Here is a 144179-nt window from a genome sequence, read left to right as displayed (position 1 = left end):
AGCCCTCTGAGCCCTGGAAGGCTGCAGGTACTGGGCCTGGGGTGAGAACAGGATGTTACAGGAGGTCTGCAAAAGAGTTACAGGAACTCTGGAAATGAGTTTCCAGAAGACACTCCACTTGTCCCAACTCTAGGCAGCATTTGTCTCCCTCTGCCCATGCTGCAGTCTAGGAACAGAGACTGCATGGATACTGTAAGAGGTCATCCATAGGAACATAGGGGCAGGGGCAGTCTGAATAGTTTTCCCACTGCCGTCACTTCTCTGTTGTGTGGGCTTCCTCCTCCCCAGGTGTCTAGCCACCAGTCAGTTCAACAGGGCTCATGTGGATAACACACTGTCTCTCACCCTCCAGTCTACTACTCGGAGGACTCCGTGATGAAGCTGCAGTATTACACTGGGGACAGCGAGGAGGGAAATGACCTTGGATCAGCACAAGGTACAGGGGGAAGGCAGAGCCCAGAGATAGAGGCCCAGATCCAAGAGAGAAATTCAGTTTCCTGGGCATTTCCTGTGTACGTTCCTCCTGTTTTAGCATTGATGTGAGACAGTGGAATAGGTCAGATTTAACAAGATGTTCAGAGAGCATCCTGATGGGAATATGGGGTTAGATCCAGATACTTTCTGCATGCGAGTTTTGGGCAGGGAATGGAGAAAGTAATAAGATGCTGAACAATAAAAAAATCTATCATGCAAACCTAGATCAGTGGCCAAGCTCTTACTTCCCTGCCTCCCTGCCATGAGCACAGAGCCCAAGTTCCATTCTAATCTGCACAAGGACTTGAACCCAGAACCGGTAGAGTGTGGTTTCACTCTGACAAGGCTGGATCAGGTGCTGACGCTACAGTCTTTCAAGATTTCCAATGCTAGTCAGCACCAGCACAGATCCTAACCCTAGTAACATACATTATCCCAGGAGTAGGGGATTCACTTGGGCACGGTTGTATGCTTAGGTATTCATGAAGAACTGAAGTAGGACCAAATCCTGTTTTACCAACACTCATTACTCTTCCCTTTCCACCTGAATCACTCTGAGAGATTGCTTGTACTTCCAGAGAAAACAGCCTTACGTCCAAGACGGCAGGCATTTGCTGGGGACCTGGACGCCTGGAGAAATGGATACTGGGGAAGGAAAGCTGAGTGTGGTATTTCTTTTGTGCAGAGGAAGCTTCCCCTGGGGATTTCCAGCTGGATTACGATAGTGTGGAGGAGCCTGCATTGATTAATGCCCATGTACCTTCAGACAGTGAAGGTGAGAAGCAAATCCACCTACAGAGGGGAGGAGCACCTATACACATGCCCAGCACCTGTTCCAATGACTGCTAATTAGCACCACTTAATCTAGTCTGCTGCAGCATGCTAATTAGTTGTGTTATGTTTAGGATTGAGTCTGTAATACTATGCACCCAAGTGTACCAGTATCTAAGACAGCAACTTGGTATTGTCCCACCAATGTGCCCTGGCCCCAAAGGGCCTGATCATACCCCAGTCTCACCCTGCTGGACCCCATCCACAAATCCTCTCCTGTCTGGGAATGGGTCAATGAGAGAGCTTTAAGCTCATCCCTCCACAGCTGCTGCCCAACCCGTGGTTTCAGCAGGCCTTGGGGAAGGTTCTGGAGCAGCCTCCATGCTGAGATTTCAGGTCTCCTGAGAACTCGGTCGGGTCAGCAGAGATTAGTGATGTGCTGAGGCCCTCGCAGGGCCCTGACACCCTCCTTCCACATTATAGACAAGCCCTCAATGATGGGAAATGACTACCAGTGGTGGTCTAGCTGTGGAAGTTTCCTTAGCTGCATGGGGCAGACCAAGAAGCAGAGAAGCATGGGTTGCTGTAGGCCAGGACAGGGACGCAACCACCAAGTGCTGGGACCGTTCAGAAAATGTCCTGTGGAGGGATTTCTGGTGCAAAAGTGAAGTGGCTGCAGGGTGGACATTTTTTCACAGGAAAACAGTTTTCCCAAAGGGGAATAAAAACACTGCAGGGCAGGCGGTGTGTGAGTGTACACTGGCACAAGGAGTTGACTGGGTCAATGCCACTAGGAGTAAGGCAACCAGCAGGTCCCACTACCCTGGGAATTGAGCTGCATGAGGAGCCAGGGGTCCCAGGAGCATCTGGGGTGCCTTACAGATGAGACCATTCCTGGGGAATGGAATGCAACGAGCTCCTTAGATGTGATGGAAAAATGAGGAAGCGGATGATAAATGGAGCAATCTAATGAGTCTCATGTATATAGCCCACTCTCCAGGGCTCACATAAATGGCAGTTTTGCAGCTATGAAACCAGCCTTTTTGGTATTTTTGACCTAGGATGTTATTACCCACTATAACTTGTGCAGTTTGGATGCATAAGCATAGGAGAAGGTATTGGGAATGTTCAGTGGGCTAAACAGTAATCGGGTGCATGGCTCCAGACATGCACCCAGTGTATACGTATGGTCACAAAATGGTAGCCATACTGAAGCCCAGAAGTAGTAGAGTTGAAATTCAGGGAGAAGGAGAGCTCTTCAGTATCTTAAGCCCAGCGACTAAATACTTTAGATCCTCAATCTGAAGAGGGAGGACCTGAGTTCAGGCCTTTGAATTTGCATCATTTTGATTTTAAGAAGCAAGGCTCTAACCCCTGGCCCGCAGCTTGGGAATTGTCCAAAAATCTCTGTGGCCCTCCTTTTGAAGCTTGCCCCCTGGACAGTTGAGAGAGGGCTTGTGGGGCCAGGAGGGATGGTTGAAGATAGTAGAAGAAGGGTTAGGTGAAATGCATGCCACTTTGAAAGAGCCGGACCTCAGGTCTAGCTTGTATCTTAGCTCCCACTGGGGCAGAAATTACTCCACTGCATTTTGTCCGATTACTGTTATATGCAAGTTGAAGGGATTCAGTTTCAAAAGGTGTTCTGGGGAAAGGCCTGGGTAGTGCTTAGCCTCCGGGGTGGTGGTCAGCAACTGTCCTTGGAAATTGACCGGGGGGGGGGGGCAGGAAATCAGTTCTAACCATCTTCTGTGGGCCAAGTACTAGGAAGCTAGGTCTTCTGGGAGCTCAACTTCACAGCTCATCTGTAGGGACTGGAAGGTCTGAGGGCCACATTTATTCTCCTGCTCTTTTCCAGGACTTGGGCCAAAATACAAGAATACGATGCTAGGTATGGTATGGACAGTGTGTAGTCTGCAGACTACATGCAGCATACATCCGTCTGCTCATGTCTCCTCTCTGAAGGGCTAATAGTGTGATAAAGGGTGACATTCTGTTCATTCTTGGTGATCTAAGTGTCTCCTTCCTCGGTCACCTACAGGGCATTTTTGGCACTTACGGACCCAAGGGAATTGTACTCTGAAAAAGGAGGGTGACAGTGGCTGCTTCCAGACAAAAAACCCAAAACAAAACACGGCGCTGTACTTGAAATTCCACGCGCCCCCACTCTGAGCCCAGTGCATGCCCAGCAGAGGTATTGACTTAAGCTGGCCCTGGTTCACCCAGTGTCAATATAGATCAGGTGCTTCAGTTGGGCTTTTTTGATAGTTTTATCTAATAGCTGATTGAATCAATTTTAGATAAAACCACAAAAAGATCTGCGGAAGCACCTGATCTATACAGATGCTGCACATCTGGGTTACACTAATGTGCTGCTTTTCCAGTAAAGCACGTTTTATTTTATTTTATTCTATTTTTTTTCTTTGACACCATGTCTGTCAGTGCCCATAGTAACTATGTAGTTGAAGAGACTGGAAAATTTGTTTCAAAAAGACCTCTTTTCTTTCTGGCCAATTTATCTGAGTTGCCAGAAGACCTGGATTCTTCCCTGTCCCCCTTCTCCCACAGATGATTCCTTCTGGGGAGACTTCTCCCTGTGATGCCCTTCACGCCTTTTCTCCAACTAATGTTAGTAACTCAGTGCATCTTTATACATGCTTCAGGGGCTGGGAGGGAATTTATTTAGAGAGGCTATTGGAGATGCTCTAATTAAAGTGGCTACAGTGCTTTGTCTTGTGTATTTAGCATCCTTGACTTCAGAATGATGGTGGTGCTGCTTAACTAAAGCTCGTTTGATGAGATTTAATTAAAGCACCCCTGCCACCATTTTGAAGCAAGGGGCACTGAGTCCGTGAGACACAGGGGCTGCTGGAACACACACAGCAGACTCCGTTATTTACAGCATGTTGGAGGAGCATCCCTGCACATCTACAGGCACGCTCCAGCTCCAGCCAAGGGAAAAGTAGGGGTTTTTTTTAGGAGTCTAAGTGCTTTAAGATTTATAGATCCATATTGCAGGTACTGGCACCCGGAACACAAGGGGGTGATGGGGTAATAAGAGGCTGTGGCAACCCCATAGCCAGTTGCTGCACTAGTCCTATAAAGCAGGCATTGTCAGCCAGGGGTACACATACCCCCAGGGGGTACTTGGAAAGGTCCTAGGCAGTACGCAAGTGTGGGCTGGGCAAGGGAGGAGTGGGTGGTGGCGCTTTGTCCCTGCCTGCCTGCATCTCCCCACCCTCACCCACCCACCCCATAGCACAACCCCTAAGGCAGCAAGCTCCTTGTCTGGCCGCAGACCACACCCCCTGCTCTGCATCTGGCCATGCACCACCCCCCACTGCTCCACGTCCAGCTACATGCCACCCCCGACCCCCACTCTGTGTCCAGCCAACAGGGCAACATGCATTAAAACAGGTTGAAAACCCCTGCTATAAAGGAATCCTAGCCAAGGTGCCAGTTAGGAGCTGCATGAAAGTCCTGCGTGGGAGTTGTGCAGATGTCCCCTTAAAGAGGCACTTGCGGGGAAATCTCCTGATAGGCCCTTCTGTTCTCTCCCCTCCCCTCCCCTCCCCTCCTCTTCTGACCCCTGTCCTTATGGGGACAGGGTAAGTCACAACATATCTATTTCTTGCCTTCTGTGCCGACCACTCCCCGCTTTTCTGCTCACAGGGTTGGGGAGGGATCTTAGATACAAGTTGGCCTCAAGCAGACAGGGTGGAGAGGATCATGGGGAGTTAAACGCAGCCCCTGAAACCAGAAGAGAGAGAGAAATTACAGGGAAAGTGGCCTCCTCTGGGACTCTCAGATAGGAAATGTACTTTTGGGGTGTGGGATTGAAATAAAGTGGGGATTTCTGGGACTGATGATAACAGAAAGGAGAAGGGAAAATTCTGGGTGCATGTGTCAGGGAGAGGGGAACTGTAGGGGTTAAAAGACAGCTGCAGCTCAGGGAATGATGGTATCAGGACACTGTGAATGGCTGTAGCACAAAGGACTTGGGAAAGTGTGACAGTGAAGGGAGGACTCCAGGGGTGAGCGTTCCCAGCTAGGAGAATGGGAGAGGGAAATTCAAGAGACTGGGTGTTCAGTAACAATGGGCACACAAAAGACCTTTGTGGGGTCCCAGCTAAGACTTCTGTTTGCAGTGATTCAACTGCCTACTTGTAAATATAGCCCCTTTTTCTCCCTATTTAGGGGCATGGCGCTAGTTCCCAAAACCTAGTACGTTCAGGTAAGTTTTTCCCATCATACTCAGCTAGCAAACCTGCTACCCTATCAAAGAAGGTATGATTTGTTCTTAATAAAATGGTGTTAGCCACTAGGGACACTAGTGGCTAAAAATGTTGTTATTTATTGCTATAAAGTTTTTAGAGGAGGCATTTGTATGCATGTGTTTAAGAGGGATCTAGAGAAAGATATCTTAAGCAAAATATAAATGACTCATTTCCTCCTTTGCATTTCTTAGTTCATCTCATATTCATCATTTGACAGCAGATCCACATTTTCCCTGATCTTTATTTCCCACCAGGAGTATTGATAGAGCCATTGCCTATTGTCATTTTTTTCCCCCTTGCTTACCTGATTTTACCCCTAACTCTTGGTTCTCTGTCTTTATTCACTTCTTCACACAGCCTTCTTTCATTCTTCTGCATGTTGACCTTGGTTTTCAGCTCCAGCAATTCCTGACCTGAGCAGCTGCACCTCAACTCACCCAAAGCCCCTCAGTCTTGAGCTGCAGCCCCATTTGATGGTTCATTTCCACCAATCGGAGTACAGTATACAAATACCTTTGTGGAAATAACCAGTGACTGGCTTAGTCATGTCTCCTATCACAATGCCTCTATGCCCACAGTATTTTTCAAAAGTGCAGGAACTGGAGGGTGTGGGTGAAAAAGTAGCGTCAAGCTATTTTGATGGTCTCTTTTCCTGATTGGCATCTGAATCACTATGGATCACCTCATTGATGCCCGGATGGCTCCCCAGTATATTGGAGTAGACTGGACATGGTCTTCAAGGTTTAGCATGGCACAGAGAGGCAGAGAAATGCCATCCAGCTAAGCATTCAGTGTTTCTCCACTTGGCCAGCAAGGACCTGCTTCTACTCGCTAGCTATGTCTGCTCCTCCCTTCCAGCGTGACCCTACACAGTAGGGATGTGTTGAATTTCACCAGGTGTTTTGTTTTGAAGCTGTTTCAATGTGTTTTGAGCTTCAAAAAACAAAATCAAAATGAAAAAAAAATAGGCTTCAAAATGAAAGGAGGGCCCTCAAAACATTTCAAAAGTTTTGAAACATTTCAAGTTTCAAAGCCAGGTTTGCTTGGCTTCAGAACTAGTGCCAGCCAGCAGGGGCAGCCTTCTGTCATCCCACGCACAGATCTGGGAACCCACTCCCCCAGGAGGAGTCCAGCAGAGCCCCGCAGCCTCCAGGGGGTGCGAGCCCCCACATCTACACACTGGATGACAGGAGGCTGCAACTGCGATCAAGTGATACAAGATTTCCTTTGAACTGTTTGAGGTGCAGCTTCCCAGAAACCTCTGCACCTATCTCCTTGAAGTTGGGAAGGCTTCATGCTTTCAGAAGGGGCTACCATCCCTGCAATTTTCATCCAAATCAGGCAAGAAATGACAAAAAGTTTTAGGCATTTTCATGATTCCCAATTACAGCCTTTGGGCAAAACTTTGAAATGCGTTAAAATAGCAAAACCATTTTGACGAAACGAAATGGGACAGTGATCCCAAATGAAAAAAAAAAATGATGAAACTAAACACTGTCCCTTCGAAACAGTGAAACTAATGTGGAAATGAATCAATGGTGTTTCACACAGTCCTAGTAAGTGGATATATGTGCTGGGAACAAAAAGTGAGCATGCTCAGTAGGCTTCACACTAGCAGGGTATTTATGCCCGCCAGCATACATAATCCAGCAATTCAAGTGGCCCATGCAGATGACTGTCTGGTGTTACACTCTGGAGGGAAAAGGTCCTTCCATGTTTTAAGACAACTGTGTAAAAAAACTGAACACATACAAGGGGGTGATCTCATTCAGAGGCTTGGTGGGACAGAGCTTCCATGTCCTTCACCCACTCTGTTGCACCCCCACTGTTGTTGGACATGCCTCTCTGCTGCATCTGCACTTACCCTTGCATCAGAAGAGTTCTGGATCAGCCACAAGCATAAGTGAAGGCAGCTAACCATGGTGAGGGGATAGAGATTTGTGGCTCAATTCTCGCTATGGGGTTGCAAAAGATTCTGTGTTCTTGCATGCAGAATAGCTCCTGGTTAGATAGGAAATACTCTGCTGCACTGCCCTCCTTCCATTTTCTCAATGACTAGTAAATACAAAGAGCACTGCTCACCCAAAAGTGTACAAGTTGTAACCTAGTAGTTAGGTTGCTGTGCTGGGAAGTCATGGAGGCTCACGGAGCTCACACCTGAATGAGCCCAGGTAGCCCCAGAACCTCTATTTTTAGCCTTTTGGGTAAGTGCCAGAACCACTCAGTTACTGGGGCTCAACAAAGGAGGTTTCATCTTCCCGTAGCTTCTTCTGGGACTTGCTCTGAAGTATACATGTACATAGTGGTAGTAAACAGGGTTACATGCCTGGGAAACTGAATTCTTCCCTGCCCATAAGTATAAAACCCTGCCTCCTGTATGCACAATGGACATGTATAGAATTCCTTGGCTTCTTACTGTGTTGGCTAAGTCCTTCAGCCCCTTCTCCCTCATATGATAGTTATTTCTGTCTTCATTTGGAGTCCTCTCCTCTTTTTCATTAATTTCTGTCTGTCTCAGAGCCTCCTGGCCTGGATGGAGGTGTCACAGGAGATGGTTATGAAGATGCTCGGGAATTCCTGACCTTGAAGACGTTCTTGTGTCTAGGCAACTAGATCAGGCAGTCACTGGAGTCCTAGAGGAAGGTGACAGGGAACAGGGATTCACAGAGAGAGGAAGAGGGAAATGCAATGATGCCCATGCTCACAATTTTGTTGCTAATCTCATGATGTATGGTCTTTCTAAAAACTCTTGTTCTTGGGTGCAAAAGAAAATGCATGAGAAATACTGCTTCACTTCAATGAACTGCAAGCTCTCTAGTGATCAAGGGTTAAGGAAGAAGTTTCACAAACATGAACCTTAAGGATGATCCTTAAAACTCAAAACCAGAAGCCAAAGTAGAAGAAAGAGGGGAAAACAAGACAAAAAGTAGTAACCTAAAGTACTTATGCCCCTTGTATCAGCTTGTCCCCTGAGCTCCTCTGAGTTCTCTACCAAGTGCTAAGGTTTTACTTCCTGTCGGTGATTGGCCCCTTAGCTTCATTGCATGATAAAAAAAAAAAAAAAAATAGGTACCTGGACACATGAGGATGATTGAAGAGTAATTGGTGCCTAGGATCCCTACACAGTGTCTGGGGAAAGCAAGGAGCCTGTCGTGCGTGAACCCCAAGACCCAGCACAATGAGTAGGGAGCTGCCTAGCACAGGCCAACAGCAAGTGCTGAGCAACTGGGTAGGGACCAACCTCCATCTCTCTCTCTAGCTTAGGTGACAGGACAGGCCCCAAGGGTGGTGGCAGCTCCCTGTAATGGCCAAACTAATCCTGCCTTTCACCCCAGTCCTTCAGCATACTTCCTTTTTCAGTCTCAACTTCTACACCTAATATCACATAGGGAAACTGCCACAGAGCCTTGGAGCGTTACTGGTGGCAGTTTCTGTAGGTTCACTTCTCTTGCTTTTCTATACTGTGGGTCCCCTCTCTTCTCCACCACAATGTCACCCAACCATCCATCCACTTTCATAGGGACCCCACTGGCTGCTTCACACTACTTATGCCCTGCCAGCACTAAACTTGCCTCCTTGGTGCTGATCCTGGCCCTACAGGTCTTGAGGCCCCATTCACAGTTGACCTGGTCCTAGATGTACCATAAGGAAGGGCTCTCATTATACAGGTTCCCCTTATTACTGAGGCCATGATTAAGGGCAAAATGCAAAGAAATCGGGCGAGAAATGCAGAGCACCTGCAACTGGATGTTAACGGCATGAAGCACAACACGAGACTGAATGTGCGTGAGGAAATGGGAGCATCACAGATGGCTAGCAAGAGCATAGGTGATTTGAAATGACAGGTGGCATGCTGATGCATGGAAAACTGGTTTCCCCCTGGGCTCACTAAGGGACCTCAGAGAAGCACCAGCTAAACAGTAAAAGAGCCTGACCAACAACTAGAACCAACCTTCCTGCATTGGTCAGGACACAGAGCCACAAAAGCAACATGTGATAGGCCCAAAATGCGCCAGACCCAGGTATACAGGAACCAGACATATAGCGGGACTCAGCAATACAACTATGCTGAGACACAACTGTTGTGTAGCAGCCTTTAAAAAAATGGACGCACCTGAACAGAATGGGAAGGGCTGCCTGGCAGAGAGACAGAGTTTTCCCAAAAGAGGACACTGTAGGCTCTGAGGGCAAGTGAAGCTGTTTTGGAAGGAGCCCTGTTGGAAATGGGAGGGGTGATGTAACCCCAGCAAAGTTTTTGTAATAGAGCCATTAGCAAAAGCCTGGGAAGGGCCCTGAGCTGGGATTGGCTGAGAGGTTTGGATAAAAGGGGGAGCAGTTTTCCCACGGGGGGAACAAGAGAGAGGGAGGGGCTGAGGGACAGGCTGGAGACCGGATCCAAAGTCTCAACACAGTGGTCCCTCGGAGAGCGCCTGAGAGAGCCCTGTGGAAGCAGCAGCAGAAGCTGCAATAACAGTGACACAGTATCCATTGTGATACAGTATCCAGTGCTTTTCTCTGGACCGAGGCTGCAGGATCAGGCAGGGACTGCTTGTGTGGAGACTCCAAGCCTGGAGAGACCTGACTGCAGCTGGTGTGGCTGGGTGAGCACAGCAGAGCTAGGGGGAGGGGACTGCCAGAGTCTGCCCTAGTTTCCCTGATGGCTGAGGGGCCCGAGGGGCAGGTAAAGCCCAGGGAGGGGTTGCATTTGCCAGGGCTATGAGGCTGTGCAGGACAGGAGGGTTGTTACAGCCTGCAGCCCAGACACTGCTCCCGGCAGAGTTGGGGAAGGGGGTCAAAGGCAGGGGAAGGCTGTTTTGCAGGAACTGCAGAGGAGGCCGCTTCCTGCTCGGAGACCCAAGGAGCACGGAGAGGGACACCAGCTCCAGGGAGCGTCCATAGACCAGGTGCAGGGACACAGACAGTCCCGCTCCCTGAGATACCCCGCCAGGGGCAGTGCACATGGAATCCCTAGTACATCGTGTGCAAGTGAGAGACTGTATAAATAAGTTCTTGAGGGTTTATTAGTCGGTATATCCATGTGCTTATTTCATGATTATTTATTATGTTGTAAATAATTAAATCTTGTTAATAGTTTGAGAATTGTCTGTGAGGATGCTTGATTGTAAGGGGAGGCTCTCCGCACGGGGGCACTGCAGCAGCTTCCCAGGGGGGCAGGGCTACTGGCTACCGGGTACCCCAGGATCCCACTATTCAGGTGAGGGTGCGTGTAGTGTTGTGCCCAGGGTTACAGTTGTAAAGCAATCAAAAGGGAACTCATGCCTGTCCTGCACCGAGGCCTCAAATCCCGAAAATTTGGCTCGTATTTACAAAACCCACCCAGACGCAGCACAGGGATGGGGCTGGCCATAGCCCCCGCTTCCTCCTCCTTTGCCCCAGGCAGCATCTCCTGCCCACTCAGCCCCCGCAAGCTCAGGCACCGGCCCCTGTGCTGCCCTCAGAGGCAACCCCTGCCCCTACTGCCCTGTAACAGCCCCTGCCTGCACCCCATGGGAGCTGGGTGAGGGCGGAAGGGAGAGATGAGCACGATCCAAAAATAAATAAAGAAGTAAATAATAGTAGGAAATAACAGTGGCACCTAGTGGCAAAAGACAGTTATTACAAGTCTGAGTCATTACTGTTTGAACAACACAAATCCATAGACAGGGCGACGTAAGCAGGGATTGTCACAAAGTAAAATATATCCAAGCAGAGTTAGTTCAAAACAGTAAAATGACCTTTAAATCAGTGGGAAATCCCATTCATTCAAACACAAATGCACTTGTGGTGGTGTAAACTGGAAACCGTGTGTCGTTTTACAAATGCCCTTAGGTACCATGTTTTACATTCAGTTTTAGTTCTAGCTTAGAACAATAAATTACTAGCCAAATAACCAGTGTGGTAGTCTCTCTGCTAATCTAACCTCCCTGACAATGTGAAACTATGAGTTATAATACGTTTAATCAAAGCTGGGGAGATATTCAACATCACGGTGAGAGAGGTGGGGGAGTGTACAAACACTTCCTGAGCCACATTTAACCACTAGCACTTTTGTTTTTAAAATGAAGAACAGGCAGTGGTGCAGAGAAGCAAGGTTGCAAGTTTAACATGTGTCACGGTGGGGTCCTTTAGGAGGGCCGTGATCTCCTCAAGGTCCCTCGCTCCGTGTCAAGGCCGGCCCAAGGCACCCTCTTATTCTCACCCGCCACGTCTTTGATGTTTGTATATAGTTGGGAGGCTGCCTATGACTCCCTGGGCACGGCTACTCGGGACCTCTGTCCCCGCGGTTCTTCCGGACTCCTGTGGTCTCCTGGTATGATGGGTGCTCCCCAAGCACCCTAGCCTTATGGGCTACGCGTGGCTCCTACCACCCCTAATACCACACCCCAAGCCTCGCTGGTGGGATAGACGTTGTCCAGTCACAATACACACCAATACACGGTGAGGGCAGCATGGATCACCATTTATGTCGCTGCCTCGGACCTCCTCGCTGTCTTGCACCACTACTACTTTCTCTCCCTTTCGGGCTGACCACTGCAGGACCCTGCCCCCTCGAGGCCTATTGTTGTGCTGGCCTTCTACCGGGCTCGATGTACGGCCCCTCTCGGGCTCCTCGTTGCTGGCCCCCTTCACACTGGGGCCTCTCACACTACTGCCCCCTCACACCGGGGCTACGCAACCCACTGGTTGCAAGTGTCAGGCACACACAGTGCACTGCCACACACCTCCCCCCTTAATGGGGCTCGGGGTCTATGCACCCCACACGCAACCCTCTGGTTGCACCTATCACCGCCCCCTTCCTGGGGCCGAGGTCTATACCCCACGTACGCAACCCACTGGTTGCAAGTGGCAGGTACACACAGTGCACTGCCACAACATGTTTGTTTCCCAAACTGAGGCAGAAGCATCACTTGCAGATATCCATGGCTGTGGATGCTCATATTGACCCTGGAATTTGATGGGATGACTCAGCTGTGTGAAATCAAAAGCAAAGCTTCTGTGAATCTCTGTGGGCTCTTTTTTAACATTTGCATGTGTATTTAGGTCTGTCCCAGTGCTCTGTTGTCACTTTCAGGCAAGCAGAAACCATTGAAGAGTGGTCACGGGTGGGCAGTAGGCTGTATGGAAGGGATAGGTATACATAAAATATTAGAGGTGCATAAAATATTACAGGCCCCCTCCTCCAGAGAAGGGTCCAAACTGTAGCTCTAAAATGCTTTGAAATAACACTTACCATGGACAATCAGTAAGAAATAGGAAAAAGATTGATTACACAAGCAGGAAAAAAATCACATGCATATAGGGTGACCATATGGGACCATGGGAAATCTGGAATGTTTCTCATGTTCCCTGCCCACTCTCCCAAGTCAGTGGCACTGCTGCAAGAAGAGTCAGAGTGGCGTGGTGTGCCAGGCAGCTGGGCAGCAGCAATTAAAAAAAAAGTAACTAATTGATTTTTTTTTTCATAGTACCACTGTAAACAAGATAATAATGTTGATGTCCACCAAAAATGGAATTTAGGATTGAACAGAAATTATGACAACGTGAATTTTTAATGAAAATAATAGCCTATGGCTCTACGAACTCACACAGGGCCTTCAGCCATGGCAGCCCAATCTCAGTGAAGCAGTAAAACAGTCCCAGGGCAGAACCCAGAGCCTAGAGCTGCTCCCTGAAACAAAGGTCCCCGGCTTGTGGGTGGATCGGAAGTAGGGAGGGACCTCTGCTCCCCTCAGGGCACAGGTCCAAGCCACCCCCACCCCATCTTCAATTGGGCTATCTTCATTTGGCCTCTGGGTTGTGGTGATGGCTGCTCCCTCTTCCTGAATCTGCTGGGCTGTGAGCCAGGAGTCACTTGCCCAGTAAGCACTTAGGAGCCCAGCATGTGCAGGCAGGTTCATGCTAATCCAGGACCTTTGCTTCAATTTCCTCCATTGGCCGGGCTGCTGAGACACGCTAGGAAATCTGAGATTGTCCTGGCCAATCTAAGACATATGCTCACCCTACACAAAGAGCTCTACCTGTTTCTACATAGTATGAGAATATATCCATAGGAATACGATTGTGACCTTACACTGCATTGCCCACTAAACTGCATCGTCTACCTCTGACCAGTACCTAAACTTATCTTCTCATGTATGTTCTTGTATTCAGCACTCTGGGAATAAATGCATATTAGGTAGATAACTTCTTTTCCCCAGATATGCACCTGTCTGGTGGCCAGATTTTATTCCAGATCCAACTATTTCTAAAAATATATATTGACATGTTTTCAGACCTTTCAAGTGCTAATCCAATACCCTAAGCTATCAGTTATTCAAGAGAGCTATAGAGGCACTCTCATTCTATAAAAAGGTGAAAAATATCAGCCTTGCTTCAACTCTTTCCAGGCGTTTGCTTCCCCCTTTGAAATGTACACCACATTGTGGAGGAATAGTTCTTCTATACTTGACCCGCCCAGTACCCTGCTTGATACGCAGAGATTGACTTCCCTTTGAGCAGCAGATCCTCTGAAATATAGTTTCATAGTTTCATAGTAGCTAGGGTCAGGAGGGACCTGAATAGATCATCTAGCCTGACCCCCCGCCACAGGCTGGAATGAATGCTGGGTTCACAAGACCTCAGACAGGTGATCGTCCAACCTCCTCTTGAATATGCCCAAGGTAGGGGTGAGGACCACTTCCCTGGGAAGTTGGTTCCAGATTTTGGCCACCCTAGCTGTAAAATATTGCCTTCTGATCTCCAACCTAAACCTATTCTCCATCAGCTTATGACCATTGTTCCTCATCACCCCAGGTGGTACTGGGGAGAAAAGGGCTCTTCCTATTTGCTGTTGATCCCCCTGATGAGCTTGTAGGCAGCCACCAGGTCCCCCCCTCAGCCTCCTCCTGCCAAGGCTGAACAGGTTCAGTTCCCTCAGTCTCGCCTCGTAGGGCCTGCCCTGCTGCCCTCTCACCAAGTGGGTGGCCCTCCTCTGAACCCTCTCCAGGCTGGCCACATCCCTTTTGAAGTGTGGCGCACAGTACTGGACGCAGTACGCCACCTGCAACCTGACCTATATGGCTAACTGTGTCATGTCCTCTGCATTGTGGACAGATAACTAACAACTAATTCAGTTGTATGAGAAAAGTACAAAAGTATATTCACATCAAATACCAAGGTCTGTAGAAATTCAAAGACACTAAAACAAAACATAGGTTAATTTAGCTACAACTAGGGATCATCTGGCAAATTACTAATTGAATGGCATGCCATAAACCTGGAAACCAGCCTCGTTTCAAAGTGGGTTTCTGACATACCTATATCCCATGGAGCTATGGGGACTTGCTTTACTGATCTGATGTACAAAGGCCTGACCAGCGAATACACAGTGGTCTCCTGAGAAGGCATAAATTACTCCCACCTTTCAGAGGGGATGAGGTGTGTACAGCAGAAGCTGGAATTGTGGCTCCTGAATACCACCCTTTCCTGTGTAGAGTTGTCTTATCTCCTAATTAAAGCAGGAGTCAGAGCTCTTGGCTTCTCCTTCTGGCTCTCCCACTCCCTCTGGCAGGGCACTTCCCTGCATTGTAACTCAGTTTTACCCTCTGTCCAGCAGGGAGAAGGCCTCTTCCCTAACTGATGGCACTAAGGAAAGTTACTTCAGAAGTGAAATTTAAGCCCTTTGAGCTCAGGAGGACAATAGCTGAGTGCTTTGGAGTTTGAAATCCTGACTATTTCTTCTCATTAGCCATCCATGGCTGACATCTTATTTCTACACTGACGTTTGGAGTAACTGCCCTGGAGTCACCCCTGACTGTTGTGAGACCTGAAGATGTGGAGAGAGTGAGCATGTCTTCCTAGCCACAGAATGGGTTATTCTGCTTCCACATCCCAGGCACCATGCTGCCTTTAAGTGTGCTCAGCATAAGTGCCCAGGGTGTGGGTGGTTGGGGTAGGCAACCTGTGTTGCAATGGCACAAGCCAAGAGAAAAAGATTTAGACATGGCAAGCCAAAAGTACAAGTCAAGAGTCCAGAGAAGAGAGTCACAAGCCAAGATCAAACACTGGAATCAGATTCAGGAGTTCCAGCAGGCCAGAGGCACAGCAAGGTGGGCTGTTGCCCAGACAGTCTCTTGCTCTCTGTTCAGGCCATACAGGGAACCTATACATGAGCATCGAGACTGCTCTGACACTGCAATTCCAGCAGATTGCAGTAGACTTAGTTAATAAAGTCTGCTCGAGCAGACTCTTGTGTCTTGTATATCAGTGTCTCTGCACTTAAAAATGGTGCGTAGGTGCTTGAACTAAAGCTTGTCAAATAAGCTTGAGTTCAAGTGCCCCCACTGCCATTTTTAAGTGCAGGGACGCGTTTACACAAGACATGGAGGCACTTTAATTAGAGTGCTTCTGGAGCCACTCTATTTAAAGCACCATCCTCCACCCCTGGAGCACGTGTATAAGTGCCCATAAAGACCTAAGTGGGTAGGGCTCACATCCTGTAGTTCTGGGCATGTCTCATCCCAGTTCCTGGTTACTTCCAGTTGGGGTCTGGGGTGGCATTCCCTTCACTATACTCAGGTGCTTTTGATTTCTCATCCGAGCTGAGGACACTGGAGACTAAAAAGGGCACAAAACCTGGAGTGCTAGAGACCAGAAGGGGGAGTCGGTGCATGTGTAGGGAACACGTGGGGGCTGGGGGTGAGGTGTTTAAATGCCTGTTCTGGGAGTCTTACTGAGAATAGGCCAGACATGTTCATTTCCCTGAAATGACAGAACAGATGCTGAAAATAGGATATGTTCATCCTTGCCCTGGACCAAGGGTGCTGGGGACTGCTTTTGGCCCAGGCAGTGAGCACCTCATGATAGCTAAAGGAGAACTGGCAGTAACACTGGACACATCTTGTAGACAATTATATCTTGGAGGAAGCAAGTGCCCCAAGAGGCCTAAGCGCCTGCCCTACGTGGACTTCCTCTAGGGCTGTAATTAGACAGTGGCCCTGCAGAGAAGCTAATTGTGGAAACGGTGGACCAAGGAGTCCTATGGTTTAATCCAAGTAGATGCAGATGTAGGAGGGAAAACAGGGAGAAACCCCTATGCTCTGGCAGAGGCAGTGGAGCAGTTTCATCAATGCATGGGACCTCAACAGAAGTGAGGTTGTATGGCGATGTTTGGACTGTTGGTGTAAAATGAGAGGACCTACTCACCCAGTGACCAGGTGACCTGGGTCAGATGGGCTAGCTAAGCTGGAGATGAGCACAGGAAAAACTCAGCTTGTGAAGCAAGGCCAAGTCACTTACCTACGCTCCATAGATGGAGACATAGGCTTTGGATAAGGCTCTACTGCATTGTTACTGAGATATTCAGAAGGCCCTGGGAAGCTCTCTTTTGTCCAAGTGGGTGAGAAGGATCACACAGCACAGTCCTATGTGTGATGTTAGGTGATAGATGTGACCCACATGAAATCTTGTTCCATACCCTGTCCTGGTAACACCGTGGAAACATTAAAAATAGCTCTGTGGTTCTTCCCACTAGTGCATGCCGGGTGGTTGGGAGGGGAGAGTCTGCCTGTGGGAAGGCCTTTCCCAGAAGAGGATTTGTTGCAAGTCATGGTAATGCCATATGGCCTGTGGAAGACACCAGCCTTGTTGGATCAGAAAATGGAAGAGTCTGTAGGAAGCCACCACCTCTTGGGTGTCAAATGTACTTGGACACCACTGAGGCACAGCAGAAACCTGCAGAGCTGACGCTGGGAAGGCAGCTGTGATGAGGAAACTGCCATGGGAACCTGCAAAGCTGAGGTGGTCCCAGTGTGAACCTGGGCTCCTGGGGCAGGCTGATGAACTGGAGGACATCTCTGGGCATTAGGAAGTAGGGATGAAGTGGCAGAGTGGCTTTACCCCAGGATGTTCCCATCTTCTCAAAAGCAATTTATTTGTGATTTGTGGCTCATTCAGGGACATAAGAAATCCCCAGGTGCTGGTTACGTGTAGGGTGACCAGACACACACCTTGAATATGCTTCAGTTTCTGGACCCTGCACCTGCCAGCATGGGTGTGCTCAACATCCACTCAACCCCTTGGCCAAAGGGAAAGGGCTTTTCGCTGGGGCTGGCACTAAAAGAGAAAAATAAAAGTATCCTTGGTTCATGAACTTAAACATATAGATCATGACAGCCCCTGCTGTTGCTGTAGTACTTCTGGTTTAAAAGTATTCCTGTTTATAATCATTTTATAATGATTGCCTACCTGCTTCTCTGATTTGTTTGTAGACAGAGGAAAATAGGGGTTAATTGCGTCTGGAGTCAGCGCTGGGACCTTTCTCTGCCAGGAGAAGAGCTCTGAAAAAAGGACAGGACAATGCAGTGATGGTTTAAAAAGGAGACCTAGAGACAAGGAAGGGAAGAAATATGCACAAGAGAGCAGTTGTGCTGGTTTTGGGGCACAGGGACTGTTTGAGTTTTGGGGCTCTGCCTCCTGCACTCTTGTTGACCAACACATGTTGTCCATTGAAGATGAATTGGCTGTTTTACTGCTTGGGATGGAGAGTGAATACCTTAATACAGGAGGAGCCAATCTGCAGCATGTGTGTCACAATTGGCACGGGCAGCCTCCATTTGTGGCATGTGGCAGATCGAGGAGGGAGCAGGAAACACAGCAGAAGGGGAAGGGGATCTGATGACACTGAGGGAGGAGATGGGTTTACCTAGTAGCACAGCTGCCTGAAAGTTTGGCCCCCACTGGGTTACAGGTTTCCAAGCCCAGGGCAGTCCACGCTGTCACATTGGGTCCCTCTGCACTGCCTCCCTGCCCAGACTCTGCTCTTCCTTCAAAAGTCTCACACAAACCTGCTTTTAGATGTGTGTTCAACACTCCCATTTGACAACACTACTATTCCCTGCCTTGGCTGCTGCCTGCTCTACACACTTCTCCCTGGGAATTTCTCTCCCCGTGTAACCAGCTCTGGAGATTGTCCTGGCTTGTAGGCCTGTGCAAAGCGGCAAGTATTTGCTTCAGATTCAGATTCAGCTGATTGGGAGGACAGTGATTCAATTCAGAGATGCAAATCACTGTCCGGATTTGATTCGGATGCATCAGATCTGAAAGATTCGACACCGCTTCAGCAATTCGGCCATAGACTAAACAGGCAGCTGACACAGCTGCCTCCAGATGGGAAATCTGTTGGGGTTGCGGGATGGGGGAGAGAAGGGGCGTGGGGGAGGGACAGATTGGGGCTGGTGCTGGGACAAGCCAAATCTTTTCCGAATTGATTCAAAATCGATTCAGAGGCTTCCAGTTCGATTCAGAGCTTTTTATTGGTTTCCTGACTCAATTTGGATTTGGAGATTTGGTCTCTGAATCGGGCCGAAAGCTTCACACAGCCCTAATGGTTTGCTGTGAGCTGCTTTTGCTGCTTCAGTGTGAGGGCGGTTCCTGGGTCAGGGTCTGTCCACAGCGGTTCTCCTGCCTCCTCCTGCCTGGCCGCAGGGAAGGGGACGTGCAGAGCAGAGAAGGTGAACGGGACGTGTAGTCTACAGCCTCGGCGGTTCATCACAGATGTTTTACTAGAAGAGATGGCACAGGAGGAAACAACTGATGGGAGGAAAACCACTTTCTTCCTGGATCCGACCCTGTGGGAAGGAGCTTGTCTTACGTTGAGCCAGTGCCAAACGCTGCGGGTTTGCAGCTGCAGTCTGCGTATTCAAGGGTAATCTCCACATCACAAAACTGAAAGGAAATAGGAGCGTCTGTAATGCCAGACCCAGTATCTCTGGATCTCTGTGTTTGATCCAGCCTGTGTCATTTCATAGCTTCCTGCATCTGTGTGTGTCGATGCCACTCACTGCAGATATCCCAACTGACAGACATGAGTGAAAAACAAAGCTAAAGCAGGCTTGCTGCAGCATACAGCCCTTTACAGACTACACTAGCAACAGGTTAATCAATCACAGGCATATGCCCTGTCTCTGCCTTTGGGACAATGCTGAGGGAACTGGGAAAAGGATCACAGAGCCTCTGATCACTATGATGTGCCATTTTCAGAGACAAATCTTTGCAGTCTTTTATCCACCTCCTTTGTGGGATCAATTGATCAGCCTGACTTGAAAGTAGGCCATGGAGATGATGCTGATGGGGCAAAGAAACATGAGAACACAAAACAGGATGTTACATCTTGACCGGTGCTACTGGAAGAGGGGCTCTGCTTTTGCTGTTAGCTGCTGTCTTAAGAGGGGGTGTGATCTGTCACCCTGTCCCTTTTGTGTCCAACCATGCACAGCCCGTGTACTCTTCGCCATGTCCCAGGAAAGAGGAACCAGCAGTATGACAGACTTCCCCTGGGTGTCAATTCAATAGCAAACCATTTTTTTGTAGCAGCAGACACACTGTCAGGAAAACTAATGTGGGGGGAATCCCAGTCAAGGCAGTGATGGGATCCAGCTGCAATCAGTGGGGGTTGCACAGTTGCCCCTGCAGGAGGGGAGATTAGTGGGGTGAGGGTCATTGCCAGGATGCCGGTCTCTAATACTCCAGGTTCTTCTCGTGCAATGTTGTCCCAAAGAGTTGGACACAATCGGGCTGTTTGTCCAGGGGGATCTGGAGTTCTCGGGGTTGTGTGCACCACAGCTCCCAGGATTCATTTTCCCATACACATTGTGTCCCCGTGTCCCTGATGCAGGGTACTCTTAGGCACACTGTTTATTCTGGGGGATAAGGACACTTTCCTAACCTACCCCAGGGAAGGCAACACCCCTGTAGCCAACTTGGTGTTGCAGAGAGGTCCTGGCTGACAGGTTGTCTGTCCCCAGTACCCCTCCTGATGGGTGCAGGATGGGTCCCCTTGCCCTATTTACTACATGCCAGGCCCATTCCCTGCTTTCCTGCTGAGTGTGACAGGACTGTGCCTCAGGGGTGCCATGATGCCCTTTGGTGGACTCATGACTCCTGCTCCCTCTGACCCCATAGGGTGCCCTTCCCTCTTATTTTGCCTGCTACACCTTGATGTTGCTTTGAAGGGCTTGCGAGCTTGTCCCAAGGGCCCAGAGAAGGTCCAGTCAACTGCAGGCTTGCTACTCAGGCGATCAGTTGCAGCGCTTCTGGCCCTATTGGTGCCCTAGGACACCAGGTGCCTTTATGGGCCATGTCCCTGGTCCCTGGTCTTTGTCCACCTTGCATTTGAGAGAGGCAAGTGTAAGTCCTGTAAGTCCTGCTTTCTACTTGTGCTAGAACCTGCCTCCTTTTTTGCCCCCAGCTGTATTTGGGAACTGAGTCATTGATTCTGGGCAGTCCAAGGTGATCCAGCATAATGCCACATGGCTCCCTGTGTGCTTTGAAGAAAGAAGCTTGTGTGCCCTAACTTTGCCGCCCCTCTGTGCTAGTAGGGAAACTTGTGTCTCCTGCATGACCACACAAGTGTATCACTTGTGACCTCCCTGCAACAGTATCCACAGTTGAACTCTGTGTGACCACGAGGCCCAGAACTCCTCTGACATACACTTCTCTATCTGTTGGAAAACTGAGGAAAAGCAGTAACAAAACCCTTCATTTCTCAGAGTTAAGGTGTGCAAACCCTGCAGCCTCAGAACCTGGCACAGGAAACTAGGAGGAGTTCTGCCTTTTATATAGAAAATCAGTGGTCTCCAACATTTTTATGGTGAAGATTACTTTCTGTAAGTAAAGGGCACCCTGTCCCCTGCCTCACCCCTGCTCCTCCCCCCCCCCCGCCCCCGGGCCCCTGTCCCCCCTCCCTGACAAGCTGCCTGGGCTCTGACCCCACTCACTCAGCCTGACCTGGGCAGCGGGGGCCGTGGCTCAGCCCAGCCATGTGCGTCCTGCCGCTCCCGATCATGGGTTAGGGTAACAAGCCAATGGGCCTAAGGGAGGAAACAGGTAAAGAAATATCAATAATATGTTAACACACACTCAGCACCTTAATTTCTCCCTCATGCCTCCAGAGGTTTTCCCAGGCAAGCCGTTAGTCCCCTGAGACTTCAAACAGCTGCCTGCAGCTGCCCCCAAGGCTGAGTCCAGCTCCTTCAGTCCATGATCCTGGCTGACTGCGCTAGTGATCTCTCCAGCTCCACAGTGCACCCCTCTGCATTCACATGCACACTTCTCTCTCTTCCTCTTACTCCATCATCAAGCTTCCTCTTTTTCTCCCATTGTCCTGAAGCCCCTGGGGGTTTCTGGGAGTTGGAGTCTAAATCAACAAGCATCAAAGCTGTGCAGACCTGTCCCTGGTTCCAGCTGCTATTACACACATTATATTCATACTGCCTTGGCTTTCCTGTGCTGTCTTGTGTCCACCCAGACCAGTGTCTTGTGTCCAGTTTAAAGACACTCCAACCTCTCAGAGCAGGGAATGAAGAATAGGGTTTGTTCAGAAAGAAACTTATGAAAACCAGAACATAGAAAAGTAAGGAACTTGTTGGCATAACCTTAGCACCACCCTTATTGATCAATGATGGATACACCTGCAATGAACACATCTGCCCCCTGCCTTTTCTGCCAGGGCTCATCACTCATGGAGAAGGGCACAGGGAGTGGTAGCAACCAGCTCCACAGCTTTTCTTTGATGAGGAAAACCTTCTTTTTCAGAGAGTTCAGCTGTCAATCCTTACTACCAGATAACCATGAAATAAGCAGCACTGGCTCTACAGAAGAAGCAGGAATCATTCTCTTGCCCTTCTGTGCATTCCAGTTTTTAGAATGCTTCCTCCATCCCCCATAATTAATCAGTTGATATATTGATTAATCTATCAATCTATCCCCCTGTCTATCAATCTACCTATCTAAAGAGAACAACTTGATATACTCAAGTGTCTTTCCCAAGTGAAACAGACCCATGTCCCCCACCCCACCCCCATGCTTTCCCCTAACCCACAGCCAGTGGTTACATGATGATCAGATATGACAGCGAATGTGACATCAGAAGCGGAGCCATCTCTCATATATGGTCACAGGTAGAATTTTACCATTTCATTGGAGGTTTTGGCTGTGAAACACTGGAGATAAACCCTCTGATAATGTCTAAAAAGGTTAAACTTCTTTGTATTGGCTCCCTGCTGGAGCTGATGCCAGTACCTGAATCTATATATTTCCTCCCCTTGCTTTGTAGTGCCTGTCAGACACAAAGGAGCCTTGGTAGTGCATGAAGTGCAAGCAGGGCAGTGCCTGCAGAAGAGTGTGAGCATGGCATTGAAGGGAAATCTCTCTGCTCAAGGACTTTGGCTTCTTCTCCTCTCCATTCAGACCAGCCTAGGTATGTGCCTACTTTATTTTACTGAATGAGCTGGGAAAATAAAACTTGGGAGAGTAGTTTGATTCCACTAGAACTGAGACTTTGTTCTCCAACTGGGGTTTTGTTCCTGGTAGATAGTCAAGTTAGAGCAGATGTGTGGGTCTGAATATCTCCTCTTGGGCATGCCCAGGGAGAGCTCTTATGTATTTGCAGGAAGTGAACCATTCTACCCAATTTTTGACTTGCAGTTTCCCACTCTGGGAGCATTGAGAGCCCTGATACCATGTTAGTGAAACTAAGAGTTGCAATTATTAGAAATCCTTGAAAGAAAATAGTAAAAATAACAGCAAATGGATTCTGGGCTTACCCCCTGTCCAGCTCTGTGCATGCTCAGGGAACCGCAGTGGTTGTAAGCATACAGTGGGTGCAATTAAAAGTCATACTACTGTGCTGTCTGTCAAATGTACTAGTAAGCCTAGGTCAGGGTGGGAACAATCCCTGTTGCAGGACATCCATGGAAAATAATAATATGTTCCCACAGTGGTGAGGGAGAGAGGGAGGGAGTAAGGCTGGGAATAGGGAAGGGGCAGGGGAGGGGTGTGGCGCAGCCCATGGGCCAGTCCCAGGGCTGCAGCAGGGAGCAAAGCTGGGGGAACTGTCAGTGGGTGAGGGGTGGGAGGACATGGCTCTTGCTGCTACTTGCACCCCAGAAGGACTGTGGGCTGGGGGGCTGTGCTGGGATCTTCCTGGGTGGCACGTGCCCCCAGATCTGCACACAGGACAGCAGCAGGACCACCAGATCCGGGGGCATGAGCCCCCTGGGAAGATCCTGGCACAGCCTCCCACCCCAGAGGCCTCCTGTGGTGCATGTAGCAGCAAGAACTGCACCCTCCCCCACCCCGCGCCCACTTACAGTTCCCTCCGCAGCTGGTGTCAGCTGCTCTTGGGGCCACTGTAGCGAGGGCTGGGCTGAGTGGGAACAAGTGGAGCCCCAGGGGGAACTGTGAATGACACATCTTGTCTACACTCACCTGAGCCCCTGCTGCAGCTGCCCCCGGAGTGGCCAATGCCAGCTGCCTGCAGCTGCTGGGCTGTGCCATGCTCCAAAGCCCACAAGGCTCTGTTTGTTCCTACTCACCCCACCCCACTTCTCCCCATAGCTTTGTGTCATCCGCAAACTTGGGCAGAGTACATTTCACTCCCTCGTCCAAGTCGCTGATGAAGACATTAAAGAGTATCGGTCCAAGGACTGAGCCCTGCGGGACCCCACTGCCCACACCCTTCCAGGTCGAAACCGACCCATCCACCACGATTCTCTGGGTGCGACCCTCTAGCCAATTCGCCACCCACCGGACTGTGTAGTCATCCAAATCACAGCCTCTTAACTTGTTCACCAGTATGGGGTGGGATACCGTATCGAAGGCCTTCCTGAAGTCTAAGTATACGACATCCACCCCTCCTCCTGTGTCCAGGCGTTTCGTAACCTGGTCATAGAAAGAGACTAGATTAGTCGGGCACGATCTGCCTGCTACGAACCCATGCTGGTTTCCCCTCAGCATAATTTGTCCTGCCGGGCTCTCGCAAATGTGAGGCTTGACAATTTTTTCAAAGATTTTGCCGAGGATGGAGGTGAGACTGACTGGCCTATAGTTGCCCGGGTCCTCTTTCCTCCCCTTTTTGAAAATAGGGACCACATTGGCCCTTTTCCAGTCCTCCGGGACCTGCACCACGAGCGTTCAAATATTCCCGCCAGTGGCTCTGCAATGATGTCGGCCAGTGCCTTCAGCACCCTCGGATGGAGCTCATCCAGGCCGGCCGACTTAAAGGCATCCAGTTCTTCCAAGTGACTCTGCACCATCTCAGGGTCTATGCATGGAAGTCTGGCACCTTGCTGCTGCCTCTCTACAACCCCAGTGAGAGACTTGTCATGCCCCTCACTTAGGAACACCGAGGCAAAGAACTCGTTGAGTTCAGCCTTGTCCCCCCTGTCCGTCACCAATTGTTTCTGCCCATTTAACAGGGGTCCTATTCCTCCCTGGGCCTTCCTTTTACTCCCTATATATCTAAAAAACAATTTCTTGTTCTGCTTTACTTGGGATGCCATCCTCAGCTCCATGGTAGCTTTGGCCCGTCTAACTGCCTCCCTACAAGCGCGAGCAGAGGAGGTATATTCGTCTTTGGTGATTTCTCCCTGTTTCCACTTTTTATGTGCTCCCCTTTTGGCCCTTAAGCTGCCCTGGATTTCTCTGGTCAGCCAAGGAAGCCTCCTGGCCCCTTTCCCTCTTTTTCCTCGCGTAGGGATCATCTCGCTTTGTGCCTGAAGGATCATTTCCTTAAGGCACAGCCACCCTTCTTGGGCTCCCATCACTTCAAAACTCCTACTCTTCAGTGTGTCCTTGACTAATCACCTGAGTTCATTGAAATCAGCTTTCCTAAAGTCTAGCACTTTCACCCTACTAGTTACCTTGCCCACTTGACGTTTTATAAAGAATTCTATTATTAGGTGATCACTAGCCCCCAGATGGGTACCGATCTGTAGGTCCCCTACCATGTCATCCCCCATTGCCAATACCAGATCCAGTATGGCATTCCCCCTAGTGGGACCATGTACCTCCTGTGTCAGGTGGAGGTCCTGTACACAGGTTAGAAACCTGAGTGAATGGTGGGACTTTGCCATCTGCGTCTCCCACCAGATGTCTGGGTAGTTTAGGTCCCCCATGACTACTGCCTCCCTAGTTGTTATGGTCTCCGAGAGCTGCCTCAGGAGCCCCAAATCTATTTCTTCCCCTTTGTGTGGGGGTCTGTAGCAGACCCCTACCACCAGATCCCTTTCTCCTTGCCCCCCATGTAGCCTAACCCACAATCCTTCTACTTCCTCATCCTTCAATTCCGTCTTGATGAGGGTTGATGTATATTGCTCATTGACATAGAGCGCAACCCCTCCCCCTTTTTTCCCACCCTGTCCTTTCTGTACAATCTGTAACCCTCATTATATTATAGTGGACCAAAAGCTGAATAAAGGCCAGCAATGTACTCTTGTTACAAAAAAAATCCAACAGGAGACTGGTTTTGTATTAACAGGAATATCACTTGTAAATCAAGTGTAACAGCTGCAAAGGCTTGCTTGGCTGCAAGCTGAGTGGGGGAACTGTGGCTAAGAACTTTACAAGAAAGGTGGCAAAATGTTGGCAAAGGGTACAATAACTTTTCCAAATGGAGGGTATGCTGTGCACAATGCATGCTTTTTACTGGAGGATTTCAAGTGTTACCAGAGCCCCCATTGCAAAACCCCAGGCTCTGATTGGGTACTATGGAGCCATAAAAAGCTGAGGCGGGGGTGGGGGGGAGAGGAGGAAACCATCTGAGGGGAGAAGCCAGAGGAGAGCAACACCAGCCTGGAGAGAGGGGCAGAGACTCACCCTGCCCCACCCGGCAGAAGGAAAGGAGCTGATGTTTGCCAGAGAGTAGGTTTCAGGACAGTGGAGAGCCTGAGTCATTTCAGGAGAAGCTGATTCCCCACCTGGGTTGGAGCTGTGCAATGAGGGACACAGGTACCCAGGGAAAGAGTGGGGAGGGGTTGCTAAGCTAGCTGGGAGAAGCTTTCTCGTCAAGGACCTGCAGAAAGAGGTCCGCTGCGTGAGCTGAAAAGGCTTGTACTGCAGGGACAGAGACCTGAAGAGGGAATCCCCTGCCTGCATGTGGAGGTGCTGAGGGAGAGAGACAGCCCAAAGAGGGAACGGGCTGGGAGAGTCCCAAAACTGCATAGGTGTGTGAGGTGACACTTCCCCCCCTAGGGTTTGGAAGAGGTGTATTTTTCAAAAGGAAACTAAAGAAAAGAAGCCTATTACCTGAAGTTGCTGATCAGAGACTTGTTTTGCTGAGTTACCAAGAAAGAGCAAAGAGTCCACTTTCCCCAGAACAGCAGAAGCCTTATCACTGCCATCTCGTGGTGGATGGTAGTTAAAGCTGTGTTGCCATCTATTCTAATGTAATGGGAGTTGATTTTTATTCTAAGGGAAACAGTTTTTGAAAGGTTATAACCAGGGGAATGTAATATTGAGGTTATTTGCTGTAAGTGGGACCATCCAGTGTGGAGGAATTTTTTACCTAATGCTGCATTTTGTATTCACGTTGTTGGTTTTATTTTTACTTTTTTATATATATCTTCTTTTGATTGATCAATTATTTTCTGTATATAGTTGAGTATAATAAAGAAACCCATTTGTTCATTGTGCTTGGGGTAAATTCTTGGGTGGTGAGGGAGAGGGCCCCACTCTTCCATGAGACACCTCAGCGAGCAGATCTGCCTGAGGGAGATCCTAGGCCTACTGGCACCTTGAGGATCCCCGAGGGTTACACAAGGGAAGTGATTCTCTTACTCTACTGAGCATTGGGGAGGCCTCACCTGCAGTCTTGTGTCCAGTTCTGGGTCCCACACTTCAAGAAGGACGTGGACAGCGTAGAAAGAAGTCAGTACAGAACAACAAAGCTGTTTAGAGGCCGGGGTGTCAAGATTTATGAGGAAAGGCTGTAACCAATTCCGGCTATTTCATGTGTAGAAGATAAGACTGAGGGGAGGATGTGATAACAGTTTTAAATGCCTGAAGGGTGATTATATAGGCAATGGAGAGGGTTTTTTGTTTTGTTTTGGTTTTTTGTTTTTGTTTTCTGTGGCCATAGAAGACAGTACTAGGAGTGAATGGGTCAAGCTTCTACATGGGCCATTTAGGCTGGTGATAAGTGGGGGTTGCTTATTCCCGTTTCCTTTTTCAAAGCTAATCTAGACCCAGCAGAAATTTGTTATTAATGAATTACACATCCTAAAGAGAGAATTTTATTAGCTATGCATATATGGGATATTATGTTACATATTAATTAGTACATCAAGTACAGAGCCCTAAATGAAGGTCAGATTAGGATGGGATTATGGGGCAAAATACTTCTTGGGCCACCCCAAATTTCCTATCAATGCCACCAGGGCACTGTCCCAAAGAACCCTGACCACAGTCCTTCCCAGACCAAAGCACTGTTTGGCAGTGCCAGGCTGCCAACTGACAGCCCCTATGCCTGCTCTACTAAGTAAAATGGCTTGAATAAGGAACTGGGTTTCAGGCTGGGATTATGGCTAGAAATTCTGCTTGGGCCACCCATCAGAATATCTCTGCACCACTGGGGACTCTACCGGATGTATCTCACCAGAGTCTTGTCCATCCCAATGCGCAGTTTGGCTGTGCCAGGCTGCCAACTGACAGCACCCCAGCCACTGTTCTCATAATAATGGCTTGAATAAGGAACTGTTTCTTGGGCTGGGATTATAGCTAGAAATCCTTGTTGGGCCACACCACTCTATGACTCTGTGGCACTGGGTGATTCTCCCACGCATCCCTGACCAGACTATTGTCTGGTCCAAAGCGCAGTTTGTCTCTGCCACACTATCAGTTTAGAGCACCACCCCTGTCCCTGCTCCCTCGGGACTGTACTAAGGACAATGGCTTGAATAAGGAACTCTTTTTGGGCTGGGGTTAGAAATTGAAATTCTTTTCTGCTACCCTATCCTATGACTCTGTGGCACCAGTGGACTTCCCCAGACATCCCTGATCAGAGTCTTTCCTGGCCCAGAGCATGGTTTCTTTATGTCATGCTGCTAACTGCAGCCCCCATGCCTACTGGACTAAGTATACTGGCTCAAATAAGTAATTTCTTTTAGGCTGCAATTATCGATAGAAATGCTTCTTGGACCACCCCACGCCATGACTCTGTGGCACTGGGGGACTCTTCTGGAGACCCTTGATGCATGTTTTTGTCTGATCCAAAGAGTGCTTTGACCATGCCAGGCACCAATTTACTCACCATCCGCATGTGCTATTTGTATTGCTACCAATAAGGAGCTGCCCTTCTGCTGGGTTCATGGGGCAAAACCCTCATGGAATCATCCCAGAACATGTCTTTGCCATGAATCTTGCCTTTGGGTGAGCAAGATTCTGGTTAGACGTGTCCAGGAGAGTGGCCCAGTGCCACAGAGTCATGGCGTGGGGTGGCCCAAGAAGCATTTCCATCTCTAATCCCAGCCCTCAAACCAGTTCCTAATTCAAGACCACATACTTAGCACAGTGGCTGGGGTGCTGTCTGTTGGCAGGCTGCCATGGCCAAACAGCGGATTGGGTCAGGCAAGTCTCTGGTCAGAGATGTCGAGCAGAGTCCTACCGGTGGCACAGAGGCTTGGTCTGGGGTGGCCCAAGAAGGATTTCTGGGTATAATCCCAGCCCAAAATCCAGTTCCTTACTTGGTTCCATATACTTAGCACAGTGGCTGGGGTACTGTCAATTGGCAGCCTGGCATGACCAAGCTGCACTTTGGGCTGGGCAAGTCTCTGGTTCAAAATGTCCAGAAAGGTCCCCCGGTGGCACAGAGACATGGTCTGGGTTGGCCCAAGAAAGATTTCTGGGTATAATCCCAGCCCAAAATCCAGTTCCTTATTTGGGTCCACATACTTAGCACAGTGTCTGGTGGGTAATGTCAGTTGGCAGCCTGACATGGCTAAATCGAGAGGGGTGGCCTAACAAGGATTTCTAGATATTATCCCATCCCAAATTCCGGTTCCTTATTCGGGTCCATATACTTAACATGGTGGCTGGGGTGCTTTCTTTTGGCAGCCTGGCATGGGCAAGTCGCACTTTAGGCCAGGCAAACCTCTTGTCAGAGATGTCCAGGAGTGTTTCCCAGTGTTACAGAGATGTGGTCTGGGGTGGCCCAAGAAGGATTTCTGAGTATAATCCCAGGTTAAAATCCAGTTCCTTATCTGGACCTGAATACTTAGCACAGTGGCAAGGGTGCTGGCTGTTGGCAGCCTGGCACTGCCAAACCGTGCTTTGGTCCAGGCAGGACTGTGGTCAGGGTTTTTTGGGACAGTCCCCCAGTGGCATTGACAGGAAATTTGATGTGTCCCAAGAAGTATTTTGCCCCATAATCCCATCCTAATATGACCTTCATTTAGGGCTCTGTACTTGCTGTACTTGATGTGGGATATTATTTTGCATATTAATTAGTATATATGCATAGCTAATGAAATTCTCTCCCTTTAGGATATGTAATTCCTTAATCACAAGTTTTTATTGGGTCTAGATTAGTTTTGAAAAAGAAACTGGGAATAAGGAACTGGCAATAAGCAACCAACTTCAGCCTCATCCTTAAAACAGGAGCGTCCACACATTAGGACAGGGGAACATTTGCTAAGGGCCCTCTGAGTAGCTTCTAGATAACCCTCTTCCAGGCAAGATGATTCTTAAACTGGTCTGGGGCAGCTGGTGTTGCAGTCACATGTGACTGCTCCACAGGTCCCGATCCAGTTTGGAGTGGTCTTCCAGCATCCAGGAGGCACTGCTCTCAGCCCCTCTGTCTTCCCACATGGCGACAGCACGGGAGCACCTAAAATTAATGCCCCAGGCCTCCCAAACTATTCTGGGCTCTTCCCATCCCTGGGGCTCACTCCGTTCCCCTCCTTGCCCTCCCCCTGGAGCTTCACTTCTGCCCCACTGGCCCTCTTGGCTAACCAGGAGCTGGAGCTGCTGTCCTGGGGGAAGAACCAGGAAAGGGGACCTCACCTGCCACCACAGTCTGAGCTGCACTCAGCCCAGAGAGCAGCTGCAGCCCGGCAGTGGCAGCAGCAGTGGCGAGCAGGTTGCCCTTAGCTGCTTGCTCCTCCGGGACTGTGCTGGGAGCTACAGGTGAGCTGGGAGACACAAGGGGACAGGATGATGATGAGGTCTGATGAGGAACAGAAGGGAGACCCAAGCAGCAGGCAGGGAGCCCCAGGGGTGGAAGCGACAGGTGGGGGACAGTGGTAGACTTGATCTAGGCCAGTGAGGTGTGGGCTTGATCTAGGGGCCCAGATTGCAAGCTGGCAGGGGCTTGCAAGCTCAGTGGCTCCCAGCCATGCGTGCGCTCACCAGCCCTGTTGGGGCAGGGCAGAGCAGTGACTCTTACAGGGATACTATCTCTTAATGTGCAACTGCTCATATATGACTGTCACTCCTATTCGAGTGTGACTACTACTGATGCTAAAATCAGTTTACACAGGTCAGGTTCAGGAAACATGCCAGGGCACGCTGATGTCTACGTTCCCTCCTTCTGTCAGCTAAAGTGGTGCAATGATGATTTGTCGCTCATTCTACTTCCTTCATAGCACAGTGCCAAGTTTGCGTGTCAGGGGCCATAGCATCTCAGGTAATTAAACCCAGCTCAACAGACTGCATATGCCACTTGATACGGTCCTTGTAGCAGAGTTTGGGATGGCCAATGTTCCTAGTGCCTTTTTCAAATTCACTGTACAGAACTTGCTTAGGCAGTTGATTGTTGTCCATACATACGACATAGCTGACCCAGGTCATTTCCCCTCTGCTAGCATGGCTTCCATGCTTAGCATGGCTGCCAGTCATAGTACTTAAGTGTTGGTGATTTTATCAGACCATTTAATTCCCATTATGCTGCATAGGTGGTATTGTTGTAGGCAGTTAAGTTTTTTAATATGTTGAGTACAGCAGACAAGGGAGCACATCAGCTGTTTAAACTTGGCATTTTGTAGCCCCTTTGACTCCCCCACCCTCCCTCCCCGCTGCCCATCTTGCCCATAGTCTTTTTTTTGTAGGCAACAAAAAGCTGAGAGATCTGACTTTAAGCATGTTGAAAGGGTTTTTTTTTTTTTTTTTTCTCAATGCTGGGCTCATCAGTAATTGTGCTAACTAGGTAGCAGAAGGATTTGCCATGGTTTAATTGGCTACTGTTCAATATTATTCCTAGTGGTGATGGGTTTCTGCTGTACATGGCTTCAGTTCTCGTTTAGATTAACAGACACGGCACACCAAAGAAGTGGTACAAGGACACTCTAAAGGTGTCACTAAAGAGTTTTGGCAGTAACCCAGAGTTGTGGAAGCAAATCGCTCGTGACCATCCATCCTGGAGGTCATCGGTCCAGAGTGGAGCACTGGCCAAGCAGCAGCACACGGCAGAGGCAGAGAGGAAGTGCGTGGCTGGAAAATGAGGACCTCTTGTGTCCAGTCTTCGTCACTCTCCTGACCCTGCTGCAGCAGATTGTTCAGGGCAAGGATTGGGTTTATAAGTCACCTGAGTACCATGCGACCTAGCCTCCACCTCCTTCCTTTCTTTTTCCTCTATCTTCTTTCTACTTTTTCCTCTTTCTCCCTTTCTCTTTTCCCCTCCCTTTTTCTTTTCCACATCCTTTCTCTGTTCTCTTCCCCCCACCCCACAAGGAGTTAAGTAAATTTTGCAGGTCATTTTCAGAAAGGGCAACAAATACCGAGTCATCAACATATAGTAGATCCTTTACTTCACTATGAGTTTTGTTTTGGGCCTCGAATTGGTGGAGGTTTAGAAGTTAGTAGTATGCCCAATGACTTCCAGCACCCCATCCAAGAACAGAGTAAATACTGGAGGGGCAAGCACACAGCCCTGTTTAATCCTATGGGCTACAGGAAAGGCATCAGATGAGTCATCACACACTGATGCATGGGCCTGCATGTTGTCATGAAATAGTATATGAGGTTAATTAGTTTATGTGAGCAGCTGAACTTTGCAAGAAGGCACCAGAGCAGAGCATCCAACAGAGTTGAACACCCTACTAAAGCTGACAAAGGCAACCTACAGGGGCATTTGTTGTCCGGGAGGTTTCTCCTGTATGTGGCATAGGATAAACATCATGCCAGAAGTGCTGTGTGATGAGGAAAAACCACACTGGGATTCAGGGAGTACATCTTGTTCAATAACCTGGAGCCTTTTCAGCAACAGCCTACCAAGGGTCTTACCAGCAATGGAGAGGAGCGACATACCACAATAATTGTCTCACTAATGTCTGTCTCCTTTGTGTTTGTCGTTCATTATGATTTTGGCATCTTTGAAATCCTGGTGTAAAGCTTTATTTTCCCTGCAGAAAGTAAATAGGTCTAGCAAAGTTTTGTGAAGTGTAGGACCAATGTGTTTAAGTACTTCAGCTGGGATTTTGCCAGCTCCCGCTGACTTTCCATTTGCCATTTCTATAATTGCATTCTTAGTCTTAACCAGAGCTGGTGGATCTTCAAGTTCAAATTGAACTGGGCTTTGCTCGATTGAGTCTACTATTTGATCATTTTTGCTCGACTCATGATTGAAGGTAAAATGTTCTTTCCATCTTTCTAACATCATACTGTGATACAGTCAGGAGGGTGGTGCTGTCAGGGGACAGGGGACAGGTAATGGCTCTTTGTGGTCCATAAACTGACTTTAACTCCTGAAAAATCCTCAGGTGTTATAAGTACCTTATCAGCAAGGCCTTATAGTTCTGTTGCTTTGTATCTCCACCAAGTGTCCCTCATCTCCTGCAGCATTTTCTACACTTCAGATTTTGATTTCCTGAAGGCTTCTGCAGCTGTGAGACAGGAGGCGTTGTTCCATTTAACTTGGTGCATGGCTTGATGGGCCCTATGGACTGCTTAAATACTGTTGTAATTTGTGTCAAACCAGTCTACATTTTGGCGAGTTGGGACACCAAGGATTTATTTACTGTTAATTGCACTGCAGTTCGAAAGTTGCTCCCCCTTTCATAGACAGTTCTGCTTGCTCTGATGTTGGCACAGTTTAATTGTGCATCATGAGTGCAAGTTGCTAACTGGGTTCTGCCCTCTTCCATGTGAAGTTCTGAGGCATTGACACCTCACTTTGATTTTGGGCAACTTTCTGTCTAGGAATGTGAATCCTTAGGTTCAGTTTAGTATGGATAAGCTGGTGATCCATAGTGCATTCTGTGCCTTGCATAGCCTTGGTACTGGGAACATCCCTCAGGTCATTGTGACAAGTGATGACATCATCTAGAAAGTGCCACCATTTTGGCTGTGGGTGCTGCCAAAAGTAGAACCACTTCTCTGGCATGTTGAAAAAGGTGTTCACAACAGCAGGATCAAACTTTGTGCACAGTATTAGGAGTAGTTCTCCATTTGTGTTGAGATATCCACATCTGAATTTTCCTATAACTCTGTTCCATGTGGCGCATCTCCACTGCATGCACTGAAGTAATCTAGTAACAAAATGTTGTCATTGGAGGTTATGCTTCTTAGAGTGTCACTTATCTGGCTGTAGAAATGAGTCTTCATTTCTTCAGGACCAACTAGTCTTGCTGCATAAGTGGATATTATTTCCAGAAAGCTGTTGTGAGACAATTAAGTGTTGTATAACAAGAAGCCTCTTCTTGGCTGTACCCCCCATTTTGTGCACTTCTTTTTCCTTCTGAGTATTGGCAGGGACCTAGCACACTCATTGCATGGCTGTGGCAAGGCTCCAAGCAAGACAGAAAGCTGAAGTGGGTTCCTGTAGGAGGAACCTACAAACTATACTTGCATATCGATTGAGCTAAGTGTCACTAAAGAAAACAAAAGAACTAAAATATCTACTGCAAAGACTGTAAATATATCCTAGATTCATAGATTCATAGATGTTAGGGTCGGAAGGGACCTCAATAGATCATCGAGTCCAACCCCCTGCATAAGCAGGAAAGAGTGCTGGCTCTAGATGACCCCAGCTAGATACTCGTCTAACCTCCTCTTGAAGACCCCCAGGGTAGGGGAGAGCACCACCTCCCTTGGGAGCCCGTTCCAGACCTTGGCCACTCTAACTGTGAAGAAGTTCTTCCTAATGTCCAGTCTAAATCTGCTCTCTGCTAGCTTGTGGCCATTGTTTCATCTAACCCCCAGGGGCGCCTTGGTGAATGAATACTCACCAATTCCCTTCTGTGCCCCCGTGATGAACTTATAGGTGGCCACTAGGTCACCTCTCAACCTTCTCTTGCGGAGGCTGAAAAGATCCAGTTTCTCTAGTCTCTCCTCGTAGGGCTTGGTCTGTAGGCCCTTAACCATATGAGTGGCCCTTCTCTGGACCCTCTCCAGGTTATCCGCATCCCTCTTGAATTGCGGCGCCCAGAATTGCACGCAGTACTCCAACTGCGGTCTGACCAGCGCCCGATAGAGGGGAAGTATCACCTCCTTGGACCTATTCGTCATGCATCTGCTGATGCATGATAAAGTGCCATTGGCTTTTTTGATGGCTTCGTCACGCTGCCGACTCATGTTCATCTTGGAGTCCACTAGGACTCCAAGATCCCTTTCCACTCTGTGCCACCCAGCAGGTCATTCCCTAGGCTGTAGGTGTGCTGGACATTTTTCCTCCCTAGGTGCAGCACTTTGCATTTCTCCTTGTTGAACTGCATTCTGTTGTTTTCTGCCCACTTGTCTAACCTGTCCAGGTCTGCTTGCAGCTGTTCCCTGCCCTCCAGCGTGTCCACATCTCCCCACAGCTTTGTGTCATCTGCAAACTTGGACAGAGTACATTTCACTCCCTCGTCCAAGTCACTGATGAAGACATTAAAGAGTATCGGTCCAAGGACCGAACCCTGCGGGACCCCACTGCCCACACCCTTCCAGGTCGAAACCGACCCATCCACCACGACTCTCTGGGTGTGACCCTCCAGCCAATTCGCCACCCACCGGACTGTGTAGTCATCCAAGTCACAGCCTCTTAACTTGTTCACCAGTATGGGGTGGGATACCGTATCGAAGGCCTTCCTGAAGTCTAAGTATACGACATCCACCCCTCCTCCTGTGTCCAGGCGTTTCGTAACCTGGTCATAAAAAGAGACTAGATTGGTCAGGCACGATCTGCCTGCCACAAACCCATGCTGGTTTCCCCTCAGCATAATTTGCCCTGCCGGGCTCTCGCAAATGTGAGCCTTGATAATTTTTTCAAAGACTTTGCCAAGGATGGAGGTGAGACTGACTGGCCTATAGTTGCCCAGGTCCTCCTTCCTCCCCTTTTTGAAAATGTGGACCACGTTGGCCCTTTTCCAGTACCCTGGCACTTTGCCCGTGCGCCACGAGCTTTCAAATATTCCTGCCAGTGGCTCTGCAATGACGTCGGCCAGTGCCTTCAGCACCCTCGGATGGAGCTCATCCGGACCTGCCGACTTAAAGGAATCCAGTACTTCCAAGTGACTCTGCACCCTCTCAGGGTCTACGCATGGTAGTCTGGCGCCTTGCTGCTGCCTTTCTACAACCCCAGTGAGAGACTTGTCGTGCCCCTCACTTAGGAACACTGAGGCAAAGAACTTGTTGAGGAGTTCAGCCTTGTCCCCCCTGTCTGTCACCAATTGTTTCTGCCCATTTAGCAGGGGTCCTATTCCTCCCTGGGCCTTCCTTTTACTCCCTATATATCTAAAAAACAATTTCTTGTTGTCTTTTACTTGGGTTGCCATCCTCAGCTCCATGGTAGCTTTGGCCCGTCTAACTGCCTCCCTACAAGCACGAGCAGAGGAGGTATATTCATCTTTGGTGATCTCTCCCTGTTTCCACTTTTTATTGCTCCCCTTTTGTTCCTTAGGCTGCCCTAGATTTCTCTGGTCAACCAGGGAAGCCTCCTGGCCCCTTTCCCTCTTTTGCCTCGCTCGGGGGTCGTCTTGCTTTGTGCCCGAAGGATCGTTTCCTTAAGGCACAGCCACCCTTCTTGAGCTTCCATTTCTTCAAATCTCCTACTCTGCAGTGCGTCCTTGACTAATCCCCTGAATTTATTGAAATCAGCTTTCCTAAATTCTAGCACTTTCACCCTACTAGTTACCTTACCCACTCAACGTCTTATGGTGTATTCTATTATTAGGTGATCACTATCCCCCAGATGGCTACCGATCTGGAGGTCCCCTACCATGTCATCTCCCGTTGCCAATACCAGATCCAGTATGGCATTCCCCCTAGTGGGACCGTGTACCTCCTGTGTCAGGTGGAGGTCCTGTACGCAGGTTAGAAACCTGCATGAGCGGTGGGACTTTGCTGTCTGTGACTCCCAGCAGATATCTGGGTAGTTTAGGCCCCCCATGACTACCGCCTCTTTAGCTTTTATGGTCTCCGAGAGTTGCCTCAGGAGCCCCGAATCTCTTTCTTCCCCTTGATGTGGGAGTCTGTAGCAGACCCCTACCACCAAATCCCTTTCTCCGTGCCCCCCATGTAGCCTAACCCACAATCCTTCTAGTTCCTCATCCTTGGATTCCGTCTTGATGAAGGTTGACGTATATTGCTCACTGACATAAAGTGCAACCACCCCTCCTTTCTTCCCCTCCCTGTCCTTTCTGTACAATCTATAGCCCTTAATACGTACCGCCCAGTCATGGGATGAATCCCACCAGGTTTCCATTAGCCCCACTAAGTCATAGGTGTTTAGTGCAAGCAGGAGCGCTAGTTCATCCTGCTTGTTTCCCATGCTCCTAGCATTAGTATATAGGCACTTGAGCCCTGCGACTGGTGCCTTTGCTGCCCCCGCACTCCAAGTCCCAAGGGGCCCTTTGATTCTTACCTTCTCATTTCTTACCTGTGCCGTAGTGCTGGCCTCCCCATGGCTTTCAGGTTCCCAACTCATCCTGGTGCTAACCAAACTCACTGTCCCCAGTAGCCTTTGATCCTCGTGACCTCACATTGCATTTTTATATTTCTCAGAGTGCATTTTTATATTTCATCTGTCTCATCTTTCCCATGGCATTTTATATTTTATTTTTTATGCTTTTAAACCCTTAAGGAATATGCTCCCTGTAGAATTAAGTTACACCCTGGACCATTGTTTAAAATGACATTGAAATTGTAATTGTAAAGTGATAAAATCTGCTATATTGGGCTGGTCCCTTGGGTGAATGCAAGTATAAATCAATAGATAATTGAATGACAAAACAAGAAGCTCTATAGCCTAACCAGAGGAACTTAGCATCACAAAGCTCTACTCTACATGCCATTTTAAGCTAATCAAGCCACCTGAAACCTGTAAGAACACAGCCATTGAATCAGTCAAGTCAAGGCTGGACTCCCAAAACTGCACCATCGGGCAAAACCCTCAGTGACTGTGACTAACAGCTGTCATGCACTACTCAAGACTCATGTGGGACAGTGACCTCTGGATTGGGCAGCCAAGATGATGCTGGGGGATCACAGAAGTTTGCCAAAGAAGGGATAAAAGGCAGTGAAGCGTGACCCTAAGTAGCACCCTCTCATCCAGTACCTGACCTGCCCAGACAGAAAGACAAGCGGATGACCCCCTTCTGGAGAAGACATTGCCTTGAAGGAAGCTAACCATCCAGAGCAGACTCCAGGGCCTTGGATAGGTAGATATGCAGACACCAGTGCTCTCACAATCACCGCAGCAGCTACTATACACTATACTACATGGGTTTGAACGAGTGAATGCATGCGTGTGTGTGTGCTGAGGTGACCAGTGCCCTTCATAACTCAAAGTTTGCATTTATGATTTTATTGGTAACTTCACATCCCTTACAATAAATTAGAAGTTATTATGATCCTGTGAGTTGGTCCTTTGTAGCCAACACTCCAATATTGATACAGGTTGCTGTGGTAGTTTATTAGCAATGGAGTTTTATTGCAAGTGCTACCCTGTGTAGGCTGGTGTTTTGGTCTGCCTTGTAACCTGGCCAGTAAAAAGTATGTTCTTTTTCTCTAAGCACACCACTGTCATGTCGCCTAATCTCATATAAGGCAATGATATCTGTTTGATACCAGTGTAGCTTTTTCACTACTAATACAGTTCTTCTGCACCCTCAATTTTCCTTTCAGTCACATAGCGTACGAATGTTCCAGCATCTGCTTGTCAGTTTGTCAGGTTTTATGATTGTTTCTCCCACTTAAAATGGAGATTTCACTGATCATGGGAAACCAGCCAGGAGTTGATGAGAGGCGAGCCTTTCTTATCCCAATTTTTATAGGGGCCTACTGGGATTGAGGTAGGTGGGACTTCCCTAAATAGGATCACCTAAGTAGGACCTCATGTTTCCCATTGCCAAGCAATTGCCATGTGACCATCACACTTAGGCTGCTCGTATGGAGATCGTTGCCTACTGGCTTCCAGCTTTTCAGGCCCGTCAGCAATACCTAGGAAACTCGCACCATGAGTCTTTTGGTGAAGGGTTGGTGGATGATGATGGTGAAGTCCTGGGCAAGTGGAAACTATTGTTACCAGTAGATTGTCCATGTAAAATCATTTAACGTGCAGCCTGTGGTGCATAGTAGCAGCATGCACACTCTGGGGGGCTGCAACCTTGTAACGCAGTGGGAGCTTTAATTATAGAGGCGCTCACAGCTGCTCTAATTAATGCACCCCGTTCCTTCCCAGAGCACGTGTATAAACATCCAAATGTAGAAATGACCGTGTCCCATTTGTTTTGATTTTAAGTGCCTTTTCATTTCATCATTAATCAACCCACCCCAAATTGACAGTTATATTTTTGTTCCAAAATTAAATCTAAAACAAACAAAAAAAATGGTGTAATGCAAATGATAACTTTTGACAGGAAAACATTTTCTGAGTGAACCTCTTCAGGCAATTCCTATTATTCTAACTTCCTCACTGTAAAATTTCTATACTGCTTTCTGCCCAATATTCAGTCCAGTGCTACTTTTCCTTGAGCCTTCCCTACTTCCTGACTTGTCCAATGTTTACACCAGGAATGACAAGACAAGTTGAACCATTTCCTGCTAACGGGTAACAAGGACCTAGGGTAAATTACTGTCGACAAGCTTGAGGGACAGGACATGCAGAAGGACTCAGCACTCAAAGAAGTGGGATTTAAGTACTGCCCAGATCCCAGCCCCCACCTGCCTCCCTTCCTGTGGGACAGTTTCCAATGACTCAGTGTCAGGCTCCTCTAGTCTGTCCTACTTATCCTCAGCCAGGCAGTGAAAAGATAGATGTGTCATTTATACTGTGTGATGCTGGTGGGCAAATAGGGGAATTTTAATGAGGACACAGCATCACAAACAATAAAGGATAAAGCTAAATCATTTGTCTCCAAATTTGGGCAGTCTAAATGATGACCTGTGTTCAAGCTCTCATATCTAGTTCAAATTATTGTCATGGATGCATGAGTTGGGAGTCTTGCAGGTTCCCTCTACTCTTCATACACTTCAGCTCATTGAACCCTCATGTTTCATGCAGACTGATGGCTTATGGTCTTCTAAGCACTCTTGATCCTAGCTAGTGACACATGTAAGGCTGAAAGACCAGTCTTGCAATTTGGGGGACTGTGTCTGAAAATAGTTTCTAGAAAGATACATGCATGTATGTGCACGTGTGCATGCAGTGGAAATCTCCCAGTCTGGACTGAAAGTTAAGGAGACAGGGCACAGCCCCACTATGATAATATGTTTGAGAATTCCAGGATTTACAGACAAGAGGAAATTCCATGTTGTGCGAACAGAGCTCAAGGTTAGACACGAGGGAAGCACCAGGTGACACTACAGGTGATTCAGGAAACAGAAATGAAATGAGCCAGTTTACAATCCATTGGGGGGGGGGGGGGAGAATCCCTCTGAAACAAATGCTCTCTTGGGGGGGGAAAAAAAAAAAAAAAAATATATATATATATATATATATATATATATATATATATATATATATATATATATATATATATATATATATATATATGGCCTGGGCAGTGAGTTCTCTCAATACAAGTATGCACTTTTTAGAACCTCATAGCTGAATCCACTCATTTATGTGGGTTCCAGGTATCCTTCCTCCCCCTGTCCAATGCTGAAGCCCCTAAGTTTGATGCCTGGGGTAAAGCATGCAACAGCAGCCCGTCCTTCACCGTGCACAGATCCAGGAGGCACACACCCTCCCCATGCTTGCTGGGAGTGCACGTAGTGTCAGGAGTCGCCCTTCCCCCATGCCCGCACCCCACAAATGAGCTGCTTATGGCTCTGTCCTGCACTGCGACCCAGCTGGGCAGTGTCTTTGAGAGCACTGGTGTTAAGAAAGACACAAAAAGAGTAGTGCTAAATATCCACCTGTGCAGACAACAGGATTAGGGGGAGGGAATGGGACAGGCCTGAGTGGGGAGCAGGAGTCAGATGCCAGGGTCTCTGTGTGACAGCTCTGGCCGGAGGGAGAATGAGCAGCTGCTCCGTGGATCCAGTGTCTCTAACACCTTCCTGTGTTTCTCTGTTTGCAGGTGCTGATGAGCTGAGGCTGGTGAGTGGAGGCAGCCCCTGTGCCGGCAGGGTGGAGGTTAAACATGAGAACAAGTGGAGGGTACTGTGTAGTTCCATATGGAACATGCAAGGTGCTGCAGTTGTCTGTAGGCAGCTGGGATGTGGATCTGCTGTCAGGGCTCCTAAACAGGGTCATTTTGGAAGAGAACATGGACTAAGTTGGCTGGACTGGGTTGAGTGCCAAGGCACGGAGTCAGCAGTCTGGGACTGCAAACACAAGGGATGGTATGAACGTTACTGCTGGTATTATTATGCTGCTGAAGTGATATGCTCAGGTAAGATCTCCTCCAACCTGCCCCTCATAGGTGAATTCCCAGGAGAAAGAAGAGACTGGGCCCAGCAGGTGCCACATCCCTGGTGACACAAAGCTGGATTTGACTCATTACTGGCACCAGTATGGAGCTGCATAGTCTTTCCCTGGGCCCTTTGAGCAGATGTAGCAAGTGCACCTGGTCCAGCCTGCATGGCTGGAAGGGAGGGGGATGTGGCTGTTGCCATAGGGATGGACTTGGGATGGAGGGATGGGCTTGAGTTTGAGTGCTGTGCTGCTGCTGTGTTTGCCTGTGTACAGCAGCACAGGGATCATGCAGGGACAGAGGCCAAGGGCATAGAGGCATTTTCACACTGATGAAGTAATATCTTGATGTGTCTCAGATCCACAGGTTCCCTTGTTGGGGGATAAGCCCTACTGCAGTTGCACCTTTCTGTCATGGGACAAGCACTATGGCACAGTGCCCTTCTGTGTGGGCAGGCACTATGGGGGCACTCTGCCACTAGGGGTCTGCTCTGCAGAATGAAGCCTGTACCTATTCAATGCCCCTGAAGAAAGGTATTGGGGAGCAATCGCACTCCCTGCCTCCTCATAGCCACACCCCGGCAGCAGCAGCAGGTGTCACTCCTGCCTGTGGCTGCTACAGCTGAGCCAGGGGCCTGCAGGTAGCCAAATGTCAGGACCCTTCTCCAGGACTCCCCAAAGAAGACAGAGAAAAGTGCTGAGTGAGCCTGAAACTGGGGGTAAGAAGAGGGAAACAGGAGAGTGAGGGGTATGTGTAGTCCCAGGGAGCAACCACAATAATCCCCTTGGCTGTTGTCCTTACACAAACGCCATCTGAGCAGAGGCAGGAAGCTTCCTCATGGTGCACAGCCCTTGTATACATCTCAGACTACCTGTAAGCCTTCCTGTGCAAAAACAGTCTGCCAGGACAGTGCCATGGAAATCATGGGTATTTCCCTTTGCCCTCAGCCTCTGGGATGGGAATGTTTGTGCAGAACTTTGCTCAATCAAAGCTTGTGCAACAAAAATGTCCGTATTTGCCCAGGAGATTTAGAGAGTAAATGAGGCATTTATACAAGTCTGTGTAAAGCACAAGTCTCTGCAGCTGGCTGCATAGGGGAACCCCTCTTTCTGTGTTGCTGGGAAATGGCAATGCTTGGTGTGGATGGCTCAGTCTGTACCACTCTGCTAGCTTCTCATGACCACCATTGGTAAAGAAATCCCAGGGTGCTGGGGTCAGAGCTCTCTGGATGATCTCTTCCCCTCCAGCCACTCATTAATGAAGAATGTCCATTCACCCTCCGTGACTCATGGTGGGGCTACCTCAGGAGCCCAGAGTCACAGTAACCCCCAGCATGCAGAGGTGCATGGAGTCCCTGTGCAAGGCCAGGGCAGGATTTCCAAGGCGTTTCCAGTGTTACTGAACATATGGACTGTTCCTACAAAGGGATCTCAGTGCAGGTACATTTTAGACCAGCAGATCTCGCTCTTTCTAGAAGGGCTTGTTCCAGCCCCTCCACTTCTATTTCTGAGGCTCTGGAGTTTCATCTCTGCCTGATCTGTACCTTGTCTCTCTTCTGGGCTGAGACTTTTCCTCTCAGCCCTGCCAAGAATTTACCTCCTCTCTCTCTCTTTTTTTTTTCTCTCTCTTCCTCTCCCTTTTTGTCCCCTTCAGAAGCCCCACCCTACTCCCAGGGAGGTAACTCATATGCACCCCACAAAACCCACAGCTAATGCAGCCCACAGACTCCTCAGTCTATGCAGTATACCCACCTCCTGATCCTGGGACAAACAGTTTATTACCAGTGCCCAAGTAAGGAGCAACATACAGTTTTGTGGATGAGCATGTGGCTCAGACCCTGTGAATCCTACTAAAAATGTAGCTCAGCCTAAGAGGATTGAATTGATAAATGACTCAGGTCTGGCATTTGGGCCCAAGGATTGGGGAGACCGCGAGTCTGGAACTATACATTTTTGGGCACTAACAGGCAATATGTTCTGGGGCAATCTGTTACCCACATTACCCCTTGTGTTTTGGAGGGTTTCCTGGTCATTTGGAAAGCTAGGACCCTGTGCCTGAATTCCACTTACTGTTAGTACCATGGCTTGAAACCTAAGGTTGCAGGCCAGCCCACAATCATAGAAGATTTGCTAAACATTACAGCCCCTTGGGGGGGTGTCACCTCCAGAAACTGAATCCATCCTGCCTCTGAAGCATCAGGGGTTTGTTGATGTGCTTGAGTAGAAGAATATATAAATCCTCCCCCTGCACTGGGATGAGGATTACTCAGTGGACCTGCGGGCAGAAACAAAGACCCTAATGGGACATATTAAGCTGCTGATGTTGCATTAATATTCCTCCCTCTGTGGGTATCGGTAGGAAAATCTGCCCCGAGGTTAATATAGAGGCCCGCTCACCTGCTGGAACCTTGTCCTGTTTGTCAGAAAGGAAGCGGGGATACTCTGCCTCTCAGTAGACTACTGGTCCCTCAACAAGCTGACTTTCTTTAGCCAGTATTGCATGCCCCTCATGTGAGTTCTGCCTGCCCAACTCAAATTGGCCTGTATATTCATCAACCAAAACCTCTGGAGAGCTTTAACCTACTATGCATAGGAGTGGCATGGATGGAGGACTGCTTTCCAGGTGCAATTCAGGCACTTTGAATACTAATTATGCCCTTCAGGCTTACCCACAACACTGCTGTCTTCCTGCACTTCAATAGAGATGCACCCTGAGACCTCCTAGACCAGTTTCTAATTGCCAGCCTGGGTGACATCCAAGTCTTCTCTAAAGAACCTGACCACCTCCCCCTGCATATCTAAATACTGCTAGAAAGGTTGTGTCGGTGTGGTATATTTACAACATTAGGAAAATGTTCAAACTACCATTGAATACACTGGTTTTCTTTTATTCCCTGAAAGGTTGAAAATGGACTGTCCCCAAAGTACAGACTGTGCAAAAATGGAAACTTCCTCCAGCATACGAAGGGGCTGCAAAGGTTCCTGGGATTTGCCAACTTTTATCAGGGGCCTATAATCAATTTTGCTGAGGTGGTGAGCCCAACATCTGGTTCTACTTGTCTGCACAAGCCCAATGAGCCTTTGAATATCTGAACTAGGCCTTTACCTCTGCCCCTGTTTTAGTCCACCCAGACCATGCTACCTTACAATTAATAGTAGAAATGGATGCGTCCAACCTGGCAATAGATGCAGTCTCCCAACAGCAGGTCCTGAACTGATTCTGCGTCCCTGCACTGCCTTTCCTATAAACTCAGCCTGGAAAAATAAATTCGTAGATCCTGGAGCACAAAATCCTGGTGGTCAGAGCAGCTTTTGTGAATCAGTGGCAAGGCACTGAAGCAAAATGGAACAAAGTACAGATCTTTACAGATCACAACGTCCTTAAATATTCCTGTATGACCAGTGCATTTGGCCAGAGGCAACTTTTCTAGGTACTTTCCTTCTCTCACTTGGACTTGCAAATAGCTTATGACCAAGGCCCAGAAATGGGAAGATGGCTGCTTTTTCCTAGAAGCTGGAGGGAGATGATGACCCAGGTCAGGGACCATAGGAACCAAGGCCCAATTTGAAGCTGCATAACATTATCAGCACCACCTTGCTGGTGGAGATGTTGCCCCTGCTCTGTCCTGCCTCCCAGGAGGAAGGCCCTCCTGAAGAACAGGTCATCTTTACTGCATGGAGTGCAGGATGGGGGTCAACTTCACCAGGGTGAGATTGACATACCCCCAGGACCAGCTAGACCCACAGGATTACATTTAAGCCAGGACTCCCCATTACCCAGCCACCCTACAGCAAGGAAAACCTATCAAGAAATTGGGTTGCAGGCATGACTCATATTCCTTCTTTCTAAGCTGATAGACTTTTCCTTAGATGGGCAGAGGTATACAAGTCAGGGTATGCACCCTCAATGTTGGCATGGACAGGGGCTGACTGGGACACAAGGGTGCTTCAGTTTGGTGCTAGCTGGAAGGCAGCCCTGGCACTGAAACTCCCTCGTGCCCCAAACAGCCTGGTCAGCATATACATGTTCACTGAAGCAGCTAAAATAACTCTGTCATTAGGAAAGTATTTATATTTAAAAGAACTTTCCTATGGCAGAGTTAAATAGTTTCCTCTGTCCTAATAGCATGGCATGTGCAGATGGTGCTGTTTCACTTTGGAGCTGATTAGATGAACAGTAAGCATCTTGTGCCCACAGAAACGTGAACACTATTGTGTATGCCATTGCTCTCATCAACCTAACTAAATAAGCCCTCATCTGATAATTCATCTCTTCTTTCTTTTTCTTTGGGAAGACCTCTTTTCAATAAAAACACTTTAAATAATTTCCCCCTACCTTTAAATTACTTGTGGACTAAAGCTTATCCCTCTTTTTTGCATGATTTTGCTCTCAACTTTTTTCCTAGGTTACAGCCCTCTCATTCCTCAGATCAGTAAACCCTAAGGGCATGATGAAATGGGGGCTGTAAATTGAACCTGTGCGTTTTAAAAATACCACCTATTCAATTTAGCACGGATTAAACCCATGTCATGCACACATCCCACACTTACCTTCCTCTCCAGCAGGGAGGGGAGGCTGAGCTGCCAACGGGCGGAGGGGTCCCTTGGCTGTGGAGACGGGGCTGGTGCTTCCCTCTGCGGCAGCAGCGGCCCCTGCAGGCAGCACAGGCACCTGGCTCCGGCAGTCCCAGCAGGGCACCGCAGCTGTGAAGGGAAGCACCAGGCCCCCGTGCAGCTCAGGCAGGCAGGCTCCAGAGGGGAAAAAGAAAAAAATCAGGCTCGCCACTTTTCTTGTGTGGAGCCTGCTTTTCCAGGCTGCTGCCAGGCCATCTGCAAGGCTTCCTGCATAGCCGTGGAGCAGCACAGAGCCCAGTGCTTCGCTCTGTGGCTGTAGCAGCAGCAAACTAGAAACTCCCCAAGTCATTTAAGACACATTACACCGCTGAATTTCTTATAGCAGCTGAAACGAATGTGCAATACACTGCTGAGGCGTGCAAACACCAACACCATTAAAGTGGTTTGAAAGCATTTAGCTCGCTTAAAAGTTCACTTAAAAGCACACACGCCCTTCTTTTCCTCTACACATGGCCTAGCACAGCAATGGTTCTTCCCACCTTCTGGAATATTTTGGGGATTGCAAGCCCAGAGATCTCAGGAGCTACTTCACTTCGGACACTAGAACAGAGGATCTCCAAGATCTGTTATCCCTTGTAAATGCTTTTTAACAGTCTTCTGTGTTGCTGGTCAACCAGAGTTGTTCATTCCCCTCATACGATAAGAAAGCATTATCTTGCTTCCATCAAACTAGAGCAGAAATCTAATTACGAACCACTTTTACCATCTCTTTATCATTATTATTGACTTTTTAGCATCTGCGTGTAGCATGGGGGCAGCACACTAACAGACCAGGGCCTGGCTACAGCTCTACAGATGTGCATTTGAGCCCTATCCTGGACTCAAGCCACTGGCCACAACCAGGTGGCCAGCTGTAATGGATGCCTCGTTATTCTGGCTGCATCAGTAAAGGAGAGCCAGATGGAGTACTAGCCCTAACAGTTCCTTGCATGTTCTTTTTTGTAATGAGGCCAGAGCACAGCAGCTTCAATCAAGGGGCAGGGCTCGACACAAGTCCCCTCTGTATCCCCAGCCCCTGGGGGACCAACCTGGATTGCACCCATTTCTCCTTTATCAGCTTTCTATTCCTCAGAACATCTCATTTATATAGATTGATACCTATTTCCTTTCTTTTTTTACATAGGGCCTTTTTATTTCTAATTGCTCCAGTCACTTCACTGTGGAACAGGATGGGTGCAATGGACCAGGACATAGCTGGTCTGATCTATTACTTAGGCCACCAAGGGCAAACAGGGCCTATGGCTGCGTCGAAGACTGGGAAGCATGTACTGAAGCCAGAGAAAGATCCAGACGCAGAGTCCACGACACAGTCCAGGGTCAGGATCTGGAGGTCAACAGAGAAATACCAATCTGGGCAGCAATCCAAAGCATTTCCCCCCTCTTCTCTCTCTTCCTCCTTCCTCTCCGTCGGACCTCACGTCCTGCCACTCCGCTCCTCTCTCGGAGCTTCTGTCCTTGTACGGTAGCGGCTCCAGAAGCGGCGCTCTCCATTATTTTCCCTCCCATCCGTGCTTGCTCCTCCACAACCACCAAGGGAAAACAGGGCCTAGAGCTGCATCAAAGAGTGGGAAGCATATACGAAAGCTGGCCTGCCTGCTCGGAGTCCCTGAAAGCACTGGGCCCACACTGCTCTGCCTCATCAGCATCCCCGACAATGAGCTCTTAAAAAAAGACCTCTCAGGGAGGGGTGTCCAGGCCTAAACTAGCACTTTGAATATTCCTGCCTTTGTTGACATTCTAGGTCATCAAGCCCGTCTGGTTGGAGGGCCTGGAACCTGTGTAGGACGTGTGGAGATAAGACGGGGAGACACCTGGGGAAGCATCTGTGATTCCCACTTTGATCTCAAGGCTGCCAGTGTCCTCTGCAACCAGCTACAGTGCGGAACAGCCGTATCCACCCCAGGAGGAGCTCGCTTCGGAGAAGGACAAGGGCCCATTTGGACTGAAGACTTCCAGTGTGTGGGGAATGAGTCTCGTCTCTTTTATTGCCCCAGGCCACCATATGTAGATCAATCATGTTCACATGGAAATGATGTTGGTGTCATATGCTCAAGTAAGTGTTCAACATTATGCCTAAAATGCTATGGATGTGTGCTCTAGATGAGGATGTATCACTAAAATCTATAAAATCAACTAACTGCCTTGCCAGAAAAATCGGGGCAGAGGGGGAGGGGCACTACATGTCAGCTGCTTCACAGAAAACACTTGTTTGCACACAATTGCCTGATGATAAAGGGTAACCGGTGATAGTTCACATTTTGTTCACTGTGGTCTTCTCCCTCATTAGACTTCATAATACCACAGGTTACATCCTGACTCATGGACAGGTACTGTGCAGCTGCTGATGTATTATAAAAATACACCTCCTTTTACAGGGTGCTACGTGTAGCTCTTGCCCTCAACCTAACTGTGTAGGGAATAATGACTGGGATCAGCTCATGGTCATACTAAAACAATCCAGGACAAGGAGGAAGGAATCAACTCCCTTTCCCTTCTATACATGCTTGATGTAGACTGGCACGTGGGCTATTCAACCCCTCTCTGAAACACCCTCTCCCTTCTCCCCAGGGTTCACAGGGTTCAGGCTGGTGAACGGCAGCACACGGTGCTCGGGGAGAGTGGAGGTCCAGGTGCTCGGTGCCTGGGGCACCCTCTGCGACTCGCGCTGGGATTTATCCGATACCCACGTTCTCTGTCGTCAGCTCGACTGCGGAGTCGCTGTGTCCGCTCCACGAGGAGGGCATTTTGGGAAGGGAACTGGCACTGTCTGGGAAGACACATTTCACTGTAATGGGACTGAACCCCACCTGTGGCACTGCCCTGTTACCAGGCTGGGGGCCTCTCCGTGCTCACAGGACAGTGATGCTGGTGTGATTTGCTCAGGTAAGTGCAGGAGCGATATAGAGTTAGTTACACCTACTCCACATGGTGGGGTACTCGGGGAAGTCTCAAGGCTCTGCCAGGGAAGGGTGAAGTAGACCCAAACTGAAGAATTAGTTATTTTCTGGCAAACTCCTAGATCCTCCTCATGATATTGAATACTTACTTGAGCAACTATTCCTGCTGCTTGGAGACCAATTCCCCATGAAGGAGACTAAGACTGAACAAGATGAAAAGGCGCGCTTGCCTCACTTTGCACAGCGAGTTGCTCAGTCTTCAAGGTCACTCTAGGTCGGGAGCAGGAAAAGTCAAGCCCATGGGCTGGATCTGGCTGGCAGTGGACTCCATTTCCCAGCAGCCCCTGCCCATGTGGCTGAGGCTGGTTTCTATGGAGACCCCAGCAGCATCCCCACTGTGATAGCACAGGGCCAGGGTTTCCATGGAGACGGCCCCCAGCAGTGCTGGCAGGGCAGGCGGAGGGGCAGGGACCTGCTCCAAGACCAGGCTGGCATCTTTCAGGGGTGGCAGCATGGTCTGGAGCCAGGGCAGCGGTACAATCTGCAGCCTGCATGCTCCACCCCGGCTCTGGACCAGGCTGTCACCGCTGCAAGATCCCAGCCCAGTCCTGGAGCATCTCCACACTCTGCCGCGCTGCTGGAGCCGGTCTTTATGGGAACTCTGGCCCCACGCTATCACAGCGCAGCTGCTGCTGGGGATTGGATGGAAACGTGCAACAGCCATGCTGGCAGGGGGTGCTGGGAAATGGAGTCAGGCTGCTGGCCGGATCCAAGATTTTGCCCTAGATTTTGCCTGCGCTAGTTGCTGGACTGCTGCATCCTCCATCCCGTTGCACCCATCACAGAAGCAGGCACCCAGGGCAGTTGTGACACACGTGAAACAAGATTTCATGATTTGATCTCATTCCTGATCAGCACCAGATCTGAGCTGTTTACATGTCTTGTAGAAAAAGCATCTGAGAACCCCAGTAACATCCACTGGCCTCTGGATAGAGTCTCATACTGGGGTGGAGACACCAGCTTAAGTCTCAGCTCTGCATGCACTGGACTAGGGCCTTTCCTTTCCCAGAGAGTGCTTTAATGTTTGGCCTGGGGAGTCAGTCTCTCCTCCTAGAACAGCTATACTCTACAAGAATATATATTATTAATTCATAGGGACCTAGACATGGGGGTCTCCTTGAAAAATATTTCTTTAAAAAAAAAAAAAATGGATGTTCTGTTGGAGTAACACCCCAACTCATTGGGAGAGTTATGGCCAGATCTGCCTCCAGTGTCTGCGGTTACAACTGATGTGATTTGTGGCACCACTGCAAAAGCTCTTTGTTGTTGGAGGCCTTCCCCACAGGTTGGCAAGCAGGGCGGCTGCTTTGCTTTCCCTGCTCTAGTTACACTCTGCCAGGAGGAAGATCAGACAACTGCCTTTTACTAAAGAGGGAATGTATATATTTCCCCTCCAAATTCTCAAATAACTTAATTTAAAAATAGCTGAATGTGGGGGGAAATAAAAGGATAGGAACAGAGCTATTTCAGGCTGGATAAATGATGGGTTTTTCTTTCCTGAAACTGGAACAAAACATAGGGTGCCTATAATGTACTCCAAGGTGCAGGGTAGGAGCAGCATTTTAATTAGAACAGCTCTTGGGAGCCAGTCAAAATTAAAATGCCACAGTTTCTCATGTATTCAGCATCCCACACGTCCAAACTGCCGCAGGAGTGCCTTAACTAAAACTCAGTTGATGAATTTAGTTAAAGCCCCCACTGCCATTTAGAAACACAGGATGCTCAATACATGAGATGCTGCAGTGTGCTGGAGCAATCTAGTTTGAATCCTCCAGCAGAATTGCTTAATCAAGTCTGCTCCATCTCATTGATTCTTCTTTTTTCATATCACCATATTTTCCCATCCACATGCAGGAGATGCACCACTGCTGAAGTATCTGATGCTCTGCAGGACAGGGGAACTGTGCTCCCAGCAGCTCTGCCTGCTGTATATGCTGTAGGGGGCAGGGGAGCAGATGTAGATATTTATTAGAGAGGAAACTTCTCCCCAGGCACTTCCTGTCCCCTCCCCTGCTTGAAATAGTGCAATGGAAAAGGGCTTCGAACATCCCCTCTTCATACTCAGATACTCCCAAGCCATAAGTGATACTGAAATGTAGGGATGCTGTGCGCAGGCCCTGAGCTCACACTCCTATTGACACCTGCCTGAGGCTTTTCAGCAGCTGCTGGATGGGTTTCAAATGAAGTCCAGGACAGCAGAGAGTGAGAGGCTGCTCTTACAGCTGAGGCAGGACAGTGCTACTCTATACAGTAGGCTCTGCCTCTCCCCAGTCCAAATCCCTGGGGTTGCCCCTAGTGGAGTGTCCTCATGTTTGCTGAGGACAGGTCCATGCAGGAGCCACTGCAGGGGAGTGCCTTAGGGTAAGCAGTGTCAGAGCTGTCAACCTCATTAGATGTTTTTCTTGCCCTCACCAGACTTTCCCTGCCACTGGCATACTGCCCCTCACTCCCTTACTCTGAAGCTCTGCTTAGCATGGGTGTCTGAGGTGTGCTCAAGAAACTGCTCCGGCCCCCCAGGAACAACTGTTACTTGTTCAGATAAGGCTCAGTGACAGAGGCAAATCTTGCATTATTGCAGTGCACTGACTGCCCTTTCCCATGGATCCAATTATTTAGACATTTAAGGCATTTATACATGTGCTTGGGTTGTGGGGGTACTTTAATTAGACTGGCTCTGAGAGCTGCTCTAATTAAAGCACTCAAAGCATGTCATGTATCAGTGCCCCTGCCCTTCAACATGGCAGCATGAATGCTTTATCTAAAGCTCATTGAATGCTAACGTTTAGATTAAGTGCCCTTCCACCATTTTGAAGGATGGGGACACTCATATATGAGACGCAGAAGGCTGCCAGAGCCCGGTAATTACCGTGCTCCAGCAAACTCAAATAATCAAATCTGCTCGCATGCACTGTAATTACAGTGCGTCGGAGCAGCCTTCCTGCTCATGTAGAGGCACCCTGGCTGTACTTCCCTGAGTCTAGCATGGTAGATAATATATCATGGGGTTTTCAGTGCATTTCCCATTTCTCCTGGGCCCAGGTGCCTCTGAATCCCTCAGACTGCTGAATGGAGAGAGCCGGTGCGATGCGCGAGTCGAGATTTCCCTCGGTGGTGCGTGGGGCAGAGTCCTGGATGATCAGTGGGACATAAATGATGCCAAAGTGGTGTGCAGGCAGCTCCAGTGTGGAGACGCAGAGAAAGCCTATAACCCTGTGAAGCCTGAGCAAGAGATGGGCCTTGTTGGGCTGAGACATGTCCAGTGTGCAGGAAATGAGTCTCGTCTGACACTCTGCAACACGAGCCTGTCTGAGACAGAGCCGGCAGGAATCGCTGAGGATGTTGGTGTCATTTGTTCAGGTGACTTGTCCTTAAAATCCTACAAACCTCTCTTCCCTGTGCAGTAGAAATGTGGTCATCCCAGAGCCTGTGCTGCCACCCCCTTGTGCTGTGAAGTCATCCGAATGCAAATAGGTATGGATCCCAGCTCCGGACCCTGCCATTATTGTACAAAAGTGTTTCAGAAACTAATGGCAATTTTGAGATGCAGGTATTTTGTGTGCTGCCATCAGTGTTTCCTGCTGTTCTGTAGTCCCCTGCTTTGTCACAGACATACACCATGGGCACAAATTTAGCCATTAGTTTCTGAAACCCCCTCATAGTTGACATGTAGGTATTATATACCAGAAAAAAGAACAGTATTTTGCACTCCATAGATTCTGCCCAAATAGTTGTACTGGCAAAGCCCGTAGAGGAGCTGGGGCTCTCACTAATAAATGCTGCTCTCACAGGTCAGTTAAAACACATCCTGCAATAAGACCACCTTTTGGACACAAGGGCCACACCTTCATGAGCAAGAGTATGCTTTCAGCAGTACAAATAGTAGCAGCACAAATTTGTGCCGGTACATTGTGCCACAGTGCATGCCCCTGACCCTTTGCTTTGCAGCAGGACACACTGTCCTGCTGCTTCATGTGGTGCAGGGGGACTGGCTGGGGCATCGGGTGCCTCGACGTGGGGGCTAGCTGTCAGACAGTCTGCACGCTGAGGTAGCCTGTTCCCCAGCCGGTCAGGGACTGGCACATGGAGATGGGAGCAGGCAGCCCAGGGCTCCCTGCTTCCCCTCTCCATGTGCTGTTGGAGACCGTGCACTGAGGCACCCTGCACCCAAGCCAGCCGCTCTGTGACTGTGTGCCTCGAGATGGGAGCAGGCAGCCCTGGGCGGGTGCTCCCCTTTCTCCATGTGCCTCAGCACTTGGATTCGCTGAAGAGCCCCCTTGCTGAAGCACCTGGAGCCCCTGTACTGAGGCACCCTTTGCCCTAGCCAGCTCTGGAGCACGGGGCTGGGGCACAGTGTGCCTTGAGATGGGGGGACACCCAGGGCAGTGTTGGGCTCTGTGGCCCCTGCCTCCACCCTGCCAGAGCTCTGAGCCCTCTGGCCTCATCAGTGCCCTGATCCTGGCCCCTGACAGCAATCAAGGCTGCCACACATGCCCTCAGGCACTAATGGGACCTCCAAAACCTTCCCTGTAGGCCCAAGCCCAAACCACTGCTTTAATTACAACAAAAGCACCCTGCCTATAACACAAAACAATCCCTGTGATGGGTTCCAAAATAAACCACAATTCACTGGAGCTTTCCAATAACCTCTGTCCTGCCCCAGTAAGTCCTCAGTGCCTAACAGGTAGCTCAAAGGCAGTTTCCAAGTCCACCCAGCACTCCCCTGCAGCCTTCCTGGTTGAGATCTCCTACCCCAGCTTTCTGCAGGTTCACACTGACAGCCTGCTCTCAGGCACTGGCTCTTTGTGCCTCCTAAGCCCTGCAGACCCACAGCCTCTCTCAGCTGTTCCCTTCCTGGGGCTAAGGGCCTTCCTGCTTTCCCAGCTAGGGCTTAGCTCATCAGTTTTCAGCCCTTACTTCTTGGCTCCCTACCTGTCTTCCTTGGTTCTGTTTGATGCCCTGCTTACTTTCCCTAAGTTAACCCTGATTCTACCCTCACTGCCCCCCAGGGTTGCGCCCTCTTGCAGCTTACTGTGCTCTTACTGTCTAGCTCCCAGCTCATCAGTAGCTCGCTGGCCTCTTGGCTGCCAGTGCTACAGCCAGTCTATACTAGGCAGTAGTCCCTTGACTGGCTGCAAGCGTCTCCTTCCCTTCATGCACAGGTCTCTGCTGACATGGCAGTGATTCCTGGCTCTCTGCTCTCTCAAAGCCTTTCTGCAGCTGCCCTGGGTCCTACCTGCAGCCTTCTCTCCTCCTCCAGTGACAGTGCCACTCAGGCACCCTGTCCCAGTGAAACAAAAGGCTGCCAGAGCTGTTTTCTCCACCACTCTGTTTCCTCAATAATTTTCTATCAATATAAACAAAGCCTATGGCTTTTCTGGTAATTTTTCTAACTGATAGTAATTTCCCCAGACGCTACTGACAATTCCCATGTAAACCCTTTAGAAAGGTAGGGAATGCTCAGGAAAACCTTATTCCCATCTCTAAATGACAGGGTCATTGTGCTGAGTAAAACATTCAGGAGTAGGTCCTTTCATTACATGAGTCAGCATCATTTTCTCAGTCTACGCATCTCTTGTCTTCTTTATGATTCCTAAAGCACTGTAATGTATCAGCCCATGCAGCATCAATACCCACTTGCAAATAAACTTCTCAGTTTGCTTCACTTTACCCATTAACAGTTAGGATTTCTCCCTGTAGGAAGCAGGCACATCAGACTGGTGAATGGGACAGGTCGCTGCGCTGGGAGAGTGGAGATTTACTACCAGGGCACCTGGGGGACTGTCTGTGACGATTCCTGGGACCAAAGAGACTCCACTGTTGTGTGCAAACAGCTGGGATGCGGACATGCCATTGAAGCAGCTGGCTCCACTCATTACGGGGAAGGCTCAGGACAGATCTGGCTGGATGATGTGAACTGCTCTGGGAATGAATCCGAGCTCTGGGAGTGCCCTTCCAGGGGCTGGGGTCAGCACAACTGCAGGCACAAGGAGGATGCAGGAGTGCTCTGCTCAGGTCTGTTCTGTGACGGCTGTTATGAAACTGGGTACCAAGGATATAAGAGAGAGGGACAATTATTTGAGGGGTTAGCTAAGCATGCTGGGGACCTCTCCATGTCTGTCTCAGACTCGCTTCTTCCTCCTTTCATACTAGGGTCACCTACATACACAGTCATAATGGGTGCCTGAATTGAGTCTGCTGAAGTGTGCTAATTAGCATGCCTCCAGCAACCTCTGAATCTTATGTGTCAATGTCCCCATGCTTCAAAATGGCGCCAGGGATGCTTTCGCTAAAGCTGGTTGAAAGTGTTTTAGTTAAAGCACCCCCACCACCACTGTGAAGTGCAGGGAAACTGATACACTAGATGCTGTGGGCATTTTAATTAGAGTGGCTCGTGAAGTCTGCTCTAATTAAAGCACCCCACCCTGAAGCGTATATGAAAATGCCCAATGGCGTTACTCATCTGTTCCTACTGGCAGGTGTGGGAGAAATCATTGGCATTCTCTAGTCACTGCTGCTCATCTGGTTCTCCATGTAAATGTTAGGAAATGGCCACTTTCCACGTGTGAACCTTGTATTTCTAATTGCCTGGCACTGCCTCAAAAGACTCACTGATCCTTGGAGCTCTTCTCTGCTGCACATATACATCTGATTGCACAGGACTGTCAGACCTCATCATAATGGTGTTACTCATTAGTTCCTAGCTAGGGGTGTCGGAGAAATCATTGGCCATCCCTAGTGTTAGAAATTGAGCAGACCTGGGAATCTGCTTAGCTTGTGACTCGGAGGACATCTGACCAGGAGCCAGGGCACATCAGAATAGAGTCAAACCCTCTATTAGACTGCCTTTCTTTCAAATCACTCCTGCAGGCCTGGCATTGGCTGCATGGTAGGGCCTACCCAACCCAGCAAATCTCTTTAATCTCTTCCTTGATAGGGGCTAGCCAGTCTGCACCATCACAGACAGCTACTGCTGCTCATCTCTTTCTGCTTCTGTATGTTGAGAAATGGTGCGTTTCCATATTTGACCCTTGTATTTATAACTGCCCATCACTGCCTCAAAGAGTCACTGATCCTTGGAGTTACTGTGTGTAGTACTTATCTACAGCAGTGCCCAGGACTGTCAGTGCTCAGTGGGATCCACTCCAGTTGGTATCAAATCCAACCGCTGGACCTCCTTCTTGTGCATTTCCTTCCAGAATTCATGGATCTGAGGCTGGTGAACGGCGGTGACTGCGCTGGGCGACTGGAGATTTTCTACAATGGATCATGGGGAAGCATTTGCTCCAATTTGATGACTTCAGTCACTGCGACAATTGTATGCAAACAGCTGGGGTGTGGAGATGAAGGCGAAATTGCTGAAGACTTTACATATGGACAAGGTTCTGGCCACACATGGTTGGATCACATTCAGTGCCTTGAGCATCACAACTCCCTTTGGCAGTGTCCATCGAAGCCATGGAGCCCCCTGTCATGTGCTAATCGGGGAGAAGAGACCCATATTAAGTGTACTGGTAATGATGCCATTTTTTGCCCACAAACGCGTATGAAAACCCACATAGGTGTTCTTGTACATGTATGTACACACACCTGCATTGCATGTTTGATTCACTGAAGTGCTATAATAGAAATATTTCAGTTGCAGTATAGACAGTTCTATATTCCCCAAAATGATAGAAAAGATTCTCATTCTCTCATTCACAGAGTCCTGTGTGCATCTGTGTGGCTATTAGACATGAAGAATCAGACATGGGCCCTCGTTGTGAAGTTTAGTTTAGGATCAATTTCCCATCTCTGTTTATATGCACACCTCTGTATGTACACACACACACACACGCATAAAAGGGGTGTGCATGTCCAAGTTGATATGCATGTCGAAGAGATGTGCATGTTGAAGTTGATTTGAGATCTGAATTTTAGTTTTCAAACTAGCTCAAAGGTCATATTTTTTTGTCTATGGGTTGTCCATGCCGTTGTCTTTTATGTAAAATCTCCTTGTAAGGGATTGCAGTTGTCAGCCACAGGCAGAAATACAATGCATCAGGTGTCCATAGGGCAGGGATCCTCCACCAGGGATCTGGGGCACCCTGAGCTGCCACAAGAGCTTTGAAGGGTTCTGCAATGTTAGAAGAGATAAGCAGGTGTGAGGAGATAAGTGCAGGCTTGGGCTTGTCCCTGACTGGGTAATGCATCAAACATAGTGAGTGGACCCTCTGCAAGGAGTTAAGCATTGTAATAAATAAATGAGCTGTTGGAATAAGGGGCCACTCAAGTCACCAACACTATAGGGGGTATCTAGATTCAAATGAAGGTTGCCATGACTAAAAAGGATGAAAACCACTGTCACGGAGCAACACAGCTGGCAATGAACAGGGGGAAAGCCTTAGATACACTAACTGTTAAACAAATTTAAATTTGTATTGATATAATGATGATATCAGACTTCAACATACTGGTAACTTCTACTGTCCCTCATAATGTACACAGTAACTAGCCCATTCCAGCAGATTTATTTTAAACTTAGGAAGCAAAGAGAAAACAACTCAGACACAGTTTTCTGAGTGTCCAAACTCCACAAGCTGCACAGCTACCTCTCCCCTTCTATGAGTCTCCTCCTTGTTCCCTAAGGCCTTACCCAGGTCCCCAATAACGTGGTTTCTGCTTTTCCCAGACAAGGAGAAGCTCTGATTTATGGGAGGAGAGGACAGATGCTCAGGGAGAGTGGAGGTTTGACACCATGACTTTTGGGGAACAGTGTGTGATGATTCCTGGGACCTTGTGGATGCTGATGTTGTGCTGGGACATTATCCTCTGGGACAGTTAAGCTAAAAGTGTCTGGGGACCTATACACAGGCCCCACTCCTGCCCTGACGTACTAATTAGGACATCCTAGAGCAGACTTCATTGACTGAGTCTGATGGAGCATGCTAATTAGCATGCTCCAGCAACCTCCACATCACCTGCACATCCCAGTCCTGTTGAGAGGGCTTCTGAGAAGAAAACCCTGCCCACCAACTCCCAGTCTGATTACAACAAATCCAGAAATGAGGCAATGATACCTGCTCATCCCCATGTCCACTCCTGGTCACCAGGTCTCCACCTCCGAGATTCCCACAAAGACTCTCAGAGTGGATGCTTTCCTGGTAACAAACCTGCCATCTCTCCTTTCATCCAGATTACCACTATCCTTCTTTCTTTCCTTGCAGATAGGACTGAAGCTGCTACATCCCCACAGAGAACAGGTGAAATGCCTTTCTATCACTGGGGGTTACATTTCACTGGTGCTGGGTTTCCAGGGTGATGCCCTGTAATCTCCATCCTGAGGGTATAACAGAAGTCACCGAATGAAGTGGATTTCATCTGATGGGATATGTCCCAATACAGTTGATCCACTTCTCTGGGTGAAACACACATCACCTCTTGCCCTGCACAGGGCAGGGGCCCAGTCCTGCAGGACAAGGGCAACATGTTCCCTCCTTACACACATGTGCCTTAGCAATTCCCTAGGGCATGTATTTATTAGTGGGGAAAGCCCGGGTTTCCTTCCTACAGATACATACCACAGACAAACTCTGGGCTGCATCTTTGTAGGTGGGTAACCACAGCTTTCTTCACTTAGAGACATGCCTCAGGGATTTCCTGCGCATGTGGCTAAGCACAGACATGGGCTTTCTCTGCTTACAGTGACACACTCCAGGGATCTCCGAGGTTAGTCACTTTAAGCGGGGAAAGCCAACTCTGGTGCGCTCCAGTGCCTGAGACTGCAATTTGGCTGATTGCCCATCTCAGCTCTTCCACGTCAGTGGATCATCTGCAGGTGCCTGGGGAATCCTGAATGGGGAGCTAGGACTTACTGGGGAAAATTCGCTCAAGCCACTGAAACCCCTGGAGTGCCTGCCCAGAGCACTGCCCACGCTGGGGAACTGCCCACGCTTTCCCACTATAAACCTAAAAGATTTCTGCCACCATGAAGCTTTGCAAGTTTGATACCAGTGATGTTGTGGCTACAACTTTTGAGCATCTCAGGTGCACCAAGCACTACAGACATCTGTTGACTTGACCTCTGCACTGCTATGAACATTTTTATAGTGGCACAAAGACAACATATGTTTCTACCCTGCAAGAATGAACTCCACCTCTTGGAGTGAGGGGTCCACCAAAACTGTTACCTGGGGTGGGAGCTGCAGTGGGTGCTGAGCAGGAGCCATTCCTGTCCAGTGGCTCCAGCACAGGCGCTTCCATGAGAAACTGCCTGTGTTTCAGCACTGAACTTGATGCCATGGGTGATTAAATTAGAGATTGCATCTGTCCACTATGCCCTCCTGCTTCTCCCAGAAGTCTCTGCCTCATGAGTGTTCCTTTTCTTCCAGAACCACCTCAGCGCCCATCTCTGACAGGTGGGAGAGACATGGTGCCCATAGTCATCTGTATTGTCCTGGGGGCCCTTCTCTGCCTGGTCCTGATCATGCTGGGGGGACAGGTGCGAAGCACCAGGGCACTGCGCAGAGGTGAGTCCTCTTTAGTCTCACTGTGGAAAAAAGCCCCTGCATCAGCAGAGGGAGGTTCAGGTGAGGGAAAGGACACTGGCAGAGCTGTGATGCAACCTGGCCTGGAAGGTAATGGGAGGTACAGCTGAGGAGGGGAAGATGCTGGAAGAGCTGTGAGAGGGAGATCCAGCATGCTTGTGAAATCAATCCTACCATTGCTGACCATGCACTACAGTTGTGCAGGGCTCCCGGGAAATACTCAAATGAAGCTGAACTGGGGCAAGCTCACAAGACTGAGCAAGACAAAGGAAGATTTCACAGGAGATTAAAGAGATGGGAAATATGGGCAAAAATATTATGTTGGGTTTGTATTTGGAAAACTGGCAGAATCACCACTTGTGGAAGTGTTCATGAGGAGAAAGATCAGTGGGATGGATACTATGAAGAAAGAAATTATTAGGAAATCAGCTGGCAGAAAAAGAGAAAGGAGCAAAGAAAACAAACGGTAGAAAAGGGAAGGTGGGGGAAAGATTCTTATACTTGGCAGAATGAGGGTTGGCAGTTCCCCCTTATTGCAACCTCTCGTTTATAACTTTCAGTAGAACCCAGTGTCAATGTTTGCAGTTTGCAAGTGGGCGCATGTGTGCATCTGGGTGTGCGGGTGGAAGTGTGAATATATTTACAGTTTTCAACTACGTGACATTAGGGAACAGTTAGTCTTATGATGGTAGTAAATAGAAAAGATTTAGGTTGAGTGTATGACAAGATTTTGTGACAGGGGAATAGCCCATGTAATGGTTTCCAGAGGGAAGTATTTAATAGATTTGTTCAGTGTCACACTGGACATTTTTCTTTAGATTGGACAAGGACGTAGAGCTGTGTTGTAGGGCTCAGCTGAGCTCCAAAGGAAAAGGCTAGAGGACCCCTTAAAATTTCCTGTCTTAAGATTTCCTGTTTCCATGACCATCTGTAAATCCTGCCATTTGTTTTCAGCGTCTGGAAGATACTCAGGCCCCTTAACTGATGCTGTGTATGAGGAGATTGATTATAACCTGATGAGGGAGAAGCTCGAGATGTTCAGTCGCTCAGGTCTGTGCGCCCCATTGCTAACACACAGCAAGTATTTTAGGGTTTCATTACACATTACACTTTAAGTTTCCCAAAGGTTTATCAGTGTTAGTGTAGTTAGAGTAGTTAAACATTTGAGTTAAAAACCTTTTCTGCCTGTCCCCAACTTGCAGAGCTGAGAGTTGCCACTAGAGGGCTGGCGAGCCAAGACAGGCTTCTGTGCCCGCTCTCCATGAACGTGGGTTGGAGAGATCGGGTCATGTTGGCAGGAGCGTGAGGTAGAAGTGGGAGAATTTAATGATGAGGAATGAAATGGTGGTTAGAGAGGCAGTGGATGGGAGTGGTGGCTTGGGGCTGGATGGTGAAATGTAGTCAGGCCTAGTGGCAGAATCTGTTTCCTGGGGATGTCCTCTATGTCATGGTCCAGTACAAACCTGAGACAGTGGCACTGAGTCAAATTTAACAAAGCATTCAAAGTTTTCTGTGATAACCTCTTGAAGGAATAGGTAGTCAGATCCAGACACTCCTTGTGTGTGAGTAACGGGCAGGGAACGGCACAAGGAATAATGTGCTGAGCATCGAGGAGTCTATCGCTGAGCAAATCCAGATCAATGGCCAAATTTTTTCTGCCCTGCCACCCTGCCATGAGCATAGAGACCAAGCTATGTCCCAGTCTTCATGAGATCCTGCACAGATCCTGGCTGTAATAAAACACATGATCCCAACAGTATGGGATGCACTTGGGCAGGGCTGTATCCTTATTTATTCAGGAAGAACAGAAGCTGGAATAAGTCCTCTTTTACCAATGCCCATGACCTTTCCCTTTCTACCCAGAGCACTCTGAGAGGTTCCTTGTGCTCCTTAGGAAAGAGCCATAGGTCCAGGGCAGCAGGGTTTCCTGGGAACTCGGAGCATCCTGGAGAAATGGACAAGTCCAAGAGAAACTGAGGGCAGTGTTTGTTCTTGCAGAGGAAACTTCCCCTGGGGATTTCCAGCAGGATTATGACAGCGTGGAGGAGCCTGAATGGAGTGACATCCCTGTGCCTCCAGGCGGTAAAGGTGAGGAGCAAATCCATACCACAGAGACAACGTGAGTCTGCTGTGAAACTTCCATTTTAGAGGAAAAGAGTACACTTTATGAGTATGTTCCTGAGGGGGGCTGAGGTTTCAGTCTGGAGAGATGTGCCCATATCTCCTTGAGATCAGCAGGAGCTCATTGTGCTCAGTTACTCAGGCTCCAAGTCATGTGTAAACAACTGTTTGATGAGAACTGAATCTATAATACAATGCAGCCAAGTGTTTCAGTATGTCTGATGACTTGCCAGAACTATGACAGCAATGTGCCCTGGCCCCAACCTCAGTCTTGTCCACCACTGTAAATGGCAGCAGGTAAAATTAACATAGGTGACTGAGCAGTCAGCACCAGTAACACCAGCAGCATCTAAAGTAGGCAAACTGAACTGTCACAGAGCCTTTCTTCTTATAAAGGAATTGACAGCAAGAAATAAAGATGTTGTGGTGGATATCTGTTACTCATGGTGTGTGATGGCTTACCTTGATTTTTTTTTATGTTGATATGTTTATTATAAAAAAAAAAACAAAAAACAGAATAGTTAGAGAAATATATCTTAGGAATCTTTCAGGTTGAAAAACCCTTTATCAGGCTGAGGAAGTACCTACACTTGGTGTGTCTCCTGGTTCTGGACAGAAGGAATAGTAAAGAAGCCAGAGGCTGACCTGGCACGCAATGCAGGCAAGAAAGTCAGTCATTGAAAATGGAAATCGAGGTATCAGGGGGTGAGGGACAGACTGGGGTGGAGGGAGGCGCGGAGTGCGGGAAAGGGGATTTAGCAGCGCAGGTAAAAGTGCAGATGTACCTGGGGAGTCAGAAGTCTGGCAGGTTGCAGTTGGTGGTACCAGTAAATGTGTGCGGAGGGCAAGAGTGTTGGTGGTACAAGTAGGGGTGTATGTGATGCAAATAAGAAATGTTAAGTGGCAAATATATGGCTTAGCCCCTGTATAAATTCAAAACTGTGGGTGCAAGAGCGTAAGAAGGTGTGTTTTGCAAATAAGAAATGTATTAAAGCAAACAGAAATATGGCTTTGTCCCTATATACATTCTCTAATGTATGCTGCAAAGCTTTAAATGTATAGAAATAAAATATAAATGTATTACACTTCCTATATGAATTAAATTCGACAGTAATCCTATCCAATATAACTATAGAATTCAAAAGAATGAATCAGTGAATATAATAAAATAAAAGAGCCTCAAAGAAAAAGGTATTCTGAATCTGAAATCCCTCTTGCTAGCGAGTAGGGAATCCTTTAGAAGATCAGTGCTTCTAACCGTTGATGTCTGACGCTGAGCTGCTGGAGCACGCAGCTCACTGACTACACCAAGACAGAAAGCAGGGCACTTCAAACAATGCTGCCTTTTATGCAGTTTTTCCATCCCTCCCCCAGAGCACTGGGATTGGAAGGGACCTCAGGGAAGGATGACACCCACTGACCACCTACACAGTCAGAAATGAGAGCACTCCTTCCCTGCCTTCCCAACTCTTCCCCCTCCCTCGCCTTACTTATTTGCTGTTTCCCTGCAGGCAAGCCCATCTTGAGCTTCAAAATTTGAAACATTTTGAAAATTTTTAAACATTTCTTCTTGCCTCATTTTGTTTCAAAGCTCTCGTTTTGTTTCAATGTTGATGTATTCAGCTCAAAAAGTGTTGAAACAGTGTCGAAACGTAAGTGCCAGTGAGATTTTGCACAGCCTTAGAAACAAAAATATTTCAAAAAGACCTTGTTACGTTCTGGACAATTTTCTGAGTTGCCAGAGGACCTGGAGTCTACCTCGTCCCCCCTCTCCCTTCACCCACAAATGATTTCTTCTGGGGAGACCTCTCCCTGTGATGCCCTTCACTCCTTTCCTCCAACTAATGTTAGTAACTCAGTACATCTTTACACATGCTCGGAGGGGGAGGGGGTGGGGAGCACTTTAATTAGAGCAGCTCCAATAGCCTCCGTAATTAAGGTGCGTACAGTGTCTTGTCTTGTGTATTCAGCATCCCACACTTCAAGATGATGGTGGTGCTGCTTAACTAAAGCTCATTTAATGAGCTTTAGTTTAGGCACCTCTGCCACCATTTTGAAGCACAGGGGCGCTGAATACATGAGACGTGGGCACTGCTGGAATACACTAATTAAAGTGCTCCAGCAGACCCAATTAATTACAGCATGTTGGAGGAACATCCCTGCCCATCTACAGGAACTCTCTGCTTTTAAAGGAGCACTGTAGAAGATAAAAAAGGCTCAGACTGGGAGGGGTTAGTTTATTGCCCTGTGTGGAAGAAGGGTAGAACACAGGATCTCTGCCTTCCCTACTGAGTGTCCTCACCACTGAGCTAGGGCAGGAGGGGACACGTATATCCCTTTTCTGTGCCTGACATGAAGTCTGGTTGTCCTGGGTTTTGAATGACTCCACTTCAGTGCTTAGACTTTTAATTCTAATTAGTGCAAGTAAGTACTATGGCTCTTGGTTCACATTACGAGTCCCCATCACTACGGAAGTTTCCATGTGGGCAAGTCTGTGTGCCCACCAATAGAATTCCCCTCGGTACGTAAGTGACAGAATGTCCCATAGGCAGCAAAAATAGACACTTTGGGCACCTCTACAAAAGTACAGAGGCTGCAGATGTGATTCATCTAGTCTGCTGGAGCATGACAATAACCGCACTCCACCAGCCTCCTGCGTCTCATGCATCAGTGACTCCATGCTCAAAAATGGCGGCAGCAACACCTGAACTCAAGCTTGTTGAATGCGTTTTAGATCAAGCACCCACTCCCATTTTTAAGTGCAGGGATGCTGATGTAAGAGACACAGCAATGCTTTATATACAGCTGCTCTTGGAGCCACTCTATTTAAAGTGCCTCCCCACCTCCACTCTGGAGCACATGTAAAAGTGCCCCTAGATGACCAGAAAATAAGAGAACATCACCCAAAGTGCATACAAGCACTGAAACAAACACTGATATGGCAGGGTGAGCTGCAGTTCATGCACAACCAATAAAACTTATGTTCAGTGTTCACTGAGTATTTCATTCTCAGGCTTGGCCTCCTCATTTTGAACTCCCACAAATTACTCACATGTGCCAGCTGAGCTGCTGCATTTGGCACCTTCCCACAGCATAAAAGCCCATCTAAACTTTGAAACGTGCTTCTGACTTTCACCTATGCAACAGTCCTATGACAGCGAGTTTGTGGTGAATGTTGTGGTCTCTCATTGCCTCATGGCTCTGGGCAGTGGAATCCTCTCAGCTTCTTGTCCCTTTCAGGTCATGGATTTCTGTCTTCAGTAGAGGAGCTCTCATGTCCAGTGATTCCTTCCTCTGTTGCAGAGGCCCTTCCCCTGGCTAGAGATGTCACTGAAGATGGTTATGATGAAGCTGGAGAAGTTCCTGACCTGGCACATTTTCCTGTTTCTGGACTCACTGGTGTCTCAGCAGAAAGGGTGGAGAACTTGCAGACTTACAGGGACTCTCAGACAGGTGAGAGGGAAGGGCAGTATGTCCAGTGCTCACAACATTATCCCTTGTCTCATGACATAAGGTCTTTCAAAATTCTCAGCTCCTGGAGGAAAATGATCACAAGAAAAATGGTTTCCCTTTAAAGATCAGCCAGCTTTCTAGGCCATATTACTGCAGAAGAAACCTTCAGGACATGAAACAGGGTTAACTTTAGGGATCAAATGCAAAAACCACAGTGTGTAAAAGCTTAAGATAAAAGTCTAAAGTAGCCACCCTGAGAGAGGCTGACATGGGGCATGTAAGTACCTGTCATAAGAGGCCCTTGAACTTTTCGTCCAAGTGCTAAGATACTGCCTTACAACCTGCAGGGAATTGTCTTGGGATGGATTATACAGTTTTGTGAACTAAATGAGAATAAACTGTGAATCTGCTTTATGTGAGACTTGCAATGTCCTCCACTCTCCCGTCCTTGCTCTTGAGATATATTATGGTGAAGGGAGACCTCTCTTCGGTTTCCTTCTGGCACGATGTCTCCCTAGGGCTACAGACATTGTCATAAGACAAAGTGACCCTGTCATTCAGAAGAAGAAAGAAAACCCCTTATTTCCTGATACCTCTCTTGAACCCAGCAGATCACAGCACAGGAGCCGATCTCCTCCCACAGCTTTCTTTGTAGAATATCTTTGACAATGTGGGAGTGAGTTGCAGTCTTTTTATCAGCATCATAGGATCCTCAGAGCATTTTGCCCATGTGTGTAGAATCACAGACAGCTGTTGAAGACCATCTCACCCATAAGGAATGAAACTCTGGCTAAGAATAGGTGCCTGGAGTGAAAAGATGCCAAGGATTCATGTTGAGAAACACTGCCATCAGCTGAAAAGAACCTACTTCCCTGGGTGCCTCCAGGCTAGAATGGCTTACTGTTCTCAAGGTAAAGACTTGGAATAAGAGAATTATAAATATAAAATACAAATTACCCCGTTTGACAGGTCCATTTAATGCCTTGTTCTGATTAATAACCTGGTACCTGAAATTCAGATAAACGGAGATCAGGGCCTAGGCTTCCTACACAGTCCCTGAAGGGAATTAAGAGCCTCCAAAGGGTGCCCCACCAAAGTCAGTGCTCAAGTCAACAGGAATTGTTGAGAGTAAGGGTGTTCTTCACCTACATCCATTCTTAGAGCTATCGCTGACCAGGTGTGCTTCTGAACCCCAGTTCCTGTTTTCAGGAAGGCAAGGACCTAATGCCACTGCCACCAAACTGTTTCATAGCTGTCTGGTATTTAGAGCACTCCCAGGTTAACTGTGAGAGTTGTGTTCCAGGCCCTCTTCCTCCCGATGGACTCAAGTCCTGATCCTGCATTGCTCAGAAGAGTTGCCTGCATTGTTCAAAAGATGTCAGGAATGCAATGGTCCTCATCATGAATCTGAGCATCCGTGCTGCAAAGAATGTAAGCATAGCCCTTGCAAGCATAGAGCGTAAGAATGGAAACTTGTCTGGGCTCAGTTAGAAGAAGAGATGGGAGACCAGTAGCAGCGCATGATGTAGGCTGCACACAGTATATGGGAATGTGTGTGGGCTCATATTAGACATATTCTCTGCAATTTGTTTTTGTTGATATTTTTCAGAACGGAGCATGCCCTGGCTTAAAAGTGAAGGAATCTTTGAGCCTGTGCAAGATGACCCAGTCCTTCTTCCTGGAGACACGGGTTATGATGACGTTGAAGAGGTCATGTCTGTGTCATCACTCTAAGAATGGATTTGTTTTGAGATTAAACCCCGTGGGAGTGTAAATGCTGGATGATTAGCAGCCTTCTATCCAACATACACACTAGGCCGTAGTAGCCAAAGGGGCAAGCCCACCTGGAACTATTGTGACTCACTGTTTGAACAGGGTTTTTTGTACTGGTCAAGATCTCTAAATGTGACCAAGGAAGGAGCTGTAACTTGCCTTTTCATTTTGCACTTCTCAGGCTCTCCAGGCATTTTCTGGGTTTTATTCTTTATCATCAATTTAATCTTTTTTCGTAAATAAAACATTTTTGTTAGTAAGTTCAGAGTTCTGCTTTTCTCATGAAGTCCATCAGCTATCTCCCTCGGAGATGCCACTTCTCTGGGCCTCCTCACTCCCTGGTTGTTGTCAATTATTGTCAGAACAATTTGAAATGAAAGGCGTCACTCAGAAGAAGAATGACCCTTTCTACCTACCTCAAGTAACTGCCACAGTGACAGCGGAGATGCACTCAGGTGGTGTTCAGGTGAACTTGGACTGTGAGCAGACATTTGTGTAACACAAAACACAGAGCTGCTGAGGCTGAGGCCACTACTCTGTCTGATAGCATGGTGGAAGACCTCTGTGCCATCCAGTTCACAATGGGAGGTCAACCACACTTGATTACTGGATCTGGTCATGCCAGGGAGTGCCCGATCAGGGCTCTGAACAAGCTTTAAATATTTCTTACAAAGCTACCAGGGAAAGAACAGTGCTAGAGGATGACCAGGGTGATTTTCCATATACTGAATGTGACTAGCCATGCTGCTCAATGGAGACTTCAATACTGAGCTCCAGCTCCAGCCAAGGGAAGAGTAGTTTCTTTCTGGAATCTGAGAGCTTTGAGATTGATGGATCCATATTGCAGGTACCGGCACCCAGAACACAAGGGGGTGATGGGGTAATAAGAGGCTGTGACAACCCCATATCCAGTTGCTGCACTAGTCCTATAAAGCAGGTGTTATCAGCTTGGGGTACGTGTACCTCCTGGGGTACTTGGGAATGCCCTAGGCAATACGCAAGTGCAGGCACGGATGGAGCACCACCACCTTCCAGGAGCAGGGCCGGGGCTGGGCAATTTTGGGGACTGAGTGGTGGCACTCTGTCCCTGTCCGCGTGTCCCCCCCTGCCCTCACCCACCCCATCCTTGCCACCCCCGGGGCAACAAGCTCCATGTCCAGCAGCATACCACCACCCCTCCACTCTGAATCAGGACATTCACATCCCCCGCTCCTCGGCACTGGTTCGTGTCCAGGCGCACGCCACCTTAATCTCCGCTCTGTATCCAGCCACTGGGGGTACACACATTAAACTGGCTGATAACCCCTGCTATAAAGGAATTCTAGCCAAGGTGCCAGTTAGGAGCCACATAAAACTCTTGATGGGAGTTGTGCAGATGTCCCCTTAAAAAGGCACTTGGGGGACAATCTGCTGACAGGCCCTTCCCTGCCCTCCCCTCCCCTCCTCTCTCCTCCCCTTCCCTTCCCTCCCCTTCTGGCCCACCCACTCCTGGTGGGGACAGGGTAAGTCACAATGGATCTATTTGCTGCCTTCTGTGCCCACCACTCCAGGCTTTCCTGCACACAGGCTTGGGTAGGGATCCTAGATCCAAGTTTCCCTCAAGCAGAAAGGGTGGAGAGGATCATGGGTTAAACGCAGCCCCTGAAACCAGGAGAGAGACAGAAATTCCAGGGAAAGGGGCCTCCTCTGGGACTCTCAGATAGACGATGTACTTTTGGGGTGGGAGATTGAAATGAAGTGGGGATTTCTGGGGCTGATGATGACAGAGCAGAGAAGGGAAAATTCTGGGTGCATGTGTCAGGGAGAGGGGAAATGAAGGGTTTAAAAGACAGCTGCAGTTCAGGGAAGGATGGCATCAGGACACTGTGAATGGCTGTGACACAAGGGACCTTGGAAAGTGTGACAATGGAGGGAGGGCTCCAGGGACAAGCATTCCCTGCTAGGAGAATGGGAGAGGGACATTCAAGAGACTGTGTGTTCAATAGCAATGGGCACACAAAAGAGCTTTGCGGGGTCCCAGCTAAGACTTCTGTTTGCAGTGATTCAACTACCTAATAGTAAATATAGCCCCTGTTTCTCCCTATTTAGGGGTATGGCACTAGTCCCCAAAACCTAGTAAATTCAGGTAAGTTTTTTTTCCCATCATACTCATCTAGCAAACCTGCTACCCTGTCAAAGAAGATCGTCAATTTGTTTGGAATGATTTGTTCTCAATAAAATGGTGTTAGTCACTAGGGGCACTAGAGGCTAAATAATGTTGATATTTATTGCTTTAAGATTTCTAGAGGAGGCATTTGTGCGCATGTGTTTAAGAGGGATCTAGAGAAAGATATCTGAAGCAAAGTAGAAATGACACATCTCCTCCTTTGCATTTCTTAGTTCATCTCATGTTCATCATTTGACAGTAGATCCACATTTCCCCTGATCTTTATTGCCCATCTGAAGTATTGATAGAGCCATTGCGTATTGTCATATTTTCCCCCCTTGCTTACCTGACTTTCTCTGCTACCTATCGGTTCCCCAACTTTATTCACTTCCTCACACACCCTTCCCTCATTCATCTGTATGTCGACCTTGTTTTCCAGCTCCAGCAATTCCTGACCTGAGCAGCTGCACGCCAACTCTTCCAAAGCCCTTCAGTCCTGAGCTGCAGCCCCATTTGATGGTTCATTTCCACCAATCGGAGTAAAGTATACAAATACCCTTGTGGGAATAACCAATGACTGGTTCAGTCAGCTCTCATATCACAATGCCTCTGTGTACTCAGTAGTTATAAAAACTGCAGGAACTGGAGGGTGCAGGTGAAAAAGTAGCGTCAAGCTATTTTGATGTTCTCTTTTACTGATTGTCATCCAAATCACCATGGATCATCTCAGTGATGCCTGGGTTTCTCCTCAGTATATTGTAGTAGATTGCATATGGTCATCAAGGTTTATCATGTCACAGAAAGGCAGAGAAATGTCATCCAGCTAAGTATTCAGTGTTTCTCCACTTGGCCAGCAAGGACCTGCTGCTCCTCCCTGGCTATCTCTGCTCCTCCTTTCCAGTGTGACCCTACACAGTAGGGCTGTGTGAAATTTCACCGGGTGTTTTGTTTTGAACCTGTTTTGACATGTTTTGAGCCTGAAACAGTGAAATCAAAGTGAATCAAAAGGCTTCAAAACAGATTCAAAACAAAATGAGAGCGCTTGAAATGTTTCAAAAGTAAACCTGGCTTTAATGCTGGTCCCAGCCGGCAGTGGCAGCCTACTGTCATCCCATGCACAGATATGGGGGCTTGCACCCCCCAGGAGGAGTCTGGCACAGCCCCACAGCCCTCCTGGGGGTGCGGAACCCCAGATCTGCACACAGGATGACAGGAGGCTGCCGCTGCTGGCAAGCAATAGCAGTTGTCCTTTCAACTGTTTGAGGTGTAGTTTCCCAGAAACCTGTGCACCTATCTCCTTGAAGCTTGGCAGGCTTCATGGCCTCAGAAAGGGCTACCATCCATGCAATTTTCATCCAAATCAGGCAAGAAATGACAAAGTTTTAGACATTTTCATGATTCCCCATTATAGCCTATGGGCAAAACTTAGAAGCACGTCAAAACAGCAAATATGTTTTGACAAAACGAAACAGAATAGTGCTATGAAAAGAAATAACGAAATTAAACACTGTCCCTTTGAAATGGTGAACCTGAAGTCAAAATGAAATGGTGCTGTTCTTGCACAGCCCTACTTCTTAATGAATTTTGGTCAGCTGTTGAGGGCTGAAAGAGTAGCACCACCTCTTGACAGGTGCCCCAACTCTGGTCACCATCTTGGGAGCAGAAGTCCCACCACTAACCCCTGACCTTTGACACCAGAAGTCCTTCCCCTTTCCCCAAGAAGTACTCCTTTTGGGAGGATGGGGTTTTCCATCTTGGAAATGGAAAAAAAAAAAACAAACAACAAATATACTAAAAATCAGGCAGCTGCTCTAAGATATTTAAGGTCCCATGTTCTGGGAGCTACACGTGGTGGCAGGGAGTGGGGCCAGTCTGGCCTGGCTCCATCATATTGGGCACCATGTAGCTCATGTGCATCTCCCAGGACTTGGCCAGAGCTGTATGCCACTGGGGTGGGGGAAGCCCTGCACAATGGAGCTGGAGGCTTTGCCCCACTCCCTGCCACCATGTGCAGCTCCTGGGACTGAGCGGGAGCAGAAGAGAGTGGGGCCAAGCCAGCCTGGCTCCATTGTGTGGGGCACCCCACTCTTCCTGCATGAGTCCCAAGGAAGAGGGCCAGGCTGCCGGCTCTATCACGCAGGGTCCCATCTGAGTCCCAGAAGCTGCATGTGAGCTACGGGGAGCATCACACAACGGAGCTGGGCTGGCCTGGGCCCTACACTCCTATCAACAGTGGCCCTGTTTTCTTTAGCTTTAGCCCTAGTGGGAAAGGCAGAAGCAAGTGTGTCTGTCTCAGGTGAGAAGTGTCCAGACTGGGCCTGAGCTTGTAGGGCTGGGTCCGTATAATGGCACTGAACTGTGACATTAGGTACGTCAGCTTTCACTCACCCATTCCTCATTTCCATGCAGTGACTCTGTTGGTTGCAATGACTCCACCCCTGGTGTAAGCCATGGTTCTTTGTGGCCAAAGAGGTTCTCTCCCAGATTGCCCATGGAGGAGGCCAGGCTGGGGTCTGGGCAAAGCCAGGCTCATATTCTGGGTCAGGACTGGCTTTGGTGGGGCCGAGACCCAAATAGCCTATTTCACCCTGGAATAAGATGTCCACATGCCATGTTCAGGATCTCTGAGCTCAGCAGGGTTGGAACCAGGCATGTGCAGGGAGGTTCATACTAATCCAGGACTCTTCCTTCAGTTTTCTCCAATGGCCAGGCTACTGAGATACCCTATAAAATATGGTCACCCTACATAAATAGCTGTATCTGTTTCCACATACTAGGAGCATATATCCAGTTGTGACCTTACATTGCACTAAGCTGCATCTTCTACCTTGGAGTCAAGTAGTTTCTCCTCTTAGAAAATTTCTGAAAGCAGCTTCTCACCTTTCAATAGGGAGCTTCTGCCAGCTGGGGGACTAAATCATCGAATGCCTAGGTATCCTTAGACAACCATTTACCTCACATCAACACTTCTAGTACCTAACATCATGTATGTTCTTGTATTTGGTACTCTGGGAATACATGTATATTAAGTAGATAACTTCTTTTTTCCCCAGATATGCATCTGTCTGATGGACAGATTTTATTCCAGATCGAATTTAAAATATAAATATATTTACATGTTTTCAGACCTTTCGAGTGCTAATCCAATATCCTTAGCTATCAGTTATTCAAGAAGAGCTATAGAGGCACTCTCAGTCTATCCAAGGGTGAAAAAATACCAACTTTGCTTCAACTCTTTCTAGGTTTCTACTTCCCTCTTTGAAACATACACCACATTGTTTAGAAGAGTTAGCATACACTTGACCCCCTGGCGCCCTGCTTGATACATAGAGATTGACTTCCCTTTGAGCAACAGCTCCTCTGAAATATGCTTAGATGTGTTGTGGTCTCTGTAGTATGAACAGTTAACTAATAACTAATTCAGTTGTATGATAAAAGTACAAAAGTATACTGTTACGCCTCAGCTCTGTATTCTTGGGCAACCCTGGCACAGGATGCAGTCTGTCTGACTCACAAAGGACTCACCCCCCCCCCCCCCCTACATAAATGAAACTGATTAAGATGCAGTGAGAGATGCACCTAAAACTCTCCAGATAAGGGTGATAAGAGTGAACAACTGCCCTCGGTCTCATTTGCATCTGAGATGAAACCAGATGACCATTCATTTACATGAGAGATGGAGAACAGAAAGCCTGAAGCAGAGACTGCAGTGAATTCTGGGATCAGAGAAGCGGGGGAGCACTGCATGATGGGGAATCTGTGCTCCAATGTTAATCAACCCATGTTCACACACACCCAGCTCAGCATTTATCAGACCAGTTCTAATATGGATTTGCTAAGGACTTTTCCCCCCCAGACACACACACAGAGCTCTAAGTTTAATAGGCATCTCGGGCCGTACGTTCCCCAGTCCCACTATGGGAGACCTATTTAAACTTGATTGACTAAAACTCGGTTGCCGGGTTAGGGAATGCTGAGGCAAGAGACCGAGTCAGAGGGGGTATGGGCAACATTGGAACAATGGTTAAGGGTTCATCACAGCATCCAGCCTGCTGGAGCCCTAATCCCAGGTGTTGCTATATCTTTCCCGAGACGACTGGTGGGAGTCCTCTCCACAAAAGGTTATGAGCACCCCAATAATTGCTTTAAGTCTGTTAAAAGACTATAGCAAGATCTGGAAAAGTCATGCTAAGCTGAGGCTTGTGCACAACAAGTAAAAATCCAAAATCCTGATGCTGCAAGCTATCTATTGTTCCTGAAGAAACCATGAGATATCCCATCAGTATATCTGCCATCCATAGGAATTTCAAGCTGGCTCCCAAGTATTTGGGTTACTCCCTAATCTTAAGTGTTTCCTGATTATCAATCAGTTTCCTGAGATGGTCCAAACCAGATAACCCCTTGTCAATAGAAAAGACAATGATTTACACTACTGAGGGTGCTTCGAAGCAGCTGAACTAAGGGTATAAAAATCTGTAAGTGTGTGTGCTTAAAGAAAGAAAGAAAAAGAAGAAGCAGGAGGAAAGAGAGAGAAAAGGAAAGAAGAAGAAAACTCCTGTGCTGACACCATCCCCTGTCATTCTTGGGACGCTGGAAGAACAGATCGTCTCTCTCTTCAAGGATTGTGCTATGGACTGTGCCTGTCAGCTTTGCAGCCTGAGTACCGTGGACTAGGTGAGACCCCAGCATTCTCTCTCTTCTGTCTAGGCATAAACTTCTGAACCTGAACTGTATTAGTTAAGCTTGAGCTAAGTTTCCCCAAATACTTAGTGAAACTGTTGGCTACAAATGTCCAACTCGGGATCCTTAAAATTCTAGTTTATTAGGCGGATTGAAACACTGTAATCATAAACCTTGGGGCTGGTCCACACACACACACATGCACACATGCACACACATACACACACACAGTAGCAGGCTACAGAGTCGGGCATACCTATCCTACAAGCGCTGGAGTCTGTCGTTGAGGCTTCTTTCAGTGTGATGTTATCTTCCAGAAGGGGGTCGCCGGCTGGTCCTTCTGGCTGGACAGGTCTGGACGAGTTGGAGATCAAGAGGGCGCCACTGAGGGTCACTTTTCACTGCCTTTTATCTGTCCTTGGCAGACTTTGGTGACTCCCCAGTTTTCTGGTTTGCCCAATCCAGGGGTCATTGACCCTCGTAGGACTTCCCCCCCTCGGTGGCTACTGGACAGGATCTGTCAGCCCCAGGGGTCGTCCGCATGTACGTGCAGGTTTGGGAGTCTGTTGATGAATTTAGAATAGGGCTCTGGGACTGGTCGATCTGGAGATATTCAGCCCAAAAGTTGGTCTCTGGTGTTGATTAAGTCAGGCCAGGGCTTCTAGCCCTTGATCAGTGAGGTATAGAGATTTCCCAGTTGTTACACTGTCTTCTATTGAGTTCAGCTTCCAGGTGATAATTGCTGCCTGCTTCCATGTTACACATTCAATCACTGATTCACTCATTCTTTCAGAGGCCAGCCTGATACAGGGAAGATCAGTTTGATTCCTGCCTTTGTTAACAATGTTACAATGTATAACTTACTAAAACACATTTAGTTGAAAGTTGAAAGGTGAAGAGTATAAAATATAAGCTACAAATGCCATGGCACACAAATAGATAAAAATACCAAACTACAAGGGGAGATACAAAATGCACACATACAAATTTTAAAATACAATTCCTTATCTTAAAGTGAAAGAGAGAGGAAGGAAGAAAAGGTAGAAAAAGAGAAACATATCCAAAGAGGGGAGAGCAAATGCAGGCAAGAGGAAAAGGGGGCTTTCTGCTACATTAGAGGAAACGGGGGCTTTCTGCTACAAAACCAGGGTAGTATTGTCATTGTTTGTGTTTGTTTTTCTTTTGCATGTCTATTACTACTAGTACTATTATACATTTCATATGCTTAACAATAAATAACTTTTATAGTCAAACTGGTAGTAATTGGGTATATTTTTCCTTCTCTGCTTCTCTTTCCTCCCGTGCTCTGCAGCAACGCTTCTTTTACCTATGCTAAAGATCCCTGTGAAGCCTAAATTATTGTGGGGTCTGTTCATCAAGAGGCCAAAGATTGGGACGTGCTGAGTTTGAAACACATAAGGGGATCAGCTTGTACAGGCTGATTGACCCAGTTTGACTCAGACGTGCCCTTATGAACTGAATGCTGGCCCATGAGGGTGTCAGCTGGACACCCAGCCGGATTCAGGGGGATTCTGTTTACCTGTGTGCTTGTGTCTGACTGCATTTTATTGTTGCTCTTATGAACTGATTCTTGGCATATGAGGGTGTCAGCCTGTCCATGCTGATCAGCCCGGCCAGGTCAGGCGTGTCACGTTAATTTGTGTGTGTTTGTGTGTATGACTGATTTGGTGACTGGAGGAACCCAGTCCCATTGAGATTGAGTCCTGCAAGATAGCTCCACTGGGGGTGAGGGCTTGCAGAAGGGAGAGATACAGCTCCATATAGTAACACAAGCAGCACATTGACAGAATCACCAAGACCTTAGAAACTATCCCTAATAAATGAGCACACCCCAAAGTAATGGGCAAATTTGGTAACATAAAAGTACAAAAGTATACTCACATCAAATACCAAGGTTTGTAGAAATTCAAAGATACTAGAACTCAACATAGCTTCATTTAGCTACAACTAGGGACCGAATGGCAAATCAGTAAATGAACAGCATGCCATAAATCTGGAAACCAGCCGTGTTTCTATGTGGGTTTGTGACATACCTATAACCCATGGAGCTATGGAGCTATTCATGTGACTGATTTCATGCGCAACAGCCTGACCAGCAAATATACAGTGTTCTGCTGAGAAGGCATAAATTACTCCCACCTTTCAGAGGGGGTGAGGTGTGTAAAGTACGGGCTGGAATCGGGGCTCCTGGATACTACCTGTTCCTGTGTGGAGTTGTCTTGTCTCCTGATTAAAACAGGAGTCAGAGCTCTTGGCTTCTCCTTCTGGCTCTCCCATTCCCTCTGGCAGGGCACTTCCCTGCATTGTGACTCAGTTTTACCCTCAGTCCAGCAAGGAGAAGGCCTCTTCCCTAACTGATGCCACTAAGGAGAGTTACTTCAGAAGTAAAATTTAAAGCCCTTTGAGCTCAGGAGGACAATGGCTGAGTACTTTGGAGGTAGGAATCCTGACTACTTCTCATTAGCCATCCATGGCTGACATCTTATATTTACATTGTGACATTTGGAGTAACTGACCCGGAGTCACCCGTGGTTGTTGTCTAGCAAACCCCTAGGTTTTTCTTCTTCTTTTTTCTTTTTTTTTTTTTTACTTAAAATACATTTCCTCCCCTTCCCCAACTATTTCTGACTCTTTCTCTGCCCCCTCTATCCCTTATAAGTAGCTATAGGTAGTCATAGGTAAGCTAAGTTCTTGTATGCCATTATTGTAACAAGCCCCTTTTTATATTGTAAATAGTTTTCTGTTATTGTTATATTGATTTTTACTGTTTTATATTGATATTGCATGATTTAGGCCTGTTCCTGTAAGCTAACCAAAGTAATGTCAACCCTCCCTTGAGACATAATGGTAACAGGCCTAAAAATAGCTCCTGGTGAATGACCGGGCCATCAACTTAACAACCAGACCATCAATGTAATGACTGGGCCACCACCTTGCACTGACTTTTCCTGAAACCACAGACCTACTCCCAGGACCAGAGACAAAATCCAATATTTGAAAGATAAAGACCCTACAAGAAACCAGGAACATGGAAACAAAGAACAGAATAGAAACCAGCACTATACCTGAAACTGCGTGACCTTGTCTGAACAGGACTGGCCCTTGCCGGGGCATGTCCTTCCCACTGCAGTCATTGGCAGGCCACCCCATAAAAGGGATGCTAGAGAGTGACCTACTTGGGGCGCCCTCTCCATCTGGACCAGCACCATGCCATACCACCTACCCATCCAGAGGTGACCCCCTCTGGACAACACCTTGCTGGAGAAGACCCCGACTGGCCATTGAGGATCAGCTCTCAGCCTGGCATCTGTAGCTATCACCCACCTTCTTCCCCCAAGCAAGGGACCTAAGCATTGTCTCTGCACACTTTAACCTCAATCCCTCCATTAAGCCTTTCCTCTCCTGCTACCATTGTTTGAGCGTGTGGGAGAGTCTGTGTGTTTGTGTTTGGGAACCAAGAACGCAGTGGGCTGTAGAGTGTGTTGTCTGTTTAATAAAACTGTTATTTTGGAGCCCCAGGTTGGGTTTTGTCTGACTGATCTCCTGGCCCTGCTCCAATTTCTGCTCTCTGCCCCTCTGACCTTCCTCCCATCTCTCTCTCTCCCTGGCTCTCTAATTTTTTAATCCCTGCATCTCCCAGCTCCACCCAGTTCTACCCTCTGCCTCCCAGCTCTCTGCAACCCCAACCCACCTCCCGGCTCCAGCCCCGGCTCCAACCCACTCTGTCTCCTGGCTCTGTCCCCTGCAGCCTCCCGGCTTCTCTCTCTGCCGCCTGATTCCAACCTGCACTGCCTGCTGGCATCTTTAGCTCCTGGCTTCTTTCTCTGCCCCTGGCAGCTACCAGCTCCTTACCTCCCAGCCTCCTCCTCCTCTGACTTTCACTGCACAGCTCTCAGCTTTTTCCTCCACCGCCCCTCACCTCACCTCTCTGCTGCTCCTCCTGGCTTCTTTGACAGGCTCAGCTTCATCTGTGCTTCCCCGACTTGATCTCCTGGCTCTGCTCCTTCACCTCCTCTGTCTCCTGCATTTTCCTTCACCCCCAAGTAAACCCAATGCACAAAGTGAGCCCAAATAATCCCAGCACCAAGTGACCCCAAGCACCCCCTAGTGTCAACACACAGCCACGGAAGTGTGTGTTTGCATGTATGTGAATGTGTGTGTGTGAACCCATATTGTTGCATGTGTAGTTTGTGTGTGTGTGTGTATAATTTTGGATCATGCCTTCCTGCTTAACAGTGCGATATTGAGATCCCGAGCATTGATTTGATGTGTGTCAAGTGAACAGTTGTGAGACCTCAAGACCTGGAGAGAGTGAGCATGTGTTTCTAGCCACAAAATGGGATTTCTGCTTTCATTCCCCAGGCACCATGCTGCTATTCAGCATGCTTACATACGAGGCCAGTGTGTGGGTGGTTCGGGATAGGCAACCTGTGTTGCAATGGCACAAGCCAAGAGAAAAAGATCTAGACACATCAAGAGTCCAGAGAAGAGAGTCACAAGCCAAGATCAAACACTGGAATCAGATTCAGGAGTCCCAAGCAGGCCAGAGGCACAGCAAGGTGGGCTGTTGCCCAAACACTTTCTTGCTCTCTGTTCTGGCCGTATAAGGCACCTACCTATGCATGAGCATCGAGGCTTCTCCAGCGCGTTGCAGAAGTTACTCAAGTCTGCTGGAGCATGGCAATTGCTGCACTCCAGCAGCCTCCTGTGTCTTGTGTATCAGTGTCCCTGCACTTAAAAATGGTGGCAGGATACCTGAACTAAAGCTTGTCGAACAAATGTGTGTCTGACAGAGAGTGGAATGAGTGAGCAGTGTGTCATATCTGTTATATTCTTCCACCTCACAGAACTAACACTGAAAAACAAAAACAGTTGAAAATGTTGCTGCATACAACCAAAAAATGTTAATGTTTCAGTACAGGCTGCTACAGCATTAACTCCTAAAATATTTAGTGAATGGGAAACACAAAGGAGAATAAACGTCAAGTTCATTTTTGGACATAATTCAGGCCAGATCACCTTTTACTTTCCATGAAATATCAGAGTCATTATAAAAACCTTGAACTCTACAGTTATCAAGAGGAATGGTATGATGCTTCAAGCTGGCAATTAGCATTTCACCTATCTGTTCTCTGTTTCATAAAGTTGATAAACTCAAAAAAACCCCTTCTTTAATGTTAAATGTACCAGTATCTTTGTTGTGAACTACAAGTCAGAATACCAACACGTGTTGTTCTTGGTGAGAGACATCAGGAATAGCATCACACATGATAGAATAATAAATGGCCATTTCTCTCTCTACAAGGATGGCCTTCTGCACACTCTTACCAGATGGTTCAAGAAACTCATTCTGACTCTCCCTTGAGAAATAATGAGCCTGTCCTTGCATCGTTTTGCTCTCTGTTTGCTTCTGTTTGCTTTGGCCAAATGGTCATGAGCAATGCTGTCTTAATGTGCTATTATTGGCTCAAGAGTTCCAAGAAAGTTGCCATTGTGTGGGTCACCTATCAGAGCATTATCTCCTTGGATTGCTAAACCTCTTGAAGCAAGAGATAAGGTAACATCCAACAATCTTTCCAATATTTTTTTCCACATTGTTTCTTCTGTTAATATTTGTTTTTGAACCTCACTGTCCACCCCATGTCCACCTGGCAGTGACTGCTGTAATCCCTCCCACTGGCAGGAGCAAGGTCTATGTTCTATGCTCCTTTCATGTTCAGAAAATTTATTAGATAGCTTTTGCCATTTTTTCACATTTGGCGAATACCCTTCACTTTTTGCCAGCGTACTGTGTTGTTTTTGTCTCCCTTCAGGAAGTAACCAACACGGAAAACAAGACAGCACTTGGTTGGTACGACTCCAAACAAGGCAGTCTCTTGGTAGCTGTTCTCCATTGGAAGTCTTACATTTGAGAAGAAATTCAGGAAATGTATGCCCACCAGCATCTTTTGCAATTGATTTTGCTAGCTTCCACATTTCTTCAGAAATCAGGACACCAGAAAGAACATTTTTTTGACAGCCACAATCTGTTATCAGTTTAGGCCACAAGCCTGGGTCTTTGAAAAAGCATGAATCATATATTGTGGTACTACTCTCTCCTGTTTTTTGTAAGCCATCTTCTGAACGTACTGGTGCTAACGGTGATATTACCCAACAATCTTTTGAAAGCATTAGATTGGAGTCACATGATGCATCTGACAGCTTTTCTTCATCATCAGATGCCACAGACACAATCTCTATATTAAAATAATTTCCATCTTGCTTTTGTTCATCGACTTCCTTAGTGTATAGCCTGAGCCAGACTGCAGAAAGGCCTTGTCTGTTATGCAAAATTGGAGGATTGGTGTCCTTTAGCTCCTTTTAGTTCCCTTTATTATACCTCCTTATGTTTCTGGCTTCCTGTTTTGTATTTATAGCCAGACATGGTGTGTGCGTGTGTGAAAGAGAAATAAATGTCCTAGCCTTCCAGGCACTAACACCAATCCTGTTTCAGTTCTTGTCTGTGCAATGTATAGACCAGCAGGCCTAGCTCATCACTCACTTTGGGGCCTGTAAGTCCTACCAGAAACACTGTGGCTTCCAGTGTCCCTAGGATCTATGTCCCTGGTTATATGGTGCTTTGTCCCTACCCTCTCCATGTAAATGCACAAGGGACTGTGGGATGTGTAGTTCTTGAGCCAACGTGTCACACAGGGAAGCATAAATCCCTGTCTCTCAAGCTACAAGCACACGCTCTCCATTCTGCAGAAGGGCCCTGGGTAAAATTGATGCGGGGGGTGGGGGCGGGTAGGAAGGAGCAGGGGTTGTGGCTCCTTTAGCATGAGTCCAGAAGAAAGTTTTAACTCCCACACCTGGACCCATAGCAAGATGCCTTAATTGTTCTTAACATCCTTTGTCAGGACCTATACATTGAGATTCTCCTCCCTCCCTTGAAAGGAGGGGTTTGTGCAGAGCAGAGAGGGTTAATGGGGCTGGTAGTGTACTGCTTAGCAGGTTCATCACAGTTGCATTACTAGATGTGATATAATCTGCGGGAAAATAACAGAAGGGAGGAAAACCACTTTCTTTCTGGATTGGGCGTTCCTCAAGGAAGCTCATATCTCATGTTGATAAATTGCTGTGTGCTGTGGTTTCTGCAGCTGCAGCCTGCACACGCAGGGACTTAATCTCCAAATCACAATGAGAGAAAGTGTGTTGGGGAGTTTATATTTAATGCCTGAAACACTATGTCTGGAGCATTTGATTGCACCTGTGTCATTTAACAGTTTCCCCTATATGTGTGTGTGAATACAGGGCACTGCCCAACCATTCTTGTTAGCAGAAATTCACAAATAATAATGCAGTAATGCCAAAGACCTATGGTGACCCTTGAACATTTGAACAGGGGGGTAACATGTAGGATTATGGAGAGAACATCTTCCTCATGGATGGCTATCATGAGAGAAATGGAAAGCTCTATAACCATTTCCAACCCTTGTTGTGATTTCTGTTTAAGGAGAGCTTCAGAAAAAGACCAGAAGTGTAGTCCTGAAGTATAGGTATCTTATGGCTGCAGGAGTCATATGGAGGGAATAGACCGGTGATATCTCCTCAACTATTGAAGGCTGAGACACTGGCAAGTGGTGCACTGTGCAGACTTTGAATACTTGAAGTCAAAGATTTGACTGGCCCAGAATGATGATGTTGTTGACACTGGATGAAATAAGCCGTTTCTTTCCTGTGACAAATACACTCTGGGTGTGTGTAAATGTGCACTAATCTGCAGTAGGGATACTGTGTAGTAAAACAAACCACAGGAAACTGTTCTGAGGGAAGGTATTCATGTGCACCCTGTCAGGCGTAGGGGCAGATGAATTGGAGCTCCTAAAAGTTTGTGGGTTCAAATCCAGTCTTCCCCAGTGTAAGCTAAGCAAACCCCATGTACCTCTTCTCCCTTCTCCCCACTCCCATCAGGCAGACAGAACTAGGGGAAGGGCTGGGCCACATCAGCCCATCCCTTACCAGACAAAAGTTAATGAAGACACTCTGCTGTGGAAGGCTTTCATTTCAACAGACACATAACAAGGGTTAATTTGTCATGCAAGCTGGCACTTTTAAAGTCCTGTTTAGTTTTGTCAGGTGAAGGCTGTAGAGGTTGATTGTGTGACAAATGTCACTTCTGTCTTTGCTGTAAGTATAAATGTAATCTGAATCAGAATTACATCCATCATTTCTTCCTTCTGTTTCCCACCCTGAAGCACCAGCCCTACCTATGACCCTCACCCTGATGTGTGTCTGGCTCCTTTCTGCCCTTGACAGTGCCCATTTAGTGCTGCCGGAAAACAAGCCTGCATGGTGGCACTATGACATCAAAGATAATTCAGAAGGCCTCCCCCTGAGGTACCACCTAGGCACTGTATTGATGAGCTGAAATAGTTGGGATTGGGCAAAGATCTCACCTGAGCCAGGCAGTATACAGGGAACCACAGTGCAGTTCCCTAGCCTTGCTCTGACCGAGCAAACCTAGCTCCTCATCTCAAGCATCTCCAGTGATTTCTGACCCAAGCACCTGCACCCCAACTCTGTCAAAGCCCCTCAGTCCTGGGTTGATGTTACCAAAAACCAGCTATCTCTCAGTCTTTTGAGAGACAAGTTTAGAGGCCATCTATTTTCAGGACTTCTTTGCAAGCTTAGACACAGAATTCAGAGACAATTACAACTGCCTTACTGATTACCCTTTTTGTACACCAAGTCAAGATACAATCACATTTCCCAATGATCTGCCATTCCCTCTTAAGAGGTAAACATTACTACCACCCTAGTCAGAAAAAGAGGCAACAGACAGGTCTATAACTCCATCTTTTATTGATTACACCCCAAAACATAAGAATAAACACTTGTCTCTAAGCCTATTTAGCTACTTGCAACAGTACAATACAGACTCCCACCGCTACCAGCTAAGGGAGTCAAAGTAGGGACAAGGAAGCTGGTATGCAGGCTGTCAGCAGGTTGTCTTGACTTTGGAGATGTCTTCTCAAGGATTTGCCCTATTTACTGTATACTTGGAAGATGCCAGATACAGTTGTGGGAGGGAGAACTTCTTATCTCTTTCCCTCACTACCACAAAATGCTCCTTGCCATGTCCTGATTTTTTCACTTTAATGACTAGGCCACTTCTAATGTCTGCAAAGATTCCCTCTGGAACAGGCTTCCTAGTCTGCTCTAGCCATATTTCTGCAATTTAGCATAAGTCCCTTGAAAGCGGCCCAGGCTGACAGCAGGTGAACACAGTATTGCAGTAGGATTCTGCCTGCATACAACACGATTTTTATAAAAAGGCAAAACACAGTTGTTATGTTTAGATCCTGTTACACACTTTTTCAAAAGCAGTTGCTCATTCAGAGTCTAGTCTAATATTAGTGGCTTGATAAACAGATTCTGATTCTACTTTCCCAGGCCACTGGTTATGATTTAACTTCAGACTTATTGATTGTTAATTGTGTCTAAGCTTAAGCATGTCTCAGTCATAACTCAGGCTTTTGCTAGGTCAGTGGTCAGGACTCATCACTGTGGTCTATCAGTCACTAACCATGTCTACATCCGACACCGCGGCCCCACTGGATGGTTTATTTCCATCAGAGGGGATAAAATATGCAAATATCCTTGTGAGAGTAACCAGTGACTGGCTCAGTCACCTCTGATGTCACAGGACCTCACAGTCCTCTTCAATACTGCGGGAGCCAGGACTCGGGTTGGAAGAGCAGTGTTAAGCTATTTTGCTGTTCTCATTTCCTGAGTGTCACCAGCATGATCCCGTACAGTTTGCTTCCCCTTCTTGCTCCTCTGTGAGACAGATCTCTACATCTGCTTCAATGGTATCATTAATTAACAGGCATATATGGTGACTGCGCTGACAGTGGTTGCAGGTTCCTGCATGCAGGTCCCCATTTATCCACCATTTGGGACGCTCCATATGAGAGGCTTCATGAAGGCATGGAAACTCCTAGGAGATCTCTGGATGGGAGGTGGCACTGCGCTCCACGCCAGGTCAGTGCTGGCCCTCACAACCAAGACACAGCATTGCCTGCATAGATGTTGCTGTTGTCCCATGTCTGAACCTCACCCTTCCAGCTGCAGAGCATGAGACTACGGTTCTGCTCCCACTCCATCCCCTATGGTGTTGGAGGGGGGTGGAAGAAGTAGAGGGACATGAAGTGACTCTGACCATCCACCACTTATTGCCCCTCATTTAGAGCTAGTGAGGGGTCATGACTGCTCCTTTGGGGGCTTCTCTTCCTCTCCATGAAGTGGTAGAAATAGGGGAGGAAATCTACCACAAATAATTTTAGGGTGGCCATCATTAGGGTGGCCATTTGTCTAGTTTTATAGAGAACAGTCCAGTTTTCAGGTCCTCTATTCTCTATTGATATGAAATCGGACACCTTGATGTCCTCTATTTTTCACTGCTCAGCACACCCTCCTCCCCACTGCTCCTGCCGCCTACACCATTGCAACCCCCTGCGGGAGCTCCCCACTTGGCCCCCGCCACTGACGTGGTAGTGGTCGCCTGCAGGAGCTCACCATGCCCTGCCAGCCTTGGGAAGGACACAGTGTTCATGGTGGTGGGGACAGTTGCACTAACTGCAACTTTCCTCTGTTCTTGAGGTACCTCAATGGCCACCCTATTAGTCATTCAAACAAGCCCCCTGAGGCCTTGTTCATTGGTCCAGTGTATTTGGGAGCCTTCCATGCAATGCGGCTTCCCAGCCCATCCTGGTAGAGGATTCTTTCACAAGCTGACAGTGATAGGATGGTCAGACCGTCCAGTGTCTGAGCACTCAAACCACTTTTTCATGTCATGGAAACTTCATATCTTTGGGATCTTCTGACCAGTGGACAATTGGACAGAAACCAGTGGTGATCTCTACCTGCCAGAAAGCCTAACAGATTTGAGCACTACAGCCTAGGTTTACCACCTCAGGCAGCCCTACATACTGGGCAGGGTTCAGAGTCCCTGGGGTGTATTGCTAAATGTGTCATGGTACCACTGATGTGCACACATAGGCTAAGCAGCAAAAGAAAATCCTAACAGCCTGAACAGGAAGCTCTTGGACGCTCTGCTACCACTGTGCGTCACAATGTGCAAAGGAAAGTCTGTCAAATACTACCGCCACAAAAGTAATATTGAGGTTCCTGTTTACTGAGGATGCCCAGAGCAGTGCTGATCCCCTGGATGTGCAGGGATCATTTTATTTTATTTCTTGACATGGCTGATCCCTTTGGCAAGTCCCAGGTCTAAGCTTTTCATGGCATGGAGACATCTGGATCCAGGGTGCTCCTGGGACGTTCCTTTTTGTCACCTCTGTTTGTGCATACACATTTATAAACTGGCTGGTGCTCAGCGTCACTGTATTTCTTATCCTAGTAAATAGAGCCATTTCCCCACTGCTCTCTCCTACCTACCCCCTGAACTGTGGTTACGTGATCTGCGAATGTGACATCACAAGCGCAGTCGTCTCTCATATATGGTCATAGGCTGAATTACACCAGTTCAATGGAGGTTTTGGCTGTGAAACACTGGAGATAAGCCCTCTGATAATGTCTAAAAAGGTGAAGGTTGTTTCTATTGGCTCCTCCCTGCAGCTGGTGCCAGCTCCTGAATCTATATATTTCCTCCCCTGCTTTGTAGTTTCTGTCAGACACAGAGTAGCCTTGGCAGTGTGAGGTGAAGGCATGGCAGTGCCAGCAGGGGATGAGAAGTAGGATGGCAGTGAAGGGACATCTCTCAGCTCAGTGGCTTTGGCTTCTTCTCCTCTTCATCCAGACCAGCCTGGGTAAGTACCGGCTTTATTTCACTGAGTGAGCTGAGAAAACTAGAACTAGGAAAGTAGTTTGATTCCACTAGAGCTGGTGTTTCATTCCTCGAATCACTGAAACTCAGGGTAGGAAGGCAGCTATGTTACAGTACACTTTTGTCTCTGGTTATTTCTCTGTTGGTGTTCCTGCATGGAATGGGCTGTACATTTGCTATGAGTATACTTTTATACTGTTGGTATGTGTATATATTGCATTCATTACCCTGTTTCTGTAGCACAGTGAGTCTGGAACTGTTTTCAGTGAAAGTAAGAGCACCATTGCTTAGAAATCCTTCATTAAAAATGAGCCACAAGTAAGTCAAAGGGGCTCCTACAATGTTGACTCCCTCTCATCTGTCTGACCACCTCTCTGTCAGTTCCCATATGCTGGAAAACAGTTTAGATAGACCCTCTGCAGTAATTAAAGTCATGTTGCTGTTGTGCCTGTTGCACGTGCTGGGCTAGCACCAGCAGGGTTTTACTGATTCCCAGGTATTAACACAGAGCTTTCTGGAGGTCTTCTGTGTCTCTCAGTTTGGTGTCTGAGTTTGCTGCTCTTCTGGAGCTGAAGTATAAAGAGCTGCAGGTGAAATTGAAAATCAGTCTCTTTTAAAGAAAAAACATAGATTTTGCTAGAGACAGACCATAATACCATGCCTGGTGTGTCCAGATCTCAGTCTGTGGGCTGGCAGGAGGTGGGGATTGCAGAGCAAAGGTCATTTTCTGGAGCAGTTAACATTGGGCTGACTCATTCCTGGAAACGCGCTGAGACTCGGCTGTGCTTTGGTCTCATACTTAGACCTGGACATTGCCAGAGAGGAGCAGGAGAGCATGGCACTGAGATTCTTGGGCGACCAGAATTACTTTAATCTGACCCACCCTTTAATCCAAGATAGCTAGCTCTATATCTCTTCCTACCCAAAATGTGCTGTGATCACGGTCTGCCTCACAGGCACATCATTTCCAACTCTGTCCTCAATTTTCCTAATTGTTCTCTGAGTATGATTAGTGACTTATGGATTCTGAAGTCATTTAACCAGCTTTGTACAAGAAAGTCATGGCACTGCCTGCCTATTGCCCACTAAAGTAGTAGTAACAGCTGCTGCCTAGCAAAAATGGGGAGCTGGCTTCCAGGACCCCTTCATCCCGGCAGAGACTGAACACACTGTAGAAAGAGCATCTAACCACCATGCTCTGGGCAAGGCAGGGCTCCAGTTATCTTCCATATTTCCTACTGAATTTGGGCTGGTGTATGGAAAGGAACATTTCTTCATAGGGACTTCTTCTGGCCCCGTGGCTAACTCAGAAACCCATCCCAAATGTAAGAACAGTTTCAGGTGTTTATGAGCTGGCAGACAACAGATATTTTCCTGAATTTTCCTGAAATTTACTGATTCAATGTTTGTGCCCCGTTTGTAACTAATGCTAAGCTGTGTTTGGGATTTTCATCTTTATGTCATTTTTATGTTTGTATGAACCAGCTCTTGTAGCACAATTGTAACTTTATCATTTTGTCATCTGGCTTGCATGAAGCAGTTTCATATTTCTTAGATGAAGTATTCTTCTTCAGACAACATAATTCACACTTCTGTAGAGTCAGTCAGTCAGTATATGCATAATCACCAGGTCATGCGATAGCATCCTTGGTGGCCATGTGCAGTTCCTCTAGTCCACCACTGAACTTAGTGGGCAGTCAGTGACCACATGTGAGATGGTGTGTGTTTGTCACAGCTACAGTCTGAATGGCCACAAAGACCTCAGCGTTGAAGACTGGCTGCACACAGACCTCGCTCTGTCTGAGACCTATTCAGCACGACCCAATGACAGCATGGCAGGTTGAAGCCAGGTGGGCAAACTGTAGGATCTGTGTTAAGGAAATTATCAGGTGGTAATGTCAACCTCCATTCCTCACACCAGAGGGTCTCCACTATTTGGTCCAGGTGCAGCAGTTTGGACCGCAGTGGGTGTTGTGATGGTAGACATGCAGCAGGTGGATTTAAGAGATTGTCGTACAGCAACAGGCTTGGGTTGGCATAGATCTTCTCCAATAGCTTGATAGTTGCAATTTTCCATTGGATATGAGGGGGCATAATGTTGGTCACAGACATCCCTAGATGATGCACATTGTCGAATACAGTTTCACATCAATGAATTGGGAATGGATCAAAGTTCACGTTGCACCAACTATCAGTAGCTGGCCATGCCAAACATCACTACCAGAGAAACTAATGATGCTCCTAGAGAAACAAATTCTGGGAACTTTTCAAGGGATCCTGGTGTTACTGCCACAGACCACTAAGACATTGTGCAATCCTATGGCTTTCATGCCATTGGGCTTGCACTCTGAATCTTGCAAGTTAATGTTGAGACTGTCAGCTGCCAAACTAAGCCTAATGAGAGTCTACTGTAGAGTAATCATGGAGAATTCACAATTGAGATAGCCGTGCACATTGGCTTACAACATGAGCACATGCAGTCATGAGCTAAGACCCATCCCAGAAATGTTGGTTTACATTTCAGATGGAAGAATAGTTATTCTAGAAAGAAGTGTCATCAAAGACAGATGTGCCTCAAGACTAGGGAGAAGTGAGAGACTATAACTCTTTGGGATAATTGATATTTAACAATACTGGGTTTGTTTAAAAGGGCATAAATATTTCCTAGATATAACTAGATCAGGAAAGACACCTGAAGGCTGGTTTAAAGGGGACTAATCTTATGGCCATATTCAGGTGAATCTGGAGGAGATTTTTGCTGAACCACATCATTACTATGCTCAGTAAGGGGAGATGAGTTACCGACTTGTTGCTGAAGAAACCAGGGACATCAGTAGTGGTCTCTGTAGTAATGGCCAGATCATGGCAGTCTGAGGAGGAATGGGGAGAGAAGGAGCAGACAGTATGAGGAAGTACGGATGATCTCTGTTGTTTGGGTCCTAGTTGTGCTTGACTCCTTCATTGACCAAGACAGAGAAAGATAAAATCTGCAGCTGGAGAATCAGAATTAATGGGATTAATTTCAGTTTCCTGATGTGTGACAAGATCACATTTGAGGAGGGAAGATGCCACACTATCAGACTTCTGTCCCTTGCGTGGTTCTCTGGTGCCCTGAGAAGACACCTGGGATGCAGGCAGTTTTCTCAAAGAAGCACACTGCTTGCTCTTTGCAGCACACACTTCTAGGCTTTGGAGTGTCTGAGCTCATAAGGGGTGCCTGGCCATGGTTTTGCTTCACAACTGTTTGTACTTTTCCAAAAGAAAGTCAGCCTCTCTGACAATTTTTTGAACAAACATATTTAGTTTCAAATACTACTATATATATATTCTTGGTGTTTCCTTTTAATCACATAAAAATGTGGGTTTGGGGTTACATTTTTTTTTTTTTAAATCTGAAAATTGGGGATGATTTTATCAGAGAAAACCAGGATCCCTAGTGATGAGGAGGAGGGTGGGAGGATGGAGGGACTGGGGCTGGCCAGGGGCAGCAGGAGTCTCTGCAGGCACAAGTGCTGTGAATCACGCAGCAGGGACAATGCTCAGCATCCGCCTGCCAGGCATCCAAGAGGCAAGGAGACCCCTGGCCCAGCTCCCTGGGCCCTTTTACACGATGTGTGTCGTTTAGATGCATGTTACAAAATGGCACCAAAAATTACCTTTTCGCTAGGTTAGTTATGAAAATGCACGTTGATTTTTTATTTTTTTTATTTTTTTTTAATCGTGGTAGGTTTGAATTTATTGTGGCAAGTTAGACCACCTCCGACATGCTTTAATTTTACCGTGGCTAACTGTTCCACCAGATTCAATTTTATTGTGATACTTTTGACGCATGTATTCTCGCGCACAGCTGAAATCACCATTTCCCCCATTCTGGCATGATTTGTCCACAGGATGCCCCTTGGATTCACTGTGAAATCCATGTCATTTTCAATTTGGTTGCCAGCATTCTGGTGTAATGCATGCAACACCCACTGCATGGGGAAAGGATCAAAATTGTTCTGCCTGCAGATCAGGCAGATCATCTCCTCAAGGCTTGAATCAGGTTAATTAAAATTATATTTTTTTACTGAAACTGTTTTCTGTTAGTAAATGTACCGTACTCACAGCTTCAGTAATCTGAAGCCAGCCCTAGCTCAGGCACTAACCTGCAACTTCTCCCCTCTTTCCCTGAGGTCTTTCTATCATGCATCCTGTTTTGAATAACCCAGGGTTCCCACAGTGCTCCCACAGGTGTCTTAGAGGTCCTTGAAACTGTAGCCTGTCAAGCAAGTAGCCCCTGACAGTACCGGCCCTGCACACTTTAGCACATCCCTGGACCATCCAGCACACGGGTCTGGCCAATGCAAGTGCAACCCAGGGTCTTCCCTCCCATGCTGCTGGCTGGGGCTTCCTTTCCCCAGGACCCCACACTAGGGTTTTTTCTCCTCCTTGGACTTTGGGGCTCCCCTGCCCACCCTCACAGTCCCCAAGACATGGAAGGCAAAGGTAGGCACCCCTATGGGTGCACATGGCCCTGGATGTCCAAAAAAATCCTTGCCAACACAAAGGCAGGTCTTTCTTGCCTTTCCTGCACCCCAACCTTTTGCAAGCACCTCTTTGAAAGCACAAAAACAGGGTTCTTTTAACACTAGGCGCTCTTGCTCCCTCACCAGTGAAGGGTATCACATGGGGTCCCTACACTGTTGCCTGTTTGAGAAGCTGCTTATGGCAGTGCTGGCCCTGCAAGCTTTGCCACCCCTCAGCACCACCCAGTGCAATGGGCTCGCCAGCGGGGGTGCACCCCAGGGGCTTCATGCCTCATCTGTCAGCCTTGCTGGGGTGCTAGTTTCAGGGTGACCCCAGGGTCTCCCAGGCAGTTCCTGCATTAGCATTACAGCTTCCCAGATACTGAGCAACCAAGTGGACCATGGTCCTGTTTCTTCATCTCTTCCAGGCCTCACTGTCTCAACTCAGGAATGACCCAACTACCCATGCCATTTTGGTTCCAGGTTGCCAAATACTTTTCCTGTAAGCCTGCTCCACAAGACCTTCTGTACAGTCAGGCAGCTAGAAATCTGGGAAGAGAACCCCAGCATGTTGCATTGGGATCCCCTAAAAAGTGGATGGTGAGCGCAGGCCACTCACTGTGAGCAGAGGGTTCCCCACACCCCCAGGTCTGGCCAGGGGGAGATAGCAGAGAGCAAGTGAAATGTGCCTGGAGTCCAGCGACAGGCTGCAGAATTGTCTCCGTGCACTGCTTGCTCAGTATAGAGGATGGCTTCCTCCATTCCTAACGGTGCAAGCAAAAAGAACAGGATAACATGTCTGGCTCTACAAGAGTCACATTGCAGAGCTCTGCATCAGGAAGAGGAAAATATCATGTTTATTGAACTGGGCTGGACTCTCCTCAAACTCCTGGCAAACCACGTTTGGATGTCTGCCTCAACACACAGGTTGATGAACAGGCTGTAGAAGGTGCTGAAGTCTTTTGAAAAAGATGAATGTAGGGGTCATGAGACTATAGTAACTTTGTAGCCATACCTTAATAGCAACAATCACCAGATCTGGGCACATGAAAGCAGCTCTGACTGGTGGGCACACATTGTTTTGTTGACCTGGGTAGATTGGCAGTGGCTGGAGATGTTCTGCATGAGCAGGGACACCTTCTTCCACATAGTTAGTGTGCTGTCACTGCATGTTGAGTGCTAGACAACTATCATGCGGAAACCCATTGCCCCAAAAAAGCATGTTGCTATGGCCATTATGAAACTGGCCACTCCAACAAGCCAGTGCCAGGTGGCAAATCAGTTTGGCATGGCTCCCTGCACAGCAGGGGTGGCATTAAGAGAGGTCTGCCTGCTGTTGCAGGAGCTGGCAGCAAACAAATTCATCTGCCTCAGTTACCCTGGGGACGTGGTAGAAGGATTTAGGGAGATGGTCTTCCCAAACTGCATGGGAGCACTGAACAGCACACACATTCCCACCCTGTCACCGTGCCAGAACAACTGGTCATTTGTCAACAGGACAAGATTTCCTTCAGTCATTCTCTCAGCTGTAGTGGATCACCGTGGATGATAGACTAACATTTACAGAGGATGGGCAGGAAGCAACCATGATGCACCTGTCTTTCAAAACTCACTGCTGCCTGGGATGATGGAGAAGGCCAATATGCCCCAGGACTGGAGGAGGTTGTCATCTGGGGTGTTTCAGTGCCACCCCTCATAATTGCTGACAAAGCTTACCCACTCCTGCCCTGGCTTATGAAGCCAGATGGTGGGCAAGTGACTGACCCCCCAAAACAGCCCTTCAACTACCACCTAAGCAAATGCCGCATGACCGTCGAATGTGTCTTTGGTGCCGGGAAGCCCGGTGGAGGCCACTGAACTATAGGCTGGAGGTAGAGCCAGAGACCATCCCCGTGTTCATAGTGGCAGTCTGCATGCTGCACTATATTGGTGAAACACAGGTAAAATCTTGAGTTGAGTCTGCAGCCCAAGTCTTGAGATGGGGTTGGGCTGGCTTCTGTAGCTGGCTGGTGAGGACAGAGTGAGCTATGAAAGGACAAAGGAAAAACTTAGCCAGTTTGTAATTTAACTCGCTGACGGCACGTTGATAACACTGTATGAAGAAAAAAAATTCTTTGCTCAATCAAAGGAGTTTGGACATTGCTTTGTCTCCCTTTTGGGTGGTGGGGATGTCTGGGAATGGGCCTGGCTGAAAGGGAAGGCCCTTGATGTACAGTCCCTCAGTCAATGTTGGTGGGAAAAAAATGGGTATGCTGGGGGGGGGGGTGGAAATTGGGTACACTGTGGTATAATGCCTGCTAAGCAAAGACAACAGTGAGCCAAAGAGAGCAGTAGCTGAGCTGTCTTAGGTGTTTCCATAGTTTCCCCTTGTGTTCCCATGATGGTTGCAAAGGTGATGATTCCCTGAGGCAAAGCTGGCACCCCTGAGTGTTGTTATGTTTGTTGGACAAATGACCAACGCACAGGTTCGGCAAACCAAGGTTTATTGCATAGTATATGGATAACTGAGGCAAACTTAGCAGCTTCTAGAAAAATCACTCTTACTCATTCACACCATACATACTACACGCCATTCACCCCATCCACACTAAGTCACCTATCCGCGGCACTTGGAGTCACGCTGCGGTGGCCAGTCGCAGGCTTCTTCAAGGCGATGTTCAGTCAAGCGGGGTGCTGGCATCACTTCTCTCAACGTGTGGGTAGGCTGGCATTACTGGTTAAGGCGTCCATCCGGGCTTGGCCTTCACTGCCCTTTTATCTTCCATGAGGCAGACTTCGATCGAGGTCCAGAGACTTCTCCACTAATCACCACTCAATTCTTCACATGTGCTTATCTTTTGGCCTCTGTTCCTGGTTACGTGTTGTCTTCACATCCCAGTCTGCTTTTCAGGTCTGATTCGTATCATCTCTACATTCCCGGACCGCCACCTGCACGGCATCCTGAAGGTTATATCTGCTTACTCCAAATATTTCATAGCAGTCTGTCTAATACCTGCTATCTAATACCCACACACACACATCCTTATTGCTTCTTCTTTTACAAAATGGAAGTACATTTTAAATGGCAGCTTAGCATAAGTATACCACAGTACAGATATAATATATTCTAAAACATATTCTACCATATTAATGAGGAAGGTAATCAGCATTCCTATGTCAGAAATTAGTACTAAAAAGGACCATGACCCGGGTTGGAGAGACAGTTTTTAAAAAAACAAAAATAAAAAAAACCTTAAAGTGGCTGTAATAAAATTGCTGCTGTGCTTCAACAAAAACCACACCAGTACGTTTCTTGGGGAGAGCACCTGAACATGCTTTGCTGAACGGCAGAAAATCTGTGCCAGTGAGAGAAGGCCACACGTGGGAAATGGGGTCCAAGCCCCCGACATCCTGACAGCTGGACGTGGGGATGTGTGCTGGTCTCTGTGCCAGGGCAGTACTTATGGGGCTGCAACCAAACGCTAACTGGGCTCACCCCATGTCCCCAAAACTAACAAAGCCAGTAACTTTCTAGGGGAGAGCACCCAGAAAAGCATTGCTGAACAGCAGAAAATTGAGGTGGTGGGAGGAGTCTAACCCAACCCCTGCCAAACACCTAAACCAGTCACGAATTACATTCCGAAATAGCTCCTTGCTATAATTTCATAGTAGGATGTCAGGAGGGTAAAATGGTTATAAGGTGCCCTCCAGCATTTTCCAGTAATAACAGCACATTACCCAATTATGAGTGCTAAATGCATTCAGTGCAAAATTATGGTACATTGTGAGAGTCAAATAAACCCAAAGAATATCTTTAGCTACAAAAAGCCAACATTGTGTACAGATCCAGCCCCCAAACCCCTGCCCCCATACTAGGGCTTAGCAGAGAGCAGGGGTTCAACCCGAGGGTCCTTGTGTGAAGCTGCCCAGGCCAGAAGGGCTGATCAACACTAGTGCTGGGGCTCCGGGCTCTCTGTTACCCTGCTCCTTCTTGGTTTTTGCAGGTGCCGATGAGCTACGGCTGGAGAACGGAGGCAGCCCCTGTGCTGGGAGAGTGGAGATTAAACACCAGGATGAGTGGGGGACAGTATGTAGTGTTGGGTGGGACATGAGAGATTCTGCAGTTGTTTGTAGGCAGCTGGGATGTGGATCTGCTGTCAGTGCCCCTACACTGGCTCACTTTGTACAAGGGTCTGGAAGGATTTGGATGGCTGGAACTGACTGTCGTGGCGCTGAGTCTTCTCTCTCGGAATGCAGCCACTGGGGATGGGGTTGGCGTGGCTGCTTTCATTTTGAGGATGCTGGTGTCATCTGTTCGGGTAAGAAATCAGCAAACTCATCCTTATGTCAAATCTTTGAGAGGAAAGGGCTGGGCCCTGAGCAAGTCACAAACATTAATGTCATGTGAATATGATGTGACTGGCATTTTTATCCCCAAACCCCAAAACGGTATGCTCTGAAGTAGGAAGGCTTCCAGGTAGACCAAAATATATTCAAGGGCTGTGCTCCACATGGCAGGAAGCTCTCTCTTGGAGCACAGCCCTTGTACACATTTCAGCCTATCTGGAAGCCTTCCTGAGCAAAAAGAGTCCTCCAGGACGATGCCATGGAAATCAAGGGTATTTACCTCTGCACTCAGCCTCTGGGATGGGAATGCTTGTGCAGAGCCCCGCTTTCTCAAAGCTCATCCAACAAAAATGTCTGTATTGGTCCAGGTGATTTCCAGAGTGAATGAGGCATTAATACACCTCTGTGTGTAAAGCACAACCCTTTGCAGCTGCCCGCACAGGCGAGCCCGTCATTGGGTGTTGCTGACAAACGGCAACACTTGCTCTTGATGGCTCAGTCTGTACCTCTCTGCTAGCTTCTCATGGCCTCCATTGGTAAAGAAATCCCAGGGTGCTGGGGGCAGAGCTCTCTGGGTGATCTCTTCCCATCCAGCCACTCATTAATGAAGAATGTGCCACAGAAAGGGGCCACAATATCTCCATTCACCCTCCTTGACTCTGGTAACATGACTGGCATGGTGGGGCTGCCTCAGGAGCCCAGAGTCACAGTAACCTCCAGCACTCAGGGGTGCATGGAGTCCCTGTGCAAGGCCAGGGCAGGATTTCCAAGGCTTTTCCAGTGTAACTGAACATATAGACTGTTCCTGCAAAGGGATCTCAGTGCATTTTAAACCAGCAGAGCTTGCTCTTTCTAGAAGGGCTTGTTCCAGCCCCTCCACTTCCATGTCTGAGGCTCTGGAGTTTCATCTCTCCCTGATCTGTACCTTGTCTCTCTTCTGGGCTGGGTCTCTTCCTCTCAGCCCTGCCCAGAATTTACCTCCTCTCTCTTCCTCTCCCTTTTTGTCCCCTTCAGCAGCCCCATCCTACTCCATGGCAAGTAGCTCATATGCACCCCACAAAGCCTGCAGCTGATGCAGCCCACCGACTCCTCAGTCTATGCAGTGTACCCACCTCCCGATCCTGGGACAGACAGTTTATTACCAGTGCCCACTGCCTTGCTGGACTCTAGAGCAGTGTACAGTTTTGTGGATAAGCCTGTGGCTCAGACCCTGTGAATTCTACTAAAAATTCAGCTCAAGCCTGGGAGAACTAAATTGATAAATGGCTCGGCTCTGGCATCTGGGCCCAAGGTTTGGGCAGACTGTGACTCCGGAACTACACATTTTTGGGCACTAAGAGGCAATATGTTTTGGGGCAATCTGCTGCCCACATTACCCCTTGTTTTTTGGACGGTTTCCTTGTCAGGTGAAAAGCCAGGAGGATCCTGTGCCTGAATTTCACCTATTGTTAGCACCACTACTTGAAATGTAGGGTTGCAGGCCAGCCCACAATCCTAGAAGATTTGCTAAACATTACAGCCCCTCAGGTGGTGTCACCTCCAGAAGCTGAATCCAACCTGCCTCCAAAGCATCAGGAGTTTGCTGATGCACTTGAGTAGAAGAATGCATAAGTCCTCCCCCTGCACTGGGATGAGGATTACCCAGCAGACTTGCAGGCAGGAACAAAAACCCCAGTGGCACATATTAATGCCATGTCAGCAGCTAAATTTTCCTCCCTCTGTGGGTATCAGTTGGAAAATCTGCTCTGAGGTTCATATAGAGGCCCACCTCACCTGCTGGAGCCCTGTCCTCCTTGTCAGTAAGGAAGTTGGGATACTGTGCCTCCCAGTAGACTACTGGTCCCTCAACCAGCTGACTTTTCTTTAGCCAGTAGTCCTTGCCCCTCATGTGAGTTCTGCTTGAAAAACTCAAAGTGGCCTGTATAGTCATCAACCTAAACCTCTGCAGCAATTTAACCTAGTATGCATAGGAGACATGGCTACAACCTACACCCCTGCAGCATGGATGGAGGACTGCTTTCCAGATGCCATTCAGGCACTTTGAATACTTAATTATGCCCTTCAGGCTTACCCACAACACAGCTATCTTCCAGCACTTCATTAGCGATGCACCCTGAGACCTCCTAGACCAGTTTCTAATTGCCAGCCTGGGTGACAACCAAGTCTTCTCTAAAGACCCTGACAACCTCCCCCTGCATATCTGCATACTGCTGGCAAGGTTGTGTCAGCATAGTATATTTACAAAATTAGAAAAATGTTCATTACATCAAACTACCATTGAACACCTTGGTTTTCTTTTATTCCCTGAAAGATTAAAAACGGACTGCCCCCAATGTACAGACTGTGTAAAAATGGAAAATTCCTCCCGCATATGAAGGGGCTGCAAAAGTTCCTGGGATTTGCTAACTTTTATCAGGGGTCTATAATCAATACTGCAGAGGTGATGAGCCTTCTCACCACCTTATTGAGAAAAACATCCAGTTCTATTTGTCTGCAGAAGCCCAATGAGCCTTTGACCATGCTACCTTGCCATTAATAGTAGAAATAGATGTGCCCAGCCTGGCAATAGATGCAGTTCTCTCCCAACAGCAGGTCTTGAATGGATTCTGCATCCCTGCAGTGCCTTTCCTATAAACTCAGCCTGGAAAAACAAATTCTTAAATCCTGGACCACAGAATCCTGGTGGTCAGAGCAGCTTTTGTGAATCAGTGGCAAGGCACTGAAGCAAAATGGAACAAAGGCCAGATCTTTCCAGATCAAAACACCCTTAAATGTTCCTGTACGGCCAGTTCATTTGGCCAGAGGCAGCTTTGCTAGGCACTTTCCTTCTCTCACTTGGACTTTCAAATAACTTATGACCAGGGCACAGAAATGGAAAGATGGCTACTTTTTCCTAGAAGCTGGAAGGAGATGATGACCCAGCTCAGGGACCATAGGAACCAAGGCCCAATTTGAAGCTGCACAACAATATCAGCACCACCTTGCTGGTGGATATGTTGTCCCTGCTCTGTCCTGCCTCCCAGGAGGAAGGCCTGCCTGAAGAACAGGTCATCTTTACTGTATGGAGTGCAGGATGGGGGACAACTTCACCCGGGTGAGATTTACATGCCCCCAGGACCAGCTAGATCCACAGGATTATCTTTAAGCCAGGACTTCCCATTACCCAGTCACCCTAGAACAAGGAAAACCTATCAAGTACCTGGGTTGCAGGCATGACTCGTATTCCTTCTTTCTAAGACTATGGCTTTTCCCTTAGATGGGCAGAGCTGCAGAGGTATACAAGTCAGGGTGTACCCTGGATGTTGGCATGGGCAGAGGCTGGCTGGGACACAAGGGTGCTTCAGTTCAGTGCTAGCTGGAAGGCAACCCCAGCACTGAAACTCCCTCATGTCCCAAACAGCCTGGTCAGCATCTACATGTGTATTAAGGCAGCTAAAATAACTATGTCATTTGGAAATTATTTCTATTTACAAGCACGTTCCTATGGCAGAGTTAAATAGTTTCCTCTGCCCTAATAGCATGGCACGTGCAGATGATGCTGTTTCACTGTGGAACTGATTAGGTGAACAGTAAACATCTTCTGTAGATATGCCCACAGAAACCTGAACACTGTTGCGTCTAGGCCATTGCTCTCATCAACCTAACTAAATGAGACCTTATCAAATAATTCATCTCTTTCTTTTTTCATTGGGAAGACCTCTTTTCAATAAAAACACTTTGAATAATTTCCCCCTTTAAATTACTTATGGACTAAAGCTTATCCCTTTTTTTGCATGATTTTGCTCAGAACTTTTTTTCCCAGGTTACCACCCTATCATTCCTCAGATCAGTAAACCCTAGGGTCATGATGAAATGGGGGCTGTAAATTGAACCTGTGGGTTTTTTGTTTGTTTTTTTTAAAGCACCTCTTCAGTTTAGCACTGATTAAACCTGCGTCATGCACACACCCCACATTTACCTGCCTCTCCAGCAGGGAGGGGAGTCTGAGCTGCCGACGGGCGGAGGGGTCCCTTGGCTATGGAGAGGGGGCTGGTGCTTCCCTCCGCGGTAGTAGTGGCCCCCGCAGGCCACACCAACCCATGGGCACCTGGCTCGGGCACTCCCAGCAGGGCACCGCAGCTGCAAAGGGAAGCACTAGGTCCCCTTGCAGCTCAGGCAGGCAGCCTCCAGCGGGGAAAAAGAAAAAATTCAGGCTTGCCACTTCTTGTGTGGAGCCTGCTTTTCCAGGCTGCTGCCAGGCCATCTGTAGGGCTTCCTGCATAGCCATGGAGAGGCACAGAGGCCAGTGTTTCGCTGTGTGGCTGTAAACTAGAAACTCTAGGGGCAGCAAACTAGAAACTCCCCAAGTCATTTAAGGCACATTACACCGCTGAATTTCCTACAGCAGCTGAAATGAATGTGCAGTACACTGCTGAGGCATGCAAACACCAACGCCATTAAAATGGGGTGAAAGCATTTAGCTCGCTTAAGTGTCATGCAAACACACCCCTCATTTCATCTACGCACAACCTAGCACAGCAATGGTTCTTCCAACCTTCTGGAATATTTTTGGGATTGCGAGCTCAGAGATCTCAGGAGCTACTTCACTTAGGACACCAGGACAGAGGATCTCCAAGATTTGTTATCCCTTGTAGATGCTGTTTAACATTCTGCCGTGTTGCTGGTCAACCAGAGAGTTGTTTATTCCCCTCATACAATGAGAAAGCATTATCTTGCTTCCATCAAACTAGAGCAAAAAACTATTTATGGACCACTTTTGCCATCTCTGTATCATTATTATTGACTTCTTAGCATCTGCGTGTACCATGGGGGTGCACACTGACAGACCAGGGCCTCACTACACCTCTACAGATGTGCATTTGAGCCCTATCCTGGACTCAAGCCACTGGCCACAACCAGGAGGCCAGCTGTAATGGGTGCCTGGTTATTCTGGCTGCAGCAGTAAAAGAGAGCCAGATGGAGTACTAGCCCTAACAGTTCCTTGCTTGTTCTTGTCTGCAGAAAGGAGTCAGACAAGCCCCATAGAATCAAAAGTTTCAGGGAGACCTTTGACTTGCCCTGATGTAGGATTGGGATGGTATCACTGGAAGGATTTCCCTTGGTTTTTTGTAATAAGGCCAGAGCACAGTTCCAGACCCAGGCAGCTTCAATCAGGGGACAGGGCCATGTATCCCCTGAACAGGTACCACCTGCAGCAAGCCTAGAGCAGCATCGTGGTCCCAGATAGGCAGAGTGAAGCAATTAGGGCAGTCTGACCCCTGAAGTCAAAGACAACAGGCCCCACCTGCTCCAGCACTTAAAAGCCAGGCCCAAATCTGAGTCTCCTTGTCCAGCCATTGGCAAAACCTCTTGCTCCTGCCCCTCTGTGCTTCCTTCTTGGGTCTCTGGTTTTAATACCTGGCTCCAACTCTGGCCTCCAATCCTGGCAGGACGTGTGAGACCCTCTCATTACGGTTTTCTGCTGTGGATTTTGGTCTGACCTCTAGCTCTGGCTTTTGGTTTCTGATCCTGGTTAAACCCGTGGCTTACCCTGTCTCAGGCTCTGGCTTTTGACCCCAGTCTGTCTTGACTTTGACCACAGCTCCCAGGTCCAGTTCCGACACAAGACCTCTCTGTACCCCTAGCCCCTGGGGGACCAACCTGGATTACACCCATTTTTCCTTATCAGATTTCTATTCCTCAGAACATCACACTTATATAGATTGCTAACCATTCCCTTTCTTTTTTACATAGGGCCTTTTTTTATTTCTAATTGCTCTAGTCACTTCACTGTGGACCAGGATGGGTGCATTGGACCAGGACATAGCTGGTCTGGTTCATTGCTTAGGCCACCAAGGGCAAACAGGGCCTAGGGCTGCATCAAAGAGTAGGAAGCATGTACTAAAGCCAGAGAAAGATCCAGACAGAGTCCATGACACAGTCCAGAGTTAGGATCCGGGGATCAAATGTGAAATACCAGCCTGGGCAGCAAACCACAGGGCAAAATCCAAAAGCAGAGTTGAACCAGGGTCAGGAGCTAGGAAACAGAACCGCAGGGAAATACAAAGCTGAAGTGCAGAAATAAGCTGAAAAGCAGGGTTAGGAACCAGGCCTATCTGTGCACCTTTAAAACATGTGGGCACAGGCCACCCAGTCTCTCATTGGCCTCCCTTAGACGGGGTGACTACACAAAAAGGGGACAACTGAGTTTTTGGGAGAAATCATGGAAAACACAGGGCGGGGAGTGCCAGTCAGAGGGTCAAAGCAGTTAGGAACCGGGAGGCTTGTCCCAGCAAAACTGCTGACTGGCTGCAGACCCAGGGCCCCAGCTGGTGCTACATGCATAGCTGGTGCTCCCAGCAACCAACCCATATACCTGTCGCTCCTACCTTGGGGCAGATTTTATGAGCTGCAGTTTGCTGCAGGTGTGGCTGCTGTGGTACCTGGCTCAGGCTGGCCTGCCTGCTCGATGTGGGCCCAGTGCTGTCAGGGACACTGCTCTGCCTCATCAGCATCCCCGACAATGGGCTCTTCATAAAAGACCTTGGGGGGGGGGGAGGGGTATCCAGGTCTAAACTAGCACCTTGAAAACTCCTGCCTTTGCTGATGTTCTAGGTCATGTTGAAGCCCGTCTGGTTGGAGGGCCTGAAACCTGTGTAGGACGTGTGGAGATAAAACAGGGAGACAGCTGGGAAAGCATCTGTGATTCCCACTTCGATCTCAAGGCTGCCAGTGTCCTCTGCAACCAGCTACAGTGCGGAACAGCTGTATCCACCCCAGGAGGAGCTCGCTTCGGAGAAGGACAAGGGCCCGTTTGGACAGAACTGTTCAAGTGTGGGGAGAACGAGTCTAACCTTGTGTACTGCCCCCAAATGCCATATGTAGATCAATCATGTTCACATGGAAATGATGTTGGTGTCATATGCTCAAGTAAGTGTTCAACATTATGCCTAAAATGCTATGGATGTGTGCTCTAGATGAGGATGTATCACTAAAATCTATAAAATCAACTAACTGCCTTGCCGGAAAAATCGGGGCGGAGGGGGAGGAGCACTACATGTCAGCTGCTTCACAGAAAACACTTGTTTGCACACAATTGCCTGATGATAAAGGGTAACCGGTGATAGTTCACATTTTGTTCACTGTGGTCTTCTCCCTCATTAGGCTTCATAATACCACAGGTTACATCCTGACTCATGGACAGGTACTGTGCAGCTGCTGATGTATTATAAAAATACACCTCCTTTTACAGGGTGCTACATGGGGCTCTTGCCCACAACCTAACTGCGAAGGGAATAATGACTGGGATCAGCTCATGGCAAATCTAAAACAATCCAGGACAAGGAAGGAAGGAATCAAACTCCCTTTCCCTTCTATATGTAGTGCACAGGTTTGTTATTACCCTGAAATAGAATAGTTTTCTGAAAGCATGCTGTTAGGTTTATAATAATTTGGATTATTAAGAAGTTTTCGCTTTACAGCTGAATACAAGGCATGACCTGTGACCTAGCAATGCAGCTGACCACAAGGCAGAATGATAGCTAGGCCTTTGCTTGTGTCAAGTAATCATTTTAACTGCACCAAGCATTTTCTGAGTTAAAAAGTGAATCTGTGTCTGTGTGCTAAAAAAAAAATCAGCTACAGCAAGAAGTAAGATAAGACACAGAAACCATTGTTTTGAGCTTACTAGTTGCATCCTTGAGAAGTATCTTCTACTGTGTAAGGTTTTGCTAACATATTATAATGTTACTGTTACTTAACTTTTAGCTTTTAAAAATGCTAGTTCAGCTTAATAGAAATATGCTGTTACAAAAATTTGTAGAGCACCGCCCCAAGTATTGCTTTTTGTTAACCATATAGTCTTGCTTTGTTGTAAGAAATATAAAAGATCGCCTCACCCTTAAGGGGGGGCCATTTTGCCTTTTGCTGGCTTTGTGGTCTTTGCTCGAGCAAATAAACAGCTATCTTTCTTTACCCGCGTTGTCTGTCAATCAAATTACAGCTAGACAACGGACCTTAGGGAGGTTTATCCCACCACATATACATGCTTGGTGTAGACTGGCACGTGGGCTATTCATCGCCTCTCTGAAACACCCTCTCCTTTCTCCCCAGGATTCAGGCTGATGAACAGCAGCACACGGTGCTCAGGGAGAGTGGAGGTCCAGGTAGTCGGTGCCTGGGTCACCCTCTGCGACTCGGGCTGGGATTTATCCGATGCCCACGTTCTCTGTCGTCAGCTCAACTGCGGAGTCACTGTGTCCGCTCCACGAGGAGGACATTTTGGGAAGGGATCCGGCACCACCTGGGAAGACACATTTCACTGTAATGGGACTGAACCCCACCTGTGGCACTGCCCTGTTACCAGGCTGGGGGCCTCTCAGTGCTCACAGGACAGCGATGCTGGTGTGATTTGCTCAGGTAGGTGCAGGAGTGATACAGAGTTATCTCTACACCTACTCCTCATGGTGCGGTACTCGGGGGACTCTCAGGGCTCTTCCAGGGAAGGGTGAAGTAGACCCGAACTGAAGAATTACTTAGTTATTTTCTGAGAAACTCCTAGATCCTCCTCATGATATTGAATACTTACTTGAGCAACTATTCCTGCTGCTTGGAGACCAAATCCCCACGAGAGACTAAGACTGAACAAGATGAAAAGGAGCACTTGCCTCACTTTGCACAGCAGGTTGCTCAGTCCTCAAGGTCAGTCTAGGTCGGGGGCAGGAAAAGTCAAGCCCATGGGCTGGATCTGGCTGGCAGTGGACTCCATTTCCCAGCAGCCCCTGCCCATGTGGCTGGGGCTGGTTTCCATAGAGACCCCAGCAGCAGCCCCACTGTGATAGCACAGGGCCAGGGTTTCCACGGAGACGGCCCCCAGCAGTGCTGGCAGGGCAGGTGGAGGGGCAGGGAGCTGCTCCAGGACCAGGCTGGGATCTTGCAGGGGTGGCAGTGTGGTCTGGAGCCAGGGCAGCGGTCCAATCTGCAGCCTGCATGCTCCACCCCGGCTCTGGACCAGGCTGTCACCGCTGCAAGATCCCAGCCCAGTCCTGGAGCATCTCCTCACTCTGCCGCGCTGCTGGAGCCAGTCTCTATGGAAACTCTGGCGCCACGCTATCACAGTGCAGCTGCTGCCGGGGCCTGGATGGAAACGTGCAAGAGCCACACTGGCAGGGGATGCTGGGAAATGGAGTCTGGCTGCTGCCCAGGTCCAAGATTTTTCCCACCCCTGCGCTAGTTGCTGCACTACTACGTCCTGCATCCTGTTGCACCCCTCGCAGGAGCAGGCACCCAGGGCAGTTGTGACACAAGTGAAACAAGATTTCATGATTTGATCTCATTCCTGATCAGCACTAGACCTGAGCTGTTTACATGTCTTGTAGAAAAAGCATCTGAGAACCCCAGTAACATCCACTGGCCTCTGGAGAGAGCCTCCGATTGGGGTGGAGACACCAGCTTAAGTCTCAGCTCTGCATGCACTGGACTAGGGCCTTCCCTTTCCCACAGAGTGCTTTCATCTTTGGCCTGGGGAGTCAGGCTCTCCTCCTAGAACAGCTATACTCTACACGAATAAGTAGTATTAATTCACAGGTAACTAGACCCAGTGGTTTCCTTGAAAAATATTTCTTTCCGAAAAAATTGGTGTTATGATGGAAAAAAAAAAACAACCCAAACAACTCATTGACAGAGTTCTGGCCAGATCTGCCTCTAGTGTCTGCCATTTCCCAGTTACATCCACACTCACAAGGGAAATCTAGGTAGGATGCTCTTATTTCAGTCTGTGTAATGTTAAACAACAGACAGATACTTGGGCCCATAGACCCCACACATGTGTGTCATTTCTCAACACACTTCCAGAGCAAGCACTCCCATGGCTGGGATCTTTCCACTCCACAGCTTGGACTAGGCCTTAGGGTGGGCCAGGAGCTTTCTAGGGAGGCATTTTTTATTTGTTTTTTGAGGCAGGGGCCAGGAGGCAGAAGCATGATGATGATGCCAGGCACTCAGGGCACCTGCCACACAAAAGGACAGGAGTGTCTTCAGGTTGCAACCAATGTGATTTGTGGCACCGCTGCAAAAGCTCTTTGTTGTTCGAAGCCCTCCCCAGAGGTCAGCAAGCAGGGCGGCTGCTTTGCTTTCCCCACTCTAGTTACACCGCTGCCCGGAGGAGGGATCAGAGAATGGCATCTTACTAAAGAAGGAATGTAGAGATTTCCCCTTCAATTTCTCAAATAACTTAATTAAAAAATAGCTACATGTGAGGGGGGGGGGGAATAAAAGGATAGGGAAAGAGCTATTTCAGGCTGGATAAAAGATGGGTTTTTCTTTCCTGAAACTGGAACAAAACATAGGGTGCCTATACATGTACTCCAAGGTGCAGGGTAGGAGCAGCATTTTAATTGGAACAGCTCTTGGGAGCCGGTCAAAATTAAAATGCCATGTGTCTCATGTATTCAGCATCCCACACGTCCAAACTGCCGCAGGAGTGCTTTAACTAAAACTCAATTGATGAGTTTAGTTAAAGCCCCCACTGCCATTTTGAAACACAGGATGCTGAATACATGAGATGCTGCAGTGTGCTGGAGCGATCTAGTTTGAACCCTCCAGCAGACTTGCTTAATCGAGTCTGCCCCAACTCATTGATTCTTCTTTTTTCATATCACCATATTTTCTCATCCTCATGCAGGAGATGGACCATTGCTGAAGTATCTGATGCTCTGCAGGACCGGGGATGTGTGCTCCCAGCAGCTCTGCCTGCCTTTTATGCTCTAGGGAGCAGGGGAACAGACACAGATATTTATTAGAGAGGAAACCTCCCCAGGCACTTCCTGTCCCCTCCCCTGACTGATATAGTGCACTGGAGAAAGGGCTTGGAACATGCCCTCTTCATACTCAGATACACTCAAGCCATATATGATACTGAAGTGTAGGGATGATATGCCCAGGCCCTAAGCTCACACCCATATCGACACCTGCCTGAGGCTTTTCAGCAGCTGTTCGATGGGTTTTGAATGAAGTCCAGGACAACAGAGAGCGAGAGGCTGCTCTTACAGCTGGGGAAGGACAGTGCTACTTTATACAGTAGGCTCTGCCTCTCCCCAATCCAAATACACACTGTGTTGTGTTGGTTACCCTGGGGTTGCCCCTAGTGGAGTGTCCTCATGTTTGCTGAGGACAGGTCCATGCAGGAGCCACTTCAGGGGAGTGCCTTAGGCTAAAGCAGTGTCAGAGCTATTGACCTCATTAGATGTTTTTTTGCCCTCACCAGACTTTCCCTGCCACTGGCATACTGCCCCTCACTCCCTTGCTCTGAAGCTCTGCTTAGCATGGGTGTCTGCGGTGTGCTCAAGAAACAGTGCTCTGGTCCCCCAGGAACAACTGTTACTTGTTCAGATAAGGCTCCGTGACAGAGGCAAGTCCTGCATTATTGCAGTGCACTGACTGCCCTTTACCATGTATCCAATTATTTAGACATTTAAAGCATTTACACATGTGCTTGGGTTGTGGGGGGGGGGGGGTGGCACTTCAATTAGACTGGCTCTGAGAGCTGTTCTAATTAAAGCACCCGGAGCATCTCTTGTATCAGTGCCCCTGCCGTTCAGGATTGCAGCAGGATGCTTTATCTAAAGCTGATTGAATGAGCTTCAGATAAAGTGCCCTTCCACCATTTTGAAGCATGGGGACACTGATATATGAGATGCAGAAGGCTGCTGGAGCCCAGTAACTACCGCACTCCAGCAGACTCAATCAATCAAATCTGCTCGGATGCACTGTAATTACAGTGTTGGAACAGCCTCTCTGCTCATGTGGAGGCACCCTGACTTTACTTCTCTGAGTCTAGCATGTAGATAATATAACGTGGGATAATGAGTGCATTTCCCATCTCTCCTGGGCCCAGGTGACTCTGAATCCCTCAGACTGCTGAACGGAGAGAGCCGGTGCGATGGGCGAGTTGAGATTTCCCTCAGTGGTGCGTGGGGCAGAGTCCTGGATGATCAGTGGGACATAAATGATGCCAAAGTGGTGTGCAGGCAGCTCCAGTGTGGAGACGCAGAGAAAGCCTATAACCCCATGAAGTTGGAACGAGGGACAGGCCTTGTTGGGCTGAGACGTGTCCAGTGTACAGGAAATGAGTCTCGTCTGACACTGCAACAGGAGCCTGTCTGAGACAGAGCCGGCAGGAATCGCTGAAGATGTTGGTGCTGTTTGTTCAGGTGACTTGTCCTTAAAATCCTACAAACCTCTCTTCCCCGTGCAGTAGAAATGTGGCCATCCCAGAGCCTGTGCTGCCACCCCTTTTGCATCTGCATGACTTCACAGCACATAGGTATGGATCCCAGATCCAGACCCTGCCATAATCGTACAAAGGTGTTTCAGAAACTAACGGCAATTTTGACATATGGTTATTTTGTGTGCTGCCATGAGTGTTTCTTGCTGCTCTTTAGTTCCCTGCTTCATCACACACATGCACCATGGCACTCATATAGCCATTAGTTTCTGAAACCCCCTCATAGATGACATGTAGGTATTATATTCCACGGAAATCTTTAGTAAAAGGTGAAAGATTTATGCGATCTGAAGAGAAACCGAAGTATTATATACCAGAAAAATAACAGTATTTTATACTCCATAGATTCTGCCTGTCATAACCAAATGAGTTGAGTGCCCCTGTCACAATAGAACTGCCCTGAATACCCGCAGTTACTTTCAAATTTGGTCACGTTCCGCCTCATTAGTTATTCCTACCTAGCAGTCTGTTATTGGCCTCTCCTGACATTTAAAAGTTCATGCAACTTCCGCCCAAGTTGGAGACCTCTGAGCACGTGGCAGAGTAACTAGGGAGAACTCTGTAGCGCGATCGAGGAAACTTGGCGGACTGATGACCCACCAATATCTCCCCGTCACCGGGTCCTTGACGTCCCCCCCCCCCCCCCCCCGTTTCCTGCAGGTTCCTTTTCATTCGTAAACTCGTTAGCTCGTAACTCGTTAGCATCCGTGACAACGCAGGCAAGCTACCTCGAGGCCTGCGCTGCCATTCCACGCGGCGTAAGTAAAAGCAATCTTTTAAAACCAGTAAGCTGTCTCGCCTCTCCATCGCAGGCCCGCCTGACGTCCGATTAAATTAGCGATCCTCTGGTCGGCTCCGGCCGCCTGAGACATGGTGTCATGAACAGGATCCAAGGGCACGGAGGTGGAGAAGATTCTAATTGAGTGTTGCCCCTGGTGCACGGGGGGGCACCATGTAGCTGACTCGAACGAGCTATGGGCCCACATTGCATACCACCAAGCGGGTGGGTCGACCGAACGGCTCATCAGCAGCTACCTTTCGCTAAAAGGGGAAGAAGGAGTTTCGAACGAATGGGAGGTGAACCTTCACCCCGGGGTGTTTGGGTGCGCGGTGAGCAATGAGCGGGTCCGATTCAGACCCAAGACAAAGTAGGCACCCTGTCCCTTGCTGGAGTAAAACTGACGGGCGTAGCAGACTCAACTCTCGCCCAAGAGTACGCTCGCTGTAAAAGGTGTGTGAGAGAGGGCGGAGAACCGACACCAGTTGACCGATTCAGTACCCCAACCCTAGCGCTCGGGTCAAGGGGGCACAAGCTGCTTTCGGATCTCCGGGAAAAATTGTAGTCAGAGGACTGTAGTGGCGCGGTGGACAGGCCCAAAGTGGGACAAGGGGAAAATGTTGAACATAACGTTCCGCACTACTACAACCTTGCTGCGGGAAAATGCCAATTTAGAGGTTCAACTGCTCACAGCCACCCAGACGGCTAAGGAGGTGGCAGTAAAGAAAAGCTCTGAACCATCAGAGAACCCCGAGCCACCGCCATTCCAAGATGGCGCCGGGGAAAAAGAAGAGCGCGTGAAAAGTCTTGGGGAAGAAGGGGCGGTCGCGCGGTCCTCGGCCCCGCCCCTCGGAGTGGCACCAAAAGAAATCCCACCCCCTGACGTAGCGCGAATTAGGGAACCGCCCCCTTATGAGGGAGAGAAGTTATACTCAGTGCTCCCGCCCGACGAGCCAACGCCCCTCCCAACTGAGGTCCACCTGATAGCGCTAGTCAAGCAAGTTACAGACGCGCAGGGTGCGACCCGCATCACCACTACATGCCGCACCCACATGTGGGGGGAGTGCAAGAATTGTACAAAGAATCAAAACTGAAGCCTGAAGAGACCCTGGCTATGTGGTTAGGACGCATAGTAGTAGAATTTGGGTCGGACTTGCTGGACCTGGAGGAGGCTGACTTCCTAACCTACCAAGCTTTGTGGAGTGGAGGGCATGCCACAGACCTAGAGGTGGTAGCGAATAATGCTCGATGGCCCATCCCACTCCCAGCGCTTGTTGCAGGCCAAGTTAGCTACAAATTCCACGCGTGGCACAACGGCCGCCCACCAAAGGTCAGCGCGGAACAACTCCTGCTGGCCATAATTGGGGTATCATATGCCTCTTGGAACCCCAGCGTACACCAGTTGGGACTGACACGGGCTCAGTGCAGAGGAGGGTGGCCTCACCGTCATCTATGGAACCCTGAGACTGTTCCTGCAACCCTTAACAGCATAGAAGCCTGCATAGAGGTCTATGGGAGAGACGACGCCACAATGCTTCAACTTCTCTTCAACCCGATGAACGGGCAGCAGGCGGGAAACCTCCTGAGCCACCTCCCATGGTTGCAAGCCCTTATGAAGCCGTCCGCGAGAGTCTCCAGTAACTCAGAACACTGACCCTCGGTGTACCCCATCAAAGCCCAAAGACCGAGGCGTTATGAGCCCTACGCCCCACGAGAATCGCAACCGTTGCCGCAATGAATGCCTGAGGAGAGGGCCATGTTCGGGTTCCTCCTACACTGCTCTGGGCTTACGAAGCGACAGTTGCGCATCCTGGGGGATGAGGGCCAATGGAACCTAGCAAATGAACTGGGCTTCAGGTTTGATGCATAGGAAGAAATGATAACCGATTACCAACCCTGGCTCATCGCAACTGGCTAGCTCGCCGCCTTATTGTTCTCCCAGTTTCCTTTTTCCTTTTGTTTGTTTGTTTGTTTGTCTGTTTGTTCCCTTTCAGGCTCGACGGTGACAAAGCGGTAATCTGTAACTGCCCGATCACGAGAACCACATCACTCTATTCCTGCTGTTACCGACAGGTTCCTCGGCGAACGGGAGCTAACTTCGAAACCTCCAACTCGGTTCTGAACCTTCTATCATTCTGGGCCAAGGCCATAACTAATGGCTCATCACAAAATTGTCTTGTATATACTTGTTTTGTTTTGTTTTGTTTTGTTTGTTCAAAACTTTACGCAGTGAAGCCAAGCCATAATGTTTTGAGTGGGAAGGATAACTCACTTAACGGAGCAGTCCAGGTTGTTTGGCATGCTGACTGTAACCAGATTATGCAAGCTCTGAATTACTGAAAGAGAACAGCATTGGTGATCTGAAGGTTTGGGGGATTTCGCAGAAAGGTCGGGTATAGACAGAAGAAATGAGAGAGAGAGATTATTGTATGTCGTAGGTGGATGGAGGGCAGGAAGTGTTTAGTGTCAAGTTGTTGAGAAGAAAAGCAGGTAGTGATGCATGACAAGGTTGATGTGTTTTGCAAAGAAATGAGGAAAGGCCGCTTAATAATAATTATGGTTAAATTGGTAATGACGGTACAGAAAATCAGTGTTCTAAGAGCTACGATTTAAAACGAGTATAATAAGAGCATAATGAGGTTACCCCAGTAAACAAATATGTCTTCGTGTGTATATATGTATATATATGTGTATATATGCGTATGTGTATGTGTGTGAGTGTGTGTTTATATATCAGACGATTATAGAAACCCTCCGTATAGGGGGCATTAATCTAATACCCCGCTCTCAGTTACCTTGGAAAATCGAATTAGAAGAATATTACTTAAAATTAAGGGTAACAATTTGCTGCGTTTAGGTTAATTCAATTGTCAACGTTTTAATTACCTTGTGTTTACCATTAATCGCGATAATCATTGTTGTGTATATAAATCGTTGTATTTTATAGTTTGTTAAAAAGTAACTTGTTAAACTGTCCACTTTTGTATATATATGTATATCCATGTGTTATGCTAAATCTTGTAACAGTAACGAGTTCCTGGACGAAAATTGCCTGTAACCTAATTCCTTTGTCTATTGTGACATGGTCAAGGGGGCATGTCATAACCAAATGAGTTGAGTGCCCCTGTCACAATAGAACTGCCCTGAATAACCGCAGTTACTTTCAAATTTGGTCACGTTCTGCCTCATTAGTTATTCCTACCTAGCAGTCCGTTATTGGCCTCTCCGGACATATAAAAGTTCATGAAACTTACGCCCAAGTCAGAGACCTCTGAGCACGTGGCAGAGTAACTAGGGAGAACTCTGTAGCGCGATCGAGGAAACTTGGAGGACCGATCACTCACCAATATCTCCCCGTCACTGGGTCCTTGAGGTACCCCCCCCCCCCATTTCCTGCAGGTTCCTTTTCGTTCATAAACTCGTTAGCTCGTAACTCGTTAGCATCCATGACAATGCAGGCAAGCTACCTCGAGGCCTGCGCTGCCATTCCACGCGGCGTAAGTAAAAGCAATCTTTTAAAACCAGTAAGCTGTCTCACCTCTCCATTGCCGGCCCGCCTGACATCCGAGTAAATTAGTGATCCTATGGTCGGCTCCAGCCACCCGAGATACTGCCCAAATTGTCGTACTAGCAAAGCCCCAGAGAAACTGAGGCTCTCACTAACAAATGCTGCTCTCTCAGGTCAGTTAAAACACATCCTGCAATAAGACCACCTTTTGGACACAAGGTCAACATCGATACAAGCAAGAGCATGTTTTCATCAGTATGAATAGCCTCGCTATGGGGGCTGGCCAGCAGACAGTCTGCACGCTGAGGCAGCCTGTGCCCCAGCCAGCCAGGGAGCGGCACGTGGAGATGGGAACAGGCAGCCCAGGGCTCCCTGCTTCTCTTCTCCATGAGCTGTTGGAGTCCGTGCATTGAGGCATCCTGCACCCCAGCCAGCAGCGAAGCAGGCAGCCCTGGGCTGGTGCTCCCCTTTCTCCATGCACCTCAGCACTTGGATTCACCGATGAAGCAGCAGGAGCCCCTGTACTGAGGCACCCTGTGCCCCAGCCACCCAATGGAGCAGGGGGCTGGGGCACAGTGTGCCTTGAGATGCGGGGACAGCCAGGGCAGTGTTGGGCTCTGTGGCCCCTGCCTCCACCCTGCCAGACCTCCTGGCCCTCTGGCCTCCTCAGTGCCCTGATCCTGGCCCCTGACAGCACTCAAGGCAGCCACACATGCCCCTCAGGCACTAATGGGACCTCCAAAACCTCCCCTGTAGTCCCAAACCCAAACCACTGCTTTAACTACCACAAAGGAGTGAGCCCCCTGCTTATACCACAGAACAAACCCTGTGATGGCTCCCAATATAAACGACAATGTGCTGGCTATATGAAAGAGCCTTCCAGTAACCTGGGCTCTATCCTGTCCTAGCAAGAGTGCCTTACTGGTAGCTCAAAGCAGCTTCCGAGTCCAGCCAGCACTCCCCGGCAGCCTTCCTGCTTGGCATCTCGTACCTGGATGCTTACAGCCCCCCCACACTGACTGCCTGCTCTCTGGCACTGGCTATTTGTGCCCCGTAAGCCCTGCCCACCTGCAACCTCTCCAGCTGTTCCCTTCCTGAGCCTAAGGGCCTGCCTGCTTTCCCAGCTAAGGCTACGTGCAGCCTTCTCTCCTCCTGCAGCGACAGCCCCATGCAGGCCCTCTGGCCCAGGAAGACAAAAGGCTGCCGGAGCTGTTTTCTCCAGCACTCTGTTTCCTCAATCATTTTCCATCAATATAAACAAAGCCTATGGCTTTTGTGGTCATTTTCCTAAGGGATAGTGATGTCCCCAGACACTATTGACAATTCTGATCTAAAATCTGTTTGAAAGGAAGGGCATGCTCAGGAAACCCTTATTGCTATCACTAAATCTCACCCACTGGTGAGGTCCCGTCAGGGTTGTTGTGCTAAATAAGACATTCAGGAGTAGATCCTTTTCTTACATGATGGAAATCAGGGACTCTTTAAGAGGCTCCATCATTCCCTTAATCTACACATCTCTTGTCTTCTCTATGATTCCTAAAGCATTAGTGTTTCAGTCCATGCAGCATCAACACTGATTTGATGATAAACTTCTCTTTCTGCTTCACCTTTACCCATTAATATCTAGGATTTCTCCTTGCAGGAAGCAGGCAGATCAGACTGGTGAATGGGACAGGTTGCTGCGCTGGCAGAGTGGAGATTTACTACCAGGGCACCTGGGGGACTGTCTGTGGTGATTCCTGGGACCAAACAGACTCCGACGTTGTGTGCAAACAGCTGGGATGTGGACACTCCATCAAGGCAGATGCCTCCGCTCATTATGGAAAAGGCTCAGGACAGATCTGGCTGGATGATGTGAACTGCTCTGGGAATGAATCCAAGCTCTGGGAGTGCCCTTCCAGGGGCTGGGGGCAGCACGACTGCAGACACAAGGAGGATGCAGGAGTGTTCTGCTCAGGTCTGTTCTGTGACTGCTGTTTTGAAACTGGGTACCACGGATATAAGAGAGGGAAACTAATATTTGAGGAGAGAGCTAAGGATGCTAGGGACCTCTCCAGGGTTGTCTCGGACTCTCTTCTTCCTCCTTTCATACCAGGATCACTTAACTACATACATAGTCATCATGGGTGCCTCTGGACGTGCAGGGAGGCTGCTCTTATGTGCTGTAATTACAGCACATTGGAGCAGACTCAATTAATCAAGTCTGCTGAAAAGTGCTAATTAGCATGCCTCCAGCAGCCTCCTCATCTCAAGTCTCAGTGTCCCTGTTCTTCAAAAGGGCACTTTAACTACAGCTCATTGAATTAGCTTTAGTTAAAGCACCCATGCTACCATTTTGAAGTGCAGAGACGCTGATACATGAGATGCTGTGGGCATTTTTATTAGACTGGCTCCTAAGTTCCGCTTTAATTAATGCACCCCAAGGCCACTCTGGAGCCTGTATAAAAATGCACAATAGTGCTACTCATCTGTTCCTACAGGCAGGTCTGGGAGAAATCATTGGCTTTCTCTGGTGTTAGAAAGAGCAGTATCACATGTAAACGTTAGGAAATGACCACTTTCCACGTGTGAACTTTGTATTTCTAATTCCCTGGCACTGCCTCAAAAGACTCACTTATCCTTGGAGCTATTCTCTGCAGCACATATACATCTGAGTGCACAGGACTGTCAGACCTCATCATAATGGTGTTACTCATTAGTTCCTAGCTGGGGTGTGAGAGAAAACATTAGCTGTCCCTACTCTTAGAAACAGTACTGACCTGGGAATCTGCCTGGCTTGTGTGTCGGAGGACATCTGACCAGGAGCCAGGGCACATCAGAATAGAGTCAAACCCTCTATGAGACTGGCTTTCTTTTAAATCACTCCTGCAGGCCTGGCATTGGCTGCAGGGTGGGGCCAACCCAGCGCAGCACATCTCTTTAATCTCTTCCTCGACAAGGGCTAGACAGTCCACACCCTCACAGGCAGCTACTGTTGCTCATCTCTTTCTGCTTCTATATATTGAGAAATGGTGCCTTTCCATAAGTGACCCTTGTATTTATAATTGCCCAGCACTGCCTCAAAGATTCACTGATCTTTGGAGTTATTGTGTGCAGTATTTATCCACAGCAGTGCCCAGGACTGTCAGTGCTGTCTGGGATTTCACTCCAGATGATATCAAATCCCACCACTGGACCTCCTTGTTGTGCATTTCCTTCCAGAATTCATGGATCTGAGGCTGGTGAACGGCGGTGACTGTGCTGGGCGATTGGAGATTTTCTACAATGGATCATGGGGAAGCATTTGCTCCAATCAGATGACTCCAGTCACTGTGACAATTGTATGCAAACAGCTGGGCTGTGGAGATGAAGGAGACATTGCTGAAGACTTTACATATGGACAAGGTTCTGGCCACAGATGGTTGGATCATGTTCAGTGCCTTGAGCTTCACAATTCCCTTTGGCAGTGTCCGTCGAAGCCATGGAACCCCCTGTCGTGTGCTAATCGGGGAGAAGAGACCCACATTAGGTGTACTGGTAATGATGATGTTTCTTGCCCACAAACATGTATGAAAGCACACATAGGTGTACTTGTACATGTATGTACACACACCTGCATTATATTTTTGATTCACTGAAGTTCTATAATAGAAATATTCCCTTTTCAGTACAGACAGTTCTATATTCCCCAAAATGGCAGAAAAGATTCTTATTCTCTCTTTCACAGAGTCCTGTGTGCATCTGTGTGGCTATTGGACATGCATTTCCCATCTCTGTTTCTATGAACACCTCTGTATGTACACACACGCATGAACGTATAAGGGGTGTGCATGTCAAAGATGGTGTGAGGTCTGAATTCTGTTTTTCAGCCCAAATCAAAGGACATAATTTTGGTGTATAAGCTGTCCATGTGGTTGGTTCTTAAGTAAAAATCTTTACATTCAAATCTCTTTGTAAGGGAATGCAGTTACCAGTCACAGGCTGAAGTACAGTGCATCAGGTGTCCATAGAGCAAGGATTCTCCACCAGGGATCTGGGGCAACCTGAGCTGCCACAAGAGCCTTGGAGGGTGCTGTGACATTTGAAGAGATAAGCAGTTGCAGGAACGTAAGTGCAGGCGTGGGCTTGTCCCTGACCAGCTGGTGCATCAGATGTTCTGTGTGGCCCCTCTCAAGGAGGTTAGCATTGTAGTAAATAAATGAGCTTTTGATATAATGTGCCACTCAATTCACCAACACTATAGAGGGTGTCTCGACTTAAATGAACGGTACCTTAACTGTAAAAAGAATGAAAACCACTGCCATGGAGCAACACAGCTGGAATTGAAATTCAGGGATGTTGCACACCCACTGTATGTTAAACACACTTAAAATTCATATTTATATAATGATAATATCATAATTGAGAGTACTGCTAACTTCTGCTCTCCCTCATAATGTACACACTAACCAGCCCATTCACAGCCTGTGTTTTTTTAAACTAGGAAGCAAAGAGAAAACAACTCCGGCACAGTCTGCCGAGTGTCCAAACTCCACAAGCTGCACAGGTACCTCTGCCCTTTTCTGAATCTCCTCCTTTTGCTCTCAGGCCTTACCCATCTCCCAAGTAAGACAGTTTCTGCTTTTCCCAGACAAGGAGAAGCTGCGTGTCGTTGGAGGAAAGAACGGATGCTCGGGGAGAGTGGAGGTTTGGCACCGCGGCTCCTGGGGAACTGTGTGTGATGACTCCTGGGACATGGCGGATGCTGCTGTTGTGTACAAACAACTGGGCTGTGGAGCTGCTGAATCTGCTCTGAGTGAGGCAGAATTTGGGCAGGGGACTGACCCCATCTGGCTGGACCAGCTGAACTGCAAGGGGACAGAGTCGTCTCTGTGGGACTGTTGCGCCGAGCCCTGGGGTAACAATGAGTGTCACCATAAGGAAGATGCTGCTGTGATCTGCACCAGTGAGTGACAGTGTCTATCATCCATGATGCAGGTTTGGAGGTGGGCTGGGGAAGGTATTTCATTGGCTAGATCCTGCTGTCCATCCACAGACCTGGAGCCATCTTCTCAATGCAGGAAATCATGGCTGGGATGGGAAAGGCTTTGTGGGCTGTGGTTTTGAAGGCATCAGCCCCCATAGCACCAGCCTCCATACAAACAATGTCCACTGTATTGGTGTGCTACTCATCTGCCAGCCACAGGGCCCTATGTCCATACCATACAGCCCTGCCCTGCTGGGAGCTGCTGCACAAGAACACCAGTGCACCCTAGTTCTGACATGCAACTGCCCTCAAACTAACACACAGAGACTGATGACCAACTGTGCAGCTTATTATTCCAACCCAGTGCTTGGGGAGCAGCACATGAACCCTCCTTAGTAGAGACATGAAACACAATGAAAGCTTTAACCAACATATGATATAACCTCTCCCATGGGAGAGAGGCATGGGGCTCTTCTTGCTCACCAGCCTCTCCGCTGGACTCACCTTGTCTTTCATAGATTTCATAGATTTCATAGACATTAGGGCTGGAAGGGACCTCAGAAGATCATCGAGTCCAGCCCCCTGCCCAAAGGGCAGGAAGTCAGCTGGGGTCATAGGATCCCAGCAAGATAAGCATCCAGTTTCGTCTTGAAGGTGTTCAATGAAGGCGCTTGAACCACCTCCGGTGGCAGGCTGTTCCAGACCTTGGCGGCTCGGACAGTAAAGAAATTCTTCCTTATGTCCAGCCTGAAACGGTCTTGTAGTAGTTTGTGACCATTCAAGCTCGTCATCCCTTGGGGCGCTCTGGTGAACAAACGTTCCCCAAGATACTGGTGGTCACCTCTGATAAACTTATAGGTGGCCATCAGATCACCCCTGAGCCTCCGCTTTTCCAGGCTAAAGAGCCCCAGGGCTCTCAGCCTGTCATCGTAGGGTCTGCTTCCCTGACCTCTGATCATGCGCGTGGCTCTTCTCTGGACTCTCTCAAGCTTCTCCACATCCTTCTTGAATTGTGGAGCCCAAAACTGGACGCAGTACTCCATCTGCGGCCTCATTAAGGCCGAGTACAATGGGAGAATGACATCCCGGGATTTGCTTGAGAAGCATCTATGGATGCAAGCCAGCGTTTTGGTCGCTTTACTAGCCGCAGCATCTCACTGCAGGCTCATGTTCATCTTGTGGTCAATGATGATCCCCAAGTCTCTTTCTTCTATAGTGCTAGCCAACATACCACTGCCGAGCCTATAAGGATGCTGCAGGTTTTTCCTCCCAAGGTGGAGAACCTTGCATTTATCGGCGTTGAAGACCATCAGATTCTCGTCCGCCCACTTGCTGAGCCTGTCCAGGTCAGCCTGGATCACCCGCCTATCTTCTGGTGTGGATGCTTTGCCCCAAAGTTTGGTGTCATCGGCAAACTTGGCCAGTCCGCTTCTGACTCCAGTGTCCACATCATTAATGAAGATGTTGAACAGTATGGGTCCAAGGACAGAGCCTTGGGGGACCCCACTGGTCACAGGACACCATAATAGGTGACTCCCATCAATTACTACCCTCTGGGTCCGACCATGGAGCCAGTTTTCCAGCCAGTGGATCGTGGAGGACCCAAGGTGACAATTGGCCAGTTTCTCCAAGAGGTGATCATGGGAAACCAGATTGAAGGCTTTTTTGAAGTCAAGATCTATGACATCAATCTCTTCTCCCTTGTCCAGGTGATAGGTCACCTGGTCGTAGAAGGAAATGAGATTGGTCAAGCAAGACCTACCCGCAACAAACCCGTGCTGGCTATCCCTTAAGATGTTGGCGTCGGCCAGTCCATTTAGGATGGCCTCTTTAATAAACTTTTCTAAGATCTTCCCCGGAATAGAAGTCAGGCTGATGGGCCTATAGTTAGCCAGATCCACTTTCCTCCCTTTCTTGAAGATAGGCACCACATTGGCCCTCTTCCAGTCTTCGGGCACTACACCAGAGCGCCAAGAGTTTTCAAATATCCACGCTAGAGGCTGGGCTATGATGCTCGCCAGCTCCTTGAGTACCCTGGGGTGAAGATTGTCAGGGCCGGCTGACTTGAAGGTATCCAGCTTCTCAAGATGTTCCTTCACAAAGTCAGCATTAATGGAGGGCAGGGGATCACCCTCACCCGGACTTCCCTGTGCCGTAGCGGGCATGGGCGTCCCATGGGGCTGATGAAAGACCGACACAAAGTACCTATTTAATAGGTTGGCTTTTTCCTGGGCGTCAGTTGTCAGTTGCCCCATCTGGTTCAGCAGGGGTCCAATGTTGCCCCTGCTTTTCCTCCGGCTCCCCACATATCTGAAAAAGGACTTTTTATTGTCCTTGATGCTCAAAGCTAGCTGGAGTTCAGTTGCAGCCTTGGCTTTCCTGGTATGCTCCCTGCAGGACCGGACCAGTGCAGAATAATCCTCCTTGGAGGTAACTCCCATCCTCCATCCTTTGTAGGCCTTTCTTTTTAGCCTCAGGAGGTCTGCTGGGTCCCTGGAGAGCCAGGGGGGCTGCTGTGCCCTCTTGCTGCCTTTTCTCTGAGATGGAATAGACTTAGCTTGTGCATTGAGGATCGCTCCCTTGAGGAGCAACCACTCTTCTTGAACTCCCCTCTCCCTGTGGTCACAGTTCCTTAGGGCCTCACTGACAAGCCTCCTGAGCTTGTCAAAGTCGGCTTTCCTGAAGTCAAGGACTTCCGTGTTGCTGACTGACTTGCCAGCTTTTCGGCGGATGGTGAAGGTGATCAGCTCGTGGTCGCTGTCTCCTAGCTTCCCATCAATCACTAGGTCACTGACTAGGTCATCCCCAGTAGCCAGTACCAGGTCGAGCAGCGCTTTGCCTCTCATTGGCCCATAGACTTCTTGAGTCAGGTAGAGGTCATCCACGCATGAGAGGAAGCTTTGCGACCACTCAGATTTTGCTGAGCGATCCTCCCACGAGATGTCCGGGTAATTGAAGTCACCCATGACAACCATGGTCCTGGAGCAAGCCGCCTCAGCCAGTTCCCGGGCAAACTCCTGGTCAAGCTCAGGACTTTGGGTGCGAGGTCTGTAGTAGACTCCCACCATTGCATCCCCTGTGCTGTGTTCCCCACGGATTTTAACCCAGAGGGTCTCCATTCATCCACCCTGGTCGCCAATATCAGCTTGCAGAGACGTGTAGCTTTCCTTAACATAGAAAGCTACACCCCCGTCCCTTTTCTCTACACGATCCCTCCTGTACAGGGTATAGCCATCTATACCCGTGGTCCAGTCATGGGTGGAGTCCCACCAGGTCTCCATTATCCCTATGACATCATAATTATTTGCATTGAGCAGGAGGATGAGTTCCTCATGCTTATTCCCCAAGCTCCTGGCATTTGTGTACAGGCAAGCAAGTGCCCCCTGGGGGGTTCCTTCCTTGCCCACAGATTTTGCCAGGGCTGGGGTAGGGGTAGGCTCCCTTAAGTGCCTTGACCTGCTGGCTTTGCAAGGATTGCTCAGCGGGCCAGCAGTGGCAGTAGTGCCCCCGTCCCCCAGCGGGCTTAGTTTAAAGCCCGGTGGAGCAGGTCAGCCAGTCTGGCTGAGAAGAGCCTCCTCCCTAGAGGAGAGAGGTGGAGGCCATCTCTTCCCAGCAGCTCGCTGCCTTTCTCGCCAAAGAGCGGGCTGTGGTTATGAAAGCCAAAGCCTTCCCGACGGCACCAGCACCGCAGTCTTTGGTTGACCACGTGGATCCTCCTCTCCCTCCTTGGCCCATAGCCTGAGACTGGGAGGATCGACGAGAACACCACCTGTGCCCCCAGACCCTTTAGCCCCACTCCCAAATCCCTGTAGTGCCTCATGACCTGGCTGGGAGCGCTCCGAGCCATGTAGTACATAACTTGTATATAACATGTAGTGCATAACTTTCAAGACATATCCTCAACCATGACCTACAGTTTAGCCTTTGGGTTTTTTTTCCTCATGGTAAAAGGGTTGCAAACTCAGCAGGGGTCCCATGGATTTCTGGGCCCTGGTAAAGTGTACCTGTTCCCACCACCCCTCTCACCCCAATGCTTGGGCCCTGCATACACACACACACACACACACACACACACACACACACACACACACACACACACACACACACACACACACCTATCAACCAATTCCCAAGAAGCAACCTTTAAATACCGTTTCTAAGTCAACATCCAGCACTGTTCTCATGACCAATATTTTCTGTAATGGGCATCTCCCTCAATATGCTGGGGGATGTGCCCAGCAGCACCCACATCACTTGCCCCTGTGCACAGCATGAGTTCCAAGAGTAACCAGCTACCTGCTTGCCTGGTTTGGGGGGGATCCCAGCCTGTTCTGGATCCCCATGGATTGCAGTCCTGCTAAACCCTGCTTTTACCTCCCCATTACCCAGAACTCTTCCTGCCAGCTAGGTGCCAGCAACCCCATAGGGCACAATTCAGCAAGATTTTGAGGCTGCAGGCCCCATTCACCCAGTTTGCGGGCATTAGGATCCAGTCGCTACTTGTGCTCTCCCTTGCGGTTGGACAGGGAAAGCAACTGATGCCAAATCCCCCCAACTCCGAATGCTGCCATGTTCACAGGCAGTATCAAATGGCTCCTTCAGCTGGATCCACCACACTGGCCATAGATTGCCAACATCCACCCTAGGAAATCTTCCCTGAACTCAAGGGAACACTGTCAGTAGTCCCTGCCAAACCAGTCCTAGGGATCATGGAGCACAGAAAGATAGCACAGGCATTACTGAATTAGCAGTTGCTTTCACAGTCGCATCTGCAAGTTGGAAGCCATAGTCTTGCGGTTCAGCCAGTCCACAGGTGATGCCAGTGGTGAAAGCCCTCCACAATCTTCAAATGCTCCAGGCCTAAGGGCAAGGATACTACTTTCCCCCATGGGGCTGCTGTCCTGAGCTACTCACACCTCATCTCTCAGTAAAAGCAGTGGAGCACACTAGCATCAGGCCAGATACAGTGGCATCACATGCCTTTCTGCCGTGTCCCAGTAGAAAGGCAGGACGCTGTAGCCCTGCACAGGTTGTCAAGGACAGTGCGAGCATGATCTCCAGGATGCTCAAGGTCATGCAGGCTTGGCTGTCCCAGAAAAAGAGAGCAACAGAGGCCAGCAATGAGATGGTGACCTCACTCAATGACCTAGCAAGGTCATTACTAGTTCTTGCTACAGGTCACCTGCAGATGTCACTGTGGCCAACACTCATGCTCTCCCTAAAGCAAGCTCTACCTGCTGAGGCTGAACGTAAATCTCCATCCCTACCACCTAGGTATGCAGTCTCTAGAAGTAACGAGATCTGAATGCTCATCAGTGGCTTTGGCATGAGCCCAAACTAAGGGGATGCATGTTAAAGAACCAACAGCAGAGCGGTAGATATGGAGGAGGTAGAAATGGCAATTGCCAGAGTCTATCATTTGCTAAGGATTTGACAAACACTCCCTTGTATTATGCACCCACCTTGTTTCAATGGTGCTGCTCCCAGGGCACACTGCTTGAAGCAGAGATCTGCCATTAATAAAGGAGGTGCCAGGAAAAGATGGAAGAGGTGCCAGGAAAACTGGTTGAAGATTGTATCCCTTCTCTATGCAATTCGACCCATGACCTTTCCAAGAGTATTTTCCAAGTTGCCTTTTAGTTTGGAGAGGCAGCCAGATGGACTGGATCTAGACGTGCACACTGAGGACCACTAGCACATGCGCACAATTGTGCTTCTTAGTGCAGCAACTAAAGTTTGGACACTCTGTTTTCCACCTTTTCTGAGCCCCTGTCATCTCAAGCATGACTCACTGTGCTGCAGTGGCAGTGGTCAGCAACTGCTGGGTAAAATTGATGTGTGTGTGTGTGTGTGTGTGTGTGAGTGTGTGTGTGTGTGTGTGTGTGTGTGTGTGTGTGTGTGTGTGTGTGTGTGTTGGTGGGGACGGGGGGTAAGAAGGAGGGTGTGAGGGGATCCTTTAGTGTGAGTACAGAAGAAAGCTTTAACTCCCACTTCTGAACCTAGGAAGATGCCTTGTTCATAACATCCTGTGTCAGGGTCTATACATTGAGATTCTCCTCCCTCACTCGAAGGGAGGGGGATGTGCAGAGCAGAGAGAGTTACTGGGTCTGGTAGTGTACTGCTTAGCAAGTTCATGACAGCTGCATTACTAGATGAGATATAATCTGCGGAGAAATAACAGGAGGGAGGAAAACCACTTTCTTCGTGGATTGGGCCTTCCTCAAGGAAGCTCATATTTCATTTTGACAAACTGCTGCATGCTGTGGTTTCTTCAGCCGCAGCCTGCACATTCAGGGACTTAATCTACAAATCTTAGTGAGAGAAAGTGTGTTGGGGAGTTTATATTTAATGCCTGAAACACTATGTCTGGAGCATTTGATTGCACTTGTGTCATTTAACAGATTCCCCTATATGTGTGTGTGGGCACTGTCCAACTATTCTTGTTAATAGACATTCACAGATAATAATGCAGTAGTGCCAAAAGACATACTGTGAACCTTGACCATTTGAACAGGGGGTAACATGTTTGATTATGGAGACAGCATCTTCCTCATAGACGGTTATCATGAGAGAAACGGAAGGCTCTGTAACCATTTCAAACCCATGTTGTGATTTCTGTTTAAGGAGAGTTTCAGAAAAAGACCAGAAGTATAGTCCTTAGGTATAGGTACCTTATGATTGCAGGAGTCATATGTACGGTGTAGATTGGTGATATCCCCTCAAATGTTGACAGGTGAGATACTGGCAAGTGGTGCACTATGCAGAATTTGACTACTTAACCTCAAAGATTTGACTGGCCCAGAATAATGATGCTGTTTACAATAACTGAAATAAGCCATTTCTTTCCTGTGACACATACAGTCTGGGTATGTCTACATGTTCACTAATGCACAGTAAGCTTACTGTGCAGTAAAATAAGGCACAGTAAAGTGCACCAAGGAAAATGTATGCATGTGCCCCCAGTCAGTAGTGGGGGAGTTGAATTGGAGCTTTCTCAAGGTTGGCAGTTCAAATCCACTCTTCCCCTGATCAATGCAGGCTAAGCCAAACCCAGGTCCCTCCTCTCCCTTCTCCCCACTCCCATGAGGCAGACAGCACTAGGGGCAGAGCTGGGCCACATCAGCCCAACCCTGATCAGGCAAAAGTTAGTGAAGGCATTCCACTTTGGAGGGCATTCATTTCAACAGACAGATAATGAGGGTTAATTTATTATGCAATCTGGCACTTTTAAAGTGCTCTGCAGTTGTGCACTTTTGTTAGGGGAAGGCTGTAGAGCACTTTCAAGGAGTTGATTATGTGACAAATGTCACTTCTGTCTGTGCTCTAAGTTTAAATGTAATCTGAATCAGAATTGTACTCATCATTTCCTCCTTCCCTTTCCCACCCTGAAGCACCAGCCCTACCTATGACCCTCACCCTGATGTCTGCCTGGCTCCTTTCTCCCCTTGACAGTGCCCATTTAGTGCTGCCAGAAAAGAAACCTGAATGGTGGCACTATGACATCACAGATCATTCAGAAGGCTGCTCCCTGAAGTACCACCTAGGCACTGTATTGATGAGCTGAAATAGTTGGTATTGGGCAAAGATCTAATCTGAGCCAGGCAGTATACAGGGATCCACAGTGCAATTCCCAGGCCTCACTCCTACCAAGAAAACATAGCTCCTGATCTAAAGGAGCTGCATAACTGATTACCCTTTTTGTACACCAAGTCAAGATACAATCAGATTTCCCAATGATCCTCCATTCCCTCTTAGCTGGTAAAGCATTACTACCACACAAGTCACAAAACGAGACAAGAGACAAGTCTATAACTCAATCTTTTATTGATTCCACCCCAAAACATAAGAATAAGCACTTGTCTCTATTCCTATCTAGCTACCTGCAACAGTACAATACAGTGTCTCACCCCTACTGACTGGGGGAGACAAAGTCGTGAGAAGGAAACTGGTATGCAGGCTGGCAGCAGGTTGTCTTGACTTTGCAGATGTCTTCTCAAGGATTCTCCCCATTTACACCTGTAATTGGGCCCCTACCCCATTACTAGAATGGGAAGGGGTCCAGGCACCTCTGGCCCATTCCTCCACCTTCGTTGCCCCATCAACATTTCTACACTTTTTCCTTCCTTACCTTGATGAGTGTTTAGCAGTGTTCCCTTCCCTGCTAGAGGTGCTTTCGCCTTTCCCCTCACCTCCTTCCACATCATCTTGGTGCTCTCTCTGTCTGGGCCCCAGTAGTGACCCTAGACTAGAGCCAAACCTACAGGCAGTGGGGGCCTGCAGGAATATGGCAACTGTATCAATAGTTTAATGGCCCAGGGAGGGGAAGGGGAGGAGTCGTGTGACTCAGATGGACCTGCATAAGCCCAGGCCTGGGACCAGAAAAGCAGTCTGGCTGCGGAAGCTGTTGGGGATGGAGCCCTCTGTGCTTGGCATGAGCGCTGGAGCCCACACTATAGAGAGGACTCTGGAGGCATCCCTGAGGGAAGGGAAGATAGGAGCCTGCATAGGAAGAAAATTAAGTACTCAAGACACTTTCTGTTGTGTTTTTGTTGTTCTCTGTGAAGCGCACTGCCAAGCTGGGTGGTGAACTCTATGCAGGACATTACTTTGAATGAGGACAAGTGATTTCATTTTGCGAGGGTGGACTTCAGTTGCCTCTTTCCCCCTGGAGGGCTAAGTTGTGGTTGTAGGGATGGAGGAGGCCACAGAAATTGCTGACAGAGGGCATCCCAAAATTCAGGTTGCGCTGTGTGGAAATTGAGGTCACGGAGTGTGGCTAGAGTGTGTCCTGTAGCCACAGGAGGCCAAATTTGACTGAATTGTGAGACAGGAGGTGTCCAGGGGTCCTGAGCTGCCCATGTACTGGATAGTGCAGGCGCTAGAACCTGAGGTTAAGAGGAGTGACCCGATCTGCGCCAGGAGCTTGTGTCTCTGAACAGTGGCTCCCAGGCCAGAGGGGTCAGCAAGAGTAAAATTGGGATGAGGCTGAGGGGGGAGCCTTGGGAACCTCTCTTCCAAATGCATGCCTTGCCCTCCCCTGTATGGCTTCCCCTCCTAATGTCAACAGAAAGGCATGGTGGATGAGACTACTGGATGGGGAGAGGCCATAGGGTGTAAGCACTAGTAGGCCCCTAGTAGTACCCTGTGGCAACACTTGCAAGTAGCCTGCAACACCCAGTATGGAAATGCGGGATATTTAAATAAGTGTTCTGGTTGGTGTCATTCTGATTGCTTTGTTTCACTGAAACTTGGAGAACTGGACAGAACCAGTGTTATTGTAGACTTGGAAGATGCCAATTAGCTGGGGTCTGTTCTTGAGAAAAATACAGTCCTGGGTGGGAGAAATTCTTATCTCTTTTCCTCACCACCACAAAACGCTCCTCGCCATGTCCTGTTTCTTTCACTTCACTGACTAGGCCACGTCTAAAGTCTGAAAAGATTCACTCTGGAAACAGGCTTTCTAGTCTGCTCGGGACACATTTCTGCAGTTTACCATAAGTCCCTTGGAAGTGGCCAAGGTTGACAGCAGGTGAACACATTATTGCAGTAGGATTCTGCCTGCATACAACACGATTGTTATAACAAGGCAAAACATCAGCTGTTACTTTTAGATCCTGTTACACACTTTTTTCAAAAGCAACTGCTCATTCTCCGCCTAGTCTAATATTAGTGGCTTGATAAACAGATTCTTATTCTACTTTCCCAGGCTACTGGTTATAATTTAACAATAACCTTATTGACTGATTGTACATAAGCTTAAGCATGTCTCAGTCATAACTCAGGCTTTTACTAGCGGTCTGCACTAGTTCGTGTGGTCTGTCAGTCATTGACCATGTCTACAGCCTACACTGTGGCCCCTTTGGATGGTTTGGTTCCATCAGTGGGAGTAAAATAGGCAAATACCCTTGTGGGAGTAAGCGGTGACTGACTCAGTCACCTCTGATGTCACAGGACCTCACAGTCCTCTTCAATACTGCAGGAGCTGGGAGTTGGGGTGGAAGAACAGTGTTAAGCTATTTTGACGTTCTCATTTCCTGACTGTCACCACAACCATTAGGGATCATTGTGGTGATGCCCAGAAGTCTCCCTGGCAGATTGGATGTAGATTTCTAAATGTATCATGTCACAGAAGAGCAGAGAAATGCCATCCACCTGAGCATTCAGCCTCTCTCCCCTCAGCCAGCAAGAACCTGCCTCTCCACCTGGGCTATCTCTGCTCCTGCTTGCCAACGTGACCCTGCATAGTTTGCTTCCCCTTCCGGCTCCTTGGCTACATTCAGATCTCTGCATCTGTTTCAATGTTTGCATTCATTAACAGGCGTATACGGCGACTGCGCTGACAGTGTCTGCTGGTTCCTGGCTGTTGGGTGCCCCGGTGCTGTTGCTCTCAGCCTGCCCTCCCGAGCTGAGTATCATGGACACTTGGGGCAGGAAGACTTTTTCATTCTTCCAAGGAAGGGATGGCCTCCTGGATCCAAGCTAAATGCATGTCCCCGATTATTCACTATTTCTGAGGCTCCATCAGAGAGACTTCATGAAGGGATGGAAAATCCTAGGAGATCCCTGGATGGGAGGTGGCACTGCACTCCACGCCATGTCAGTGCCAGCCCTCACCAGCAACACACAGTGTTGCCTACACAGATATTGCTGTTGTCCCATGTCTGAACCTCACCCTGCCAGCTGCAGAGCAGGAGGCTGTGGTTCTGCTCCCACTCCATCCCCCATGGTGTTGGGGGGGGGGGGAAGAAGTAGAGGGACATGAAATGACTCTGACCATCCACCACTTATTGCCCCTCAACTAGAGCTAGTGAGGGGTCATGACTGTTCCTTTGGGGGCTTCTCTTCCTGTCCATGAAGGGGCAGAAATAGGGAAGGAAATCTACCACAAACAAGACTCATCATTAGGGTGGCCATCTGTCTGGTTTTATAGAGGACAGTACAGTTTTATGGTCCCCTGTCCTCTGTCCTCTATTGTTATGAAACCAGATGCATATATGTCCTCTATTTTTCACCACTCAGCGCACCCTCCTCCCCCACGATCCTGCCACCAACACAGCTGCAGCCCCTGTGAGAGCTCCCCACTTGGCCCACTCCCACCACTGCTGACACAGCCATGGCCGCCTGCGGGAGCTCTCCATGCTCCGCCAGCCTTGGGAGGCTCACAACGTTCATGGTGGTGGGGACAATTGCACTACATGCAACTTTCCTCTGTTCTTGAGGTACCTTGATGGCCACCCTACTCGTCATTCAAGCAAGCCCCCTGGGGCCTTCTTCACTGGGCCTGGGCAACATGTTCCCCACAGGGTTTTTTTTTTTCCCATACCGCATCCGCGGTGTGTTAGGGAGCCTTCCGTGCAATGCGGCTTCCCAGCCCATCCTGGTGGAGGATTGTTTCACAGGCTGACAGTGATTGGATGGTCAGACCCTCCAGTGACTGAGCTCACAAACCACTTTTTGATGTCATGGAAACTTCATAGCTTTGGGATCTTCTGACCTGTAGGATTCCCTATTCAGACTGGTGGAAGTGGACAGAAACCAGTGGTGATCTCTACCTGCCAGAATGCCTAACAGATTTGAGCACTACAGCCTAAGTTTACCACCTCAGGCAACCCTATATACTGGGCAGGGTTCAGAGTCCCTGGGGTGTATTGCTAAATGTGTCATGGTACCAGTGATGTGCACACATAGGCTAAGCAGCAAAGAAAATCCTAACAGCCTGAACAGGAAGACCTTGGACATTCTTTTAACACTGTGCATCACAACGTGCAAAGGAAAGTCTGTCGAATACTACCGCCATCAAAGTACCATTAATGTTCCTGTTTACCCAGGAAGCCGAGAGCAGTGCTGATTTCCTGGAGGGACTGGGGTCATTTTCTTTTATTTTTTGATATAGCTGATCCCTGCAGCAAATCCCAGGTCCAAGCTTGTCATGGCATGGAGACATCTGGATCCAGGGTGCTCTGTGGGTTTGAGTTTTAGAGGTTCCTTTTTGTCACCTCTGTTTTTGCATACTGTTATGCCTCAGCTCTGTATTCTTGGGCAACCCTGGCACAGGATGCAGTCTGTCTGACTCACAAAAGACTCACCCCCCGCCCTCCCTCCCCTCCTCTACCTAAATGAAACTGATTAAGATGCAGTGAGAGACGCACCTAAGACCCTCAAAAGATAAGGGTGATAAGAGTGAAACAACTGCCCTAGCTCTCATTTACATCCAAGATGGAACCAGATGACCATTCATTTACATGAGAGATGGAGAACAGAAAGCCTGAAGCAGAGACTGCAGTGAATTCTGGGACCAGAGAAGCAGGAGAGCACTGCATGATGGGGAATCTGTGCTTCAAATGTTAATCAACCCATGTTCACACACACCCAGCTCAGCATTTATCAGACCAGTTCTAATCTGGATTTACTAAGGACTTTTCCCCCCTAGACACACACACACAGCTCTAAGTTTAATAGTCATCTTGGGCCGTACATTCCCCGGTCCCACTATGGGAGGCCTATTTAAACTTGATTGACTAAACTCGGTTGCCGGGTTAGGGAATGCTGAGGCAAGAGACTGAGTCAGAGGGGATATGGGCAACATTTGAACAATGGTTAAGGGTTCATCACAGCATCCAGCCTGCTGGAGCCCTAATCCCAGGTGTTGTCATATCTTTCCTGAGACAACTGGTGGGAGTCCTCTCCACAAAAGGTTATGAGCACCCCAATAATTGCTTTAAGTCTGTTAAAAGACTATAGCAAGATCTGGAAAAGTCATGCTAAGCTGAGGCTTGTGCACAACAAGTAAAAATCCAAAATCCTGATGCTGCAAGCTATCTATTGTTCCTGAAGAAACCATGAGATATCCCATCAGTATATCTGCCATCCATAGGAATCTCAAGCTGGCTCCCAAGTATTTGGGTTACTCCCTAATCTTAAGTGTTTCCTGATTATCAATCAGTTTCCTGAGGTGGTCCAAACCAGATAACCCCTTGTCAATAGAAAAGATAATGATTTACACTACTGAGGGTGCTTTGAAGCAGCTGAACTTAGGGTATAAAAATCTGTAAGTGTGTGTGCTGCAAGAAGAAAAAAGAGAAAAAAGAAGAAGTAGGAGGAAAGAAGGAGAAGAAGAAAGAAGAAAACTCCTGTGCTGACACCATCCCCTTTCGTTCTTGGGATGCTGGAAGAACAGATCATCTCTCTCTTCAAGGATTGTGCTACGGACTGTGCCTGTCAGCTTTGCAGCCTGAGTACCGTGGACTAGGGGAGATCCCAGCGTTCTCTCTCTTCTTTCTAGGCATAAACTTCTGAACCTGAACTGTATCAGTTAAGCTTGTGGCTAAAATGTCTCATGATCTCACTACACAAAGGACCTCACAACTGAGAACTGTAATCTCACTACACAAAAGGCTTCACAGCTGAGAACTGCAAATTGTTTCTTTTTCTCTTCTTTCTTCCTGCACTAGATAATCAGTAGCATAATAAAGAACAGCCCGAACAAATGCTCGGTTCGCAATAAGGCTGATTCCTGTGGGAACACAAAGATTAGTTACTGCCTGCTTTGCACATAAACTTTGCAACCCTTGTTACTTGCTTGTTTTAGGACTACACATGTACTAAAAACTTTGCAGAAAACTGTAGCCAATCACAGATTGCCACAATGGAATCTTGTTCATGAGACGTATAAAAATGTAACTTCGGGCGTGGCTAGGGGTCGACTCGGCTTTGAGCATTGAACTCCCTTGTCGACCTGTTTGCAAACAATAAACTCGAGTTGGACCCGGCCTGAGTGTGTGTGACTCTCTCCTTGAGGTATATTGGAAAAGCCTCCAGGGGCATGAAACTAGCCGTTTGTGCAACAATTTGGTGAGCCAGCCAGGAGAAGCCCTTGGACCACCCCGGGGTCGGACGACAAGACCGGAAAAGGTGTCCGTGAAGTGGCCACCAGACCGCTTTTGGAGTCTGCCACGGCACTGGAACCGTGAGTTGGGACACCCGGGAGGTTAAAGGCTCTCCCTTAAATGAGTCAACCAGGCTAAGTGGGTCCGAGGAGACGGCGCCAAGGTGTTGACGGAGTAAGTATTCGTTTGCCTTGTGTCATTTGGTTAGTCTTTCAGGGACTTTGTTGAGTAGTCTTTCTCGGAATTTGGAATTTTGGAACGTTCAGTATATAAGTCTGAACATTAGCCCCGGGGACTTTGTTTTGTTTTCTGAATTTTGATTGACACAATGGGTTCGGGTAGCTCCCGAGAAGAAAACTCCACAACCCCATTAGGATGCATGCTAAAAACTTTAGTAAGTTCAAAGGGGATTACGGGGTAGAAATGTCAAAAGATAGATTGATTAATCTCTGTCAGTTACAGTGGCCATCATTTGGAGTGGAGTGGCCGGATGCCGGTTCTTTTGATGTGAATTTGGCTAAGGCGGTGTGGGGGTGGAGGTAGGTCTGACTGAATGAATGTGCATTTGTGTATTTAGAAAAATGAGCCACTGACCAGGTCTGGGACTAAGGCCGAGTCTAGCTGCCCCGATTATGCCTGATAAGGTAGTGTCGAACGCAAGGGGGCTCAGCTGGAACCTCGTGACCCAGTGGACAGGTGTCTGAGTGATTTTGTCTTTTCCAAATCCGTTGTCCCAGTATCTTCTGTCAAGGGCAGGAGTGAAAGAATCCCTTTTGTGTTTCCCTCCCTCCTTCCACTGTATGAGCCGGTGTTGCATCAGTGGCCTTGGGTCTGGACAGTAAAGACTGCGGGGCAAGGCACTGAGCAGCCCGGACGCCCTAAATAAGCCTTTCCTGTGTCTTTCTGTGTGCTCAAAATCATGGTGACTGGATCCGAACCTTATTAAATACAGGTCAGTTTAAAAACTTACTGCCGGCTAGAATTTTGTCTGGTAAAGGATCCTATTTTTATGTCTGAAAACATACGTTGTATTCGGGGAGAAACTGCTCAAAGTGCCCTCATCTGACAGCATGTCGGGCTTGTCGTAAATTAACTAGGACGCTGGGAGAAAGCCCTGGGTCCTCTTTAATTCTGATAGTGAGGGAAGATCTGACTCAAGGGTTAAGGTGCAGGGATGAGGCTAAAACGCCACCGGACACAGACCAAACGGATCGGGAAGGGATAGCTGACGCAAGCCGTTCTAAAACACCTCCCCCGCGTGAGGAAAAAGCTGCAAAAGACTGAGGGGGCAGCAGGTAAACGCTTTTAGAACTCGTAGAGATTGCGTATGAAGTTTATGGGAATCGTGATCAGGTGGCAGAGAGGAGAGAGGAAAAGCGTGGACAAAAACAGATGGCAATGCTGACAGCTGCCTTGGGCAAAAGCACAAATACCGGTGGGGGATGAAAGCAGAAACCTGAGGGGGGGCAGAAGAAAGGAAAAGGCCGACCTAAGCCTGATAAGTGTGCATATTGTCGAGAGAAGGAACACTGGAAGAGGGATTGCCCTAAGCTGAAGGACAAACAGAAGGAAAGTCAGCGGGGAGGCCGCCAGATGCGGGCGGACTCCTCGGGGGAAGATTCAAGCTGAAGGGGACCGGGAAGCCCCCTGTAGCTAAAGAAAGCGGAAAGCATGTAACTGTAGAAGGCATTGAAGGAAGGCGAATTAAATTACCTGTGTGTAAGCCTCTTCTCACGAAAGTTGGGAATAACATGTTGGAGCATGCCTTTGTAGTTTTACTAACAAAGCTACAAGCTGAAATCTTCTTCCGTGAAAACCTGATTGTAATGCGGCTGTCAGTAAAACAGGGCTCAAATTACCAAACAGCCCTCCGGGCAGCCGAGACTGTGTCAAAAGCCAAAGGACTTGAGATTTTAGAGAATGTTGATTCATGTATATGGGCAGATGGTGCCTCCTTCAGGTTGGTATAAGACCTGAGAGCTGTAAACAAAAAGATTTTAGTGGATCATCCTATGGTTCCAAATCCCCACACCATTCTGACCCAAGTTCCAGCAGATGCCAAGGTGTTTTAAAAGATGCTTTCTTCTCTATTCCGCTACACGAAGACAGTCAGAAATTGTTTGCCTTTGAATGGAAGGACCCAGATACGTATCATAAGACTCAATTGTTATGGACAGTGTTACCCCAGGGATTTGTCTCATCCCCCCATATCTTTGGAACAGCATTGCAAAAAGACCTGGAGCATTGAAAAGGGAGACACCCTGAGGTGGCACTGCTGCAGTATGTTGATGATTTATTGGTAGCAAGTCCCGATGTGCAGATGGGAAAGAGAACGACAGAATCCTTGCTGAATACCCTGAGAAAGAAAGGGTATAAGGTGTCATGGGAAAAGGCTCAAATTTGCCAGCCGAAGGTCACCTTTTTGGGTTATGAGATTGAGGAGGGGGTTTGGGCTCTGAGTAGAGATCGAATTCAAGCAATACAGGATATGCCCGCTCCCAAAAACCCCAAACAGCTGCGAGCTTTCCTGGGACTAACCGGGTTTTGTAGACTGTGGATTCCCGATTATGGGGGAAAAGCCAAAACCCTATATGATTCCCTCACAAAGGAGGGTCTCACAAATTGGAAACGGACTAAGAAAAACCAACATGCATTTGAGTTATTGAAAGCTGCCCTCTTGCGACCCCCAGCGTTGATGATTCCAAACGGGCGCAAGCCCTATAGACTGTATGTCCATGAGAATAAGGGGGTAGCCTCAGGGGTCTTAACTCAACCAGTGGGCCCAACTTGGAAGCCCGTGGGCTACTACTCCAAGGTCCTAGACCCAGTGGCGAAGGGGTGGCCTGCATGTTTGAGGGCTGTCACTGCCATAGCTACTCTTGTGGAGAAGGCTCAAAAGATTGTTATGGGAGCTGATATGGAAATACATACCCCACATGGAGTTCCCCAAATCCTTGGAGGAGAGGGAGGAAAAAATTTAAACCCCTCCAGACAATCCAGATATGAAATCTTTCTCCTATCTAATCCAGGCCTTACCTTCAAGCACACCACTACTTTGAACCCAGACACCCTGATGCCAGAACCGGGACCCCCGTGCCATGATTGTTTAGAAGTATTGACTCAGACAGTACTGATTCGTCCTGACTTGGCAGATGACCCACTTGAGAACCCGGAGGAGGAATTCTATGTAGACGGTTCAAGTAGTGTAATATATGGCATGCGGCATACGGGTTGTGTTGTGGTAACATTGACTGAGACTATGTGGAAAGAAAAGCTCACTGCAAGTTGGTCAGCACAAGCAGCGGAGCTCACTGCTCTGACACGCGCGTTGGAATTAGATAAAGATAAAAGAGTGAACATCTTTACAGATTCGCGATATACTTTTGCTACTGTACATGCCCATGGATTGTTGTGGAAAAAACATGGGTTTATCACGGCCTCTGGACAAAAGATTGCAAATGGGCCACAGATTGTAATGCTATTGGCTATTGGGAAGCCCAGAGAGTGGCCTCTCAGTGCCCGACCTGCCAAAAGGTGAACCCAAAATCCGCAAGACCACCAGCCCCCATGGGAAGAAGACCGTGGGCGCATTATCCTGGACAAGCCTGGCAGATAGACTTCGCTGAACTTCCTAAGTCTGGTCGTTACCGTTATCTGATAGTATTGGTCGATCAACTGACTGGATGGGTGGTAGCCCCACAAGAACGGCTACTGCATCCACAGTGACACGAGTACTACTCCACGAGATAATACCCTGATTTCTGTTGCCTGAGTCTATTGAGTCAGATCAAGGAAGTCATTTTGTGGGGAAAATAGTACAGGAAGTGTCCAAAGCTTTAGATATCACATGGAAACTCCATGCTCCATGGAGACCCCAGAGTTCAGGTCAGGTGGAGCGCATGAATAGAACACTGAAAGCAATGTTAATGAAAATCTGTATTGAGACTCATTTGAAATGGACGCAGGCACTCCCACTGGCTTTAACTCGTATCTGTAGCACACCATGTAGAGGGATTAAATTGTCACCTTTGAAATTAAAGTTTGGTATGCCTCCCAGAGTCTTGCCAGCAGGGTAGAGGGAACAGATAACTGTAGATTTAGGACAATCTAAAATTTGGGAACATGTTATCGCCTTGCAGTCTGTTTTGTCTTCCCTATACAGGTTTGCTGCACCTTTCCAGAGTCTCCCGCTTGATGCGCCGATCCGCAACTTTAAAACGGGTGATCAGGTCCTGGTACAAAAGTGGAGAAAGGATCCTCTTGCAGAAAGGTGGGAGGGACCCTACCAGGTGCTGCTGACTACACACACAGCTGTTCACTTATCAAACAGCAATAAGTGGACCCACTGCTCGAGGGTGAAGCCTTTTCATCAGGAGGACACCAACTCCCAGGGTGTGGTCATTCCGGAAGCTAATAACACCCGGGAACAAAAAGCCAACAAATGGAAAAGTGAACCTGCTAGAGGTTTGAAGTTACGCTTGCAAAGATGTGGACCCTAATCTATTTGTTCGGACTCTTGTCCCTTTTAGGTATATCAAACCCAAAAGTTATGTCCACCTGTTGTACTTGTTCTCAAAATGAGCTTGCAATCCTCAGTAAGGCTCAGTACGACTGCAAAATCGCTTAGCTCTTGATTATTTACTTACAAGTGAAGGAGGGGTGTGTAAAAAGCTGAACTTGTCAAACTGTTGTGTCAATATCGACGATAATGGTGAGGTAATCAAAGCCTTAGCAGATGAAATGGAAAAGGTCTCACATGTCCCCGTCCAAACATGGAATGGGTGGAATTTTGATTGGTTTACATCCTGGCTCCCCAATTTTTGATGGTTAAAAGGAGTTTTCCTCGTCTTGTGCCTGCTAATGTCAATGCTTTGCTTGCTCCCCTGTATTTTACCCTGTCACATAGCCCTTGTAAAATGGACAATTCAGTAAGTCTTCAACCGAGAAATGTTTGTGCATTATCAAAAATTAACACTGGCTGAAACCTATTAAGATTAGAGTTAGAAAGCATCTTGAGAGGGGAATTGTGGCAAAAATGTCTCATGATCTCACTACACAAAGGACCTCACAGCTGAGAACTGTAATCTCACTACACAAAAGGCTTCACAGCTGAGAACTGCAAATTGTTTCTTTTTCTCTTCTTTCTTCCTGCACTAGATAATCAGTAGCATAATAAAGAACAGCCCAAACAAATGCTCGGTTCGCGATAAGGCTGATTCCTGTGGGAACACAAAGATTAGTTACTGCCTGCTTTGCACATAAACTTTGCAACCCTTGTTACTTGCTCGTTTTAGGACTACGCATGTACTAAAAACTTTGCAGAAAACTGTAGCCAATCACAGATTGCCACAATGGAATCTTGTTCATGAGACGTATAAAAATGTAACTTCGGGCGTGGCTAGGGGTCGACTCGGCTTTGAGCATTGAACTCCCTTGTCGACCTGTTTGCAAACAATAAACTCGAGTTGGACCCGGCCTGAGTGTGTGTGACTCTCTCCTTGAGGTATATTGGAAAAGCCTCCAGGGGCACGAAACTAGCCGTTTGTGCAACAAGCTTGAGCTAAGTTTCCCCACATACTTAGTGAAACCAGAGTAGTATTGTCATTGTTGGTGTTTGTTTTTCTTTTGCATGTCTATTACTACTAGTACTATTATATATTTCATATGCTTAGCAATAAATAACTTTTATAGTCAAACTGGTAGTAATTGGGTATATTTTTCCTTCTCTGCTTCTCTTTCCTCCCGTGCTCTGCAGCAACGCTTCTTTTACCTATGCTAAAGATCCCTGTGAAGCCCAAATTATTGTGGGGTCTGCTCATCAAGAGGCCAAAGATTGGGACGTGCTGAGTTTGAAACACATAAGGGGATCAGCTTGTACAGGCTGATTGACCCAGTTTGACTCAGACGTGCCATTATGAACTGAATGCTGGCCCATGAGGGTGTCAGCTGGACACCCAGCCGGATTCAGAGGGATTCTGTTCACCTGTGTGCTTGTGACTGCAGTTTATTGTTGTTCTGATGAACCGATTCTTGGCATATGAGGGTGTCAGCCTGTCCATGCTGATCAGCCCGGCCAGGTCAGGCGTGTCACGTTAATTTGTGTGTGTTTGTGTGTATGACTGATTTGGTGACTGGAGGAACCCAGTCCCATTGAGATTGAGTCCTGCAAGATAGCTCCATTGGGGGTGAGGGCTTGCAGAAGGGAGAAATACAGCTCCATATAGTAACACAAGCAGCACATTGACAGAATCACCAAGACCCTAGAAACTATCCCTAATAAATGAGCACACCCCAAAGTAATGGGCAAATTTGGTAACAATACGCATTTATAAACTGGCTGGTGCTCAGTGTCACTGTATTTCTTACCCTAGTAAATAGAGCCATTTCCCCACTGCTCTCTCCTACCTACCCCCTGAACTGTGGTTACGTGATCTGCGAATGTGAAATCACAAGCGCAGTAGTCTCTTATATATGGTGACAGGCTGAATTTCACCAGTTCATTGGAGGTTTTGGCTGTGAAACACTGGAGATAAACCCTCTGATAATGTCTAAAAAGGTGAAGGTGGTTTCTATTGGCTCCCCCCTGCAGCTGGTGCCAGCTCCTGAATCTATATATTTCCTCCCCTGCTTTGTAGTTTGTCAGACACAGAGGAGCCTTGGCAGTGTGAGGTGAAGGCAGGGCAGTGCCAGCAGGGGATGAGGGGTAGGATGGCAGCAAAGGGACATCTCTCAGCAAAAGGGCTTTGGCTTCTTCTCCTCTTCATTCAGACCAGCCTGGGTAAGTACCTGCTTTATTTCACTGACTGAGCTGAGAAAACTAGAACTAGGAAAGTAGTTTGATTCTACTAGAGCTGGTGTTTCATTCCTCCAATCACTGAAATTCAGGGTAGGAAGGCAGCTATGTTACAGTACATTTGTGTCTCCGGTTATTTCTCTATTAGTGTTCCTGCATGGACAGGGCTATACATTTGCTGTGAGTATAGTTTATACTGCTGGTGTCTATATATACTGCATTCACTACCCTGTTTGTGTAGCACAGTGAGTTCAGAGCTGTTTTCAGTGAAAGTAAGAGCATCATTGCTTATAAATTCTTGATTTAAAATGAGCCACAAGTAAGTCAAAGGGGCTCCTGCAATGTTGACTCCCTCTCATCTCTCTGACCACCTATCTGTCTGTTCACAAACGCTGGAAAAAAGGCTAGATAGACCCTCTGTAGAAATTAAAGTCATGTTGGGGTGCTGTGCCTGTTGCACATGCTGGGCTAGCACCAGCAGGGTTTTATTGATTTTCAGGTATAAACACAGAGCTTTCTGGAGGTTTTCTGTGTCTCTGAGCTTGGTACGTGAGTTCACTGCTCTTCTGGAGCAAAAGCATAAAGAGCTGCAGGTGAAATTGAAAATCAGCCTCTTTCAGAGAAAAAACAAAGATTTTGCTAGAGACAGACCATAATATCATGCGTAGTGTGTCCAGATCTCAGTCTGTGGGCTGGCAGGAGGTGGGGATTCCAGAGCAAAGGGCATTTTCTGGAGCAGTTAACGTTGGGCTGATACCCACTCATTCCTGGAAACGTGCTAAGACTCGGCTGTGCTTTGGTCTCATGCTTAGATCTGGACATTGCCAGAGAGGAGCAGGAGAGCATGACACTGAGATTCTTGGGCGACCAGAGTTACTTTAATCTGACCCCACCCTTTAATCCAAGATACCTAGCTCTGTACCTCTTCCTACCCAAAATGTGCTCTGATCACGTTCTGCTTCACAGGCACATCAGGTCCAACTCTGTCCCTGATTTTCCTTGTTGTTCTCTGGGTATGATTAGTGAGTTATGGATTTTGAAGTCATTTAAGCAGCTCTGTACAAGAAAGTCGTGGCACTGCCTGCCTATTGCCCAGTCAAGTAGTAGTAGCAGCTGCTGCCTAGCAAAAATGGGGAGCTGGCTTCCAGGACCCCTTCGTCCAGGCAGGGGCTGGACCCACTTTTCAAAGAGTGCCTAAACACCATGCTCTGGGCAAGGCAGGGCTCCAGGTGTCTTCGTATGGAAAGGAACATTTCTTCATGGGGCCTTCATCTGGCCCCATCCCTAAGTCGGAAACCTACCCCAAAAGTAGGAACAGTGTCAGGTGCTTATGAGATGACATGCAACAGATATTTTCCTGAGTCTTCCAGAAAATTTTCCTGAAATGTACTGATACAGTGAATTACTTGCCTATTGATAAGTAATACTAAGCTGTGTTTGGGTTTATCATATTTAGGTCATTTTTATGTTCATATGAATCACCTTTGGTCAAAGACAAATTGTCTTTGTCATTTGGTTTCCATAAAGTGATTTGTTATTTCTTAAATTAAGAATTCTTCTTCAGACAACATAATTCACATTTCCATAGCGTCAGTCAGTCAGTATATGCATAATCACCATGTCATGCGATAGCATCCTCAGTGCCCATGTGCAGTTCCTGTAGTCCACCACTGAACTTAGTCAGTGGGCAGTCAGTGACCACATGTGAGATGGTGTGTGTTTGCCACAGCTACAGTCTGAATGGCCACAAAGACCTCAGTGGTGAAAATTGGCTGCACACAGACCTCGCTCTGTTTGGGACCTATTCAGCAAGGGCCAATGAAAGTATGGCAGGTTGAAGCCAGGTGGGCAGACTGTAGGATCTGTGACAAGGAACTTATTTGGTGGTAATGTCAGCCTCCATTCCTCACACCAGAGGCTCTCCGCTGTGTGGGCCTGGTGCAGCAGTTTGGACCGCAGTCAGTGTTGTGATGGTAGACATGCATCAGGTGGATTTAAGAGACTGTCGTACAGCATCAGGCTCGGGTTGAAATAGATCGTCTCTAGTAGCTTGACAGCTTCAAGTTTCCATTGGATATGAGGGGGGACAATGTTGTTCAGGACTGGGAGCCACAGTAGTGGGGTCAGTCAAAGAGATCCCAAGATGATGCACACTGTCAAATGTAGTTTCACATCAATGACTTGGGAATGGATGAGAGTTCACATTGCACCAACCTTCAGTACCAGAGAATCTAATGATCCTCCTAATGAACCAAATTCAAGGAAGCCTGGTGTTACTGCCACAGACCACCCAGACATTGTGCAGTCCTATGGCTTTCATACCATTGGGCCTGCACTCTGAATCTTGCAAGTTAATGTTGAGGGTTTCAGATGCCAGACAAAGCCTAATCAGAATCTTCTGTAGAGTAATCATGGAGAATTCACTATTGATATGCTCATTAGGCCTTTGCAAGTAGGCAGCTATTCGATCCGACTTTGGATCCGGTTACTTCGGATGCCAGTGGACCAGGTTTACTTCGGAGCTCCGGACTGGGTTCCCGCTTTGATCTGGCCGAAGTGGCTCTGGAGCTTCAGAGCCCCCTCAGAGATCCGGCCATAAGGTATAATGGGGAGAATCAATGAAATATCTATAACTTTGTTGTCTGTTGTCTGATTTGAATGAAACTTGCAGGGGTGGTAGCCCCAGTGGACCTCTGAAGCAGCTCCGAAGATTTTCTGAAGTGGTTCAGAAGCTCCAAACCGCTTCAGAAAGCTTAAAGAAACCAGAGCTTCAATCCGGACATGCTGCTTCAGACGCACGTGGGTGCACAGCAGGTGGGCCCTGGCCCTAATAGGATAAATTAGTAACTTCCTGCCACCCCCTCTGCCCCACTGTGCCATGAGGGCTAGGTCATGTCCCCGCTGCCCTCCCCACCTACCCCTGTCACCCTCCATCATTCAAAAGTGAACCAAAACTCCTGAAGTGTCCCTTCAGCCAAAATAATTGCCAATCCCTGGCCTAGGCAGACAGAAGTGGTACTCCTTCCCTGCTTCATTGGTAGGGGTGAGAGGTTAGGAGGACTTTTCCAGGAATAGGTTAGGGCCTATTTATTCAGGCTGTGTGACGAGCAGGGAACCTGGTTCTCTGTGTTTAAAAAAAAAAAATAAATCCTAATTTCTGGATTAAAAAAAAAGTTACCCAAAATCAGCATTTTCCTGTGATCAAAATGAAACACCATGATGTATCTCTCTCTATATATATATTAGTGGTATTTCATCGTAATTACAGAAAAAGTACGTTTTGGGTTACTTTTTCATAAAATCCCAAATTGGGGATGATTTTATCAGAGAAAAACAGGATCCCTAGTGATGAGGAGGAGGTTGGGAGGATGGAGGGACTGGGGCTGGCAGGCAGCAGGAGTCTTTCCAGGCACAGGTGCTGTGAATCACGCAGCAGGGACAATGGTCAGCATCCACCTGCCAGGCTTCAAGAGGCAAGGAGACCCCTGGCCCACGTCCCTGGGCCCTTTTACACGATGTGTGTTGTTTAGGTGCATGTTACGAAAAGGCACCAAAAATTGTCATTTCGCTAGGTTAGCTGCATGTGAAAATGCACATTGATATATATATTTTTTTTTAATTGCAGTAGGTTTAATTGATTGTGGCAAGTTAGATTACCTCCAATATGTTTTAGCTTCACCGTGGCTAACTGTTCCACCAGGTTTAATTTTATCATGATACTTTTGTCACACGCATTCTTGCACACAGCTGAAATCACCGTTTCCCCGTTCTGACATGATTTGTCTATAGGTGCCGCTTGGATTCCCTGGGAAATCCAGGTTATTTTCAATTTGGTTGCTAGCATCCTGGTGTAATGCATGCCTTTCCACAGCATGGGAAAAGGATCAAAATTGTTCTGCCTACAGATCAGGCAGATTTCCTCAACGCCTGAATCAAGTTAATTCATTTCTTTTTTAATTTTTTTTTTTTTTTTTACTGAAACCATTTTCTCTTAGTACATGTACTGTACTCACAGTTTCAGTAATCTGAATCCAGCCCTAACTTGGGCACTAACCTACAACTTCTCCCCACTTTCCCTGAGGTCTTTCTACCATCCATCCTGTTTTGAACAACCCAGGGTTCCCACAGTGCTCCCACAGGTTCATAGATTAATAAATTCATAGATGTTAGGGTCGGAAGGGACCTCAATAGATCATAAAGTCCGACCCCCTGCATAGGCAGGAAAGAGTGCTGGGTTTAGATGACCCCAGCTAGATGCCTATCTAACCTCCTCTTGAAGACCCCCAGGGTAGGGGAGAGCACCACCTCCCTTGGGAGCCCGTTCCAGACCCTGGCCACTCTAACTGTGAAGAAGTTCTTCCTAATGTCCAATCTAAATCTGCTCTCTGCTAGCTTGTGGCCATTATTTCTTGTAACCCCCGGGGGTGCCTTGGCGAATAAAAACTCACCAATTCCCTTCTGTGCCCCCGTGATGAACTTATAGGCAGCCACAAGGTCGCCTCTCAACCTTCTCTTGCGGAGGCTGAAGAGGTCCAGGTGCTCTAGTCTCTCCTCATAGGGATTGGCCTGCAAGCCCTTAACTATACGTGTGGCCCTTCTCTGGACCCTCTCCAGGATATCCACATCCCTCTTGAAGTGCGACGCACAAAATTGCACACAGTATTCTATCTGCGGTCTGACCAGTGCGCGATAGAGGGGAAGTATCACTTCCTTGGATCTGTTCGTCATGCATCTGCTGATGTACAATAAAGTGCCATTAGCTTTTCTGATGGCTTCGTCACACTGACGACTCATGTTCATCTTGGAGTCCGCTAGAACTCAAAGATCCCTTTCTGCTTCCATGCCTCCAAGCAGGTCATTCCCTAGGCTGTAGGTGTGCTGGACATTTCCCCCTCCCCACCCCCCCAGGTGCAGTACTTTGCATTTCTCCTTGTTGAATTGCATTCTGTTGTTCTCCGCCCATATGTCCAACCTCTACAGGTCTGCCTGTAGTTGTTCCCTGTCCTCCGGCGTGTCCACTTCTCCCCACAGTTTTGTGTCATCGGCAAAATTGGACAGAGTACATTTCACTCCCTCAACCAAGTCGCTGATGAAGACATTGAAGAGTATCGGTCCAAGGACCGAGCCCCGCGGGACCCCACTGCCCACACCCTTCCAGGTCGATACCGACCCATACACTACGACTCTCTGTGTATGACCCTCTAGTCAATTCGCCACCCACTGGACTGTGTAGTCATCCAAGTCACAGACTCTGAACTTGTTCACCAGTATGGGGTGGGATACAGTATCGAAGGCCTTCCTGAAGTCTAAGTAAACGACGTCAACCCCTACTCCTGCATCCAGGTGTTTTGTAACCTGGTCATGAAAAGAGACTAGATTAGTCAGGCATGATCTACCTGCTACGAACCTGTGCTGATTTCCCCTCAGCATAATTTGTCCTGCCGGGCTCTCGCAAATGTGAGCCTTGATAATTTTTTCAAAGACTTTGCCTAGGATGGAGGTGAGACTGACTGGACTATAGTTGCCTGGGTCCTCCTTCCTCCCCTTCTTGAAAATGGGGACCACATTGGCCCTTTCCCAGTCTTCCAGGACCTGGCCCACGCACCATGAGTGTTCAAATATTCCTCCCAGTGGCTGCGCAATGACGTCAGCCAGTGCCTTCAGTAACCTCAGATGGAGCTCATCCGGGCCTGCCGACTTAAACACATCCAGTTCCTACAAGTGCCTGTGCACCATCTCAGGGTCTACGCTTGGTAGTCTGGTGCCTTGCTGCTGCCTCTCTACAATCCCAGTGAGAGCCTTGTCTTGCCCCTCGCTTAGGAACACTGAGGAAAAGAACTCATTAAGGAGTTCAGCCTTGTCCCCCCTGTCCATCACCAATTGCTAATGCCCATTTAGTAGGGGTCCTATTCCACCCTGGGCCTTCCTTTTACTCCCTATATATCTAAAGAACAATTTTTTGTTATCCTTAACTTGGGATGCCATCCTCAGCTCCATGGTAGCTTTGGCCCGTCTAACTGCCTCTCTACAAGCGCAAGCAGAGGAGGTATACTCTTTAGTAATCTCTCCCCGTTTCCACTTTTTCTTTGCCCCCCTTTTAGCATATAGACTGGTCTGGATTTCTCTGGTCAGCCAAGAAAGCCTCTTGGCACCTTTCCCCCTTTTCCCCGCATCTGGATCATCTCCCTCTGTGCCCAAAGGATCATTTCCTTATGGCACAGTCACCCTTCCTGGGCTCCCAACTCTTCAAAACTCTTACTCTGCAGTGGGCACACTTGAAGGGAGAGAGAGACTGCAACTAGATTTAGACAGACTACAAAAGTGAGCAGATGAAAATAGGATGGGGTTCAACATAGACAAATGCAGGGTACTGCACCTTGGGAGAAGGAATCCACATCATACATGCAGGCTGGGGAGTTCCGCTTTTGAAAGCACAGAGGCCAAAAGGGATCTTGGAGTCATTATTGACTCCAAGATGAAAATGAGCTGCCAATGCCAGACCACAGTCATCAAGGCCAACCACACCTTGTCATGCATCCAACGATGCATCTCAAGCTGGTCCAGAGAGGTGATACTCCCCCTCTATGCGACATTGGTCAGGCCGTAGCTGGAGTACTGCGTCTAGTACTGGGCGTCGCACTTTAAAAAAGATGTGGCCAGCTTGGAGAGAGTTCAAAGGAGGCCCACCCGCTTGGTGAGAGGGCAGCAGGACAGGCCATATGAAGAGAGACTGAGGGACCTGAACCTGTTCAGCCTTCGCAAGAGGAGGCAGGGGGGACCTGGTGGCTGCCTACAAGCTCATCAGGGGAGATCATCAGCAAATAGGAAGAACCCTATTCTCCCCAGTACAACCTGGGCTGACAAGGAACAATGGTAATAAGCTGATGGAGAGTAGGTTTAGGTTAGAGATCAGGAGGCAATATTTTACAGTTAGGGTGGCCAGAATCTGGAACCAACTTCCTAGGGAAGTGGTCCTCGCCCCTACCTTGGGCAAATTCAAAAAGAGGTTAAATGATCACCTGTCTGTGGACTTTTGAACCCAGCATTCGTTCCTCCCTGTGACAGGGGATTCAGGCTAGATGATCTGTTCAGGTCCCTCCTGACCCCTAAATACTATGAAACTATGAAACCCAACTTCCCATGTCATTTTGGTGCCAGGGGCCCAGATACTTTCATGTCCCCCATTCTGTTACTGCAAGCCTGGTTCAAGAGACCTTCTGGCAGTCAGGCAGTTAGAAATTTGGGGCGAGATCCCTAGCATGTTGCATTGGGCTCCCCTAAAAAATGGGTGGTAAGTGCAGGCCACTCACTGTGAGTAGGGGTCCCCCACACTCCCAGGCCTGGTGAGAGGCAGGGTCTGCTCTGGTGCAGAGAGCAAGTGAAATGTGCCTGGGGTTCAGCGACAGCCAGAAGAATTGTCTCTGTACAGTGCTTGTTAAATCTGGAGTATGGCTTCCTCCATTTCTAATGGTGCAAGCAAAAAGAACAGGATAATATTGTGGGCCCTACAAGATCCACCTTGCAGAACTCTGCTTCAGGAAGAGGAAAAGATCATGTTTATTGAACTGGGCTAGCATCTGTTCAAAATCCTGGCAAACCACATTCGGATGTCTGCCTCAACGCACAGGTTGATGAACAAACTGTACAAGGTGCTGAAGTCATAATTTCATAGTAGGTAGGGTCAGAAGGGACCTGAGCAGATCATCATGTCCAACCACCTGCCACGGGCAGCAAAGAGTACTGGGGTCAAACGACCCCAGTACGGTGTTCGTCTAGCCTCCTCTTAAAGACCCCCAGGTAGGAGCGAGCACCACTTCCCTTGGAAGCTGGTTCCAGATCCTAGCCACCCTGACAGTGAAGTAGTGCCTCCTGATATCTAGTCTGAATCTACTCTTCATCAACTTATAGCCGTTATTTCTTGTTACTCCCAG

The 144179-nt window shown here is 48.1% G+C and overlaps 1 protein-coding gene and 1 non-coding gene across 2 annotated transcripts; one reads left to right on the top strand and one right to left on the bottom strand.

Annotated features, from left to right (window-relative positions):
- The first annotated feature begins 58662 nt into the window (after window positions 1-58662).
- LOC132250067 (antigen WC1.1-like) lies at window positions 58663-115556 on the top strand. The gene is made up of 11 exons (XM_059726231.1): window positions 58663-58687; window positions 59066-59203; window positions 60176-60271; window positions 61220-61309; window positions 64646-64795; window positions 66931-67047; window positions 100671-100985; window positions 102168-102473; window positions 112267-112581; window positions 113826-114151; window positions 115242-115556. The coding sequence occupies exons 1-11, from the start codon at window positions 58663-58665 to the stop codon at window positions 115554-115556; spliced, it is 2193 nt and encodes a 730-aa protein (XP_059582214.1).
- LOC132250482 (U5 spliceosomal RNA) lies at window positions 106528-106645 on the bottom strand. Its single transcript, XR_009462205.1, has one exon. It is a non-coding gene; the product is annotated as a U5 spliceosomal RNA (small nuclear RNA).
- Window positions 115557-144179: the final 28623 nt, after the last annotated feature.

This window comes from Alligator mississippiensis, chromosome 4 (assembly GCF_030867095.1).
Source record: "Alligator mississippiensis isolate rAllMis1 chromosome 4, rAllMis1, whole genome shotgun sequence".
Classification (NCBI taxonomy): domain Eukaryota; kingdom Metazoa; phylum Chordata; order Crocodylia; family Alligatoridae; genus Alligator; species Alligator mississippiensis.
The sequence above is the reverse complement of the archived record's forward strand: the minus strand, read 5'-3'. Positions and strand labels throughout refer to the sequence as shown.

What these genes read in the sequence shown, in the direction of transcription:
- LOC132250067 (XM_059726231.1), top strand. Translation starts at nt 58,663, where the DNA reads ATGAAGCTTTGCAAGTTTGATACCA. An exon ending in GCTTTGCAAGTTTGATACCA is followed by an intron (nt 58,688 to 59,065) that starts GTGATGTTGTGG and finishes CTTTTCTTCCAG; the next exon opens with AACCACCTCAGCGCCCATCT. An exon ending in TGTGCCTCCAGGCGGTAAAG is followed by an intron (nt 61,310 to 64,645) that starts GTGAGGAGCAAA and finishes CCTCTGTTGCAG; the next exon opens with AGGCCCTTCCCCTGGCTAGA.